Source organism: Atheta coriaria, unplaced genomic scaffold (genome assembly GCF_025399875.1).
Source record: "Atheta coriaria isolate IRGN ID8LTWV9N9 unplaced genomic scaffold, Caltech_Dcor_3.1 hic_scaffold_7_pilon, whole genome shotgun sequence".
Taxonomy (NCBI): Eukaryota; Metazoa; Arthropoda; class Insecta; order Coleoptera; family Staphylinidae; genus Dalotia; species Dalotia coriaria.
Window position 1 is genome coordinate 12,294,989 of NW_027045449.1, and position 121,896 is coordinate 12,416,884.

Genomic DNA, 121,896 nt, shown 5'->3' on the forward strand with positions numbered 1-121,896 from the left:
CGCGTTCGCGCACAATGTAATCAACGACGACGCATCTCGCTATTCATGCGCGCATTATTATGCTACGACCGCCGCCGCCTCCGGAGTGAACCTTCGTCGCCGCCACCTCAAGCACCCACACATCCATTCGTGCCTCTGACTGCTCAACGCACAATTAAAACACGTTGTATCTCTACTAGTAATGTAAACTTGCACCGCCGCCCCGCCGCCGACAATGTTGCCGCCACCGAATAATGATATAAATATAAATTACGCAATGAATGCAATGAACACCGCCGCGATAAAATTTAATGGATACGTCGTCGACTTTTGTGCGCCCGCGGTTTGTCGCGTTTGTGTTTGGCTTGGTTAGCACAATGCCGCCGCCGTGGATAAATATAAACGGAACGAATGTAACGACAACATTCGCACACGTGAACGCGTCCGGATTACGTCGTTAACGACATTGTAACAATTCGTGTCTAATTGAAACGGAGAATTTACACTACGCATGTTAATTTTCCATCATGCAACAATACTGCTTTTGTATTTCGTATATTACGTGTGCAAAATGTGACTTTTAGACACGCGGAAGAATAGGTAACTTAGAATAAAAGTTTTAGAATTTTAAGGTTATCTTTCAGGTTAGAAAATTTTGTTCTGGTGACATTGTGAAAAATTCCAAAATCATGTAAAGGTTAGCGCTACCAATAAAGATCACTTCGAAGATAATTCAGTCCAAATTTAGTCTCCCAATTACGCGCGGCTCGAAAATTAATGATTAACGACACTTTGGAATTCCAGGCCCCAAGTTTGCGATACGCTTGACTTTTTATCAGATATGGCACCGAAGGCGCTATTAATGATGCTTAACTTTGTTTTAATTTGACACTGGGCCCCGAATTTTACTTTACCATTTCCGATAACTAAAAATAGTCTTTTCGATAACCAAGGGTGCGATAAAAACAAAGGCGGTGTTTCACCAAAAATCTCGGTTCCTCTTGAATGCGCTTCAAGTTGGCGCTTCCTTTGCTAGTTTTTAGAGGGTAAGCTTTGACTATGACTTAAGACAAGAGTTTTTAAGCATTTTTTTTTTGATTTTTACTTGCGTGATGCGTGTGCTAAGACGCAGACACATTGAAGACCCATCAGCGGGATGTCCTATTAGGGGGATCAAAGCGCTTTACGTCGGCACTTTTTACTCATAACACAAGCCGCACAAAAGCGGGCGCTGTTCTATCTGTTGATGCACACTTCTACGATGTTCGCAGGCATTCAACATTCATCTCATCTCAAACGCAAGAAACACAAGAAACAGTTACGGACAAGAAAAATGTTAACTAATGTCAAGTGTCTTGTGTCTTGACTTGGCCTTTGAATATGAATTAACAAGGGATTATTTCATAAAATTTTACAAAAATTACAAACATAATGAACAATTTTTTTTCTTTTTTTTTTTCTTGTATGTAAGTTATAGTTTTAGAGTTTTAGTTTTAGTGAATTCTGGGCTGCAGCATCAAACGCCCATGAGACACTGACGGCGAGCTGTTTTCATTATCTTAAGACGTTGCAGCCGGCTTAGATGTTGGTGTCGGTGTCGGTGTCGCTGTCGCAGATAATGCAGCTTTCAACCGAAGCGCTCGGTGATGACTTTTAAAACACCAGAGGATACGTCGTGCACGTGGCGAGACATCAGGCCGTGGCATCAGGAGAAAAGCGAGCCTTAATAGCAGCACATTCAGACTGGTACAGTCCGATTCGAAAGAGAAGGTGTTTCTTCTCCGAGGCGAGACTCACTCTTCATGCGGATGTAAGCACTGAGCCGGCGGAGCATCGCACACGCGATGAAAAGGCATAAAAGTGGACTGGTGCGCGCGTGGAGAGAGTGGACGATGATTAGAGTATGAGAGCATTAGAGCTCAGCAGCTTTCTTTGCGACCGGTGGCAAAAACTGCAGAATCTAGAAATGGGATTCAGCTGCAAGAAATGCGACAAGATCTTGTACTCTTTGGTTCCTCATTTTCTGAGTGTTTCTATCTTGTCCAACAAGTCAAAAGAAAAGCCATTAGGAGGAAGCTTTCCATGAAAATCAATTTCTACCTGAGTTGAATTCCACCTGTTTTGCATTTTATCCCAAAAAGTTTAGTTTTAACGCACAAGTCACAAAGAATTTCATGGATGGAAACGCCGACAAAGAAACTCTTTACCATCGAAACCTTTTCTGATCACAGTTGGTCAATGATACGCGACCACAAAGCCACAAATTAAATAAAACTCATTCATCACTTTTTCTCTATTCCTCGAGGCGCCCGATGACATTTCTTATTGTGGGACCGCTTGATATCGCATTGTTCGGTTACAAAACATTCCACATGCACAATTTCTTCCATTCTTCACCTTTTTGCAAAATGTTTAATAGGGTATATACCTGGTATACCTGGTTGCATCATTAAAAAAATGCTTTCCCAGCAGGCTAACGTCATCAAGTCTTGTGGTGCGGGCGCGCACAATGCGTGTAAAAATTAATTACAACATTAATTCACCTTTTCATCAGCGATGCTGAAAAATATTACCGCATTCGCGCGGACGGTAAACTGTTTCAGAGTTCAGACCACACCGACGGCATTGGTATGCTGCCTTGATGTGGTGGTGTTGGTCATTTTTACGGCTTTATTCGTTTCGCCAGTCAGCTCGCGGGCACGTCGGGAAACGCACAGATGTTCACGACGATGAACCCCGCAATCAACGAATCAACACGGCCGAAGAGGCATGCCCAGTGATGAAATAGAGAAATATATGAGGTTGATCGCCGGGTGTCAATTGAATTGTTTCCCCTGAAGCCAGAAAAACCCCAAAAAGTATCTTGATGATAGATCCGGATAAAAAACCTAAATTTTTAATTTTACAGGCGTTAATTAAATTTTAAATAAATTGGTCATAAATCACCTGAAATTTCTACCGTTTTAGAAAAAAGCATTTATTTTCAATTGAATTTTTTGTCTGTTAGCTTGAAACGTGACTTCTTAAGGGTGGCAATTAAGTCGCTTTTGTTTTGTTACGTTTGGAACGTTTAAATTCAATTTCCGGCGTTTTCCTCGCCGATGGCAACATTAGAAAACACAATATTCACGCGGCAAAACAGAAAAGAAACAAAAAACATTAAAAATAATCCCGTCTGTCATTCTTATTAAATTCGTCCGGAAATTAAAATTAATATACGCTCGAAAACTTTAGCCCCCATCCAGATGTCTTCCGTAAAAATCTTAATTAAATGCGATTTTAAACTTTTGTCGATTTCTTCGTTATCGCTCGACATCTTCAATTAACATTTGACGTTCGCGCTGATGATGAACACGCGTTTGCAAACACAAAGCATCGCATCATTAACATTTACGATGCTTTCGAAATGTCTCCAACCTTTTGTCTTTTGTTCGCTGGCTTGTAAATAATTAACAAACACGAATAACATTTTAGTAGCTTAATATAGGACGTAGATTATGAACGCTTGCAGAGTCAAAAGTTTCCGAACCCGTGTCATTGTCTTTTGGCGAGTCGCTGCGACAACGAAGAAGAAAATGTCATCCGTACACTATTTCCCACAAAAGCCGATGTTTTCATTCGAGTTTCCCGGATTTTTATGCGGTTTACATGCTCGTCGAAGCGTCAACTTCTCCATTAGTGCGACCTTTCGGCTGGGTTTTGTCTTTTGTCTTTCGTTCCAAGTGTCTTCAAGGGATAATTATGGAAAAATGCTTCTCGTTATGAATTATTATCCCAAGCAGCGTTTGATATCGGCTTGCAGAGCAAAAAGTCATTCGGAGAAAGAACGTTTTCGTCGTGGGTCATTCCGAATGTATGAAGTCTTGAACCCAGCCCGAAGCAGAAATGATTTATGCGATGGAATGAACGTCGTTTATTATAAACGAACCTTTTGCATTTATAATCAAGCATAAAATTTCGTTGTTTTCGGAAAAAGACAACGAAAACTCGAATTTTATTGAGTTCGTCCAATTGTACTCGAAGCGAGTGAGATATTCAAAGAGTACTTTGTGAGGAAATTGTAGTTGGAGTCCTTGTATCAGCACTATCGGTTACTTTTCGTGAAGGAAAAGCTCAGATATTGCTATTGCTCAGATATTGGGTAAACACTTTGGGGATTTAAGGTCGCAACAGTCCCGAAACGAATGAAGACGAATTCGCCCATTCTTTGCATTCGCATTGCAGATGCAAATTTAAAAACCGGACGATGTAAAATCTCAACGTAAATCCACAATTTCTAAACATAGCTTGAGGTGTTGTTTTATTACGATTTCAAAGTGGACTTGTAAAAAGATCTAAATCAAAATAATTTGTTCCCTGACCTATTTGAATGCTTCGCCGGGGAAAATTGCGATGCGATTGGCTCATGAATCAATAAAACTGAAATCCGCCAAGTTTATGGCACTGAAAATCCCCTAAACGCGCGATATGATCGAAAGATGAAGAGAAAATCCACGCGCTATATTTTCGCTCTATATTTCTTTTACTGTCGACTGTATTATATAACAACTTATATAAATGTATCGGACGGAAGGACGTGGCTAGAAAAAGAGCAGGAAAAGCAGAACACGCGACCGAGTGTGCGTTGTTCGAAATCGTTCAAGATTTATGTGGAGCATGCCAGGCACTCGGAAGCAACTCAACGAAAAGAATACAGCAGACGCAGAACACTGTCACAAAAAGCGGACCGGACTCTGGAAAGAAAATCATTTCAATTGAAATTTTTAGGTCACATTTTTAAATCGGGCTGTATAGAGGTAAAAACTAAGCTCGGGGAAATAAAAAATTATCAGTCGTCACCAGTCCTGCTTAAATTTTGTAAAATTCGACACATTTTAGGATTTTCGGTAAATTTTGCAAAGTCACCCAGAAAAATGTGACCACATGGTGTCGTCTTAGCTTATTCCTACTCATTTGTCTTTTAGGGGATGTTAAGTCTTTGGTGGTTCTGGTTGATTACTCCGACCCACCCCAAATTTAAAAATAGACAAAATTTCAACACGTGCCAAGTTTAAGTCAAATAAAATATGAAATTCTGTACCACTAACAGCCTGTTAGTGAAAACATGCAAACTGAAACTTTGTTGTCATGTTACTATTTAAACTACCACCATAGTTGTAGTTGTAGTTTGCAGAAGTAAAGTGAGATCATTTCGTTTCCCAAATAAGGTCCATGAAACAACTGGAAGCTGGGCCAGCAGGGCGACTCCGGTTGCTAGCCTCGTAACAAGCCAGAAATGCGAATGGCTGGAAGAGGCAGTAAGCGAGGATGAGAAGAATCGGGCCGGTCTTGGCTCGTCGCGCAGCAAGTAAATTTACTTATGATGAGTTCCCGAGTTCCAGGGGCGCGCGCGTAACGGTCGATTGGTTTCGGGTTACGGCACGCCGTTTTACGGCCGGGCATTTGTTAGCCAAAAACCGGCTGGCAGAGATCAGAGAAGCTGCTCCCGGTTATCCCCCAGCTGCAAAACGGGGTGCAAAGGGTAAGCCCAGCGAAGATCCCGGCTAAGCAACTCGACTAAGGAGTCAATACAAGTTACGAGCTAAGTAAATTATAACAAGACATCAACGGCAACCAATTGGAGCATAAATCACGTTTCAACCCTCACAACCCTTAAAAATTTTTCTCGCAGCCGAGAGAAAAAATATAAATCGTTTTTAATTAATTTTGAGAGCAACTTTAACAAACGCAAATTTGTTCAAGTTGTACCATATACAAATATAACAAGGGGTGTTTTTAATTGGTTTTTGCGTATGTGAGTGTATGCTGAAATAAATGTAGTTTTTCATTCATAACCAGTTTTGCTATTTGTTGCCGCGGCGAAAATAACAATATCATACAAAGCGGTGTTGAAAACAGCGATGAAAAAATAAATAATAACGCACGTGCACGCGAAACATGTAAATCATTGTAATTTGTTCACGTTGTGGGTGTAGAATTATTTCTAGTTCTATTTTTATGCTCAATGTTCAGAAATTACACAAAATGCCGAAAAAAACATGCTTGCATTGTTGAAAACTGAGTGTTTCTGAGAAATACCATTTTGCATATAAAATGACGCGATTTTTAGATATGGTAATCGTTTTTGTTGAAGTGTTTAGTTTAATCGAGCGTGTAAAAACAATTACATTTAGATTAAATTCGAAACTCGGTTTTCCAGGCGCGCTTTCATTTTAATTAGTTTCCTAACCTAAAAACACGGCGGCCATTTGCGTTTTTGTCCATCGCGCGCGACGTGTATCACTCGAAACCCTTGCGCCGAATGTTATGCATCCGAATTCAAAACATTTCGATGTGTTTTCACGTTTCTCGCGTTTCGTTTGGGGCCTACTAAAAAACACAACGCTCGCCGAACACGAAATAATTCGTTCGTACTTACGTCGCTTTTCATTATGCAAATTTACAAATGAAAACCGAAGCGTTTTTGCGTGTTTGTAGCTTTTAGTCGTTCACTTCCGATCTGTGAGCGAGTTATTTTTATGCAACACAAATAATAGAAGTAGTAGAAGACAGATGGCGCTATTTATAAATTGTTAGGTTAAAAAACGGTCAAAATTAAGTGATTTAGTTAAATAGAACATATTTCGACATTGTAACACGAAATTACGTGAGTTATGCGTGGACTCCACCCCCGTTTATTATATTTTCCGATATTTATGCGCAAGTGGGGTGCAAGAGGGTAAGTTTGCCGGCGTCGTTTTGTTACCGCATTGTTGCCGAAGCGTGTAGGTGTTTCGCGCTCCGGCGGTACGGAGCAAATGTTGGAATCATGTAATTTAGAGATTAATCACGGGGTGTCGCAAACCCCCGCCACCTATATACGCGCACCACGCGTTCGCAAAGCGCTTAAATTATTCATAGATGTGTTACACACTTCACGCAGCCAAACATCACATACTGAGTGTTGCCAATAATAATTAAACCTTTAAAACTCCAGATTGTGAAATTTTGCTTAATCTGATTTCAAACACTTGGTGTGTAAAGGATTTTAGACTCAGAGGAGAGTTACACAAGTCGATTTTCATGTTCGTGTCCGATTTGAGATCCGCACAAATTCCTTACCCAACAAGGGTTGCAACACCAAACTTGTCTTGTAGCTTAAATTCGTCAATTAAACAATTCTTTTATTATGACGTTATATTGGGGTTGATAGAACAAGATGTAGCAACGTCGAGTTTCACCTGGATCTGAGAATAATTATTATTAGGGTAGGTCTCTCATACAGGTAGAATGTTTTAGGGGTGACCGGACGACTTTGATTTCGTCGCTTATTTACGTCGACACGTTCATGCATAATTCATGCGCCAAGGTTGCGATATAATGAAAACATGAAAACTCGTCGCCCCAAAAAAATAAAGCATAGGGTGTTTTACTGATAACGTAGTTAACAGCTCAAAGTCAAAGAGATTACAACTTATTTAAAAATAATTTTTTTTTAATTTCAAAAAATTATTTTTTTTTTGGTTTATATTTAGGGGATGATCTAATAAGGTGGTAAAATGTTGAGTTTGTGAAATTGTGAAATAATAGATTTGGCGCCACGCTGCATGACATTCTGTGCCGCGGTTTTGGGTTTTGGGGTGGTGGCAGTGCCCGAATTATTTATGCATTTGCGTCGGCCACCCTTCCGCGCCCATGGCAACCTCTAATTATGTAATGCAATCAATGAAAATTGCAACGCAGCTTGTGTCCACATGGACGTCATTAAGTCCTGTCACTGGGCGGACTTACCAGACAATTTCGATTAAAATTCATCCCTTATGAAATTGAAACAAAATTGCCTTGCGCTGTTAAATTACGCGGCAATTTTCTGCTTTTGTTTTTATTAAGGAAAACGCATTTTTTGTCTAGTTTTGTGTGTTGATATTACTCCATTTAAATTTTCATCATCCTGGGCGGTGTTTTGACCGGCACGTCGGCCGCAAACGGAAAAAGGTACGGGCGGTAATTTAAAAAATTTAAATAACAAAGCGCAGCCTCTTTGTTAAGTACACACACGTCTACCGCTTAATTAATTTCGGTGGCCACCTTTAGAGAACTCGAGCGCGGACGCCTTTTTAAAAGAACCCGCCTCGGAATGAATAAGTTACCTTTACCAACAACCACCTGCATGCATGATTTTTATTTATTTTCTCATTATGTAACAAAAAATTTGGCTTTTTGCCATTAAATTCGTAAATGGTCAGTTTCCAATATGTAAAGTTATCTAGTCACACACTAATGCAAAAAACATTTTTATAATAAACCTAGAATTTTTTTACTGAAGACTTCGTCAAATCGGTCTCATAAAAATGACATTTTTTCTACTTCCATCTATAAAGCGCCTGTTTTTCACGGTTTTTAGACACAAACAGTGATACATACTTTATATACGGACGGCCAAGCCGCACATAATATTCATTATGTACTTGTATTATGCACGGAACGGACCAAGCGCCTGCGCATTTGCCTACGGAGCAGCACAAGACGTTAAGAAATGCCATGCGACGTCAGTCAAACACGTCAAAGCAGGCGCTGCTGCTGCTCTAATCGGAGGGGCACGATATGAACCGAAGCATCACATGGGCTGGCGCTTGGCATGGAACTTATAACCTTACAGTTTGTATAAGTGTGCAAGCAAATTTCGATGATTCAAAATACAAAAGTTGAAATACAAAAACCGCAACGTGTAACTAGAGTGGAAGTAGAAAAAATAGCGTAAGCACCTCGTAACTAAAAACGTGATTACTATTTTAGTTTTTTTAGTTACTATTTTAGGTTAGAATTCAGTGCGTTATTGCTACTTATATGCCACTATTGAGTAGCAACATTTCTTAACAAGTGATATTTACAAGTCATTTTTAAAATGATTTTTAAGCATTGTTTGTAGGTACTAAAGTTGTATATCAAAAACAAAATTTATATTTTTATATAAAATGTTACGTTATAAATAAAATATTATAATTAGAACTCTGAACAATTTATAAGAATATCCAATTAAAACACGTCGATATATGTCAATTAAAAAACCGTTTTTTCGGACACAAATTGAATGGCAAATTTATTTTCATAAACGTTTATTAACGATAAATAAATTGCAGCCTACACATTTTCAATAGAAATTGGCTATGTATAAAATGGAAGTCGTAAATTAGTTGAATTTGATCGAAATCAATGTGTAAAATTCGAATTTAAATACAAACGATAGCGATTAATGAAACTTCCAGGCATTATTAATTGAATATAAATGTAAATTATTCAAATGAAATTTTTATTTTCGACGTAATTAGTTGTATGTCGCCGACTATTTCCTAGTTTTCATCATTAGCTGTTTTTTTTACGATTTCAACCTGTTTGTGGATTACTTAGCCTAGTATTTTGATATGAAATTCGGCGTTCTCGGAAAGTTACACTTTGCTTGTGTTCTTGCTTTCCATAAAATTATAATTAAACACGTAATAAAAGGTGAGGTTAATTAAGTTGTTAATTAGAAGTTTCGAGCGTTCACAATGTGTTCTTTTCGGCGGCTGGCACATATCTGCTTTTCGTATCTTTCTCGAGCGTTTTTATTTATTTTTGTGATCACACTGACTGGCTAAGTAGCCACGGCCACGGATTCGACGTGTCTAATTAATCTGTGTGAATAAATTAACGCAAACTATAAATTAATTCAGTTCGTCCGACATCTCTACGGAGTCAAAGCAGGAGCTGAAGTAAACATTAAATAATCCGGCGTCAGGTTTCAAGCGGTTGCGTTTGTGGTCGCACAAAAATCCAAAACGAGGAAAGTTTGTGGTTAGTTGGGTGTAGAGAGAAGCGATAAGTGCAACAGAGATTAATTGACGACACTGGTAATGAAATATAAGTAGAAATCTTGAAAATAAAATAAACACATGCATGCTGCTAGGATAAAAATAGAATAAAATATAATTTCAGTAGTGTTGAATTGTTAATTTGACAACTCGACAACTGTCAATGCCTGAAGCATCAAATTAGATCTTGGAGATGTTGGAGAAGGTGCTTAGGGGGTCAAAACGAAGCGATGTTTATTCATGTAATTCGCGCGCCGGTGACCGCCAACATTAGCATATGTTTCCGGTCGGTGCACGGTGCGTAGGAGCTAGTACCCATTGCGTATTCCAACCCCCAAACCACCTACGACCACGACCACTCCTAGATCTAGGTGTTGATCTACATACCTCTAGTGTCTATAGTAGGCTGATGCCTTAGAGGCATAGCAGGACGTCCCACGAGGTGGCAGATGTGCCAATATCCATCAGCACAGTGTGTGTGTACCTTCTTCACCCTCCAGGGACTGACCCAATACAGCTACCTAGCAATCAACTAATATCAGGAAGTGAAAAGTTCAAAACTTGCATTACAAGCTATTAGAATTCATTTTTCTGTTAGTGCGCATGCGTATACAATATAATTTATCATGTTAAAAATTAAAGCCGATGATATTCATCACGCTTGACATTTTTTTTATCTCACCGAACATTTTTCACGCAACTGTCAAATAAATACCCACACTCTATCTGTGTGTGTGTGTGTGGGTGCAAATAGAAACATCACAGGATGGAGCTGGAGTTGGAGCATCGGATAATTTATTTAAAACCAGTGTTATACGTTTCCAATAATGCTTCACAATGTTCACGAACGTTCGAATGTCAATTCGAAAATGGATGCAGCTCGTCCACCAGCACCAGTATTCCATTGTGTTTGGAGTCCTTCAGTCCTCATGCGCGCCATCTGCCGTTTTTAAAGCACGTAAAAGAATGATTGATGATTTTTTCATGAACGCGGTGCTAATACCAAGAGTTAGATTTTCGCAATGTAGGGGTGCATACCCATCGAAACAAAACAACAACAGTTGTGGATGAGTATTGTTTTGTTTTTGGAATTGCTCAGCACGTGCGCAGCGTGTCTATCGCCAGTTTTAGTTTGGTGTCATTGTAACAATGTATCGCGTGAAATTCCGGATCGAGCCCCCTCATGACGCATAATATATTTATTAGGATATAATGGGTGCGTGTCGTGCCGAATGTCAGAATATCGAATCGAATCAAATCAATTTTCCCCTCGTTTTGCATCTCCGACAAGCGGAATTATTTGCATGGTCATTTCGGAGCTGTGGGGCCGAAAACCAGCAAAGTTTTGAAGGTGCGCACACAATGGTGTCGTAAATAAAGTGATTGTCCCTACAATGGGCTGATTGTTCACCAGCATCACCAACAACAGATTTGACCCTGACTTCAAAGACAACATACAAACTAGACTACAGTAACTGCTGATTGTTGGAGTGGTTGCAAAGGGGACTTTGGACGAAGACAGTTGCGCTATCCCAAAGGACCACCTTGATTTGACCGTATTGAAAGGTCAAATCAACAATACAACACCAAATTTCTATCTATCATCAAAAAATTTCTTCCAAAAATTCAGTGCGTGTTTGTTTCTTGGATTTCGTGCATGTACCGCATGCAAATTCACAAATTAATAACGACAAACTACGTTTAGTCATGAACCACCCCCGAAAACGCACCTCTCACATTGAAATAACTCTTCTTTTGTTTCGTTGTGATACATTCTCCTCGGAGACCCTAGGGTAGATTTATCTTGATATAATTTTTTCCATTCCTGCATTGTTCACTCGAATTGAATCGGAAGTAAAACTGTTTTTATGAATGTTAGCCGAGGTGCGAGTAGAGTAAAAGTAAAAATTGTAAACGTAATTCCGTGGTGCATTAAACGAAGGTGCACACGGCGCGCGCACAAAAAGCAACCCTTAGTTAGCGTAATTTATTGCCTTGGTCTCAATGACACAACAATGGGACCCAGCGCACAATAGAAGCCTCACCGGAGAAAGACGCAAAGACTCAATATTGATCCACGTATTTTATTCCAAAATATAAAATAAACGCCGGCATAAAGCTTAAAACATAGGTTATGTTGGTATATTGCATGGACACACTGTATATATGGGTAGTGCTAGTATACTGAGCATAATTGGGCAACTTAAAATCCATTAGTTTGAGGTATAATATACTTGCATGCTGATGGCGTGCGAGGAACGCATTTACGTCGAGCCGATGCCTTCGATCGCGCGCGTGCATTTCCATTCGAACGCCCACTCACCGTCCCCGTATTATGTTGTATTATGTTGTACTTTGTTGATTATACGCATTCGAGCGCCGTTCGTTGTGGTCATTAATGTCAACCCAGAGCGTGCTAACAAATGACCAGCTTACGAAAACTGTAAAAACAAGCGCTATTTGTGCGTAGAGGGCGCCACAACTTAAATATGTCCGCCATTAGCCGGAAAGCGATTGACTAAAACCAGATAATTACTAGTTTAGTGTCTTGAGGTGTATTAAACACATTTGTTGGGTTTTATTTGTATGGCTGTTCGAATCTCTCATCAATCAGCGTCGTTTATAGACATAATCAGCGATTGCAAATAGTCACTTTGTTTCTGAATAGTCGGTTACGTGCGGCGCTGGATGTTTACCGTACCATTCACTATTATTATCCACGGGAATAAAATAAATATTGCCTATCGTCGAATCGCTGAGATCGTTCGCTGACGTCTAGCACGCATAATTTTATCTCGAAGGTGTGAGGAATTTACGTGCGCGTAATAATACTCTCTTTGTTCGAAATTGCTTTCCCATGGCACCAAATGTTAAACGTTTTTGCATACAAAAAAAATTTAAGACATATTTTTACGAACATATGTGATTGTAAAAAGATGAAATATTTTGCATTAGCGGTTCGGTTAATTACAACGGTGCCCACGCGCAGGAATTATGAAAACCCATTAATTTTTTAGGGTTAAAGACCATGACCAATGCTTTGAATGCAACTAATTATTATAAAAATAAACAATTAACATTTGCGGTTTTGTTCAAGTAATAACAGTAAAGTTCAATAAGTTTTTGTTAACCTTTGCACCAGCTATTTGTTAGCCATTTAAAGTGAATGCATAGTTTTGGCAAAAAAGTTTAAAAAATTTTCTTTATTGATTTTTAATTTTTTTGGTTAACACTAGGTTTATGAAAGTATTAAACATGGTGTAATTGTAATGGCTCGCTGGCTGGCTTGTAATTAGTGTAATTACGATCGAAAGTGGCCGATTTTGCATATCTTCCTAATGCATATGTTTATTATATGCAAATGGCGGACCCGCCGTCGGACGCTTCCGATGCGCGTGTGCGCGGGGGGCGGCAGCTAATGAGATTTTTAGTGTTTTACGGCTTTTACGACGCGGTGGTCGAAATTACCACAACGATGGCCAAACGCAAGGGATAGCCTGGACACGAAATAATTGCTTGTCGCTACTTAACCAAGTGAAGTGAAATAAAATAAGATTTATGAACAGACAAGAAACAAAAACGAGTGTAAATTTATAATAATCCCAAGTCATCAACGGTAAAAGTTTTCTCATTAAGCCGTAGTGAGTACAAATCGTAACAAAAAGTTTTTCCTCCACAAACTAGATTCGTTGTTTTTCTTCTTCTATGTACTTACAACGTATATAAATGTCTGTATATCGTGTCGTCCGTTTGGAAAATGAACGAAAATCGATGCGCGATGCAATTACACTTTTCACTCGGCGAAAAAAATGGTGCCTGAGATTTTCTTGCGCTCGTAAACTTAGTTTCTTAATTAACGAAAAGAAATCGCATGTAACGCGCATTGCGATCGCGGATTTGCGCAATTGTTGCGACTACTGTAATTCCCACAATCCGGACTTTAGTAGGAAGCAAAAAAAATGAAAGAAAACCAAAGCCGGTGAAAAAGCGGGGGAAAAGCAAAGAAAGGGGCTTAACAAACACGAACCCTCGAACACAATCCGCGACTAGCGTGTTGCAACCGCCCCGAAAACTTCCAACTCCAAAGGAATCGAAGAAATAAAAAAAAATTTAAAATACAAAAGCTGCACGTGAACTCGATATTAATGTTGCATTTTTCATTCCGGTTTTCATCGAGTACATACATATTCGGCGACGTTCAATTTCTTTCATTCTATTTTTATTTGGCTTTAAAATCACATTTTAATAACTTAATTTAGTTTAACCATACATTAACCATAAAAAAATGGATTAAAATTTTTATCCGCACAAAGTTGTAATCTACACTCAGTGTGTGTGCACTTTACTCTCCACTTACTTGGCATTATTGCGCCGAGAATACGAGTATAATGCACGTGCAATAATAATAATCTTGGGTAATAGTTCTCCGCTGCACGCGGAGAGCTTTCGGCACACATCCTCAGCTTCTCACATTCGGTCGGAGCGCGCTGGAAGTAATGTAAGTAATGGAAACTAAAACTAAAGAGAGCAACCAGCCACACACCACTTGCGCTGGGTGAGCAAACTGTAGACTACACTCAATACATTCAACAACCTAACCAAACTCCAAATCCTCCGACCTCGCGAATATAATTGTGGCTGTAAGTGAATGCACGCTGCAACACGCCGCTGCGCACATATTGTGTTAAACTTAAACTTCAACAACTTAAACTTGAGACGCAAGGCGCAAGATTCGTGTAACCTGTAACGTTTAGTCAAGTACGATTTCATGATTTACTGAATTCAGGTGCGGTACGCTATAACAATACAGTTAAGAACTGGCAGACGAACAATTTGTACAATTAAATTAAGTTTTACGACGGATAAATTTTTTTTTCTTGTAATAATACTCCAAGAACGTAACCAATTATATTTCATCTTGATTAACTTGATGAAAAAACAACATTGGCGTAACTTTTCTAATTTTTCTAACAAAACAAGACCTCATTTTCTTTTTAGTCACTTCAAACAAAGTTAATAAGCTAATAAGGTGAGAGTTTCGGTTTGCGCAGTCACAATTTGCAGTTTGTCAGAGTCATTGTTTTATAAATTTGTTTCCTTCCATTTTTCTCTCGGTTTCTCGCTTTTTTCGCCCAAGGTGCCGGCGTAGTCGAGTTAGAGTTCGTTAATTAGTTGAGGAGGAACAATAAAGCAATCATCTGATTCAGTGATTCGTGTAAACGGCTTCTTTTCTTCGACGCATAACGGCGCGTTTCCTTCTTTTCCGAACCAGAAACCGACACATGCCTCTCGACTGACCAAAGTAAGTGAAAAAGAATAGAAAAAAACTTTCCTAGGTATTGTTATTCTTCGAGAAATTCAAGTGTTTGCGTGAACGAACAAAAGTTCGATTAAAAACTTAAAAACTTCTATTGTTCTATAGAAAACTAACAAAAACTACTTTCGGCTAAGAGCTATTATTATCGCAGGCAACCAAATATACAATGATGTCATTAAAACCTACATTTTCATAGCTAAAAATCGAAATTGAGGTTTTTTTCTGCATAAATACTCGTATAAGTATAATTGTATGATTATGACAAAAGCAGACAATGCTTGACGAGGTTAATGCGCACATGTTACGTTGGTTTAATGAAGCGCGAAAGAGCATGTCGCACATCCACTTACTTCGGCCTGCTCTGCGTCGACAGACAATCTCCCAGATGAACGTGCCGGAATTCTATCTCTGGCGCTGATGTGCGATGTGTTTAATCAGACAATGCGCGAGCGCTAATTCCCAAGAATCGACGATAATTGAAACGACAATGCCTAAAATGCCAGGAAGCCATCTTGGGATTAACCGGTGTGTTGAATTCGTCTCGAGTGCTGAATACAAACACTTACAACTTGGTGCTAATGATGTAGGTGTGTTGAGTCGACTTAAGCTGAGCGAAATTCATTCTGTTACCTAATTGGGAGCTACTTGACTTGCGCATTTTATTCAATTTATTCAATGAGCATTTATTTTAGTTATTGGATTATCTGAATTTATAATCAACGTTTTATTTTATTTTGCTTTCCTTTTGTGGATCTATTTATGAGTGTTACTCCGCCTACGGAGAGTATTTTCGCCAGGCGAGGTTCCGCTCCGGCGACAGCGACTTCCGGCTGTCAAAATTAATAGACCGTTTTTATGCGGCGAGGAGGTGTAGCCACGCTTCGACTTCGAGTCTTCGGCGTATCTCCGTTCTCTGAATACAGAAAGGAAGCGGTGGGTTGGAAGTACGGCGCTCTGCGGACGGCCCCAATGATTATTTCGTTATTATTATTGTTTTCGCCGACCGACGTGAAAATCTCTTCATAATAGCATACAACCCACAACACCTCGCACCCACAACTATATAGGCAACTCAATATACACTCACATCATCGCGCACGCCATTTTTATTAATTTAACTTTCATTTATTTGATGCTCCATCTGGATACGTTTCAGTAGTCATTGGACATTAATAATTCACAACGTCCTGAGCGCGCACACACGTAGTTTCGATGGCATTAGATAAAAGTAATGTTTGTCGAATTACTTGCACATTTTGCCCTCGCCAAATAATACATGTACACACACGCAAGGCGAGCAGCAGTTTGAATTTGATGAATTTATAAGAGACCCTCGGCTATTACCGGCGACGTTACGTTGCGCTTTTTCATGGACAATCAGCCAACTACACTAACAACACACTAACTGCACACAATGGCCTTTCAAATCATGCAAGCAAACTTGCAACTTGCAAGACTTTTATTTGTATGCACAAATATTGATTTTTAACAATTTACAGTCAAATAGCCTTTAATGGTGTAGTAACCGGGTGCTCCACCCATCAACACGTCACAGTGGGCGGAGCTCCCGTTAAGATATAAACCTGCGCCTGCGTTACTTAATTGAATTAAACGATTGTTTACGCAAATAAAATTAGTTTCACCTCATCAATGTTATATCTATGTGTTTTTTTTTTCTCTTGTGAATACTCTGTTCTGATGAAGATCATCAAGCCTGATGACTCGTGAGACTAAACGAGGCGAGTTTACGGCCGACGCTGATGAAGTCAAGCGCGGTTTTATAGTTTTTAATTTGGAAAATGCAAAGTGGACCGATTCGGAAAAGAAAGCCCGCTGTTGGGCTGAAGGGCGAGGCGTTCTTCGGGCCGGCCCGATGGGAAAAGGTTAACTAAGTTAATTTAATTATATTGCGAAGAGCAAGCGACGGAAAAAGTTACGGGGTCGTTAAAATGTCAAAACTGATTTGCATTTCGACCTCGTTTCTTATTACTCACACACAAAAAAACTAAAAATTTAAGTCTATTTCTTTTACTAGGTCATTTTTCATATATAAAAAGACTCGTCAAATTAAAAAAGCAAACATGTTTTGAATAACAAAAAAACTTTTCACTCAAACCGAAGATTTAAGGATTTAATATGACCTCTACGATCATAAATTTCAGCTCTTATTCGCATTTTCATCCAGTTTTATATTCTTTAAAATTGTCTCCTGTTTTTTCTTGCAGTCATTTTTTATCCTTCAGCATCACGTATGAAGTAAATTTTGGTTTTCAATCCAGACGCATTCCGCATAAATCCGTAGGTGGAACGTTGGTCTTTTGGCGTTCGTATCGCGATTTTCCAACAAATAAACTAATCTCAGATAACGAAATTTATTACGCGTACGCGAGCCACGAGCAGGCCGTCTCCCTCGTCGATGATTTATAAGTTAAAAAATAAATATATTCCCAGAGTCGCAGCCGTGGCGGAAAACTCCCCTTCTGGAGTTGGAGACATCAGGAGTAAAAAATATGCATTAAATTGTGGTGTCCCCTATGAATCAAGACATACCATATGTCCAAAGCGGAAACAAACAATTTTTTAATATTTTGTGTTATATAATACGAATAAACGTACTGTATAAAAATATTTATTGGGTGGTGGGTGTCCGTATAGTGATTGGAATCGGGAACCGTTGCAACACATCTACATACGAGTACGAAACACACTTTCAATAAATTTGTTTTTATTGTGTGGCAGCCGATGCAATCCGATATTATTGGACGCCAAACAAGGGGTGCGAGGACAAAAAATACAATCGTAGAGACATATCATAAACTGTCAATATCCACGGCTACACCATTCTCTGGAGGGTGTTTTTATAAAAGCAAATTTTTTCGATTCAATTTTGTTTCAATATCAATGACTGCCTTGGACCACTTGGACGTGCTCCATTTGGACGTGGACGTAATGAAAGTCCAAAGTCATTTGTCTCTATCCATCCGAGCGTGGAGACTGGATGGATTGCGACGGAATGAGAGGCGGCCACAAAGGGTTTCTAATGAATCCTAACTAGCCGCTTGTCTTCTGCGTGCCCGGCACACGGAATGACTGCCAGCGTCGCAAGGCGTGCCAAAAACGAACCCTTTTCATTCATTCATGCGACATCTCCAAATAAGAAGGTCTTGCATTAGGTGAGTCGTCTCGGCAGACCAAACGAGCATCGAAGATTTACAACTTTTAAGCAATTTGTCAATTAGGTAAAAGTTTTCGTCTTTGCATCCATGGGAAAAAGTAAAAAATCAAAATAAAAACTTTTCGTGAATTCAACAGAATTTGTATTTCGTTAGTTAAAATTTTAAATCATTATAAATTAGGTAGGTACTTAAATATTCTTACTAAGTAATTAAGCAGAAATTAATACGTCAAAAGATAAATAAATATAGCTTTGGGAATGACTGTCAAAAATGGCTTCCTAAATATTGCTACAACCCGAATCTAAAAGTTTCGAATGTTCGACATGAGCTTATTAAATTGCTACAAGCTGCAAGGCTGATGAATCGAAGTAATTCCCAAAATGACGACGTTTTCTAATTAATTTCCGCCGATAGAAGCATGTAAACTGTTCGAACATGATCAGCACTTGAAACTTTTAAACCACCAGCTATACCACAACATTTTATGCCCATGGAGCGCAATGAGTTGACACAAAATTCCACCTTGTTCGATCATGACGAACACCCGAGCTCTGAGAAGCAAAGGAGCAAAAAGTAATGACTTATCCTCTCCAAGGTTGCGCGCCTCGGCTTTTTGTGTGCGATTCGAGGCATGAAATTTGTACATTAAATCATTTAATATGGCATCTGGCTAATCATCATGGGATGCCCCGGAGCAGCCGAGTAAATGAAACTTAACTTATATAGAAATATATCCGTGTGATGGTAGTGGTGGTTCTTTCACACGAAGAATAACAACAACAACACAAGAAAGGAAAACGAAAGGAATTGCAACTTGATGATATTTGTCTCTTTGCGCGATGTCAAAGCGTTGCAAATTAAATTTCAAAAAACTTTTCATTTCATCGGCATAACGATCTTTTTCTTCACTATTATTACCCAGATATATTTTTATACCAAGTGTTGCTAAAATAACTAATCTATATTATAAAGCAGCTGATGAGCATGAAATGACTTAGAATCACCTAATGGCTTATAATCATCCGTGACAACTGCGTTGCATTCTTCAGCTGAATCTTGCAGCAAACTTTTCATTTTGAAGACGAAATGAGTTTTTATTCTTAGCGCGCGGAACAAACGCGTAACGCGCCCATCTCGATCTTTTTGTATTCTTGCATTCTTATTAATGCCCGGCAGCGTATGTGTGAGTTAATTTCAATTTCATAGCGATTTCGATTCATTGCAGCGCACGCGGGCACTAAACTTGCGGCTGATCCTTTCCTGCCAGCGATGCGATAAATGTGCCTCGACAGTGAGGGCGCTCAAAAAATTCAATTCCGTAAATAATTACATTCCGAAATGTATGCAAGCGCTCCCCTCTTGCAAATCTTTATATTTTTGATCTTGAGACGTCATCCGAAGATGTTGCAAGCAATTTGTGTAAATCCTCGCCTGTCATGACCACTCAAAAATACTCACCCAGAAAATTATCCCCCTCACAACAAAAGACCTGCAGAGGTATTATAATCATCATAAAATTTGTTTGGATCTGGCGCCATCTACAATTGAATAGCCTACTAATATCTTATGTCCGGTCCGGAGTGCAGCAGTGCGTGTAAATAAATGTGAATTAAATTGTCAGGTCATAATCAACTTCAAATGATATTCATGTTGTTAGTTAGCATAATGTGTTTATAATTCACATTGTTAAAACGCACTTAATTCAAAACTTGAGAACCCAAAACTTGAATTAACCAGCGGGTCATTCAGGTAGAAATAAAATGCTTAAAATTTAATGTGACTGCTATCTAATAACGCTGATTTTAATTTTCGTCTGCATTAAAAGAAGCAAAATAACAGTTTTTAAATGTATGCAACTAAAAAGTCATTTAAATGCAACGTGGGTTGTCTGAATCTCGGCACGGACACGTACCGACCATCAAAAATGTTTGCTTCTATTTTTATTATACGGGCTTATCATATTTTTGGGCTTAAAGTTTTAATATCTCTTAAAATTCAACTTCACGTACTCAGTAGACACAGAGCACTAATCTGATTGAAGCAAAATGTTTAGAAAAATAATGTTCAGCACCCACTGAGAGAAAGAAAACCAGTAGCCAAGATCAGAAGATCATATATATCAGTCGAGTTGGATCGTTGGGCGAAATAAATATGCTACTACTTGAATTACTCGGCATTACTCGTGTTTAATCGAGATTAAGCAAGCGGCGTGAGATGCAGATTAGCTCGCAGACCATTTAGTCGGCGACGCACTCAACATTTACATACAGCATTTAGTATTTAGTAAGGCGCTGTGTACGCCGCGTACGAAAAAAGCCAACAACAAGCAGAAAAACGAGTTGAAGAAAAATGAATTAAATGAACGAACGTGCTGTGCATGCCTAGATATCTATTTAAAACCAAGTTAAAACCAGCCACTCAAATGAAATGTGAAATAAAGTGAACGCTTCATAAATGAAGATATCATCTCATAATGCAATGCCAGTGCCAGTCGGCGCGACTTCAACTGCAACTTTTCAGAAATATGTCGGTGTAAGACAGCAGCTGAAGACTTAAAATATGCACGCGTAGAAGATATGTGCGGAATTTTCGCATGAATACGCGGCTCTTTCACGAATTTCTTCAATGTATAACTTGAAATGCGCAAAAGAATCCGAAATGATTAAATTTTATATTTAATTTTACTGGCGCTTTTGTTAAATGAGTTTTTCGGCGGATTTTAATCCGCTGGCGCGCTTGATATTTTTACGAGTAACGAGCGCGCAGTTAATTCGCGTTTTTACGTATTTAATTCGCTCGCGCCGCAACCGGAGCGTAATTAACGGCCGAAGACACGCCGGCGGTGTCCCCAAGCGTTGGGCGCACATAAACGCGTAATGTATTATTAATCCGTTGTTTTATGGTTTTTTGAGGAATTAGCGCTCGGGACACGCTCGCCGCCGCGTTTTACATCGCGAAATACTCGAAACCCGTTCGAATTCGGAATCTTTGTCGTAAATTTCAAGATTTTCATTCGGGCCGGCTGTAAAACAACCGATGTAAACATGCCACAAGAAAATATACGTTAAATTGATTCAGTTAATACCAAGAAAACACATAAAACTTGTTAAATTTAAGTTTTCATCATTTTGCGCTATCGCGCATGCGCATTTAACGCTTGAGGTTAAATCACACGTATAGATTCACCGCATTTCGTGCCATTTTCCACACTCGCGTCATCACCTCAATCTCTTGATGGTGTAGATATCATGCGAGGGACACGTTCCGTTTTCCCAAACGGTGCGAAACCACAAAGCGTGGTTTTGAGATTCGTGACATATTCGTGACTTTCATGCGCGACCTCAAAACCAGACGATCAATCGATGCAAAGTTCCGAAGCGTTGAAACTGTTCTAATAGATATGTGACCGGTTCATACATATGTATTAATAGTGTCCGAGCAGACGAGTTGAACGAATTTATCAAATCGAGTGCTGACAAGTATTTCTTCGCGTTTCGAATTAATTGATGTGTACAATGTGTCTACAGTGTGGAATAAATTTATTTCGATAAGATTACTTTCGTCCAACGGGCAGTATATGTAACAACATGTTAATTGATAACTAAGAAAACGATAAACATCTCGTGGTCGTGTCGTGCGAGCGTGTTTTTCGCTTATCTGTTTAAATATTAATGTGACTGTGCGCGTTTTTTATTACTTAATGATACGTTTTGGCGAAATAACTCGCGCACGCCCGCCGGGGACACCGTTCGACAGACGACAAACCGGCATAAACAGGCTATTTGTCTTTGGCGTAATTATTTTTAATCATTAACAGCAAGAAACAACGCAGAAAAGAATTGTGGTTAGGTTTTAAACGCCGTGTTAAGTTATTTACCATCAGATGGCGTAAGTATAAAAACTTCTGTACATTACTTTCCATGTCGTGCATTAATTTCGTAATAAATCGAAGAAAAAACACTGGGTAAGGAAAAAAAAAATACAAGATGTATCGACATTCCACACGAAGGTGAGCCTTGGTCAACCGGTGGTCAGCGACAGAATTAAAAAGATAGGGCTGAAAGCACGCAGCAAGGGTGATCAGAATAAAACGACAGCACACACTCGGAGCGCTTCGAAAGCTCGAGATATGATCGGCGAGGCGCAAAGCACTCGGCGTCGTTCGATAAACATGAAACACCAATACCACAACATCAACATAACCTCAACGGAGATGAAAGCGCAAGTTGCAAGAGTTCTTCTACAAGGATGAAGATGGAATGAAGAAGAAGTTGAGTGTTTTGTAGCTTTACGCACTAGTGTATGAATGTGAGTGTGTGTGTGTGTGTGTCGTGCATTAGCATAAGAGACGGATCGTAGATCAAGCTCGGATTACGCCGTGCAACGTTATAATAATGACTGTTATTAAGATGCATTAAGGTCCCCGGCCGTGCATGTGGGATAATATTTTAATTGCCCGCCGGCCCGGCCGCAGCCCTCGTCTTCGGCCATAAAAACAGTAGCGGATAATTAAAGGCTGACTGGAATGCATAATTTCTTAAATATACAAACGCGCGTTACGTCTATACGCAATCATTGATTTCAAATTTTTTCCCCAATTACGACCAAAGTTATATTTTGACTCCGTGAGGTGAAATTATGATTAATTTTTATTGATCCACAGTGGAAAATTATTTTTTTACTTCCACCTATAAAGCGCCAGTTTTTCCACGGTTTTTAGACACAAAAAGTGACTAATATTCATTATGTACTTGCATTATGCACGGGATGGAGCAAGCGCCTGCGCATTTGTCTATGGAGCAGCACAAGGCGGTATGAAATGCCATGCGACGTCAGTCAAACACGTCAAAGCAGGCACTGCTGCTGCTCGTATCGGAGAGGCACGATATGAACCGAAGCGTCACATGGGCCGATGCACGGTATGGCACTTATAACCTTACAGTTTGTATAAGTAAGCGTGCAAGTTTCGATGATTTAAAATGCAAAATTTGAAATACAAAAACAGCAACGTGGAACTAGAGTGCAAGTAGAAAAAATAACGTAAGCATCCAGTAACTAAACGTTGTAATACCCTCGTTTAGCCATTTGTTACTTAATATACTATTTTTGGTTAGAATTCAGCGCTATTGATATTAAAAAAGTGACGTCATTGAAAGGGTAAGAAATATTCATCTTGCAATATTGTAGTTGGAAGTTTTTCGTAGAAGAGATATTTTCAAAGATAGTCCGAGATTATGAACGTCTGGTTGACGGACATAAACGTCCGTAACACCGATTTTTATCGGCGACAAAAAGGCGCTCTCCTACAATTTTTACGAGTATTATAATATCGCGTCGACTGCACTCAGGGCGGCGTTGATATGAACCGATGCGTCGTAACATAAAATTTTATTATTTTTAGCAGCTTATTACAATTTTTTCATCATCGGCGATTCCGGCGCTGAAATTTTCATATTCGGAATTATCCTCGTTGTGCCAATGGAGCGGATTAAAAGTATAAAACTTGGATGGCCGAAAAGTCGAAAAATCCAGATTGCCACTTTGCCCAAAATTCTGGAATTCACGACGCGCATAAAACGAAATGAGTCAGAAGATCACAAACTGGGAACTGCGGGTGTTGTAAGTAGTGGGCTGTTCATATGCGCGCGTCCAGTTTAGGTCGATTAACCAAATTACGAATTACGATCGCAATTGTACGCGCGCGGTTTGCAATAATTCCAATTTTCCATATTATGACTGGTTTGCAGTCGCCCCTCTCCTAGCGCATACCATGGTTAGTTAGCGTTTTTGTGTGCAGCAAGCACGACGTGCAATCGCGTTATTGCCAAAAAGGGTCCGGAGACCACGTGCGACCGAATCGCCACCCAAGGGAACGCGCCGCGGCTCGCCATGGCGGAACGAAAACGCTAATCGCATCGGGGATAATTTAATATGCCGTTTTCATCATCAATCAAAGTGGAAATATTGCATTTTATGTTGCGGTCTGTGCACTTGTAATCGCATTAATTCCAATTGCCAACATTTTACCAGAAAACGCCCCGCACGTGCACTACGAGTATAGAAATCTGGATAGTCATATAAACAATTATTCCTACTGCAAGAAATTGTAATATTTGAAGGAATTGAATTTTTTAGCCCCCTGTGCTGAATTGCAGACAAATCCATCTCAATAATCGAAATCGAAATTGTAAAACCCTCTCGACTGCATTCCGTGATCCGTGTTTCATGCCCTCGGCATTACGTCTCCATTCGATATTAATTTAAGTGGATTAGTGGTGTGATGCATGGGATCTCGCATCATTTCTCTTCGTTCCCGATGAGCATCTCCGTCTCGAACAAGAAGGTTTTGCCTGATTCCAATTTCGGATGGAGCTCAACTGGTAATGCGCGTCAATGCAACCGGAATGCAGTTTGAATGCGAGTAACTGCAAGTAACTGTGCAAGTTAATGCAAGTAAAGGCACAACGCCACCCATTGAATAGCTCCATCCACGTGTAAATTAAAATAGATCGAAGTGAGTTGGTCTGGGCACGCGGCACGGATGCGCGCCCCTCGCCTAAAAACCCATTAAACGCCGGCCGACATAAATCATGCGGATAATTTTGAAGCGTCATTGAACGCCAGCACGGCCCCAGCACGCGTGTGGCCCAGCCCAACGCCAATAACAACGTCATGGTTATGGTCATCAAAAATGTTCAACTCAATCTTATTTCACTTGCTCATCAGAAACACCCCTATATTTCTAGGTTTATAAAAGTTATATAGTTATGGTGAGATTTTGGGGGGTAATAAAATCGATCATGACTACCAACTATCTACCTCATTGGTAGACTAATAGCTTGAGCAAAGTGGGGATATCATCCTTTGTTCTCCGTTTACGCTTGGAAACTACAGGAAAAGAGGGAAGAGGAGTAAAGTTTCGATGTCGTACGACGTGATGCACCTGGTCCTTGTGTCCTCGTGCTCATATCCAAACCTCGAGACTTAGACTTTCGAAAGCTCCACACTAGACTGCACCCGACAGCACACCACCCCTCAAGTGGTATCGGGTCTTCCAAGTCGTGTCGCCTACGCAGCAAGACAAGACAAGAGAGCTTAAAGTTTAAACTTTAAACTTTAGCGTTTTCAATTCCTCATCATCGTCCCCGCTTCGGATCATATCCTCATTGCTGCTGGTGGTACTGGTGCAGGAACACGAACAGGAGCCGAGAATGTTCTCGGTGTAACTTACAACCGGTAGTCGGGCGAGTCGCACAGATGAACAATGCCGGGAACAAGCTGAACACGAAACGCGCAAAGCGTTTTGGCAACCTTTGAACTTTGAATCTTTGCATCTTGTAAGGACGGCGACAATGGGCGACGAGCTGGTTGGCTGGAGCACTTGGACTTTGGGTAACGCGGACAAAGCGCGAAGTTTTCTTTCGCAAAAGTCAAGCGACCCAGACCCGTCAAGCGTGAATGCGTAAATGTCAATGAGGAGTGCACCCCTTTCATCGGAAGCACCGGAGCAGTCGGCAAAGACTGGCTTGAGGTTTTTCATCATCGTTGGCATGATGATGAGACGCACTGGTGCAATATGGCCGCAGTGGTGGTGGTTGTTATGATTTTCGGTCGGTCGCATATGTTTCACGTTTCATTTTGAATTCAAAACGCTATGCCATTTATCATCGAGATTTAATTACGACTCCCAGCTACCCCCCAGGAAAATAAATATATACAAGTCACGATTTCGAAATTTATTTTCGTCAACAACAATAACCCAACAAATTTTTAGTAACGTACTGTACATAGAATGAGTAATCGACGTGTTCGTGTAGTGCTCATTTTATTAGAAACCCTGCACAAAGTTGAACAAAGTTTCGCAAATAGCACGAGTCGCGGTCGTAATTAAAAAATAAACTACAATTCTCCGCGCGCCCGCACGATATAATTACTACAAGAGTGACTCAAGAGAGACATAATTCATACCGAAGCTACATAATTACAAAATTACCAGCGACAATTACCATCCTCAGATGAGGTTAATTAAAAATCTACATCATCTCAATTTTTAATTTTGACATTATTTTGATCCCATTCATCATTAATCTCACTTTCTCTTGATTCCTTGATACATTTGGGATTAGGTCGTTAGGAGACGAGCAATAACTGATTATGATATCAATCAAAATATGTTAAACCAGAGCGACATTTGGAGTCGCATCCAACCCCTAACTAAACTATCGCATCATGGCAGGAACGCCGTCATCTTGTTATGAGACGAGCGGATCGAGTGCCATCATAACCGATGGTACCCTCGAGTGGCATAATGCATTTATTTCATCGGTTAGACACCCCTGTTGCGTTGAAAGTGCCACCCCGTGGTGATGTGACACACTACTCCCAGTTGTGTAGATAGGTAATGTCAAAGGAATATATTCAACTGAACTAAACAATACTAACATTTTTTTTAGTTCCTCACTTCCCAGCGGGGGTTTTAATAAAACTTTAGTCTTCTAAGTGATGGATCACTAAAACCCCGAGTACTTTTAATTCAATCCATTTGATTAACACCCTCATGAATTTTGACTATGGCATGTATGTATGGACTGTGACTGATTGATGCTCTCAATCTTTCAATCTCAAAGTTCATTTAAACTCTAATTTCGAAAATTTACGACTGCGTCCCTATCCAGGCCGCAGTTTATGATGGATCCGATGTGGATTTCCTTTCGCGCTGAAATTTGCTCCAGTTTTCGCAAACCGCCGACGTCTTCATCGCTGTTAAATTTTAAGACCCTCGTTATGTCGTAACATTATTTAACGTTATTTACATTTCTGCCGGCTTTCTTGCTCATCGAGAGGCGGCGAGAGATAATCGCTTCGTTTTGCAGTTTCGTTTCGGGGCTGGGAGCCGGAGACGCTAAAATTCATAACAAACATCGTAAAAACCAACGCGCGTAGAATCTCGAAAGTGATGCATCCGCGCGCGCGGTGGAGGCAATGAAAGCTGCGCCGCGGTGCGGGTGGAAATTTCGGTCCAAAGTTGAAATTTATGTGAACGACCCGGCCACCAGGCGCGCCTTTGCTGCTTCCCGAATCCCTGGGACTAAATAACTATTTATGGCGTCCATCATCTTGGAATTACGTTAAAAAGTTCACAAAACTCAAACAGACGTTTAACCTTTAACCGGAAAAATGTGCACAATGTTTTAAATAATTTCTTATAAATAAATGTGTGGAGATATTGCCGTGCTGTGTGTATTCGTGGGTGTGTAGCGAAGATGAAAGCTCCAAGCACCGTTTTGCGTGCACTTTATGGTCGTAAGCTCGCGCGCGCGCTGAGATTCCGTACGCGATGAATGCTATATTCACCGTGTGTGATTTGCGACATTTTATATGCATATCTCGGGAAGAATGCTGGACGCACGGAGTTACTCGTATATTGCAAACATTGTCGGCGCGATGCGTATGGGTGTGTTTCGCTATGTGTTAACCTTTAGCTAACATTTCATCCAAGTTTACTAGCGTGCGAATCTAGGAAATGTAAACATTTAATTTTTAGGTGAAAGTCTACAAATCCGTATTTCGAATTGCTAACACTACAACTGTGCAAGCTTATAAATTAGTAATGCATAGTAGCAAATCATGTTTGAGGTTAGGATATGGTTTGAGGTTGGGTGGAAGGAGTTGATTTTCGGTATGGCTTGTCACATGACAACGATATGCATTATTCGTCGATGCACCCTAGAGCTACGAGCTTCGATGACGCGACATTCGCATTCATGACATTATGGGAATTATCGAATAGTGTGCAAGACGGCGCACGGCGCACGATGACACCGACATCGACTAATATCCTCCAGATTGTTACCACTTACAAGCTACAAGCTAACGATCAATATTCATTTTCGTCTTGGCATCATCTCAAACTATGGTTTTATCTATTTATTTATGGGCAGTCAAATTTATTAGTAACTTGCTTTTGTCCGCGACTTCGTCTCGGTATTGTTTAATAAAAATGTAATTTGTTTTTACTCTCTTGTTCTAGAAGTAGTAGGTATGTGTTAATTCTATCAATAAGATTCGCATTTTTATTTTAAAGAAATTAACTATATAAAGAATTGCGAATAGTGCACTTCAGCGCGCCATCTCGTATTCAACTATTTAACTATAACTATGATAGAATCTCAATGCCAACTTTTATCCTACAGAAAAGGGCTGTCTTTAGGGTTTTCCAGGCAATTATTCGAAATTTTCCCGCCGTAAAAATCATCCTTGGACTTTAACAAACATTTAAAAAAATGAATTGGCAAAATTGGTCTAAGCGTTGTTGAGTTATGCACTTACCAACAGACTTTGCCATTCATTTTTATATTATAGAATATATAGAAGCATATCTTTGCCTTCAATGGCAGAATAAAACAAAATTTACTTCTTTCATTTCCTCTACTAGGGTTCAAGAAACAGTGGCAATAGAACCTAACAATTTTTTGTTCAAAAAAACAAATAAAAATTTGTAATCAATTAATCTACTTAATTCCCTGAGTATAACTAATCCACAATAAAGATGACGTGTGATGATATAATTAGCCATAGCATTGCCTGTTTGGTTAAGCATTGGTCATTTGGTCAAAGTTGGAAATTACTGGTCAACCGAAGCAATTCCGACAATTCGCATTTCCTTGATGGTCCTTGATGGCTCTCGATGTCCTCAATGCACTCTGGGCCAGCTGGGGGACACCGATTCACTTTGGCGGCGAATGTGTTGGTCATGTTAGATGTATGAATGCACCCGATGCGCTCGTCCGCGGCGCTCGTTATGGCCTCGCTGGCCTGTTATTGGAGTTGTTGTTTGTGCACCGCCGCTGTTGTCTGCGACACATATTGTGCGATCATACCGCGATCATTCCGCACTTGCTACGATGACGATGATACGAGCAGTTAAATGCAGTTCGCCGACTAACTTCCATGCTCTCAACTTAGTTGCGAACTGTTGGACTTGACACCGAGTGGTCAGCGTGAACTATTCAACTAATTCCTGGAATGCGGCGCGGATAATTTTAGCCATGACTAATTACATGCAAACGATACAACTATAGAAATTTCCATACTAACAAAACTGTTAAATTTTTTTCTATTGCAGAAAAAATATACTATCAATGATTGATATTGATGGCATGATGACATGATGACTGACTGACTTGAGCAGTCTTTGAGCGTTTGAACCTGCGCCGAACAATGCCCGAAATTAAGCCGGATAATCAATCAAGCGATTGGACCGGCCTGAAACCGGTCGTCGAAGGCCCAGGTCATGATTTTGTCGATGCTTAATAGGTGTATTAATAATCTAAAAGTCAATCATCGGCGTTTCTTAGCGGGAGAATACCTGCCCAAACACATTAGGATTGAATACTCCAAGAAACTAAAACAATAGAACGTCAAAAATCAAAATCATCCAACTTTTTATGTGCAGTCATTCAAATCTTTGCATTATCATCATAAACAGAATTAAACCGTTGCCAAAACCTCAAAAACAAAAAAAAAATAAAATTTTTATTGAAAAAATATTAAGAAAAACATTTAGTGGGTCAATACAACCAATCAGTAGTTATAAATAATTCATGTACCTTAAGCTATAAACGAACATTTTAGTATTCTACCTTCGCATTCATTATGTCGAGGTGGAAAGCAAAACATTTCATGATTAATAATTAAACCCTTTTTCCATTTCCCTTTAACGATTCACAATTTTACTAATGACTGTAATGACCAATTCGTGCACCAGGGTATTAATAGGAAGCAGGGGCCACCTTTGAGCTCAAGTGCTCAATCAATTAAATTTTAAACTCAATTGTGAATTAATTTTTTTTCTCACTTCCGTATTTCTTAAAGGATTAGCGCATACTTATGTAAATAACGCGCTGTGCTAATGAGATCTAACGAATTAATTGTCGTTGGCGCAGTGAGATTTTAATTATTAATTATCTTATTAATGACTGCACTCGACGCAACCGCTCACTTCGGTAAGAATTAGTAAAATGGCTTATTAATTAGTGGAAATTAATTGCGGTGGTATTAGTTTACGTAATTGGCATTTTTTATTAAAAAAATAAAAAAATAAAACAAAACAATTGTTTTTTATTTATTTCGGTATTTATTTATTTCAATTATCCGAAAGACATTTATCACTTTTTTTGTGCGTTCTTTTTAAAGCTCCATAAACGTTTTAGTAGATGGTATTTACATTTTATTCACATTTAAATTACGATTTGCATTCGAGGTCGATTATGCGCGGCCCAGATATTTACATAAATAATTACACAAATTATTATTTAATACAAAATCGGGTGCCTCCGGTACCTACGCTTCGAAATCGAATGGGGAGCAATTAAGTTGCTTCGCCGTCGCGTTGTCGATCGTTATTTAATTTAAAATTTCGTTCATTAATTTAATGTCTCGAAGCGACTCTCGGAAGCTCTCTACGCCGTGACTTCGCCTGCGATCTGCGACCCACTGTGTACGCATACAGACTTTATTATTATACTACGAGTACAAGTCCTCTTATTGCCGTTGGTCAATATATTAAGGCTTCGACGTGGAATTGTATTGGATCGTTTGAGTTGATGGGCTTTTTCGGTTAATTTTCGATTAAACCGCTGCTGCGCTGTTCACATCGCCAATAATTCAGCAGCGTATTTAGTGTTTTAACTCCATCGATTACGCCTTGCGTTTTCTTTTGTTTTATTTTATTGAAATAATGTATTGCATTAATGAAATGTTTAAAGTCATGAGGTTTCTGTGGTTGTGGCTGTAAATGGTTTGTATTGCGCGTGCGCGTGTACCGTTGTTCGTTGTTGCAAGCAGTGCGGAACTCATGCAACTCAGCATTTATGCGTTTGTGCATTTGTGTTGTTTGTGTGGTGTGCTTTATGGGCGGCTTTTAAGTGTTTTCAGTTAATATCTTTTGTTAATTGTTAAATATTAAACTAACGATGCGAAGCGTTTGGGACAAAATTACTGGTATGTACTTATAGCTTATTGATGTTTCATTGTATGCTATTGCGCGTAACTGTAAGTGCGGAAAATGAGGTTATGAGAAATTAAATCAGTTGGCTTTTCTAAGTATAGTAGGGTTTTATAAATTAATAATGAATAACAGTTATATCTGCAGTTTGTTTATGTTGGTTCATGAAAATGTACAAGTGTTCTTTCTGATGTTGCTTAGAGTTTACCAAATCAAGCGTTTTTTTGTTATTTTTTTTTTGAAAACTTGTATCATAACTACAAGACACATTTTAAAGCTTTTGGATTTTTTTAATTTTTATACTAAATATTATGAAAATGTAATTCGTTCTTACTTTCTTGTTCTAGACATAGTACCTATGTGTCAATTCTATCAATAAGATTCCCAGTTTTATTTTAAAGAAATTAATTATATAAAGAATTGCTAATAATGTACTTTAGCGCGCCATCTCGGATTCAACTATTTGACTACAACTATGATTGAATCGCAATGCCAACTTTAATCCTAAAGAAAAGGGCTGTTTTTAGGGCTTTTCCGGCAATTATTCGAATTCGAATTCGTAAAAACCATCCTTGGACTTTAACAATCATTTAAAAAAAGAATTGGCCAAATTGATCTAGGCGTTGTTGAGTTATGAGCTTACCAACCGATTTTGCGATTCATTTTTATGTTTTAGATATTTTATCTAAATCATACTGAGTTACTATAGAAGTATTTTATATTTTACTGAACAAAATCCAACTTTTAAAATTGTAAAAGTTTTTGATAGTTTTTGAATATGTAAAAAAGCATTTTTCAAAATGATCTACCCAAACTTTATAATTGTAACAGATTTAAATTTAATCAAATTTTTAATGCGAAATTTTTACCAAAACATTATTTAGTTACTGAACACCGTGATTATTTACAATTATTCCTCATTCAACCCTTTTAAAATAATGGCTGGGATTAACAGCTTATGCATAAAATAGATAAATAATCCATAACTTTATTTCAAAAATTGAAAAAAGATTAATGTGTTGCCCTCATTTTAACAATTTGAATAAAATTTATTGCCCTAACAAAAACATCTTTCAAGCATTTAATAAAAGTAAACTTTTTACTCGTTTCCAACCATATTACTAACTTTTTTACGATGTACCGCGTTTTTTCACTTAATCATTCCGCTCTCTTTCATTTTCTTACTGTTTTGTGGTTGAGGTTAGTTGAGCATCGGGAAAAAAAGTAATGTACCAACTAACTACGTACTCGCTAGATTCTCTAGCATTATTCGCTATTTTTTGCGCTCATAAAAAGACCGTTTGCGGCGTCATTATATTCATATATGACGCACTTAACCGTCCGCGGTCGGCTATAGACACTCGTTCAAGACACTAGACCAGCAGGACTAGATTGGGAAGACTCACTCAATATATAGACTTTTACGGCGGTGTCTTCCGTCTTGGAGGGCATGCTCCAACCTGCATCAGAATCTAATTTCGCGCCGGCGATGAAGAAAAACGTCGTTGGACGTCGATGCGTGACGTTTTTCGCTCATAACTGAAATTCTTTTAATATTGCTTTCATCGTCGCATTCTTTTAGGGTTTTCTAGTGCTATGGGCACGATAGTGGCTACGTGGTTAGAGTTTTAAAACGTGTTGTGCTTAAAGTTGCCTATATTTGCAAATACTCCAAACTCAATTTAACCTCAAATATGTTTCCAATAATTACTAACTCCACACTCTATAATTTTGTAAATACACCCCTGAACATATCCACCCTTAAAAATGTCAAAATTTTAATTAACTGAAAATTTTCGTCGGTGTTATTTTCTTATGAGTAATATGACTAATGCGCAGCTAATTAACATGTAACATGCAGGAAATCAGCAGGGGGTGATTTCGAATTCCGGTTCCAGTGGCACGCACACACAGGCTTACACCGGGCTTAATCCGTGTAATTTAAAATCGCCACTGGCATGTTGGTGTGTTGTTTTTTTTCGCCGGTCGCGAAATTCGTGCATGAGCATGACATTACTGGCGCACGCCTAACGCAATTAGTTTCGCATTAACATTTTCATTTCTCAACACATACTAATCAACTAGTAACCGACATTTGCTACATCGCCTTTAATTTTTAATTTGCTTATTTTTAAAATATTTTTTTGGTATTAGACTATACACATTGTATGTATTGGGTGCATTTTCGTCTAGAATCGCTGGAAAATCGAGCCGGAAATGTTTGTGGGAGTGGGAAATGATGCGGAAAAGCGATATGCTATCCGCAACCAACTGGCGAGCTAACGCCGCAGTATCGCAGATTATTTTGTCATTAAGAACGAATTACTCCTGCGGAAAGCACGCGGAAGCTCAACAACGAAACTTCGCCCGACTAGCATGCATCTGAATAAATTTCAGATCAATCCCGCGCGCACAAAACTAGTTATCAAAAATCGCAAATCTTTAAAATGCGTTTACGATTCGTCATGATACAGCAATTTCTATTGGAATGATTGTATTGTTTGGAATGGTATACCTACCATTACCAATGTAATGGATTATTAGCATTATTATGTTGGTGGTTTGAGGTACGTAGGCATTCGTCGCATAATTGATGCATTGTTGGACGTTATAGAATTTCGGTTGCGGTCGCTATGTGTCTGAGTAATGCCATCTGCTGGCGGATAGCACCCAATCTAATAAGCGTAGCTGTAACCACTAAAACTGATTAAAACACTTTTTTAACACGGCATACAGTGGTCTCATTCACAAGGTGATTATTCCTCTGGAATCAATTTATTTCAACGCTTGCGGTCGTAATTCTTATGTTCTCATGATCCAGGTGTGATCTGGGTGTCCTATTTCGTGTCCTCTCAATTTGGCACGTTCGTAGCTGCAGAGTGCAAACGTTCAAATTGCAAATCAAAAACGCGACGCAAATTGCGACGACCTCAGTCGGATTGAATCCGCATGCGCGGATCATTTTATTCGCTGCCACCATTAACGCCGAATCGTGTCCGGCGTGATCTACAGCAATGTCGTGACGCTCGTTCTCCCAAACTGGCTGTGCCATTGAAAATCAATGAGCGAATACGCTGTGAACGCATCGGTTATTGATCGGCATGATCATGATCATGGGAAGGAAAATTGGGTAAATATGTTAGTAATACTATCATAAAGTCACGACTTCAGACGTAACAAGATACTCAACACACAAACACAATAAACTTGTCCGTTTTTAAAGGTGATGCATCAATATTTCGACGTTTTTAATGAATGAAGATGAACATGGTAGCAGTTAGAGCAAATATGCTGTGTGTGTTTGAGCGCGTCGAAAATCGATTGTCTAATCAAACTCGTTCGCGTTTGCACATCATTAATAATGTCTATATGCGTTTAATAATGAATTGTTTGCCGACGGCTTCGCGTGTTCATCGTCACACCGAGCGAGTGTGTCTCGATGCGGGCAAACCAAACATCACCATTATCACAACGCTCAGACTCCAAAACTCTCCCAACCTGCAGATAGATCCAACCACACACTCAGACTTCAATTCAGACTTTCGGTAACAAGGTAGGGTTGTGACAAGCGTCGCTCTGACCAAACCCTGGTTACTAATTAAGTAGTCGTCGGATATGATTTCATTGACCTCCAGTTTGAATTTGACATGGATCTAGTACTAATTTGAGGTTATGCTGAATTGATTAATTCAATAAACAAAAAATGAGTTTAGTGCGATAATTTATTGAAAAAACTATGGTGTTAATAAAAAATAGAGTCGAAAGTTCACACGTCGCGTTTGTGTGTATAAGCGATACCACAGTTGGCAGCAGTGATATGTCTAGCCGTGGGAGTTGGGGAGTTTGGGAATATTTGATGCGGCGCAAATGGTAATAGTTTTCATTCGGCGCACAGTCATCATGATTTATGTATTATTTACCAATTCGCTACCAAACACTTCAGACACTTTATACAAAACCTAAATTTATAGCTATTTAGTGATTTTATAAAATTTTATGAAATTTAAAAAAAAAAAAAAAATTTATTTTGATATTCATTAAAGTTGAAAATACGTTCATGCTTGTTCTGAGCTCATATATCATTATGTTACCAAAAGTTGCACTCCACGTGGAGCAGTACGTGGCAAGTGTTTAGAGTTGGTGTGATCTTTTGCTCTGTTCTGTTGCGGGCGTGAGTTTCTAGTTCTGCGCGCGTTTTGCGTACCGATTCGCAGGTTATAAATCATTCCGACGCTCTTCTTTTTTCCATTAGTCAGTTTAGTCAGTTTAGAATTTCACAATTTCGCGCAGAATTAATGACCAACGGTGTAAAACTTTTGCACGTTGACAATGATTCACTTCAGGTACAGAATATAAGTTTACGATAGCCACGCCATCTAGCTATAACTCCATAGATGATATCTACATTTACCTAATCTATAATTAAACCATTTAGTTATTTAAACATTAAAATGTTTCGACTTAAGTCGACTTAAGTCTTGCTTTTTTACGGCGGCGCGCCACGAAAATTAATAAATAAAACCTCTTTTATCGTTCGACGTCTAACGTGCTCTTTAATTATCTAATAATCTATTAAAATCAAGATAGTGTTTCACGCACCGCTTGGATTCGAGCTTATCGGGCCGACCCATCGCGATTCGTCGAACGATGCTAAACGCTCACTCTCCTTCCACGTAACCTAAGTGAGCTTAACTCAAGTTTAAGTTTAAACCTTGACTTACGGAGATATGTAAAATATTCTTTCGCTTAGATATCGACATGTGAATGTACGTATCCCAGTGAATTTAAATTATTTCGGTCGTCGCCGTAGTTGGAGGGCTTAATTCCATGGCGCGACGCGTAATAGGCAAATTGTAAGTGCGGCCTGGTCGAAAAATAAAAAAGAATCAGCCTTCGAATAACAGACGCGCACTGTAATTACATAATGACACAGATGAGGAGCGTCCCGAGTCGGAGGATCACCTTAGGCGTCCAACATCAGAGGAACACAACGCTGGTGTTGTTGTGTTGTTGGCGCGGAGAGGCCATATGGAGCGCGACGCACCTTTTGGATGTGTGATCGTTTTTAGCCTTTGGCGCGTTTTTCGAACGCGTTCGCTATGGTCCAATGCTCGGGATCGCTTGAACCTCACCCACCTCGAGCGATACCAACTTTTCGACGCCGACCGAATTCGACTTCTTTAACATAAATTTTTACATAAATTTTTGTCGGCAGGTGGACGTCGGGTAGTCGAATGTGTGGAAGCTTGATGATGATTATGATGAATAATGAATATTCCACGAGATTTTCGTCCAGATTAAAGATTTCGTCGCTTGCTTACCCTCGAGGTGCAAGGTAGTGCAATGTCGTAATCAGTCGAAATTCGATCGCTGATAATTTGCCCACGAGTCGAATGAATTACATCATCTTCACAATGTTTACCTTCCGGCCGTTCTTTCATCATCAATGCTGAAGCATTGCATTTATAACACATGAGTCAACTTTCGTCGAGTCATCATCATTGCGTTGGCGGTGCTGATGAAGCCTCTCGTATTGATAGCCAGCTATTATTTCACATATTTGGACAACAAGTGTGGAAATTATTATGATTGTGCATGCGCATCAAAATTTACATCGCATTCGTAAACTCGAAGTTGATAATTAATAATTATATTTAATTATAGCTCAACAAATTGTGCAAATTGTTGATAATTGGATTGCCTAACACGGCATTTACAACCGAGTGCTTCTTTCATTCAAATACCAACGTCTCTCTATAATTTCAAATGTTATAACCAGTAGCATTTAATAACATCTTGAAAAGTTCTTCTAAGAGTTGGAATCAAAGCGTTTTGAGTCCCCTTTGCGTTTCGATTACGTTCGCCGTTTGAAAAGCGTCCGTGCGCTATCATTAAGTCAATCAAACAATTTTTTAATTACGACTTTGACTTCCTTTCATCCTGTAACGTTTCTATTTTCTATGCATAGCGCCATAAATAATTCTACACACATTGAAATAATGATGAATACGAAACAGATAATTCACAGCGCAACGCAAACAAAGACGAAGAAAAAATTAAATTAAACGCGAAACACTTAATTAATTTTGATGCTATCGGTGAAACTATTATTACTTATTATTACAGGGAGTGGATGCGTTCGGCGCTTCTGTTTGAAAATGTTGAAAAACGAGAAAATTAATTAAAATGCATCAGCTTGTACCTGATATATATGAAAATATTCAAATGTTTAATTATTTTTGAACTCCATTCAAAAATGTTTTACGCGGTGTGTATAATGTTCAATTGTTTCCACTAGATGTTGCATTGTTTTGTGATTGTAATTATAATTTAATTAAAAATAATTACATGAAAAGTAAGTTTTGTTCGGGGGCACAAGTGTGTAGTGTAGTGTTATCATTTTCATCATTTAATTTTTGGTTTTATGATCGTCCGGTTGTGTTTTTTACTATTTCGTTACATCATTATTTTGTTTTAATTAAGGTATAACACGATAAGAGCCAGCGGGCGACTTGTAACCGTCGCGCACACAATGCTGTGACAACAATGTTGACAGTTATTCAACTCGTAGCAATAAAATACTTGTAATCGCCACAAAAGCATGAAAAAACAAAAAATTTCAGTTTTGTAGGGTGATTTTATCTGGTTATAATTAAAATTAACGGTTGACAATAGTGCGAATGTATTTTAAGTATGTGTATGAGTTTAAGAACCTGCTAAATATATCTATATTTTTTCTTTAATGATTTCGGACGATTTCGAAAAGAATTCATGAATGCAGATTGACAGTTTGGAGTCGATGGCAGTCGATGCCAATAATGACACGTTCCGCTCTACAATTACGCAGACCGAAACGCGAACTTGCGCACCAGCTTCAAGCTGTGCGTGCGTACGACATAATCAAGTACAATTTTGGAGACATTCTGTATAATGAGCAAAGTCACGCACAGAGGATTTTTTTCTTTCATTTCATAATTTTTCTACCATCGGAATGTGGTAATTCGGTTTTCTTCCTGAGGGGTGCGTTTCCTGTCAATTAAAAGACGTGTTTCGTTTATTTGGAATTGCTCGCATTCTTAACACGAGTCACAAGCACAGAAACTTTTTTTTAAATGTACAAAATTTTATCAAATTAAATTCTTCCAGGGGTAGATAGCACAACGCACGCTAGCCACACAACAAATGACCTATGTCTATGCCCATGGGCTGGAAAAAGTACGTGACAACGTTCCATTGACATACCAGCAGATAAGACCACATGCGACCACGAAATAACTTCAAACAAAACCTGCAGACAACTTGAAATAATAAATGATATTAATTTAAGCTACACGTGTGTATCCGTGTGCGGTTTGAAGGGCTGCGTGTTGATCCTAACCTATCTCAGTGATTACTACAGTGTAGCTACCTGGCGACACTTGATTCCTCGTAATTGTCTAGAAAAAGGGTCGAGTGTTTTTTTCAGAGTCAGATGTGGGTTAGTTAACGTTTTTTTTTCGCGCCACTGACGATGGTAACGAACGATTAACTACACGACATGGACACGAAATTAATATAAATAAGTGCTACTGACCTGCCAGGTGACAATGCTTCTATTTTTAGTTGCGCATGCGCACTTCACGAGATTAGTAGATCTATAATATAAAAATGAATTGTAAAATCTGTTGGTAAGCGCATAACTCAACAACGCCTACACCAATTTGGACAATTATTTTTTTTAAATGTTCGTCAAAGTTCAAGGATGGGTTTTACGGCGAAAAAAATTTGAATAATTGCCGGGAACACCATAAGGACAGCCCTTTTCTATAGGATAAAAGTTGGCATTGAGATTCAATCATAGTTATAGTTAAATAGTTGAATCCGAGATGGCGCGCTGATGTGCATTATTAGCAATTCTTTATATAATTAATTTCTTTAAAACAGAATTGCGAATCTTATTGATAGAATTGACACATACCATGTCTAGAGCAAGGGAGTAAAAACGAATTACATTTGTATTAAATACTACCCGGACGAAGTCGCCAGCAAAAGCTAGTAGGGAATAATTGTAGCTTGATTGGAATGCAATGTTTTTATGACTTAAAATGAGCTTATTGATGTGATAAAAAATGACTTCTCGTATTGAGCCTTTCAGAGGGTGAACTGATAAATGCCAGATCATTATTATAAAAGTACCAATAATTGTTCTCTCTAATGTCGGTGCGCCGCAATAAAGCGCTTTTATCTACGAGCACGATTCTTTCGAGCTTTATAAATTTATTACAGGGCTATTATATCGCGATATCATGTTGCAATTGAATGTGAAATCGATATCAATCAGGCGGTAATTACGCTTTAACAATGTGATTACTTTTCAATCAATGAATAATTTATTTTATTCTAAAAGCCCTAACAATAACTTTATTTCATAAAAATTTTAAAACTTGCGTTTGATGTTGCGCAATTCAAATGTAATTAACTCGCGTATTGGAGGACAATACGAATGCTTAGAATGTGGTTGGAATTTGTGGTGAGGCGTACGTATGCAAAGTCGTCGTTGCAAGGTGCGCATCGCAGAGCCATTAACTGTACTCGTGAGGTCTACGACAGTCGACAATCGGCAATAAGCAATCGGGCGCATTCAATCAATACCGCAAATGCCTTCGCGTGCACATTAGTACAACGATTATGACTATGCAACCACACATACACACACCAACATAACCCCACTTTAGGAAAATACAGTGTTTATTCAAGTAGCGGAACATAAACACGTTTAAATTTAGTTTATCGACGGATACAACAAAAATAACGCACTGGTAATTCGTCAAGTAGACAAATAATCAGATGCGTTTAAAGATCCGCACGATTCGGACGCGATCGATGCAAATCTTCGGCTGCTGCGTGCTCATGTTTGCCGTTACTCTCAACGCGCACACACAACAATTCAATATAATCTAAACATCAATTGCGCACTGGTCTATTTCTCTCCTTGTCACACTCGCATGCTGACATCTTCAGACGCTCGCCTGCATTCGATCGTCCAATCATTCGAATCTTCAAGACTTGTTAGAGATGCAACAACAACTGCGCAGCTACTACGACCAACAACAACGATCAAACTACCAACAAATATAAATACAAACTGCAATTGCATCCAGGCTTCAAATTCAACATTTAGCATTCAACTGGTTGAGATATACGTGCGAGTTTGTTTAGATTTTTCGCTTTGTGTGTGTGTGAGTGTGTGTGCAATTTGTAAACATTTACGCAAACGTTCAAGTTTAAACTCGCGCAAAGTTGTCTCGAAGTCGTCGTCGTCGTCAGACGACAATACGAAAGTTGGAGTGTCGTACAATGCATCTTGCAAAATTCATCGCAAGGTGTGCTGCTGGGCTCTCTCTTCGATTTCATCTTATTTCACTGTTTGTGTTTGCGTTTGTATTCGCGATAAGTAACTGTAAATTTTGTCCAATTACTTAGCGACTCGACTCTGCAACAAGTATGCGTCGATGTCGGTAGTAAAGTTAATTTTAAACTTCCTTTTGTATATGAGCTTTTTGTTATTGGTATTGAAACTTTCTTTTTGCAAATTTATTTTTAGCAAACAAATATTTAAAAATTGAATATTTTTGCTTAAATAGCAATTTTTTTACTTAAAATTTGTTTAGATACGATCCTGGTGAATTCTAATAAAGGTTATGTATAAAATGGCGCCGATGACATTTACTAATCCGGCAAACACACCTTAGAACCGTGCTTTACTAGCATTTTATAGCGTTTTTCGCAAGCTTAAAAGCAAATAATCCCCGTTTGGGTAGTGGTATTAAAGTGGTAACAAGCTTGAAGTTATGCTCGTCACGATCCCAACGTCAAATCATCATAAATTCCAGCTATTCATTGCTACTCAAACACTTTAGACACTTTTAACACACAAAATAGAATTTGAAATGTTAAGACACACAATGAAGCCCGGCGAATGTGGTTAATGTAGCTGATTGTAAAATTAAAACAATTACAAATCGAGTGTGTGCCTGGTTGCAGCATAGTGGGCTGCAGCGCTACAACAATGGCCGTGCATTAGCGCAGCAGACACATACGGACGATTCTTAGACCAAATTGGGTTCGTTTCATTCCGATCCATTCTCCGCACGCCACTACGCTAACTCTTCGGCAGATATAAGCGATATAGACGTAATGGGGATAACAATATGCGCATAATTGCGCTCGAGCGCGCGCACAATAAGAAAACGAGCGCGCCGCCGCCGCTGAAATTGAATTAAGGCGAGCAATTTGAAACACAAATACAATTTACAATTTACATACACGCGCGGATGTAAATATACACACACCCAGCATGCCATGGATACGATACGCGATTACGCATAATGAAATAATTCTGCGTTGACGCGATGTGCAAGAGCGTCGTGCGCAAAAATGCAGCGCGCGGGCTCAAAGCGCAATAAAACATAATAAACGATTCGCATTCAAGTTGGTTAAGCTCGCCGGCAATTAGTAACACAATTATACGCTATTACGTGCAATTACAACCGATGAGCGTTGCTAACAGTGCACTGGTACGCAAATTATGAAGAAGAAAAAAGCGAAGAATGCTAACAACGCACAGCAAACCGGAAGTTTTATTATAATTGCGCATAATTCTATACAATTTTTTATAAGTCATCAATTTTGTTCCTTACCAAATTGAATAAACTGAGTTACGATGGCGATTTTTCATTTTTTTTCTGAAACTCATGTAATTATTACCCAATACTGATGAGCGGGTAAAATTTTCGCACGTAATTGCATATTTATACAGGCATTAATTGGTGTTTAAATAAATGTTTAATAAAGCGACGACGCGTCGAACGATTGTAATTTTTCGCATTCGGCTGACGCCGCTAATTAATTGATCAATTAATATTTATATTTCGGTATGGTTGCACCCAGTTAGCCAGCTAATGCGAGTGCTACTCGTGCGTGAAGTTTAATTTGCATTTTAATTTACAACTCGCCAAACACTCGCCCAATATGGGTTTCTCTATGTTTTGTTGCATTTTCTTTGTTGTTATTAATTAACTAGGCTCTAAATAAACACACGCACGGACAAAATTAACAATCAACAATCAAATAGGGGAAAAATGAAATTTAATTAAAATTATCAGCAGCAGGTATAAATTCTGTGAATGGATAAAGACTATTTGGTCATAGATGGCGTTGGTTGTTAAAATAATAAAAGTGGCTATTTTGGTCATTATTAAGTTTAATTACTATTGATATTGCCGGTGGTGAGACATTAATTCGCTGATAAAATCGTAATATCCGCAATCGAGCCATTAACTCCTCCTGTAAGGACTTTTCAACCCCTACGCTCGCGGTGGACCTCCTTTGGGAGCGCAAATGTGCTTGAACCTTCGCTTTTCACCTCAGCGACGTTTTTGCCAGCGAGGAATCCTTCGATTCTCCCAACACCCTACCCTTAAACAGGCCGTAATGGAATGCCCGAATGACCATTGGAGGTTGTGTCCTGCTCTCTTGCTTAGCTTAACAATACTCGTTTTCATCTCAAAAAGGGTAGAAAGGGGTTGTTTAATCTGACCGCTCGACACGTCAATATCCCGTCCTATCGATGATAACGCGAAATCCCGGGTCGGAAAGTTCAGGTGACCAAAAGGGCCCCGTTAATGAACGAGCTTTCCAACGTCCGAGGAGGAGCAGTGCTTAATGTCCTGGAAATTATTTAATGCGAATTGCTCCTTTGTCAACGCGATGGCAAATCAATGATTTATTAAACAAACTTTACACTAATAACAATCCAGCGGCGTTCGAACTGTTGACCGAAGGCAGATGTAAGGGATTCTATGTTGACAGGTGAATAAACAATGAATATACAAGCAGTTTAATATTTAATTACTAAATTATAAGTTTATATTCATTCAATTGTAAAATTTGAATACACGTATGTAATTATTTGAAGTCACAATTGTCAATTGTATGGTGTGCACAACATGTGTTTATCACGTTTAACCCCGACTTTTCCTGAACACAATGGTGAATTAAACGCATCGTCTTTTCTGTCTCGCAGCGCAAAGACGAATTAACGTAATGAATTTGTGTGTGCGGACGCAAACAGGAAGGCATCGATTGCCACGCCACATCTGCGACTATGAAGCGCATGAAAGCGGATAATGCAATAATACCCACCTATAGAAATAATGAAATACGGAAAATAATGCATTAATGACTAGCTTAGAGATACCTACGCACCTGACAATCTTACAAACAATGCGGATGCAAAATAATCACTATGCACGTGATAGCAGCGCCATCTATTGAGTTATAGCATTAAATTTTTGTTTTAATGACGTTGAATTTGAGTTCGCTGATGAAGCAACAGATCATTATTCAAATTCGAACATGAAATATGACCGGGTCGAGATTTTTCGGTTTGAAAATTTCGAACTCGGCGTTGGCGTTTTCGTCGGACATATCAACTCAGATATGACTTAGTACTGTTGGGCATTTATTTATGCGGCGAGCGCGGTTATTGAATTATTGACTCCTCCGAATGATAGATATTCCAGTGGGCAACGTTTGATTAATGATGCGTGTTTCTTCGGCCGACGATTAACCTCGGCCTCTGCGGCCGCACCGCACACGATCCACGTAGGAACAAATCTTCATTCATTTATTCAGCGCGCGCCGAATATGTCGATGCACGCTGGCGATCTTTTACATTTCAGCGGTAAGTGGATTTGATTTACGCGATTAATTCAATGCTTCCACTTACATTAGGTTTTGTGATGCCACCAGCGCCATCTGAGGAGTGATAGTCAGGAAGTTTATATAGTTTTTAAATTTGAGTTTTATTGTGAGAGATGGGTTGTTGTTGTTGTGCAACGGTGATTTTGTGACCCTCGCATTTCTTATCCTCGGCTCTCGGAGGTCCGAAGCCGAAATATGCGCGCACGGTGTTTTCATAACGGGAATTTAGCGCGCTCGCGCGCATTTACATATTTATTGCGACGTAATGCAATGTTATGCAAAATCATACGGACGCGTTGCGCCATAAATTGCAGAAGAGTGCGAGGAGGTGCGCGAATTTATTACACTCTCGTACAATACACCAAAATAAAAATAATACAAAGAAAGAAAAAACACAGAAGACATAATTTACACTTGCAGAAAAAGTTAAATTTCTACTGTTATGCCAACGCCGTAGGTGATAAAATTGAATAGCACTCATGTGAGGTTAGTTTTCGTTCGCGCACATTTTTCATTAAAAGATACCGCGTCATTTCCGACGCGAACTTGTAACACTAAATATTAGCTGTATTTTTTGAGTTTGTTGAGTTTGAGTCGCGTTGGATCCGCGCTCGGTGCGCGGTAGCGACAAGATAAATACACGTGTCAAAATTTCAATTTCCGAAGCTGCAAGCTCGAACTCATTCGAAACACATTCATTCCGCGTGACGGCACTGCACACGCTTGTGGGATTCACACAGTGCAGTGTATACGTTGTCAGTACACTACGATACAGCGCGCTGTATGCAAAGTATATGCTAGTCGACATAAATTCATAGGTGGGACGTATCAAGCCGATCAACAATTACATCCAGACGTGTATCAATTTATATGCATATTATATATGCAGACGGTACGTGCGAAACTCTCAGCCGTGGGGAAACCGACGTCAGAAAGTGATATTTAAGTGTTGGAACATAATGTAAATCAATACCACTACAATGGTGTCGTAAACTAACGCCATCTATGATAAAATAGCTAAAAATCATTTGTTTTCTTTTTTGGTGTAATATTTTAACATAAAATACGCATTACGCAGTTCATAAATAAACGCGTGAAACAAACGCATTTCTTAGCCTTATAAATGTATTTGGGTGCTTGAATGAATGGCACACGAATGCAGAGAAAAAAATAAATTATAAATAAAAGGGTAATGAATCTTCTTAAACGATGTGCGACACAAAGCGCGCCGAGCGCCGCAATTGAAGTGAAGATGCTCACAACTCAGAGAAAAAGCAACAAAAAACACACACACGCACGCAGAGGGTGTGAAAAAATGATTTAAGTGAGTGTCTAATGCGAGCAGACTTCGACTGCTACATCAACATTTGTTGCGCTATACATTATGTTCACACTTTTATAAAAATCCAAAAAAATCAGTTTTTGAGCTTTTAGTCTAACCACGAAAAGCATGACTTGATGTGACACCCTTTTCCACCACACAACAACTGCTACTCTCACAAGGCGCGTTAAAGACATTAATATCTGCTCTAATATTAACATATGTCGAGCATTCCCGGCTTTCAAAAGCTCCAGTCATAGTTGGCGTTGAATTGAGTGTTCGAACGTGTTGGTAATATTTCTTCTCTTGCGCGCAGTAACCGAAAAGATGAGCAGGGAAAATGTTATGAGTTGTTTTGGACGCCGAAAAAATAAACGAGTATGTTTGGGAAGTCAAGCCGCATCAGGATTACAGGATTACAAGACTTGTATGATGAGACTCATAAAATTAAACGGTTTAATGGCTTAATGTTCAGAGTAAGCACTTACTCGTACAACTCGTAATTTTTCGTTTTAATTCAAAGTTTTTAATTAATACAAAATGTGATATTCAGTAACGCCATCTAGTTTTAAAAAGTTCAAAAACATTTTTTGAGTTTTTGGTTATTCAGACACGTGTGTGACACAGTTATGGGCGAGTTATCACCATGATAAGTGCATTCGCAATTTACCGCCGTCATTTAGGCGATTTAATGCAAACCGCGCAAATTTTCGCCACTATCCGCGACAGTTCTGACGAATGTGACGCCATCTACCGACAAATCTACTATATCACTGTGCGCGGCCAGCAGCAACATGATAATGAAGTTAATTATCTACTTCACAACGTAACAAACGGTTATTTCCGAATAAATCCGCCGTGAATATGTTCCGAATATCTGTTTCCACGTTAATTAATTACGCCGGACAGCTAGTTAAGGTTTTATTAAGAATATAACCAAATAAAATGCAGTTCGTATTCATTTAGTAAATAGTTTTCATGACGAATGCGCGTACTTCTATTTATGTGGCTTTCTTAATTAATTGCCACGATTTTACGATTTTCTTACGAGCGCGACTTGTATCTGTAGATGTAGTAGTCATAACTTATGACTTATGACTTTATTTCGAGCTTCGCATAGAACTGGTTCGTGCTTTTTTCCATCCTTTAATTGCCACCGACTCTAATAATTTCGATTTTATAATTCATTAATTCATTAAGCGAATTAAACGCGCGCCGCCGACGAGGCGACGATGGCGCAAGTTTCATGATCGTAACTTTGCGCTAATTAAAATCGTATGCGACGAATATCATGTTGAAAAGTTTAAATTTTACAGAACCGCATCTGTAGTTTTATCCACATCAAAAAAGTCATAACAATCTAAAGTTAATTATAAATTAAACTAATAGTGCGGTACTTAAGAAAGGGATGTCGTTACAAGTTCCTCGAAGAACCGTTCATAAATTTTTAATTAATGACTTTAAGGTGGTCGTGAGTTTGCGCCAAGGTGCAAACGATCGGAGACGAAACAAAAATTGAAAAATCCACAGTAATTACACATTGACAATTTATTAAGGCGGAATTTGTTATAGCAAACGACTCGAATTCCAGTCCGCAGGAAGACATAGAATAGTTGAGCAATTAATTGGAATCTATGAAAAATCGATTTAATTAAAAACGAAATTCTTTCCACATTCGAACGAATTGAAATTAATTGCTGTCAATATAGAAATTACTTAAGGAAATGGCTTCATTTGTAATTTACTCAAACTTATTTTATTTTATTTTAATATAGATACAAAAAGTCGAAATTGGTTGAAGTGACAGTTCGTATGTGACGCGTTTCTATAGCATGCGCTGAAATCAAAGAATCAAAGAAAGCAGAGGAAGACCATAAAACGTGAGCGGTGACAGGACGGGGCGCGCGCTTCTGTTGCGCTCGCGACGGTGAATTGTTTTCCGATTCAAATGCGAGACAATCATCGGACGGACGTTGATCGAATGCCGTCGAACGTAAAAAAATCTCTTTAAATATCCGACGAGCCAAAGACCGTCCAACAGATCTTCTTGTGTCCTTCATTCTTATTCATTGGGGGCTTCAAGTTGTGAGGAAAATGCGGAATTTTTGGTTTTGTTACAAAATTTCTGAATTTGAATTTGAAATCGGAAACTTTTTTTTTTGTTAAGTTGGGAAAAAAATTCCTAAGAAACAAAGTGATTGTGAATTCATGCAACGTTCGATTGTTCCCTAAAAGACAATGGAGGAGACTTGGCGGTGAAGCAAAAAAACCTAATTGGTTCTTAAATAATTGCTGCCGGCTTTCGGAAAAAACTCAAACGATATACAATGAATTCAATTTTTTATTTAATATTATTAAGAAAGTTGTGCCTCCACAGTCTGCCGACCACTGATTTTATGTCGTTGGTGTTTTAGCCTCGGCTAGCATTTCCATTTTGATTTTCATTTTCAACCGAGCGCAATGAGTTTTAGTGAAATTTCGTGCAACACATGCGGAAGCCATTCCGAAACGAAACCAAACGAATAACCCGCGCCCGTCCGAAAACTCACTCACTCAACGCGCGCGCAGACGTTTCGGAAACGTTCCAGAAACCTTGCGAACGTTGCGCATAATTTAAATCCGAATCTAAATCGAGCTCCGGCTTGGGATTCACTTTAAATTAAACGCGCAGTGCATCATAACCGCGCAGAGGAAGTTGAAATAATAAAAACATCAACAAACCGAATAAAATCTGTTACTACCGCTGGGAAAAAATAACATTTTCTGATTTTCTGATTAAAATAACAAATTTTCTTGTTTGACTTTAAGATTTCTCCTCGGGAGCAGATGTTTCTAGTTGAATTTTGCGCAAAATGTTGAGGCCATTTCCAGACGTATACATTTAGCTAGGTTATTTCAGTTATTTGATCAATTATACGTCAAACACAATCGAGGAAATGGACGTCCAGACTGGAGAGGGCGCATTGAAAAGCTGCCGGCGAAAGCAATAAATAACGAGGCGGGCCAATAAGCGAACAAGACGTTAGACGCCAGACGTTAAACGCACGGCACCGAATATTAGACGCACTTGGCCATTTTATTATGACTTTTTTATGTTTCTCTATCCCGGCGGGTATATGAAATAAAATTTTTGGTGGAGGAGCGAGCAGCAAACCAAAAAAGAGGAAATCAAAAGTACCTAAAAGTAAAAGCACCGGAAACCTGCCGACATTCTCAATTCACCAAATTTGTGATCTTGGGAAATGTTTGCCGATAATAGAATACTTTCAAGGTCTGCTAGGGTAATATTTTAAGTGCAAACTACCGTGCAACCCCTACAGTAACTGCAAGTAATATTTTTTTCCTCGGATAATCGAAAACAACGTAATATTATAAATCTTTTTAGTTTTTTCTGTTTTGTTTTGCACATCTGCCTTTTTGTAGCTTTACATATTCAGATGCTCAACAGAAGCAGTGGTCGATTGTTGGTCGCGAATTGAAGTCAAAGTCGGAGTCGATGTCTTGAAGTTGATGTAGGAGCACACGCTCTCGCCGCATGTGTTCCCGCATCCCGTGTTTCTTCTCCACGCCCGAATAAGGTCGACGCCGGCGGTGCCCCGAAAGATATACGATTCGCCGGTCTGATTTACACACAGCAAGCCTCCGCTCTGCACACTCCACTCACTACCTTGCATGTAATCAACGTGCAACACCATCTGCCTGACGCGTTTAAATATATTCTGATCTGCAACGTTTCACATAAACTCATCTGTTGGATTGCAAGACCCCAACTGAACTCAAGAATCTCAACCAGAGAAACAAAGATCTCGACTTTCATAAAGAGTTTTAAAATGAGGTTAGGTTTTGTTAAATTGGTGGCTCCCATGGGTATAATGACAATTCTCGAGTATTAATTTAAAATGATAAATGACATTGACAATTAGTGCATGTGTTTAACGAGGAATGGATTTGCGAACCCTTCGATGCATATGCAACCCTTTTGTCCAATTTAGATACTTTATCCACTTTGCAAACCCTCTCGCCAAGCACTACGCACTCACCAAACAATAGGGGTGGTAGTCATCTGACGCGTCACATAAATTTTAGCACGTTCCAAGTGTCTGTCAAACTTTGACGAACACTTTTCATCCGACGCTAAACCCCCGGACCTTTGGGGAATCCTCCAATTTCCAATCCTACAAATACCAACTTTGGAATGTCTGCCCTCATACCCTCCGGGGTTGCACTCTTGCACGGGCCTGCACAATCCTGCAATCCGATTGAAAATATCAGCGGTGAGTGTGTAATTGCAAAGGGTTGGTCGCTGACTCAAATCCATATGTGCCTTGGGCTGGAATTTTTGACCAGTAGACTATGCAGGATGGGTATTTGCATTTCGAATCTGGGGGAATTCCGCGCGAAGGGCTTACGATGCAATTATTCATTATCGCAATGTTTGATCAAACGTGTGTAAGCCCGATGTGTAAGCTCTTGTTTTACAGCTAATTTTGTTGGAGGGAGTCGGCGCGCGATGGTAAAGCGGTTTAATGCGCGATTGCCGTGCGGTGGGCGGGCGTGTGTTTTTGACTTTTGGGGTGCATGCCCTGCGATTGGAAAATGGAGTGTTTGCTTTGCAGTTCTTTGATGTTTGCACAGCCAAATGGAGGAGAAAACTCTAACGCTAACAAGCTACTCACACCCTTCAATAGCCAACCCAACTATGTGCATGTAAAAATCTGAAATTGATTACTTTCTTGGCAAAGTTTTCCTAATGCGAAAGTCTCCAAGTGATTTATTTGCGGTTTAATTTACTATATAAGTTATAAGCTTTTGTCTAGTCTTGCTAGTGTTGCTAGTGCTTCTAGTTGTCTTCGGTTATAATGGAAGTAAAGCCTGTGATCCAACTTGTTTGTCAGCAAACCTGACATTAGTGCGACTGTGCGACGCTCATCACGCATTCATCTCGCGAACTCTAATTTGCCACACAAATCCAAGACTTTTCCTCGTCAGCCCTTCACCACTTCCACATCCACAACTCGCGTTCGTTCACAATCAACTATACAACTCCAGTTACTGCTTTTCAGTCGCCCTGCTTCTCATACAGCGCCTACTTCTGTTTCAGATTCGGAAACACCTTAGGGAGTGCGTGTGTTGGCGCCTCGGGAAAGGGTTCGCAAAAGGTCCCCGCTGAAAGTTGGCTAGGAAAAGCTCGCTAAGTGGTTTTCCAACACGTTTTCCATCAAGCGCACCACCCTCGCCATCTCGCATGTAGATGCTGCGAACAGAAGACGCACGTCCGCTCGTCGGCTTCCTCGAAACCCACACACCCTCCACGCACAGCCTGGAATAAAGGAAGAAATGCGTGGGAAGGTAGGAAATAGGAAGGTAGGTCAAACGCACTCATGCCTTCAAGTCTTTCACACAGCCAACTCGGAATTTCGTATGCGTGATGAATATAATGTGTTTTAGTAACTTTGTAAAAGTTTTTGGAATGCAATGAAAACAAAGGATGTTAAAAGCTCTGATTTCATAATAATAGGTATTACATTAAATATTATTTTATCTGAATCCGTCTGCAGCCAGGTTATAAATTAAACAACAAAATGGATACGTGGAAAACAACTGTAAAACAATACTAATGACATTTTTATTTCATCCAACATTGGACCACAAACATAATTAATAATTTTACGAGTATTTTTCGATAGCTAATCGCTTGCTTTGTTATGGTCGACATTTGCTTGTCCAGACATTTTACGACGCTATATTTTTATATCATTTTTCATGTTCTTCTATCAGTCAAGAATCCGGCTGTGAATGGAAAGCACTAAAGATCACAATATCACAAGCGGGAAGCAACTGTGACACAACACTCAGAAAGCATATTCTAGGCGTGGCTTCCCAAACAACTTCTTACTAAAAGTCTACGATTCGACACAATTCAAAACTAATAATTAAGTTTAAATCGCCTTGGATCTAGCGTTGGGTATCCACTTAATCCGGGCATTTCCTCCCCAAGTTGCTGCACACACACTCACACGCCCTCATGAGTGTTCCTCGGGATCATCGCCGACCGGCGCGATACGACCACTTATATCTACAGATAGAAAGCGGTTATAAAATATCTATCTCGTTTCGATATGTAGTCATGCACTCGCGTTACATCCTCGAAGCTTACGCCCGGCTTTGCTAGCGCAATATTTCAATTAAGAAAACCCTCGTACCGTATCGCGCTTTTATTAAGAAGGGATAGGTTATTACGGCATGTTTCCGGTTAATCCACTGAGGAAAATATGAAAATGAACGATATTGAGCTTGGGAACTATCAAAGGGTGATAATATAAACTTAGCTTCATACTAAGTATCTTTACCAGTTAATAAATTAACCAAGTTATTTTCCGTGGATATTTTTGTTTTTGTTTTACACTTGTTGTTGGGTGTCGGTGCACTTCAATCATAATACTCGTAGTTTTAGAAGAGGACATTCTGCGGAAGGCCATCCCAGGACACATCTATTGTGCACCTATTGTATTTCCGCCACACAAATTGCACCCCACGTGGGCACAATAGAGCTAACCTGCACAATGGGCACAATGGCGCGTCGCCGGTCTCGCCAAAGCCGCCACTATTCGGAGTAGTATGCACGAACAGGAACTGCGAACATGGATATGGATAGAGGAATATTCATTGAGGTTTCGACGCCGAAGTTTTTGAATTTGAGAAAATTTAATTTCTCTCCCTTTTATTATTTATTTGTTTATCTATAATATAAAAATGAATAGTAAAATCTGTTGGTAAGCGCATAACTCAACAACGCCTAAACCAATTTGGCAAAATCTTTTTTTTATATGTTTGTTAAAGTCCAAGGATTGTTTTTACGGCGAGAAAAATTCTAATAATTGCCGGGAAAACCTTAAAGACAGCCCTTTTCTATAGGATAAAAGTTGGCATTGAGATTCAATCATAGTTATAGTTAAATAGTGGAATCCGAGATGGCGCTCTGACGTGCATTATTTGGAATTCTTTATATATTTAATTTGTTTAAAATAAAATTGCGAATCTTATTGATAGAATTGACACATTCTATGGCTAGAACAAGAGAGTAAAAAAGAATTACATTTTTATTACACACTACCGGCATGAAATCGCGGGCAAAGGCTAGTTCAATATAAAAAGCATTTAAGTCAACATTTTCGATGAAAGAATATTTGCTAGTCCTGTAAATATAAATTTGTATTCATGCCCCGTAATGTTTCCCGCACACCCTTAAAAAACCCTCCAGCGTTACGTTCGACACTTCATCTGACACTCCTTTTCTTCCTTTGCCTTGGTTCCTCTCATTTTACTCGTCGTTCGCGAATCCCTCAAGCAAATCTTCTGCGGGGCATTCAAGGTTGTCTCTCGTGTCTTTATTGAAGCGCTCCGAGGCGCGGCGACACTCAACAAACGAACAAAGATAATTCGCGTCATTTAAGTAATTCGATTTTGTGTCACAGCTCTCGGCTCCGGCGAGCCCTAGGCGACGTAAGGGCGAGGCCTCCGCGGATAGCTTTGATGACACCTCTGACACCTTCAAAAGCTCTTATTTTGACAACCTCGGCGAGGGCTTGTATTGATATAACAAAGTGGGCTTAATCAATTAATTAAAGGCTGCGGGCTTGCTAAGTCTAGAGGAAAATATAGCTGTAGGAAGAGGAAAAATCATGAAAGTAGATGACGCTGAAATTCCGAAAATTGTAGATCTTAAAGGTCCCCGGAAGATGTGAAAGATGCAAATGACTCATTGAGGCCAACCTCGCTTGGCAGTATCAATAAAATGAATAGACGTTGAGATGAAGGGATGAAGAGATGAAAGCAAAAAGTAATTGTTTTGTTTGCTTTGAATAAATGCATCGTCGCAAGTCCTTGGAGATGATATCATTTCGGATCTCATTCGGAGATCTCCCCGAGATGAGCAAATCTGCTAAGATCACGTTCAACATCATTTCAACACATCCTCTCGCGCCGAGATGCGAAAAAAAGATAAAAATAATCAAGAAACGCAAGACGACGAGGGAATTCTTTGCCTAAGGTCCAAGTCATGTTTATATCAGTTAATCAGTTAGCAAAAATGTCCCGAGGGAGCAGCCCATGGGATGTCGTCGATGTTTTGACTGGTCTTACTGCAATTAGGCCAGCGAAGTCTAGTAAAGTTCGAGCCAACAGTGCAAACATCCTAGAGGCAACACTAACAAATGCTCGAACAACACGACGATATAATATAATAATAGTAATTTTATTAGTGTCCCGAGTGTCACCAGTGTTGCCATCAAGTGACATGTTGTTCACTTCGACGATTAACTTAATTTTTTACTTAGAAAAATACAAAAAGAATACAATTAATGACTTGGTCATGTTTGAGAAGTAGAAAAAGTCATATATGAAACAATATTGTAGGAAAAATATATTTATATAGAGGTTTTTTTCTGCGGGAGAAAAAATTCAAAAACTGGAAATCATAATATTTATTTTCATTTTGCAGGGTTTATTTCTCTACCTTTATAAATTTTAAATGGAAAACAATAGGGATTATATTTTACTAGCTTTTGTGAGTGACTTTGTCCGCGTAGATTTTAATAAAAAGTAGTCCCACTAATTAGTTTCTTGTTTCTTGGACCTATTATGTGCGGATACTGTCAAAAAAGAAAAATTTCTATTTTATTTTGAAGAAATGTGAAATGTCAATAATTCAGTTTAAAATTTAAAATTTAAAATTCTTATTGTAAACTAGCTTTTGTCCGCGACATTGTCCCGATAGTGTTTAACTCGTTCGTAATTCGTTTTTACTCTCTTGTTCTAGACATAGTATGTATCAATTCTATCAATAAGATTTGCAAAGAAATTAATTATATAAAGAATTGCTAATAATGCGTTTCAGCCTCAGCGCGCCATCTCGGATTCAACTATTTAACTATAACTATGATTGAATCTCAATGCCAACTTTTATCCTATGGAAAAGGGCTGTCTTTAGGGATTTCTCGGCAATTATTCCAATTTTTCTCGTTATAAAAACCATCCTTGGACTTTAACGAACATTTTAAAAAAAGAATTGGACAAATTGGTCTAGGCGATGTTGAGTTATGCGCTTTCCAACCGACTTTTCGATTCATTTTTATATTTTAGATTTAATATCTTATTTTATACTTTGAAAACTATATTTATGACACATAAATAACATATTTTTTTCTTTCCTTGGCCAAAAATATCTCAATGCTAAAGTTTATCAAAATTAGTTTTGTAGTTTTTTGCGTAACAAATAAACAAAAAAAACCAAAGTTTGCATTTGCAATATTTGTTTCAATATGAACTTGGTTGCCATAATTCACAAATGCACAACATGCAACTTTTCCGAGTAATCAATTACTGCACTAGTCTACAAAGCAAATAAAAAAAGCGCATTTGCTTGTGTTTTGAAACATTTTATCAAAATCGTAAATCAATACCGACTCCCAAAGCCGAAAGTCGTAAATAACAAGCCATTAGCAAGCGCATTTGAAATTATACAATCAAGCTTGCTTACCTGGTGGCTGTTGGCTTCGTCGCGGTGCATTAATTTCGCTTTATCTCGCTTCCAACCCGAACGCGGCGCATAAACGCAGGCATAATTTAGATATCAGTACGCACTATCGCTGCTCCCATCCTTACCAGCTCGCGCGCCGCGTGTTTTGTTACATTAATTTAATTTAATTTTCGTTAATTAATGCGCCCACTGATATTAATTTAATTATGCATCACATTGCGTTAGCCACAACCATCAAAAAGTATCGCAAAGTATCAAGATGGAGATTAAACGTTAGAATGTACTTAGGCCAGCGTTTGCTTGTAGCTACAAAGTCTTGGTCGTAATTTTTTAATCACCACTGTGAAGATGCGCTCGTAAAATGTAAAAAAATATATAAAAATTATGCAGCGTCTAGCAAACAAAAAGCGTCATCATTAACGTTCGCTATTTGAATATAATATGCGGAGGAAACTTTTGGAAATTTATTTCTTGTAGTTGTAAAACTGGCAGGCTGATGTGGCGCGGCTGCAATTAGATAGTAAACTTAATTTTTATTTCCTCACCTTATGTGATGGATGCCATAGCGCTTTATTATTATACAGCGCGTAAAATTCATTCAGTCACGGGGGAAACGAGAAGCTTTCTGGCCCGTATTGGTATTTATTATGAAATAAACGTGTAAAGTAGCCATTAAACTTGCATTTTTACACTGCACAATACAATACTATTATTTTCACACACAATATGTTTCGATTTAAATTTTCGAAATTCCTAATTTTAATACATAATAGTATATTAAGTAACAAGTGGCTAAACGAGTCTTTAACAACGTTTAGCCACGAGGTGCTTACGCTATTTTTTCTACTTCCACACAAGTTCCACGTTGCGGTTTTGGTATTTCAACTTTTTATGTTAAATCATCGAAATTTGCTCGCACACTTATACAAACTGTAAGGTTATAAGTGCCATGCCGCGCGCCGGCCCATGTGACGCTTCGGTTCATATCGTGCTTCTCCGATACGAGCAGCATCAGCGCCTACTTTGACGTGTTTGACTGACGTCGCATAACATTTCATACCGCCTTGTGCTGCTCCGTTGTCAAGTGCGCAGGCGCTTGCTCCATCCCGTGCATAATGCAAATACATAATGAAAATTATGTACGACTTGGCCGTCCGTATATAAAGTACCACTTTTTATGTCTAAAAACCATAGAAAAACTGGCGCTTTATAGGTGGAAGTAGAAAAAAGTTTATTAACATTTATGTCTATCTGTGCGTTGAGAAAACAGTTAAAATTCAGTTTCGCGGTTTACGACCGAGATTGATATACGAGGACGCCCTGGGTGGACAAGTTAGAAATGGTAATTACCCACCCTGCATGTCGGGTTGTTACATTTTTTATCGCCACGATAAAAACAACGAAACCAAGTCAATTCTACACTTTGCTCGTAAAAAAACGAGTTCAAAAAGATTGTAACTACCCCAAATAGAATTACAACCCCTAAAATAATAAAAAAGACAAAAATTTAAGGAAATCTCCTTCCTAAGTCTTCCTTTTTTGGAGAAAATTGGTTGTTCGGCCGCCGATGGGATTTAGATTTCGAGGGTGGCAACAAATGAAGTTAACAAACGAATACCAGGGTGAAGCTTGTCCGAAATGATGAGAAGAGGGCAAGAAAATCGAGTTTACACCTAATTTGAACTCAATTTATATCATCATATTGTTGTATCCAGCTGTCTGCTACATTAATACAAAAATATTTTATTAACTAACGCCATCTATGTTAAAATAGTTGTAAGGTTGTTTGTGTGATGTTATGAAGAACATGTTTTTGATGTCGAATGTTAGGAATAAATTGTTATAATGAGATTGATATTGCATTAGCACGCTGCGAACAATCTCCGCGCGCCGGTCGAAAGATTGCAAAGATTGTTTCGCTTTCAATTTGCATATTCATTGCCTTCGCTCTGGCGTGTCGTGTCGGAGGGCTCACGAGCAAAATTTATTTCGTCACAAAAGAATATGAACGCACATTGTGTCGCCTTGTCTCGCGCTGCAAATCGCATCAGACCAACAATCAACTGACCACCTGGCGCACATCATCAAGATGGCCGCCAGAGAAAAAGAAATCTGTAATTACTATCTATGCGTTATGCAAGTAATTACGAAACGAGCAAATATTAATATACATAAATACGTGGAATATGCAAATCGATCGTTTAGTTTCTTGCAAATGCATACAATGTGTCCGTAGTTTGCAACTAAAGCTGTGGAATTATCCGCTATGTCCATTTAACAAGCGAACAAGGCAGAACAAGAGCGGGCAGGTGTCAGGTGACAATAGATGATGAATGTTAATAGCTCGTAATTATAATGGTCGCAGCGAGGAGCAAGGGGGAAAGATGGGGTTGTGTCGTCGCCGGGAGCAATCAAGAGCATGCGACCGAGTTGAGAGAGGAGAAGACGCCTGAACGCCAAGGGGAGAATATGGTAATGACTCCAACAGACGAGACTTCACTCTGCACGTCTCCGCTTCGATCATCGAGATTAACATTTCTTTCATCATGTGCATGTAACGCCATCTAGCGTCAAATAGCTATTAAAAAATATGCTACCATTTCCCAATGGATTAAAATCGACGAAATTGATTTACTTCGTTTCAATAAAATCTAATCTGGTTAAAAGCTCTTCGGAGCGTTTCATGGAAAGACGAGAAGTATTACTTAGCCTCTCGATGTGCTGCTGCCTGACTTGGATCGGTTTAACATTCTCCGGTCTCGTCTTCGCAGTTTACATTCTCTCGGCAGAGTCTTGTAACATGTTCATCACGACGCTGCTCGTTTCCTTTCGGATTTGCTAATAAACCTACTTTTCGAAGCGCGTCGGTTAAAAATGGATGAAATCACTTAAACGAAGCAATCGTCAATCGTCCGTCTAGGTTTCAGTGCCTATAAATGTCTACGAAGTGCAGGCGGGCATTTTTTGAAAGTGCACCAACGAATCTTTAATGATTCGAAGATTTTTGGTTGATAAATGCATGACGAAGACAAATTTACGTCCCGGCATGAATTTAAACGCGCGAGTAATACGCGTATATAATCAATTTACAATCGCGATCGACGATCGCTGATGTCCGCTCGATGTGGATCTCTTCTCATCGCTCTTCGACCTGCGTGCGCGCTCCTTTACTTACCAAGTATCTGACGGTCAATCTTCATCGGACTCATCGCTGGTGTGCTTATCTCGCGTCCGCATCGCGCTTCGGCGCGAATCCGAGAATCTACGGACTACCTATTCAATCTTAATCTGGCCAGAAGTCATCGAAACGAAATACGGGGATACTAGATTCGTTTTTTGAAAGATTACCTACATTAGCATCTTGAGTAGTTGTCGTTTAGTAGCAGATTTACAAATTACCCATGTCGATCAAAAGATTGATACTTATCAAAAACCAAAATTTAATTTACCTGCGTTTTGAAGCGATGTGGGACATCATAAACTGTTCAGTGTTAAAGTTAGAGGAGTTGTCGAAGAGTGTCCGGGTCACTACAAAGCTTATCTTCGCTGGGAAAGCTGAGGATGAAGAAAAATCGAACGAAAATAAAAATCGAATGCACCTGACGCCTTAACTTTGTTCGGGATGCTCGACTCGACTCTAACCGGCATTCGGTTGTTTATTTCCAGCGCACGAATTGCCCCCCAGCTATCGAAACGACTAGATTCTCATGATAAAAACAACAAAAAGCAACTGAATACAACAGAAAGTAGAGATCGAGACAACGAAAACTTAAAAATATTGACTCCAGCTACAAATGGAGCAAAACTCTGAAAAACTTTAGCGGTTAGATCAATATTTTATTATTTACTTTGTGAAATAAAATTGTTTAGCGATAAATTAAACATTTCGCGTTGGTGGAAAATTGAAATTCTCGGTATCGGCCATCAGAATAAAATATCGTTATAGCTCCACAAAAACGAGCATCGATCGTTAAAACGCATTTGAATATTATTTACAGGCGCGCTTTTACGAGCGCATTAATTGCGAAACGCTTTTAATTGATGCCTACGAATGTGGCAATGTTTCGGGGAATATCAATAGAGAAATAATTAATAATACCCACGAGACCTGGACGTCTCTCTCGTGGGTTGAATGTTTGAAAGGAGTGTAAAGAACGTGGAAATGTCTAACGTCGCTGTGTGCTCCCGCGTGCCCTGCTAGAAGGGCCTCGGGGATCCATGTGAGGTCAGGCGCGCGATACGCCCGCACCCGGCGTGAGAACCCAAAGAGACTCGTTAGAATCACCGCCAGCTATAAACAATACGTTAAAACACTTTGAGCGTTTAACATTTTTCAAAAGGTTACAATCACATATAATAACGACATAGTTTTATATATTGGTATAGCAGGTTATTTTGGTTTGTTTGTAAATTTGCGCAGCTTGACAATGTATCTTAGAATCTCTTCGTTTTCCTAGCGGTGGTTTTGACGGTCGAGCGCGGTTGACGTCGAGGTAATTACAGTATTGTAATAGACGCATCAAGCACGCCTTTGGGGGACGTTATGTTAAATTAAGGGATGTTCCCGCTTTCAAACTGCCTCCACCGCCACACAACCTCATCAGCGTTTTCTATCTCGGCATCTTTACTATACTTGCGACAATGTAGCAATCTACCTTACCGACTGTAGAGTCGACACAGGCACGTTTAGGTGTTTGAGTTAAATAAATTCGGAAAAATTAGATCTTTGTATTTCTCGTATTTTTGTGAACTGCTGGTTTTGATAGAGGGGTGGTCTAAAAGGGCATAAAGCACCCCAGGGTTGCCCGGAGAGAACGCAGAGCGCTGATGGTGATTGCCGCAATTTGCTTCTTTTGCATTTTTTCTTCCGACGCGTTTACCCTGCGTCTATCGGTAGATTGCGGGATTTCCGCTGGCACGAAAAACCAACGCCTGAAAATACAAAGAATTCTTTTATTTTCCGCAACTTAGCGAATCACTTTCAAGTCGATTTTTAGACAAATCAATCAATAACTATAAGCTGTATTAAATTTGTTTTATTTACGTGTCTATAAAATCTATAATATAAAAATGAATCGCAAAATCTGTTAGTAAGCGCATAACTCAATAACGCCTAAAACAATTTGGCCAATTCTTTTTTTAATATGTTCGTTGAAGTCCAAGGATGGTTTTTACGGCGAGACAAATTCAAATAATTGCCGGAAAAACCCTAAAGACAGCTCTTTTCTTAAGGATAAAAGTTGGCATTGAAATTTAATCATAGTTATAGTTAAATAGTTGAAACCGAGATGGCGCGCTGAAGTGCATTAGTAGCAATTCTTTATATAATTAATTCTTTTAAATAAAATTACGAATCTTAATGAATTGACAAAACTATGTCTAGAACAAGAAAGTAGAAACGAATTTCATTTTTATTAAACACTACCGGGATGAAGTCGCGGCCATAAGCTAGTTTTAAATATATATTACTATACACATTGTTTCTGATATAATTTAAATTATATTTGATGTGGGCGAGTCTGGTCCATTTAACCTCTTGAACTAGATACTCGATGACATGACGTTTACGACTTGAAGTGTTTGTCGTCATTGAATATAATAAACGCAACAAATTTAAATGGAACAAGGGCGTACACAGCACATCTGCATACCATTATCTCGTCGTGCGCGCCCTGATTAATAAAATAACACACTGGAGGACATAAATAAAAACGAATATAAAACGTGTCCGCATATATTACATTAACTCGCATTGCACAAATTGATGCCGATACCAATGCAGGCGCAAGTTGAAGAATAAATATATCTACATAAACAGAAAATTGTTTTTGCCCGGCGTGGGAGGCAATAAATTAATTAAAATCCGTCCGTAAATTTTCATATTCTGGTTATTTATTATTTCAAACCTCGCCCACGGGGTAGATAATTAATGTTAAGTGATTTGAATTATTTTAATTCATTACGAACGAAGTTCACTTACAACCACGAAAAGTACTTCAAATTCGATCGGATATATCTATCGATAAAACACATAGTTGATATTAGCATCGATAACAAATTGCAACAATTATTAACCGACGATAAATTCATCAAAAGTTTCAATTCGACTGAAAATGAAAATTAAATGCGTACAACGAAAATATTTTTCGACGCCGGACAGTTTAAAATAAATAATAAAACTCTCTCGTCGAGCCACGATGCGGCCATTTTGCCGAATCGGAATAATAAATTAAATATTAAATAACAACATCAAAAATGCGTGAGCGTCCCGGAAAATATTTATTCGCATTCATTGAAACAAAATTATTATTAAAATTTACATCAGCTACAAAAAAGTTTCATATCTGCAACTATAAATATAATTGATTAAAATGTTTAATATTTAATAAATAAATCGGTCAATTTTAAAATATCCATTGACATAAATTCCCTTCTTTTATTTCTTTATACACTGCACATAAAACCTTGTTTTATCGCAGTTTAATGTCCATAAACGATATTGCAATGAACGAGGGGGATTTGTTCTAATTTCTAGATATTGCTCACACAAACACACTGTATATCACGAGTAAGTGCGCTTCATAAAACGCTAATTGTGTGTTTTATGACGTTTTATTGCGCATTATTGGCAATTTAACGCGGTTTATCGTTTATCACGATTTAAAACGCCAAAAAGGCATAAAAGCGCATTTTTAGGAATGTTTAAAGACATACTGAAATATTTATTTAGATTTTAGTCATCAGTCCGGGTAATGATCGTCGAGTGCAGTCGGAAGATAGACAAATGGCGTGGCAAACGAGGACGCCGCGGGGCGAAACGCATGTATCCGAAGGTATTATTAGATAATGGGAGTTTTATTACCTCAAGCGGAGTTGCTCGCGGGGAGGCTCGCGTATTTGGACCCTGGCAACGGACACGCACGCCGCCTCTAATGACCGAACACGATGCACCATTTTTTAATAAATTTCACATTCACATATGCCATATACCATGCGCTCGCATACTTACTACCACCAATACACACTTACACTTACCTACCAATATATTAGTTATAAATGCACCAATAGCTTTTTTACGACACGACGCATTAGGTAGAAGCCGTAGTTTATTGATTAGACGGTTTTGCTGGTATTACCGAGGTGCAATCGTAAAACGTCCTCTAGTCATCTCCAGTGTGGTTTGAGGGAATTAGTGAATTATGACTAGTTATGAGGTTTCCAACATTCCAACCGCAATGAAAGCTCAGTGTGCATTGCGATGACATGTGACAATGGGCACGTCACTTATGGTTATGTCTGCAACTCCGCCGTAAAGTAGTCGCTGATGTCGCTGGTGGACGTTTAATTAAAGAGAGCCGGAGTTTGCGGTCTCGAGCGCACGCTATGAAATCAAGTTGTTAAACTATCGTCTCCAGATGTCCCGATGTCCCTTCTGGATGGTTTACGGCCTGACAAGGGCACAACACAAAGACGAAGACACAGTCACACCGCCACCCGGGCGTTAAACTACTCTTAGCAAACATACTAGTACGAGAAATGTTCAACAAACTTACAAGCGACCAAGGATCGAACGATTCGTCGAAGCAAGTTATGTTGTTAGCAAACTGAAACTGAAACTATACACAAAGACATTGGAGGTTTCAACTTTTCGAAGATTTGACTGGACCACAGCACCAAAGACCTGGTCCTTAATGATGTATTAAATTGTTGCCGGTAGTGATATTGTCAGGTTGCAAGCGTTTTCAAGTTTTGCTAGTTGTAAATATAAAAACTTACTTAACTAACTAGTTAACGCTAGCAGTTGGTTAGAGAATGTGTGTAGATGCCGTAAATGAAGCTTAACCGCTTTGGGGAAGCACAAAAAGTTAATTAAAAAGTTTTTTACACGTGTCGCTTGGAGTCTCACACCAAGCGAAGTGAAAATATGACTAATATCTCACCTCTAGCATAATGCACCAAAAAGTGTTTAAAACTTAGCTAGATAAAAAATGTTTATCTATGATTTTGTTAGTTTAATCTTATTCTAACCTATTATCCTTTTGTTCGCTATTATTTCACTCCATTCTTCTCCGCCAGGACGACAAATGCACAATGCAACAATACTCTACAGCTCCCAGCTCCTCGATGCTTTGTTTCCTGATCTGCTGTGCTGTGTTACTGTTGCTGGTCTTGAAGGAGGAGGAAAAAATAAAAACGAACGAAAATAAAAAGCGTCTTTATAGCCCCACGCTGAGTGTGAAAGCTTTCGAGTTGGCGTCGGTGCTGCGTCTCGGTCGGTAGTCAGTGAGTGATTTCCATTTTCAATCGCCTCATCTTTCTTCCTAATATCTTCGGTAACGATCAGGCGACTGTGAGACAATGTGATGCGCGACTCGCTGCACACCGAGCGCAAACTCGAGGAAGATACAGTAGCCTATCACGGAATCAAATTACATTTATGAGCGCGACGCCACCAACGACCATCGCGATACTTTCCGGGTAGATATACCATATCCAACAAAGCTTACAACATTTCAACCTACTCTACTCCAACTTAGTATGTTTTTTTTTGTCTTGGGGGAACTTTGCATCAAGGTGGAATTTCGTGTGGAATAATAATAAGTCGATTTGTCAATGTGTAATTGTCTTCCAGATCTTTGGAGGTCTTACATCACGAAGGATATTAATTTGGTAAAGGTGACTTAAAACAGTGATGAATCGTGTTCAACATGTTCATGATTTAATCGTGATACTCGATTTAAGACGTACGTTAAACTTTAAAAAAATTTATCAACAACAAGTTTGGGACAAGACACTATTAACTACTGACTTAAGTGACTACGAAATGACTTAAACAGCTATAAAAATGTGTAATTTAACCTTTTAAGCTTCTTTAAAGTTTCAGTAAATCAATATCTACCAAAATAAAGAATTTGATAAACAAGGCATACCTACGTATTTTAAAATAATAACTAGTTTTGGTCTGCGACTTCGTCCCGGTAATGTTTAATAAAAATGTTATTTCTTTTTACTCTCTTATTTTAGACATACGTAGTATGTGGCAATTCTATCAATAAGATTTGCAATTTTATTTTAAAGAAATTAATTATATAAAGAATTGCTAATTGTGCCGTTCAGCGCGCCATCTCGGTTTCAACTATTTAACTATAACTAAGATTGATTCTCAATGCCAACTTTTATCTTATAGAAAAGGACTGTTTTTAGGGTTTTCCTGGCAATTATTCGAATTTTTTTTGCCGTAAAAACCATCCTTGGACTTTAACAAACATTTAAAAAAAGGAATTGGCCAAATTTGTCTAGGCATTGTTGAGTTATGCGATTACCAACAGATTTTGCAATTAATTTTTATATTATAAGATATTTCTCTTCTATAATTCCAGAATTTTGTAAGTTTTGCTGCATCTTGAGACATTTCAGGTCTAGAATGAACCCTTCTTGAAGATTGAACATTCGAGACGATGATTATACAGTGGCAAATGAAGCACGATCAACAACTTTCAATCGCTTTGCGTCTTCGGAATTAATTCGAATCGCATTATTCACGTATGCAACTCGCAGCAGTTGAGTGCGCTGGTACCGTTCGGTGCATTCGGCGCGCACAATTCGGCGTTTGAGTAATTATCGCGTAATTGCAAGACACGATTACGCGCGTACTCTACTGATGGTTTATGTTCGTTAAATGCACAAGACTCGCAAATGTATGACTCCAGTCTTCCTTTAACTTCTCACCTCTCTTCGGCAGTTTTAGCAATTTACGCGAAATTACAATGTTTTAATTGGAGACAGTCTAGCAACTCAAACGCAGGAATTAATGAGGAAATTATGGAAATTATTTCAAGACACAAATTATTTTACAACCAACAACTTCAATTTTTATTAATATTTATTTATGTAATAACATACAATACAATTCTATATTTCTTCTTCTTCTAAAAAAATTAATTAATTTTTATTTATGGCGTGACGCGTGTGCTACACATCTGTTTTAATGAATTTATTCAAATGGGGGTAATAATTTATGGATGGCCTGCGCCTAACTTAGTGTCTGCTAAAACGCTACTAATTATCTAATTTTGTCCTACGACTTAATTTATTATACCATGATTTATTTCCTGCACACAATATGTAAACCAGTTTTTATTTTTTTGTTTCTTTGAAGTATTGCTAAACATCCTAAGATATTGTAAGCATTTAAAGACATATTAGTCGAATCACTTTTCTTCTAAGAGTCTTAAAACCATCCTGTCAGTGTTTTGTAAGCTGTGGGCTTTGCACACAACGCGATTATGATGATACTCTTTGAAGATGAGGCAGAAAAAGAAAAACTCACATCATACAAAACACATTTCTTAGCTGGCTACATGAGCAAGTTGTGTTTCATCGCATACTCATATTCCCATCGTGTACGAAGCTCGAAAAGCTTCGAAAGCTCCAAGGTGAGGATTACGTGAAGAATTATGACGATTATTAAAACACACCTTATGCGGCCATGTTGGTTTCAGCATCTACATGTGTTTGATGTGTTGCATATGTTTAGATGTGAATACGAAGTTGGTTATGTTGTGTGAGAATGTGTGTGTTTTGAATGTTTGAATCCATGCGTACAAATGGGCATTGTATGTGCACCTTGCTCTCGCCGCGACTCAAATCCGGCTTACAAACTTGCACTCGGCAGGTTGGTTGCAGGCTGCGCTAACATGCGCCGATTATGTATTGTCATGTACAAGAGAATGACCGGAATAGCTCCGGCGCAAGCACTGAGTACACAATTTATGCGATCGCACACGAGGCACCGGTGAGTTTTGTTTTCATGTTTGGGATTAGATCTACACATTATTCTATGGGGAATGTCGGCTATAATTGAGGTTATGTACGCAAACAATCTTATTTTTAGTTTGATTGAGTTTCATTATAAATTATCCGAGTGAATAAAATAGCCTAAATGTTTTTTGTTTGTTTTCTTACACAAAACAACGTTGAAAAACTATGTCTACGACTATTTAAAAGCTTTGCTCGTATAATATCCGAGTGTATAAACATGAAAGAGATATTGAAAATAGAAACGAGCTCATAATCTCATCGGACGCTCCTCAGCGCGCAGTTATTCCTTGCTGGAGCCGTAATAAATACGAGAAATACAAAGCGGATACAAAGCCACGAAGATCGCGGACAAGTCTCAGCGAGGCGAGGCAATAAAGGATTAGAGAACTCGACGTGATATATACGCACGCACAAAACGCACCAGCGTGCAGACAAAATGGCCGCCCACGCAAATATTTCCCATTATAACCGCCTGGCTATCTAGACCCTACAAAAATAAATATATTAATATATACCATGCGGATAAGTGGCCGACCAGGAAGACGCATTAATACTTTACAAGTTTTACGAGCTTTACGATTGTGCTTGCACTTTATCTTGAGCGCTACATTAAGTGTCGCCATCTATTGAAACCACGATCATATTGTTGTGAAATTTGTTGATATTTAAATGTTTAGATAAAATTATGCAAATCTTCGAATGGAAAAAATATGAAATTATGAATTATTTATCTCATCGCGACACACTGACTCTGGTGACTTCACGAGTCAAACATGTAATTGTTACCAGCATGAATAATTTATTAATTTATCACTGCGATCATGAAGCGTTTTCGGATTTTTGTTGGGTGTGTAGTTTTTTTTTTTCGGCGAAACCGCAAAACACAATGAATACGAATATGAATAATGAGTAAATAAATAATGACTAAATGAGCGCGAGCATGAATTAGCGTCGCCTACGTGCCGCCGCGCCGCGAATAGAATATTCGTATTAGAAATGTAAATATGAGCGAGTCGAATGAAATGAATATTTAACCAAGCCGGCAAATTACACTCGTGGTCGTCGCCGTCGCCATCGTCGTCTCGCATATGCAAAGCAAACACAAAAGCGGCAAAAGATGCGCGCGACGTACCGCAATCGCGTAAATCTAATGATAATTATCGAATTTATTGAATTGCGTCGTAAATCAATGGAGTAATGATGAATTATTGAGAGAGAACGTTGAATACGATATGAAACTCACAATGGATGTTTAAATATTTGTTAGGAATGGTGATTATTACGATGCTTAAGTCAATAAATATTTACTAAACGTGATTTACAGCAAATATAGATTCTTTTATCCGTTTATCTCTTGTCTTGATGCAATCTATCCAAATTTTTATCACAGTGATATGAAAAAATTTTTTTTTGGCGAATTTCTCGTAAAATTATAACCAAAAATAATAATTTAAACTTTGATTAATTTTGTTAATTGTACAACGTATTCCGGAATTTGTTGGATTTTTTAAATTAAGATATATTGCCACAAATCGTACAAACATCACAATTTTCCTGCCCCGTCGTCAGTACTACCATTAAAAACGAATTTATTAATTAATCACATGATGCATGCACTAATAAATAACATTCGGACTGAGCACTCCGTGTGCTTCGTTTCCATCGTCTCGTAGTTTTTTTCGTCGTTCAGCGGTTGCGAGTTTGTCATCGACAATGATCAAGCTTTCCGGCGTCGCTTTTGATTCCCTCGGGGAGGTAGCAGGGTGCCGAAAAAGAAAAACAAGGAAAATCAGTGCGCGTGCAGCCGAAAATGCGTGATTGATGAAGATTGAGTCGTTTCACCCTCGTCTTCGCCGCGCACAAACAAATGCGACTGTGGTGGCGAAGTAAAGTAAATGCCATCTGTCGGTAAAAATGGCGGACAAACTCATAACCTTACATATATACTCTTTACCGGCTGATTAATGATAAAATTTCGTCTGATTGGAATGTGTAGGCATGCCGATTGAATATTTTAAGCTTTTATAGGACTGTAAATTGTTTTAACGTGCGTTTATCGACTGCACTTTGACTCGACCACCCGTTGACGTGCGCACAGCATGCGTCCTTGGAAGTCAAAGGCTCAAAAGTCACCAAAACCATAATTAATAGCCGCCATGCAAAGCAGCAACATTAAAATCTTATACGCTAAACGCTTGAAACAAGCAAACAGAAAAGAAGTCCAACAAAAGAATCGCAAAAACAGCAGACGACGCCATATTCAACCCATCATCATCGCCATCTTGCCAATATGCCCGCACATTCCACCTTTTAACACGACATTTCACTTGCCCCATCGCGCGTTAATTTTCATAAACATGGCACCCACCATGGGTGCCAACCGTTAACACATAAAAATCCCCAACGCACGTGGTGAGAGAGTGCGCCGCGGATCGCAAGCAATGAGTTAGTTCCGTGTTCGATCCTTCATGCTCTCTTCTGGTGCGTGTTCGCGTTGGTCGACGACGGCAGGTGGCTTGCAACGACAATGCGAACATGCAACAAGTATGGTCGCATGCTGCGTTCGAATGCGCCGTCGCATTTATTAATAAAATATAAAATCAACATGCATGAATGGTGCATGTAAATCGTCGACGATGAAACACCGCGAGATTTTTTTGTCTTCACTTTTAACATTACAGATTATAGACCCATGTAGTAATTAAATGCTTTTAAATGATTTTAAACAGAATTAAAAAAAAATTTTTTCAATATTAGGCCTAAACGTATAAATTTATATATGCAACTAGCTTTTGCCCGCGAATTTGTTCCGGTAGTGTTTAATAAAAATGTAATTCTTTAATCTCTTGTCCTAGACATAGTATGTGTCAATTCTATCAATAAGATTCGCAATTTTATTTTAATGAAATTAATTATATAAAGAATTGCTAATAATGCACTTCAGCGCGCCATCTCGGATTTAACTACTTAACTATAACTATGATTGAATCTCAATGCCAACTTTTATCCTATAAAAAGGCTGCCTTTTGAGTTTTCCCGGCAATTATTTGAATTTTTCTGGCTGTAAAAACCATCCTAGGACTATAACGAACATTTTAAAAGAATAATTGGCCAAATTGGTCTAAGGGTTGTTGAGTTATGCGCTTACCAACAGATTTTGCGATTCATTTTTACCTTATAGATTAATAATAATTAAATTTGAAATGGATTGGTATATAAAACATAATATTTTGTTTGCGTTTATCAGTATTAATCTAGAGTTAAAGTGAATGTGAGTAAATTTCGCGTATTTTTGTTGGAAATTTGAATCGAATTTGATTGCTTTCCGTGAAATTACTGGCCTGTTGGTCTGTTGGTTTGCGGACTGTTGTTCCAGCGACAATTGTGAAATTGCGCATGTATACATGGCCGCGTTGTCCACGCACACTCGTTATTTATTCACACTAAATCAACAAATTTGCCGGGCACAATACCAGCCCCGTGGAGCCCGGTCCGATTTTAGTACAATTCCCAATTTTGCGCAAAAGCCCACAGCGCAGAAACCCAGCATCGGCACACAATGCACACGTCTCGGTTGGTTTATGTTTGTCGACTACGACGACGACGCCAACGCAATTGGAAAATTGCTTAATTAAAGGACGAATTGCAAATTATAAAACACAAAAATACAAGCGAATTTATCGCGGACAAGACAACGCACACCTTGTTAACCGCTAACACCGCACATAAAAAGTATGTTTCCAGTCAGGAAACATAAATCATCGCTCCATCATTCTTGTGTCGGGCTTATCTGCGAAGGAGACGTCGCAATTTGTGCAAAGTTATGTAGAATCGGAAAAAGTTACAGCGATCGCTAGAAGAATATGCAAATTGTGACTGATCATGAGTGAATCATGTAAAAAGAGTTATTACTTCCTCACAACATAAAAAAGTGCATTTTCAGACAAAGATTTAGTATTGTACGGTTGTAATGTAATGTAGAAGAGCATTAATGAATTGTGAAGTTCACTTTTCGTTTCGGCCACATGCCTACACGCACGTTATTTACGCGCAAACAGAGACATTGCATGGGCGGGCTGGCAGGATGGCGAAATGCAAATTTGCGCTGGACGATTTATGCACGACTTGCAAAACGCATAAACAAAAAATACTACAACAATAAACAATATGTAAAACTTTGAGACCTGAATATATATATAAAACATAGTTGGGTTAGTTAAAGCATTTTTAACTTGAGAACGCCTGGACAGATTTTAATTATCAATGATATTTTGAATTCGTCTCCATCTCGAATAGAAGACTATTTATTAATATATTAGAAATTATGACATAAATAGTGTTAAATTTATAATATAAAAATGAATTGCAAAATGTGTTGGTAAGCGCATAATTCAACAACGCCTAGGCCAATTTGGCCAATTCTTTTTTTTTTAATGTTCGTTTAAGTCCAAGGATGGTTTTTACGGCGAGAAAAAATCGAATAATTGCCGGGAAAACTTTAAAAACAGCCTTTTTCTATAAGATAAAAGTTGGCATTGAAATTCAATCATAGTTATAGTTAAATAGTTGAATCCTAGATGGCGCGCTGAAGTGTATTATTAGCGAATCTTTATATAATTAATTTCTTTCAAACATAATTGCGAATCTTATTAATAGAATTGATACATATTATGTCTCGAATAAGAGAGTAAAAACAAATTACATTTTTATTCAACACTACCTCGACAAAATCGTGAGTTAAAGCATGAAAAGCAATAATTAAGATTAATTAATCCAAGAAATTCAAAAATTTGATAAGTGTTGTTTTGTTTTGTTTAGAACTCCAACAATTCTTAGATTGTTAAAACATTAAAATAGCAAAAAGGTAATGGGCTAGCTAATATCGATAAATTAAAACGGTGTGTTCGAACGTAGGTGTCCGTAATGGACGTGCGAGCGAAGATGCCGAGCCGATAGAAATAAAGAATGGTAATTGTGTTTTCGTTCCGAGAGTGCCATCGCCAGCGCATATCTCTCATATCTACACATATGGCCACATAGAAAACGATTCCAGCAAGCTTTAACAATCTCACCGAGTTGAAGAGTCTGTGCAAGAGATGCAGGAACGTGATGAGCGCCTCGAGGGTGTAATTAATTAAAATTTACAACACACCTCATAGTCGCGGCCGAGCCTACACGCTGGAAAACAATCAAAATCGAAAACTATGGATGTTCATTTCTCTTTTTACCTTTTTAAATTACTTTCATCATTTGTGGCTAGACATCTAGAAAATCAAAGAAAAGTGAAAATAATAAAGTTATGCCCAGAACTATACCCTCGATCCATTAGCGCAAGCGCCTGCACAATTAAAGCAGGCTGGTAATTAATCTCACTGTAGGGGGGCGCCGTTCGCCGAAGGGGGGCCTCTTGGCGTATAACCGGCGACATTAATTTCTGATCTGTCCGATTGCGGACTATACATGGCCAAAACTGACCCATAACATTACACACAATATGCTAATATTTTTTTTATATCTAACATCAATAATAATATATATTTCTATAAACAAATATTTTAATATGTATAATATTATCCTCTTCACCTCTTGACTATAATTTAACTTAATCAAACACAGGCGCATTTTAACTTTTTCTATTTCTTGTATTTAAGCAGTTTCGGAAAAGTCTTTTAATTAATTTATTCGTTGATTATTTCGCCGCAGGAGAGCCATTTATATAGTTGCTGATTAAAGCGTTTTTCGCTCGACTTTGCGGCGGTTTGTGGGCGCATGCAAAACGCCCTCGCGTTATTCATCGGCGAATCCATAAAAAAAACAACCAGCCGACTGCGGAAGTAAGAAACGAGCAAAAAATCAGCTAATAACAAAGCATCACATCAAAACCAAACAAATAACAAGTTGTTTTTTTTTTCGCGTGCAGCAAAATATTTTGCCAGTTAATGCAAGCTTTTCACGCTGAACTCGACTGGGAATTAAAAACGTGTCTGAATTATAATTAAGAAAAACGTAGATAAACGTAATTTATTTTTCCGTTGCGCATGCAGCGTTGGTTGCATATACTACACATTATACTAGCTATCAAGTATACACAGCGCCATCTACCGTTAAAAATTAAAACATTTAAAAATCACAATTAAAGATTTCCGCTGATTAATGAATATTTCAGCCTTAATGTTTTATTCTTTAGGCACGATTATTATATTCTTTAGATTTTGTAGCAGAATGACTAAATTCCGCCCGGTTATTTTCCTTGAAGGGTGGAAATACGCGTTAAAATGTTTCAGCCGGCTGAAAAGAGTTAAAAATTAAAATCGCTAACCGGAAAAGGTTTTAAAACAATGGGTAACGGCCCGTCGAGCCTACAGTAGAACAACGCGGCGGCGCGTTGAGGAAAGAATGGACGCGACGGCGAAAAGGCATTGAATACGCCGGTTTCCAAAGGGGATGAAAGCGTACTCACAATGGTGAAACGCTGAAAAGCTAGGAAATGAAATCCGGTTAAATTTTCAATAAAATTTAGAAAAAAAGCGCTCATATAGTTTTTGATATACAATTGTACAAGAGCTCCGCCCACACATCATAAAATCTCGCGCATGCGCAGCAAAAATATATTCTAGTCTAGTGTTATAGTTTTACTTTTAATATTTGATTAAGCTATTCATATTTAAATATCCTTTTCTTTAATAAAAAAATGAATGACTTAATTTTATATTCTTCTCACAGGTAACATTTGACTTGAATGTGAATAGAAGACAGACGTCTCAATGCCTCAATCGCATCGCTATCTGTGCGGCACGAATAAGTGCATTAAAGGGGTGCCCATTCATGCATTTTATCTCCGAATTTAGTGCCATCAGCCGGGGCATAAATTGAATGGGACGTTAAACGCCGGCATTGTCATCGGAAAGCGATACACTCTGCGTGTGCAATCAAAAATTACGTCAAAGGATTAAAACATATCTGTTTGGATATACCTGGCAGTTAAAAGGGTGGTAGTGATGTAGTTTATATCTTTATAGACATCACTATATTAAGTGAATTTTTATGTCAACTGTTGCGCAAGATAAAGGGCTGAAAAGTTATAAGATTAAAAAACACCTGCGAATGAAAACAAAAATCACGCACACATAAAATGCAAATCGAAAATATTTGAATACGTCTTTCATTTCCTCTCGCGCTTCTTGTGTTCAATTCAAAAATATCAATTTATTTTTCGTCACGTGAGATCTCACCATTTACATTTTCATTTACATTCGCATTTGCATCATAAGTGAATTTGAGGTTTTTATTTTTTATTCATCTACAACAATCAGCATAATAATAGAAAACGGTATGTGAGAAATTCCAGACTCCAAAAAAAATATAACCTAATCTACAGTATCAAATGTTGTAGATGGCGCTGTGTATTCGCTAACCTACAAAAACTACTTGCTGTTATGAATTGCGTATAAAGTGGGCATAAATTCACGAAATAGAACTCCTCAATCATCGCCGAGCGTTTCTTCGCGCATTTCACCTCCTCACCCTTTCTAAGCCGAGAGAACTCGTTGTTTCGCCGAATTTACAACATTCATATTCGCTCTAGTTATATTTTCCGCTGCATAACTCTCCTCTCATTCGCATATGCGAGCAACTCCTCGTGCAGCGCTTGGAACAAAAGCAGCCGGGTGAAAAACATAAACAACCGAACACCATCAACAGTGCCGACGACTCTGTAGGTACTATTGTTAAACCTTTTTTTTTACAAGTTTAATCTATACAGTTTTTTCTACACGTAAATTAATTTCGGTTATAAGTTCGTTAAAACCTTGCAAAATTAATGAAATTATAATGGTCTACAAGGGTTATAGACTTGTAAATTAAAATCGACCCTTCACAAAAAAAACCACCCCTTTCTTTGTCTTTATTTTATCGCATGCACCCTTTTTGTCAAAAGTCTGTTGCAAGTCTGGAGACTTGTTAATTTCTTCTTTATCTTTAACCCGCCACTAATTTGCGCCAATTTGACGTATTTCAAGGTTACGTCGAGCGTAAAGCAGCGCCTGAGGACAAAAAGTCAAGGTAACCCCTTATACCTAAAGCATAATTTCAATTAATTTGATACACAAAAAGGAAATTACTTGAAAATCAATTCATAAGGCAAAAATCACCCCTTTCAAACAATAAATCAATTATTTTTAATTTTATATTATAATAACAACTACCAACGCCCTCTAACGGATGATAGTAAAGAGATATTGTATTTTGTGGTTATGTAAAACTGAAATATCGCCATTGTTTATTAAACAAGCATTTCACGCTCGGTAACGCGGCCGGCGTAAAATTTCACCGTTGGCCGCCATTGTTGGATGTCATCTCGGGCGATAATTCATACCTGCATGCACATTATGCGGTTCGGCCGCGGCTGCCTTAGCGACACCGACATGCGCCAACATGTGAGTGTGTGTTGATATGCAAATAATTCGCATACATTTTAACGCCGCGGTCGACCGTTAATTCACTTCGGCGTCACGGCGTGCTAAGCACACGTTACGCTTTTCAGCACTCAACATTCTAAACGGCTCGAAAGTTATGCACCAACTATTTTCATCGTAAACATGACAACAATGCCGAAATAGAAATATTTTGGAATTTTGTTTCCAGATGGCAGCACATGCAATGGCGTCACTAAAGTATTTCGCAAATATTAATATGACGCGATAAATTGTTTACCACCTACGGTATTGTTTTAAGTTTTGAGACGTTCGAATGTCGGCTACAGTGTTGTTTCATCCCCCAGCGTCTATCATCGACCATCCCGGCCGTAATTCATGCGTTTCGCTCGCCGACTGGTATTCGTATTGTTGTTCTGCACCACCCCCAAAACCACCCCCGGCGTTGGTATAACAGCATATTACGGGGTTGTTACACTAGCAGCAACCAGCAGTCGAAATACTTGTAGGATTTATGAAGGAAATTACATGATAAATTCGCCGCCCACACCGAAACACAACCTCTGTACTTTATTATGCAACACTTCAATTTTAGGTTAAGTACATACACTGCCAAACTACATTTTATTCTAAAATCAACGCAAATTTGTCGTATAATATTCTAAATCTAAACCTATCCAACTTGTTATTCGTTTTAGTTAACAGGGATATGTTTCTGACACGCGCGCTGAAATGCCAGACACCGACAATGACGAGGGTTCCGAATCTAGGTTATGTTTGGTCTTACACGGTTGCCATAATTCTTCAAAGATAAAATTCGCTATTTTTAAGCTTATAAATACATCAGGCATCTTGTTTACTGAAATGATTAATGTTTCGCGCTGGTATTTAATTATTTCTGTGGCTGTAACATTGATTTCGGTTTGTTTGATCGTTTTATTCGTCCGCTTTTGTTTTCTTACTGTTTCTCAGGCAGACTGCGGACTGCGCGGGCTTCGTAAGCAAATTTGTGTCGTTTGCCGTTTTTGAGCGCATTAACTTTTCATGAATCTTGGCCCGTGTCTCTGCGCGTTTTTGGCAGAAGATTTCAGCTATAAATATATTACAGCGAGCGCGCCTTGTCTCGCTCGTGCGCATTAAATAAACATAAACTTCGTAATGATCTTATCCATTATTCATTTGATAATTATGAAGTTTCCGTGTTTCCTTGTTTGCGGACAGAACAAATTAGGGGTTAGTGAAGGCATAAGTATAGTATAATGATCAAATAAAATACTATACTTTATACACTCACATCAAATATTCTTTTTTTAATGCAAAAATTAATTTAAGTGTTTCAAACTGTTATTTTGCACTTTAAAAATAAAAACTTACAAATAATAGCACAAAATTGAATTCCACGTCAAAGCATTATTACAGATTAATAATTAACACCGATTGTTGGCGAACAAAACATAAGTACCGACAAAATAACCGCAATCATAAGTCCCCCAGACGGCAATCTAAATAATTCTGTACTTTAAACAAAGTTTTAAACTCTTCCACTATTATTACGCTGGAATCAAGATTTTTCAAACTAAAAACTTTACTTTTTCAATAATTTACGACTATTGATCCATAGATGGCGCACGTCGCCTAATACAAAAATATTGCATTTTGTCGTCATTTTTTAATTCCGCGTTCGACCTACTTGGCGAAACGTGATTGTTTCCTCACTTCAATCAATTTTTCCATTCTACCTAAGAGTTTTCCGAACCGCAGACGCATGCAGCACATCCATCTTACCGTCGTTCTGCTCAGCTCTCGAGAGAAACTTCACCCTCGATATGAAAATATCGCTCGCGAGCCTTGCGAAAAAGCTCTCGCACGTGTGCGCCATATAGAAAAGTACGTCAAACATTTTCAACTTGAGATAGGTTCTTGGGTTGGTATCTAGGTTGTGTACAAATATAGGTTATGTAGTAGTTTTGAATATTTCGTTGCAATTTTAAACTTTTAAAAGCAGTAGAAGTAAAAGAAATGTATGGAGGTTAGGTATATAGGTTATATAGGTATAGGTTATGTCTACTTCAACTTCATAGCCTGTTTTGGTGGCGTGTATATTGTGTTGTATATTGTTCTCGGCTTTTATGCACGCGTCGTCGTCGTCTAAATTCCGTATGACGAGCAGAATGTGCTCGCGCCGCGATAATCAATCATGTCGTCCAATTAAAATCTTCCAATCTTCCCGACGCTCCGCAACCTTCCAGCACAGCATAGCACAATATAATCAATTACAAAACTGTCGACGTTCTCTCACAACCGAAAATACCTTAAATATTTTAATACTACGAAAAAATATGTGTGTGTGCTCTTTTTTCGTATTGCATAATTATATTTAATGTCATCAATTTTAATTTCATTTTCGGAGTTATAAATTTTTAATTTGCAAACTTTTGAATTCAGTCATCATCAAGCAGTGAACAAGTGTCAGGGACAAAAGTCGATCCGAGTGGACGACGGCGTAACGAACGAGACTTGTCAATAAACGATAATTAATGATCTTCGTTTTCCAGCGGATCGCACAGCTCAGTTAAAAAACACAAATAAACAAATCTCACCGGTGAAAAATACATTTGATATGTCATTTTATGAAGAAATCTTATATTTTAGTTGTGATGTAAAAGTATTTTGTAAATCGTGTAAATGTCTAAAGAGGAAAATATGATTTAGTGTGGAATTTCATCTGAAATTTCATCGCCAGTCTTGAAACACACATTCGAGTTGTCGGAAAATAAACCGGCGAACTTAATCAACGCTCGACGACGCCGACGAACTTTGTGCCGCTGGCAGTTGTAACGAACTTCGGACGCAACTAATAAGTACACGAGTAATACACTCGGCGGAAAACTGAGCAAAACTCTCGAAAAAAACTAGCGGCAAAAGTTTCGCCAGAAGTAATTTAAAAATTTAAATTAATAATCGAGTGAAATCATACTTTACAGTTCCAAGTTGAGAGTTCAAAGTTGAGCTGAGATATTGAAACACTTGAAGAACTCATAATTCACATATTTTCAAAAGTATCAAGTTCCGATGCGCAAAACGTGTATATAAAGTTGAATGTTTAAACAATATTCAATTACGATAGGGAGTGAGCCAAGGAAAGGGGTTTAATCAATTCGGATGCGTTTTGGAAACGTAATCCGAGGTTGTGTTTATGATTCGGCGTCGCTGATAAGCCAGAAGCTGTAGTAGCATAGCACAGGAGCAAATATTAATCACTCGCTCGTTTCGCGTTTCGGGTATTCGGGTTAACGCTCCATTTGCTTCAGCTATAATCCAAAGCACATCAATGCCTCGAAATTTCGAATTCATCCGCGAAATGTAATATCTACACCTGCGAGACAATGTCGATCCCTTGATCCCCGATACGGATTGAACAAAGATTCAAACAATGCGCTTCGCTTCCATAATATCCACAACTGGATGATTTCAAGCGAAAGGCTTTTAGTGTTGATTGGGAATATCTACAATCGCAGGTCAGTGATAAAGCGGCGGTTCCTTTACTAGTTTAATCCACAAGAGCTTTTCTTATGTATGTGTATGATGGAAGTAAAGTTCAAGTACTCCAAACATGATCCTGGTGTCGTCTATGATCTCATCATGAACTAGCCAGGCTGTTAAATGTGATGTCAAACAAAGCGCGACACATCTTTCAAAAGCCCCGTGCTGTACAGCCTGTAATGCAAGGTAAACGCAGGCGGCAGCTTTTCGGGTCCGTTGGACGCTGGCGCGCGCGTCATGTGTCGTTACTCTCATCGTTCGCTCGTTACGCGCCACGCTTTTCCGCCTCCTGACGTCCCGACATCCTGGAACTGACACTGCGACACTGCGGCCCCCGGTACGAAGACGCTTAAAGTTGTAAACGTTACGCTCCATAACTGTCGCTCCTCTGATGTGTGTGCTCAAGATTAGCTGAGTGAAGGACTCAAGGACAAAAATCAACCTTACAAAGCTCCGTTTACTATGCAGTGAGACACTTCAAACAACTGATATCAGACGACGTACCTAGGATCAAAAGTTGTGATTTCGGAAAAATCCAGATAGTCCCCTGGGATCTTTGGGGAAAGTCCATCATAATGCAGAAAATTTACATTTAAAGTGTTTTCTTTCGGGAAAAATCAATATTTACACCGCATATTTTTGCTTTTGTTTTAATTTTGATAGTTTAAAGCCCAACATGTTCCAACAAAACTGGTAGAACATGGAGTCCATGTATTCCAGGTCAAGTGAAGGATGCGAACGATCTCCCGCAGGTGCAATATCCACGCGGAATGCAATCTTCGAAAATGAAAATCCCAACACGTTCCACGCTCAAGATTCAGCGCGTGCGTCTCGGGGGCTCGCTCAACGCATCAACTATTCTGATATTTACATCTGGTGAACATCCTTAACACACTTCTAAAATTTTTTTTATAAAAAGAAAAATATTTAATACTACTCTGTCTGTTTGAAGATATCTGTTTATAAGTTTTTGGGGGTTGTTTTCAGTTTTTGATTTAGTTTGGGGTTGTTTTCGGCCGTGCATATTGGTTTCCAATGTTTTATCTCGAAACCTCATTCGAAATTGAATTTCACCCCTTATCGTAGTTCTAATGCAAATATGGCCCTATAGATACGAGTTTTGATAGGAGAAAAGGGAAAAACTGAGTCTATTTATTTTTATGTCAGTGCTATAAAGATAACAAACACAAAAATAAGCAAATAAGACAAATTTGACATGTACATTTTAAAGTTTTCGATATGCTCGCGCAAAGAAAAATGTTATTTGTTCACTCACATAACTATTATTATTGCAGCTGGGAAAGTTTCCGATCGAAACAACTATAAATACCTATAACTTTTGCGAACGTCTCGACGTTGAAATTTTAATGAAATTTTGCGTTAGACAATTTTCCCACGTCCGACGGAGCGTTTTGTAGCATTTGCCATGTTTTCTTGCGCGTTCGCATTTCCCTGGAAAGTTGCAGAGTCAAGTTTTCGCCGCAGACCGCGTAAAAAGTTAAAAGTTGGAATAAACTTAAACGAAACACTGCGAACGAGCATCAGCCCCCAACATAAGCAGGTAGCAGCTAAGGGAGAAGAATAAGAAATGAGAAATAAAGGAACAGCAAATTGCTTAGCAATGGCTGATGGTAACGGCTAAGTGAAATAAAGTACGAACGCATCAATTATTCAAGCGTCCATAAACAGTTTGCAGTTATATAAATGCAACTCCAGGGAGTTCGGGAGAGCTTTAGGAGCTTTTAGACGTTCGGAAATTATCGAACTCGTGGCTACATTATTATTAACGTTTGATGGTTATTTAATGATGGCTAGACGTGATAATAATAAATATTTCTATAAAAAACTTTTAGATTAATATTTTGATTATCATGTCGTACATAAAATATTATCAAAAGTAATAAAATTATAATTTATACGCATGTGTATGGAAGGCACTTGCGCGCACCCTTTGCTAATTTAAGTCGACTTAAAGTTTATAAATCGAAAATCAAATAACCCTAGCGTCCTTTCGGGGGTCGTGCGTGTCCGTCTTTGGGGTGCAATCTTCCTTGAAATCGCGCATTTAAACTATCCACTTTACCCTTTCACCCCTTTGCTTCAATTCAGTTTTCAATTCCAGCCGGGCTGAAATTTGACGTTTAACTACATAAACAAATATAAACAACCCCCATTACCTCCTGCTACCCCAAAGGGTCAAAATTAGTAAATTTACATTTTTATCCACAGATTGACTAGTTTTCCACTCGGAATTATCTAATGAGAAAATGGGTTGTCATGGCTACCCATCCACATCCATCCTGTCACTCCCCATCAACCCGTATCTCATAATAAAAGTGTGTCACTATTACTTACAGTCGGGGCACACGTTTGTCTCGGTTTGCGCCCAGCATGTGTCGCACACGAAGGGTGCCGCCGTCGTGTGTATCATTCTTTCTCATAAAGCAGTAGCACGTGGCCGAAATGACGGCGCGCGGCACGTGGCGCGGGCCTTTAATTGCGCAATAATACAAACGAGACTTTTCTCGCCGGCAGCCGGCGGAAATTTATGCAAATGCATACGCTTCCCTTGTTTCCCATCCTCATCCTCATCCAAAACACTCGGTATTCTTCACTAGCATTTCATACATTTATGCATGCCAGGCCACACCACACTGCATAGACCAACAAAGGTCGTATGTTAGAACATTCAATTTACTAAATGAAGCGACCAAATTAACTAAATTGAAAATTATTACTCAACACTATATTTTATCTTCACATCTACAATGTATAACTATGATTTACTTTCAAGTATAAACCACTCTAATCCTGAATAATTATATAAAACCCATTTTACTTATTACAAGCGCTTAAAACTTTATTTTAAGCATGTAATATGCAAAATAAGTTTTAAAAAAATACAGTGATGATGATATTGGGTAATATTTTCGAAATGAATATTTCGGTTGGTTTTTGGCCATCGGCCACACGAGAAATTTTGAGCGACGTCCGAATGGCAAAATGCGAGCCATAGCCCTTAAGTTAAAATATGTTAACGAAGCCGACACGTTGCTTTTAATTACGACATCGACGAGATGTATTACAATGCGGAGGCCCCGAAGGCGGACAACTTTGTGTACGCCACAGCATATGCTCATATATGTTCACTTATCTTCGCACCAGCGTCGAAAGTAGAAATATACAGGATATTGCAGAAAATTCACCGTAAAACATTAAAAAATAAATTTTAAAAATAACCAAAATCACAATTTTTACAAAAATTACTTCATTGTGCACATAATCCATAGTTTTTAATTTTAAATTTAAAAAAAAATGTTTTAAGGTCAGATAATGTTATAATTCATTTTAATTACGTGTATAACTGGTTGCAGATATTTTTTTAACATTTAGTATGTGAATGTATTACAATACCGTTTTGCGCGAATGCGAATATCACACATACACACAATGCTGTCCATGTCCGTCCATCTTCTTTTCTGTTTGCCGGCCCCATCGTTCATCTGCATTTCGCCGTCCACTCGAAGGTGTCCGAGCTGTCGAATTAATAAGGCCACGCAATTTCTTAAATAAAACAGCCTTTAAATTTACATCATTCATTGGATTCCGCCTGGGACCTTCGCATATTATTGATCGATTGCCGCACATAACCCTTTTGCGAACGCAATTCAAAACCGCACAATAGTCCACAACATATAATAAGATTCTTAATGATTCACACATGCGTGTAGGCTGGAAAGTCGAAAGTTTTTGTTTGTTGACCCTCCGGGGCTGAAATTATGGCGCATGCAAAAAAAAACACATAGCCTCGGTGAAACGAATGAAAGATAACAAGTTTTTGGCTCCGGTCGAAAGTGTCGAATGGTCAGACCCTCGTCAAACAGACGCGTTTGACGCGAAATCGATCGAAATGAAATAATGAAATGGTTACTGACCTTGCAAAGCGGAATAAATATTACAAAACTGAGATAAATTTTGAAGAAGGATTCTTTCGGCCATTGATTTGGGTTTTTGAAAATTTTAATTAAATACGTACTCAATGATTATAAAGCAAGTATGCATACGGTTGGCAACGTTGCACTTAGCCCAGATTTGAAGTGGTGCATAATGAAATTTCAACCTTTGATGCTCTCCTGCCTCACTATACTATTCACCTAGAGATGTGTGCTAATGCTCTTATTTTCGGCTATTGTTCGGAAAATACAGGAGGCGGATATTTAGGTACTTAATGCACCCTAGTTGCATCACATTATTTTTTCACTGTAACAAAAATACGAGTACGAGCGGAATCTCTACTTCAAATGGAGAGTGTTGTTGGGCTGCACGATCAAATACTCGTTTGTAGCACCGGGTGTGTTCAGAACCATACGGTATCCCCCATAGTGGTCACATGTTTAATCAAGATTCTGGACTCACGATGATTTTCGATAGTGCATAGCATTTGTTTATCACGCTTAAATTGATAGACGTAAACAACCCCAGACTCCCTCCCCCAGTGCGGATCTATGTCCAATCGTGCGTAAACCACCCTGATTATAGCTTCTAGACACACATGTGCGCGAAAAACAATATGCTGCAGAAGTAGCTGCTCTCCCGTTCAATTCTGATTTTGACAGTAGCGCGCTGTACCCTGTTTATTTCCCAATTAGCGGTTTTAGGCTTCACGCCACTTTGGGCACTTTCTAATAAACACATTGCGTGCTCGCTCTTGTTGGGCCGAGTGATGCCACGTAATCTGGGCCAAAGTGGAGGGATTTGCCTCGCGAAGCATTATTTCCCGGTTTGCGGAGGGTGCGCTGTTCACGCACAGATAGCGATGCATTGTAAGCGTCACCATGCCAAGTTCAAGCTTGATAATGCGCTTAAAAGTGGGTTTAGATTTAATTTTTAGCTGCTGTTTTGTATTACGGGAAACATATTTTCAGGAAATTATTTGTATCATTTGAGTGATTAAAGCAATGTTTATGAAAAATGTAATTTGCTAGCAGAATATATTTAGTTGACCGAAACTATAAAATAAACCAAATTACGTCTGAAACAATATCCAAGACGTAGTGATATAAAACAATATTTGAAATTGCTATTCAACAAAAACGATGACTCTTGGGAAAAACGCGTATCGACAATTTTGATGGAAAATTGCATAATTTGCAATTTTTGTTCGACCAATTTTTTTGATATAACTCGACGTTTAGTACGAAAAATTAAAAGAAAAACTCCAAAAATACGTAAATTTTTGGTAAAAATTACAATGCAAAATTGCAATTTATATTAGGTAATCAGTTAATTTTTTGTTAGCAATAAGAATGAAACTACAAATTCCATAAACTAATAAAAAATATTATTCATGTGCATTTAGACAAGTATAAGTGATCCGGTAAATCTCTAATATAAAAATAAATCGCAAAATCTGTTGGTAAGCGCATAACTCAACAACGCCTAGACCAATTTGGCCAATTCTTTTTTTAAAACGTTTGTTAATGTTCAAGGATGGTTTTTACGGCAAGAAAAAATATAATAATCTCCGGGAAAACTCTAAAGACAGCCCTTTTCTATAGGATAAAAGTTGGCATTGAGATTCAATCATAGTTATAGTTAAATAGTTGAATCCGAAATGGCGTGTTGAAGCAATTCGTTATATAATTAATTTCTTTACAATAAAATTGCGAATATTATTCAAAAATATTATAGCAAAAGCTAGTTTAACATAAATTTTAAGGAAGTTTTAATAATTTCATATTTGCCACATTTTACTTTATATTCGAATAAAACAATAATTTAATCATAAACAACAAAAACTAAATAAATATTGAGCAATTACCCACTTCAAAAACTATAAGCAAAAGAGTCAATATCAATAATTCATACTCCAATTCCAATTCTAATAAAATATCCATAAAAAACTTTTACTGTAATGTTAATATAATAAACGCATTTAGGGTAGAATTGTGCCCGTTGGTTAGTTTATGTTTTGATGGATATTGCGGTCATTTACATTGTCACTTTGTGGGAAATTTATTTGATGTTCAATTAATTACCGGCGCGCACAATTTATGATCACATTATGGTCGTTTATTCTTTTCTCGTGGAGACTTGGAGGGCTTAAACCCTCTTTTTGTGCTCGGCATACAACACACAACCACCCAGCCACCCAGCCTAACGATCGGGGTGGCTGCACTTGCTTTGTGTGTGCAAACGAGCCGTGAACCTAGAAAAGCACGCAGCGCACGTTTCGTTCAACAACGCCGTCAACCCTTTCGCTTTCACTAAATACATTGTTATCATTTCGGCACATAAATAAGTATTACACGCACGTTGAAGCTTCAAGGGATGAAAATTTAAAATAAACGCATGCAAATCACATGTGACCGCTTTTTTTGTGTTTCGTTGTGAATAGAAAAAATAAAAAGTGACACTTTTCGAATGCAATTTAAATTCCGGGGCCTGGAACCGGGGTGGCACGAGCAATTATTTTCATTCGATATGGAGATGATATGTAGATTCTCATGCGACGTGTGTTTTCATAGCCGATCGTCGACATGAAAGCCCTGAACCCTTTCGTATTTTTACCCTCTTTTTCCAAAACCAACAAGCGTCTACATACGTTGAATCTAAACGCGAATGCTACGAATCGGGAACTGACAATGATTCAGTTCAAGGGGTTCGTAACCCTTAACATGCTAACAGGACCAAAACTTAATTCGAAACTGGCGGGAATGCAATAACGCACGAGGGACGGCCGAAAACTGAGATTTTACTAATTAAACTTGGAATTATACTTTGAGGGGAGTTGAATCGTTACGATTCTACATTCTACTTCAATCTAACTATAAACGATACAAGATTAACAAATTTTAAAGGGTTTTTATTGTATGGGAATACACCACAGGTTTGTTGTTTCGTTCTTGAGGGATTCATGTTGGATTATTAACTAGATTTTAATATTTCTACATATTTCGTTAACTGGGAAAAATTATTGTGATTTCCACAAAATTTTATTTTATTTGACAAATGGATGCGAGAATTAAATTTTTTTAAATTTTCAATAAAATATTACTTATGTGGGGATCTTTACCCAAAGCTTATTTCTGTATTTCAAAACTTTATAACTTTCTTCATCTTTATTGTATACCGTAATTCTTCATCCAAAATTCCCAAATTTCCTAATATCTTTTATTACCTTGAAAAACCTAATCCCCGAGTCGGACGGTTTGGCACGACTCGGATTCCCAGAATCCAATGGTCAGCTTTCCCTCTCTTCAATGTCATACACTTTCTTCTACCAATCCAATCTATTACTTTCTTCCTACTTCCAAATTTCTTGTCACCACCCATCAACCTGAAGGGTTGCTGGTGGGTGACAAGGGTTTAGGAAGGACAGTTCTTGACATTACTTCAAACACTACAGTTCTTAACTATTCTTCTCTACAATACTTCTTAACTATACTTCTTCAAGACTTCTTAATAAACATTGTTCGTGATAATAAACATCGTGTCCTTTACTCACTCATCAATTATAACATTTGCACTCACTCACCGATCCCACACTTATAAAGAGAATAAACCTACCTTTTGTCTTAAAATTCTATCAAATTATTGGATATTGAGCCAATAAAATATAACTTACTGTATAAAATATTTTACCTTCTATATTATCAAGAAAAATCAATAATTTATCTCCCATTCGTTGAGAGTTACAACCAGTTTGCTAATTCAGTACTTTAAATTGTAAATTTATTAATATCTCAAAAGCTGTCTGCGATACAAACATGATTTTTTCAATTAGTAATTGAAAAATAAAGAGAAATAGATTTCCGCAGAAATAACTCGCCTAAATTGATTAGTTTGTTAATTATTAATAAATAACTAAACAATTGAACTTCTAGATACAATAACTGCAACTCTATGCACTTTTGACATTCAAGTAGTATTGAATTATTGTACAAAAGCGTTTTTACAGTAATAGCTACCTACACCAGATACACAGATACTGTGCCACCAAAAAAATGTTGTGGGCTGGGTTCAATTTTCGTCTGACTCGTTAATTATATTCGGCCAGACACGTCCCGCCACTCGAGCACTCGAATTTTACACGTGTCATTCAATTATTCACAATTATTTACCGTAGTGCATACTAATTCAAACATTCAATATATAAAAAATGATAAAAAAACACCAGACAAGCATATTACTGTAATTATTTTATATCAAAATAAAATATAAAGGAAATATTCCAGGCCTGCAAAACAAGAAATAAGAGAATAAAAGCGCTCATACGATGATTTTTTCGCGCTCGTGCGTGTTGTATGCGGAAAACGAACGAGTTTATGACGTTATAATCGAAATTTAATGTGAAATCAATAGCCTTCAAATTCACACAACGGGCGCGGTACTACAAATTCGAAGCACTTGCTGTGCATTATTGGGGTATCATCGAGGGTATATCATTACACGAAACACACCGAACACTGCGAATACGAGCCAATGACAGCCAATATACCATCACATATGAAGTAATATCATTCAATATCATTCAATATCATCCCAAACATTCAATATCGTGTGTGGGTGTCGAGTATTATCAAACCAATATTGCGCATATCAAATTTTCATTCGTATTCGTATTCGTATTCGGTCTGTGGGGAGGACACATTCTTTAACCGCAATAATAAAACATAACCACAATTTTTAATATTTAGTAATATGTATGTAATATTACTGGTTTGGGCTTGTGGGGTAATTAGTACGCGCGGTGTTGGCCTCCGACCCATTAGTACATAATTAGTCTTAGTCAAGACTTCCATTAGTCCTGATGCGTCCGGATTGTCGAATGCGTTTCGGCTTTTTATCCAAGCGCCTAATAGTTAATGCAATTAAAAACACCTCGAGCTTAACACACTCATCCACGGACACAAAAAAAAATTAAGAAACGATTAGTGCCTTGGCTTAGTCTTTAAAAAAGCACATTTTAAATTAATTCTATATGATGAGCATTTAAAGTTAAACATGTTAAATAAAGTTATAAATCATCTTTTATGAGAAACTGGTAATTCTTATGGGTGAAGGTTGAATGACTGTCAAAAATTAAATTGGGAAGTGGACACTGTGATTGTGACCACCCTTGAGAGAGGTTCAAAGTACCACCCCTTGAGTTTTAGAAATGTTGGTGTTTAGAAATGATTTCTTACTTTTTGTTGACAATTTTATGCTTCTAACGATTTTATTTCGCTGTGCGTTAGGAGTTTTTGAATGTCAACTTCTTCTTTGTGCCTGCCAGGTGTGTTGTGACTTTAGTTTGGCGATTACATTGTAATCATCAGGTACTTACCTCCTAAAATCTTTATAATGACATGTTGCAACATCAACAACCAAACACGTTGAAATAAATTATTGTCAACGGTTGAAAGATGAAACCATTCAGAAATCTAAAATCAGGAAGTGCAAGCAAATCATTCAACGTATTAAAAGATCAACTGCTGATAGTAAAATTATTAATACAAAGTTTTTATTGTAAATAAACTCTAAAATTATGAATGTAATAAATTTTGATATCCATATTAGGCAACCAAACCTACACCTACACTTACCTAATTAGTTCCTAAATATCGATTTTTGCAAAACTTTTTCTTGCATCATTTTAACTAAACTTTAACAATGATTAAAGTGTGTTATTGAATACAATCAATGAATTCAGACTGTTATCCTGTTGTACGTCAACATTCTAAGCAGTGAATACATTGAATGATTTCATTCTCACAACGAATAGTAACGATCCGATCCGTTTCCAACGTAAATCGCATTCAACACGTCGCAATCAAAAGGGGCCTCACACGCTTTTTAAGACCACTCCACGGGACGCACGGATGCACCAACATGTTCAACATTCAAACGATTCAAACCATTTTTCCGAACCACAAGTCACAAAATCACAGTACACGCAGACGCATTGGGATCTTTACTGGCCGATATTTTCAACAATCAGCACGGCAGCGCTATCTAGCGGAAGAAATTTTAAGTTTTAATTCATCAGCTGACTTTTTTAAGTTTGCAATATAACAAAGAATTAAAAGAAAAATATTAATTTATATTCGCAAAATACGAAAAATATTACATTTCTTGAAAGACACTACGGTTGTTTTATTGCAATATGGATTTTACAGTTAAATAAATGTACATTTTAATGATTTATCATAATTTCAGAAGTTACCTGCTTTATTTCATATTTATTCTTATATTTTCTAATTTTAGAGCATAGTACGTAAATATCATACTTCAAACTACATTTCAAACTAATAATACTAGTTTTGTCTACTTTCTATACCTCTAGGACTTAATAAAGAGCTTAATAACGCAATCAAATCCGAATCAAAGTTTTTCTTCTAATTTTATTTATTTTCTTCTTCTAAGAATTTGTAAAACCTACTATTATTTTCTCATTTTCAACGCAGCTTTTATCATTATTATTTATTTGAATAGGTACAAAATTAAACACCAGCCGTGATGGCAGAATAAAAAAGTTAAAGCAGAAAAAAAAAAGCTCGGTGCAAACGCTGCCGGCAGAATTGCACGTTTCCAACAATTTTCATCACATCGAGCGATAATGAAATGAAAAAAAGAAAACAAAACAATACACGGCACAGATGGTACTTTATCTGCGAACATGTCAAATTCACCACTCTCTTCTCTCATTTAACCCTTATTTTTCATATTATTTTTATTGCTTTCATTAGGTTACTTAAATTTTTTCCAGTTGAAAATTTCAATTTAAAACCACTCAATTTCCGCATTGTCGCCGTAGATTGCGCTCGCGCTTGCTTTTATTTGTGCATCGGCAAATTAATTACGCTTTTATCGTCCTCCGCTGGCGTCGCGCCGATAAAAAACACGATTTGTATGAATATTTGCATGCTACATGCGACATGCGCTGCTCTCGACAATGGGGCAGCTGCAGGTGCTTTGTGCAGTTTCAATTAAGCGAACGCTTTCCATCATATTACACTTGAACAAATTTCGAATTAAATTTTACGCCGAAACAATCAATAAAATTATACGTTTGCGACCGAAATAAAATGTTTCGGGGGCTGATAAACAACGAAAATTACATACATCACTGAAAAAATATTTTCATCTATTTTTTGGTTTAGATATTAACGGTCGTTAGTTTCACGTCCATCAATATGCTTGAACATAGTTATTTAAATTATGGTCAAAAAATATTTTTTTATTTTCACATTTCCACATTTTCGGTGGTGAAAATGTTATTTTTACCGCCTGGTGATGTTTTAAATGGAAGCAAAACAATGTTGAAATGTACATCTTTCGTAACGAGTGTTAACAAACCAACGTTAAAAGCACACCATCACAAATCAAGAAATATTACGAGTAACGCCATCTACAAACAAAAATGACAAAATTTTGATGAAATTTTTTCTATCGAAACATGACAACGTATCACTCATCACTCAATCAATGAATTGCTGTCATTCACACAGCTTTCCGAATGACAAGCGGCGCACTTCAATCGCGTTTTTGATTCGACGCGATTGTTTTCGGAAAATGCGAGTTTTAAACGAGACACACATCGATCGAAAATCCATTAATCATCGAGGACGCTACTAAATTACCACGTGCGCGTCTAGTCACAGCTTAATGGGTTTCATTTTGTGTTTAGTGTTGTGAGAAGCTTTTTAAACATCTTTACACACGGTGTGTTTGCAGTTTCGCTGTTTCGCTGGTTTTATTCTCGACCGGATGACGTAAAACCACCGTTGATGTCAGGAAGGAAGCATCGGCAGGCAGACGAGGCAAAAACCACTTCCAGCTTCCAGGTGGATGTGGATGTAGCATGCTAGAATGTGAAATTATTCCTACCTGTGGAAGACGTTCGTTCGTTTACGTTTCACCCACACAATATTCCGCATTGCACGCCACTTGAGATGTGTAGCGAGTGCACGAAAACGTACCGCAAACAGTGTATTAAACATTTATTTATTTGAACGTGCATGCGCGAGTTTAATGACGATGCTCCACACGAATATGTTATTACTCTATCTCTAGGGCGATAAAAACGCCCGGTCGACTCTAACTTGCATTGAATTACCGACATTTTAGCGTTTAGCAGTTGCCTATTGCTTGAATTTATTAATGTATTCAAATATTTTTTAAATTTCGATCGAAATTTTTGCCTGCTTTGTGTGGCGCAGTTGAGGGCGACCGATTAAGGCGCCACTTTGAATAATGACTGTTATTAGGCCGTCTCAAAAACTCGTCCCGACCAATTTAGCGATGACCGTCGCTGGCTGGCCACGATGACGATTTCAAAGGGTGAGTGCGCATTTTAAATGTCTGGCTAGGCATTCGTGTCTTCGGAAACGTTTAAGAATTTAAATTTTGTGCTCCACATCAGATCTCAAACTCGGTGATTATAGCTTTTAGAAGTTAGAATCTGTCGAATATTCTCATGGATACAATTTGAAACAGAAATTTTGAGTTTTTTACTTTAATTGCGATTATCTCGGAAACTGTTGGGCTGAGCAAGATAAAATTTGGTGTGCTAATTTATTACTATATTTAAAATGCCGTAGTAAAATTTTGTTTTTAATTCTCTTTTTTTTTGGTTTATTTATCATAAAAGTGATTTTTTTCAACAAAAAATTTATTCAAATTTTTTTATTCCAGTTGAAAATAATTAATAATTGGTTTATCTAAAGAATTTTAGATAACAAATTTTGCGTTTATTAAAAAAAATCAAAAAACTTCGGAAACGTTTATTTCGGTTCATACATAAACAAATTTTGCATATTATTTGACAAAAAAATAAAAAAATGTGTTATTTATATTTATTATTAGTTGCTAAACATTCCGGTAATGAGTTTTAAACTTTAATTAAAATTAAAATAATTTCCTAATTTCCAATTTTGAATAATAATGCAATATATCCCCTTAAGTAATGAAAATAAAAAGTTTTTATTCAAACACAATGCGTACACCATACAAGCATACAATTAAACAACAAAAAAAAATCCAAAGAAGAATCGATGCATCGATTAAAAGCGTCGATACTCGTTTGTAGACTCTTTGTTTTGAGCCTCGTCCTCGCCGTATCCGAAGCCTCTCGTCTTCTCGACCTCTTGGTCGTCGTCACATATTCTCTGTAATTTTTCCGACTCATTGTCTTTGGCGCTGCGTCGTATTCAATGAAACAATAACACAATAATACACTGAACACACACCACTAATATAATCACATAGCTTATGCGTGAGCATAATATTACGATGATGGTTGAATACTCGTCGTATAAGACTTGCAGGTCTCGTAACTTTATGAATCGAAGAATGCAGCGCGGCGAACATTATTCAGCGGACAATAAAAAATACGTGCATATAATCGAAGCTGCATAATGATTAAAGTCAATGTATTGAAAATTACGTTAGTTACGACATAATCGTTAGCCATTTCTGCACAATGCGACAAAACAATGAGCCATTGTGAATGATTCATACAGGACAATTAGAAATAATTATTATCACGGAAAAAAAATTGGAACAACACAAATATTTTAGATTTTAATGAAGGAAGTGAGTGAATGTGGTGCGATCTGTCGGTGTATAAGTAAGATGTTGATGTTTATTTGGTTGTGGTAGGTACCTAGGCAACCAATCATACATTAACTAACCGAAAAATCAACCGCAACGAATTAAAACTTAAACAGAAAAACAAAAGTTTGAAGCATTTCAATCGAAATGTTTTGTAATCATTTACAAATTACAAATTACAATTTACCAATCGAATGGCAAGTGTAGAGAAACTAGCAGTTTTTACAACAACAAAATAGATAGATATTACCATATATTACTATATATTACTATATACTATATTAACTGTTTTGTTGTTTTACTTGTGGCGACATCTGTAGAAGCACAAGTACGTTGATGTGTGCTTAGTTGTATATTAAGAACATAGGCAACCAAGAATAAAATTGGCGGAGTGTATACAGGTGGCGACATCTGTTAGAGCACACATAAGTTGAGATGTACTTGATTGTGTGAGAAACGAAGGCAACTAATCATTCAATGAGTAACCTAAAAATAAAACACAATCTAATTTAAAATTAAACGACAAAACAAAAGTTCACAACATTTCAATAGAAAAGTGATCACAAACAAAGTGTAGTATTTGAATGGTAAGCACAGAGAGACTAACCATTTTTACAACATAAAAATAAGTAGGTATGTACAACATTAATTTTATTTATTTGTTTCTTGTTGTTTTAGTTAGTAAATTTTTCTCTTACGATTTGCACATGAGAAAGACCATGTCGTGGCATGGCCGAGCGAGCCCGATTGACGTCGATTAAGAGTAACAACATTCCCGTCTTTATTTATAGATCATTAACTCTTAGTTATCGGGCGCGCGCGCCGCAGCCACAGCCTGATTGACTTTTATGCGCCGCGCGGTTCTTCTTCTTCTTCTGGCTGTGCGCGCGGCTAATGTGAGTCGGTGTCACTCATCCGATCGCTCGCATTATGCTCTTAATAAATTTTCAAACGGCGCATTATAAAAACACCGCCGAGACAACAAAAGTGAACGCAAGGTAAGAGGCGACTGCGAAACAAAACCAGTTCGAAGTGCAATGATACAGGCATTTAAAATCATTAAAACCTGCGCATTTAGTGTATGTAGTTGAAAGTTTCATTCAACACAAAACAAGCAAAATCTCAGCGATTTTTGTTGAAATTGTTGTGAAAAGTTACGATAATTGATGCATTTAAGCACTAAGTGGACTTTTCGGACTTTGATTGACCAGTTAATTACCTTCGGGTTATTCCTGAGGAGATTATCGTGATCATAAAAAGGTGATGATTTCTTCAAGTTTCTTACTTCGTTTCGTCTGAGCGAGAAAAGTTAGAAGTACGCGTTTAACTAGATGCAATTGCATTAAAACTTCACAAAACTCACGTCGAAAGTCACCTAAAGTCGACTTAACTTAATTTTGCAATGATTTCCCACCATTATTTTTATGTTTCACGTTAGAAACTTTACAATTCATTAAAAATAATTTCAGCAACCCTATATACACATTTGTGTTCGGTGTGTTGCGCACCATGTGAGTTGACATTTCACACAATAAATCATGCTAATTAACGTTCAATACGAATGTGCATCCCGAGCGATTTGTTTATTGGCCATTCGTCGCCGAAGATATCCATAAATTTTATGAAGTCACGCATCGTTTGGCGCCATCAATGGCGCATTAATTCGCGTTTACTTTCGGTAGCCGCTAACCGCCGCGGCTGCATTAGGCTTTAATTAAACACGATCGCAATCGATCAAACGCGATGCATCCATCCATCGCCATTGTTCCTCAACTGGCATTATATCGCATTGTGCGTTGTGCAGGCTTAATTAAAATGTTTCTCGAAACGCATTCAAAACAATTGCAGTAATAGTCATTTATTTATAAGTGGATTCTTTTGTTTTTATTATAGGCAATCAGTCATACACAGTGCACAATTTAAAAAAGTGTTTTATGAATGTTTTTAAATTAGTTTCAAATTAGGTACATATAGATAGAGTAAACAAAGTTAAAGTTAATATTACAGCGTTCGCGAGTCATAAAAGTGTATAGAGCGTGTGTAGAGAGTTAAAAGAGAAGTTAATTAACAAATATTTAATTGCTTTGTGCGCGCGTTCTTTGTGCAGCACTGCATGCGCGCTTCGGGGTGGCTTTGAGTTCGACTGCCTTCCTGCCGCCGCCTGCCTGCACTTTGAGCATACTGCACAGTCTGTGTGTGTTGATGGCATAAAGCAAATAGGAAAATATCAATTTTACAAACTGAAGTGGTCGTGCTGCGAGTACAAAATGGGATTTTTGCGTCCGGAACGAGAAAAATATATATTCCAACTTTCAATTGTTTACTGCTTTGTCGATGCTTGTTTGTTTGTCAAGCATATGTTTGGACGGTTTTGAAGTTTGTATTACGCGGATGGACGCGTTTTTGGGTGGGCGGCGTCTTCACGACTTCATCTCGGCGGAGAGCCGCGGTGACAGCGGACGCGTCATGCTCGGTAAATCAGCGGCGGGCTGACTAATAGCCAGCTAACCGTGAATGAGAAATGAGACGCGCACACCGACGCGTATTAGAATGGAGGCGGTGGATGTGGCGGCGGCAACGTCACTGCTTGCATTGCATGGAGGTAATAGACGACGTAAGACAAACTGCCAAACAACTAAAAACTTGAAACTTCTTCTTCAAGACTGAGAAAACTTATCTATATATATAAAATTTGCGTGTCACAGTGTTTGTTTCCATACTCCTCCGAAACGGCTTTACCGATTTTTACCAAATTTTATATGCGTATTCAGTAGGTCTGAGAATCGGCTAACATCTATTTTTCATAAGTGATAAGGGTTGTTCACCCTTAACTTTTTTAAAATTTTTGGACAAATTCTTTTGTTTTTATTTTTTATAATGTGGAATTAAAAATACATACAACCCTAAATTTTAGTTTATTATCACCAACCCTATTTCTTTATAGCCATTTTAGTAATTTAATCATTTTTCATCCCGCTCAAAGAAAATTTTTATATGCGTATTCAGTAGGTCTGAGAATCGGTAACTTCATATCTCTAAGTGATAAGGGTTGTTCACCCTTAATTTTTTTAAATTACATTACATACAACCCTAAATTTTTGGTTTCTTATCATCAACCCCTTTTTTTATAATAAGTAAGTTACTTTTTGTCTACACTAAAATTTATCTAGAAACTTGAAATAATTTATATGGCAAAACAACGTTTGCCCGGTTAACTAGTTATCTATAAAACACAAAGTTCCGTTGAAATAATTAAATAATTAGTAATTAATAATTTACTATTAAATAATTCATTTTAAAGATAATGCTTATTTAGGGTAATAATTAAATTATTGTTGCTTTTAGACTGAAATTTAAAAAAAAATCCATGAGTGAACAGGTTATAATAATTTAATAGGTTTATTTAATAAATTGTTGAATGTATACATTTTGATGGACATATATTTTCTCATTAGTTTAAAAGCCCAACCATCAATATCGATTAAAAATTGAGTGAGTTATTGAAAAAATACTAAAAATATAAAAATACTAGCTTTTGCCCGCGACTTCGTCCCGGTAGTGTTTAATAAAAATGAAATTCAATTTTACTCTCTTGTTCTAGACATAGTATGTGTCAATTTTATCAATAAGGTTCGCAATTTTATTTTAAAGAAATTAATTATATAAAGAATTGCTAATAATGCACTTCAGCGCGCCATCTCGGATTCAACTATTTAACTATAACTATGATTGAATCTCAATGCCAACTTTTATCCTACAGAAAAGGGCTGTCTTTAGTGTTTTCCCGGCAATTATTCAAATCTTCTTGGCCGTAAAAACCATCCTTGGACTTTTACGAACATTTTAAATAAAGAATTGGCCAAATTGGTCCAGGAGTTGTTGAGTTATGCGCATACCAACAGATTTTGCGATTTATTTTTATATTATAGGTAATTCAATGTAAAATGTGCACAGAATCACAGGGCAAAAATATAACTGACAAAGTAGACAAATGGGGATAAAAATTGGTTTGGCAATTCAATTATACTTATAGTTAAATAATTCCAGGCGAGATGGCGTTAAAGTGCATTATTTATATTTTGCAATTGTTTAAATAAAAATGATGAATCTTAAAGATAGATTCAATACATATCAAGTTAATAAGTATCATACTACATTATAGGCCTTAAAATAAACAAATTTTGTTTTCAAAATCAAAGCGAATAACGCAATTAATCGTAATTTACAGCACATCCTGTACATCCTGCGCACGATTAATAATGCTAATGTAAAATCTGAAAATCTCGGCCGTGGCGCGTCTTTTGCGTGGGCGGCGAGGCATAAAACTTCGAAAATAGTTAATGGTCGACTCGTTGCGTCGATGATTAATATTCGCGACCGCGAGAGAGAGTCGCACAGACGGAAAATTAACTTTATGATTAATTGTTTATTTATTATCTTTGCGTGTTGTCACGTGCGCCTTGCACAAAATCTGCGCCAAAGGTACAAAACGAAATTTACTCAAATTGCAAAAATAGTCAAAATAAACTCCGGGAAAAGAAAACGTTAGCGGAACGTGTGGACGGCATGAAAATCTATCGAATTACTGCGAAACATTCACACTTAATCATCATTAATTCAAGTGTGTGGAGAATTTCGATGGGGCGCGGAATTTTCGCGCAGAAAGGATACCGACGTGCCTGGAATTTTCACGACGTGCGAATTTTATTCAATCATTGTGAACAATGAACAGTTTTTTAAAATTATTTTTAGCACTTTGATATTATTTTATATTCGAATGATTGCTTTAATATTGTTTTTGATTTATTTAAATTTTGCTGAAATATTTATCAATTAGTAACACATTTGCGTGATGAAATTTTTTCGTCGGCGGTCTTTTGTGTTGTCTTCGAACAAAGCGAATTTCTTCGCACATCTTTTCGGCACGCTCGAGCGCACGCATAAGTAATTCATGCATTATTCATGCCCAATATGTATTTTTATTATTCCTCTTATTCCGCTCTTATTTTTCTTCATTCTCTTACATGCACGCACACACTTGTAGGCATTTTGTTTTGTTTCCACTCCCCCAAATGCGTTCATTGCGTTCACATTGCTTTAGATTCGCGTATTCGACGTTATCGAATCGTTTTTCTTCCACATTCGCATACACATACACCATGGAAGAGAAAATGAAATGTCGAGTGCGTATAGTATTTTATACATTTTCATATTTTCATATTTCACTTTGTCTCAGTGTGGGATTCGCGTTCGGCTTCAGCGGTTTTCGAAAGGCAAATTGTTTTCTAAACCCTAATATTTTCTGTGTGTGTATTTGTGTAGGTGTGTTTGAGGAATACGTTTTGTCTAAACCCGTAAACGATTTTCCTTTTCAGGTTGCGTTTGCGGTGCGGGCTTTTTCGAAAAGGAAAATTGCGGATAACCTGTTACGTTTGTGGAAAAACGCACTATCATGCTCGAAACTCTCTGGGCCAACGAATTTATGCCCAAATCGAATTTCCTTTTGTTGCGCATCTTTTCCACTCCCCGAAAGCCTTTAAACCAACGAATCATTTATAGGCAACCCAGGTTTTATTTACAAACAACGTAGGCAACCAAACACACAAACTAAAAATGATTAATATTTACACTTTTTCAAAAACAGAAAACAACAAAACAATATTAAATTTAAATAAAATTATTCAATAAATTTATTTAATTATTGTTTATTTATGATTTACATACACAAAACAATAAATTATGCAAATCACCTAAAGTCAACCAAATACACAAATAAACAAAATGGAACATTTTACCTTGTGTTAATGATGAGGTTTTTCCCCTGCGCTCCCCAATTAACTTATCTATTTGCGCAGTTATTTGCATAATCATAATATACAAGCGATGAGCACGAACGACCACCTTTGATCTTCACCGCGCTCACAATCGATGCGTAAACATTGTGTGCGAACCGACTCGTATGCAAATATCCACACGCACGCAAACAAAACGCAAATATGGATCGCTACCGCTGAAATTCCTCAATGAAAACGCGCGAGCAAAATTACATACCTCAATTTCTAGTAAATTAATATTAAGTGTATTTATAGTGTGCACGATAGCTTAAAATATATGCAACCAAATACACACAAAAATCTATCACAAAACTTTTTAAATATTTATCTGTCTATCCAAGTTTGAAACGCATTAAATGAGAGAATAATAATGACAAATAAGGAAATTTTCGAGCATCAAAGCCCGAAAATGAATGCAATAAGGGTTGAAAGAGGAAACGCTTTGAGCATACTGGTAAATATTTACACGTTTCGCGAAGTACCGTGGAATGCATCCCAAAACGCGAGTGGAAATTCGCCGGAAAAACTTTCGAATGTCTCCTCGATGTGCACACACGTCGCGCGCACGACGACAACTCATTCGTCGATCGTGTTTTGTTTACATTCAACTCGTGTACACGTACTTTTGTCTTGTTTACACGCCTTTCAAGAGTTTTCATCGAGTTATCTTTCATTTTCAACGCAAACAATTTTTTCAAGTTTTATTTGTGTAATGTAGGCAACCGAGTATACACCATATTAACTTAACCCCATTTTACGGCAAGAGATTAAATTTTTACGTGGAAACCCTCGACGCAAAATGCAATAATGTAGTCGGGCGACGCCCGGGTAGCTGAAATATAAATAACTCGGATGCGAAATGCTCGTAAGTACATTCGGCTTCTAATATTACCTACATTACCTACATTTTCTGTCGGATTCAGGAGATGCATTTATAGCAAGAGGTAAAAATTCAGAATAATTTAATTCAAAAACTAAATTGATGCTAAAACGCAAGTTTTTAACTGTAAAAAAATTAATTGCAAAGCAAAATGGCGAAATTCAAAATATTTATTCAAAGTGTAAGTACTTAAGTTTAAAGTTCACTAGTAAGACGATAGTTGATATGAGAGAATATTCAATTAATTTGAACAAGAATGTTCGTTGTTTATTTATCTAAAAGACGCGTAGGTGCAGTATGCTTCGAAGACGATGAGCTATGTCGCTGAGTTTTAATTAAATTTTCTTGCAACGTCGCAAAATTCGCGACTTTATTTAATAATTCAGGAATGCACGGTTTCTTCAACTTTTCACTATATTCAAAATTAGAACGTATTCTAATAAACTAAAGAAATTCTTTATAAAATTTAGTTTTTGAAAACTTAATCAATAAATCCTTCCACCTATGAAAACTTTGATAATCTGTATATTTTACGACACAGTTTTTTTGAAGCGTGTGGTTTAATACACTTTCTCTGCTAGTCATCCCCCTACCCTTCATATACTATATTATAGAAGAGGAGAAGAAACTTGATTCGAAAATGCACTAGCAGCGGCGGTCGCGAAGGTTTTTGATCGCGCTCGAGGGACTAATACGCTTAGACAGTGAAAAACTGGCGGTCCGCATTCAATTTATCGCGCGGGGGCGCAAAAGACCACCGGAACCGAATCGAACCGAAAGCAGGAAGAAAACTAGAAATCGATACGACCGCGATCGCGAGTGGTAGTAATTCAAGACGTCACCACAAGTCAACGTGTCAGGATTGTTTGTGGTTAGACAACTTCTCAAGCAGAGACACCCCTTACTCGCTCAGACACGCCAAGACGTGACGTTTTTATTTTCTATTGTTGATTTTGCTTAGATTTAAGATGTTTTCACATTTGAATCGGAAAAAAACAATAAAACAATCAAAAAATAGGTTATGTTGCATTAGGATAATATACGCATGCGTAGTTGTATTGTAGGCGGAGCTTAAAATAATTTATAAGTTATTTTTCTTAGTTTTATGAATGTAACGCATTTATTTTATACTTTGCAACATTACATTACCGTTAGGCAAACTTACGGTGCAGTTGCAACCAACATGAACGACATTTTCAGTTTTCGAGATGCAGCAAAACTCACCCCACACCCTCGTTTGCTTTCGTACGCTCGTGACACAAACGATACTCGTACACGTAGTCGCAGTGGTCGTAGTCTAGCAACTTGTAACTTTTCCACGTAAAACCTTCGAAGGTTGTGTTCCGCCACATCCCGAAAGGGTGGAAATGTACAGATGCCAGCTAGCGTTAGCCGGATGGGGCGCGTCTCAGGTGTTTCTGATAGTCTGCGCACTCGCTACCTGTGCAACGTTGCAGGAAAATAATTATTTTAACGTAAAGCGTCCGCAAAACAAAACAGAACAAACGAATGCACAACGCATCCGCACTAAACAGAATGGAGCAACATAAACTGCTGCTTCGAGGGTGGGAAACAGTTATAATCTTTAGTGTGCATGTTTAGAAATTTAATAAATATTTTTCCTATATATTGGAAGTAGTATGCATACGCAATAAAACATGTACAAAAATAAAATAATTGGAACTGTCAAAAACATTTTTGTCTGCTTATTCGCATTGCTAACAATAAGTGAAGTATAAAAGTCTTATCTGTGAGTATTTTTATTTTTTTATTCATTATTCTTATGCTTTATGCCAGATTATTTCGTTTTTTGCTGGTGGTTCAGAAAGAAAAATATGTAATCTTCGTCGAGGGTAAAGAAACGCATTAAAAAAGTTTCCCGAACGCATTGAAAGCATTAAAAATGTCGTTGTTCGTTAGTGAATAATCTGGAACGCTACTTACGACAGGATTAAGCTTCGATGAAGGAATGGAAACAACAAAAAGAAAACATTACTTGTAAAGAACATTAAAATAATAATAAAAAAATTAAGTAAAACGTCAATAACGTTCAGTTTCCACTTTCAACTTACTTCCAACCGCAACTCTTCTTCATACTTCAAACCTAATGTGTTTTAAATATTAAATTTTATCAGGTACATTAAAAGGAAAAAAAATCTAAGTAGGTTGACGGCGATAATAAAAATCTGAATAAAAGCATTAAAATTTAAAAGAATGCAGAGAATGAAGCGATGATGGAAATAAAGAAAGTGAATAAAAGCTTTCGGCGCAGGGATGAGAATGGCGACAAACATTTCTAATTTACTTTAACAGTCTGGTGACCGTGACAAGTTTTATGAATTTAAGCGTTTCACGCGCGAATTGAATCCGATAAAAAGTTTTCAAACGTTTTGAGAGCTTTCAGGCACGAATTTTTTTTATCTTTAAGCGTATTCATTTTAGAGGGGGCTTTAGTTTCGAAAAAGAAACGTATTAAGTAAATTTTTATGAATTTTATTTTATCGATTTATTTTTATTTATGGTTTATCATAACAATGCGATTAAGAATTTGCCTAATCCATCACGAAATTTCGTAGTGTAATAAAATATGATGAATAAAATCCATGTAAGTGGGCATATTTTATAGGATTGAAATCGTAAATGTAAATAAATAATAGTATAGTATATACAAAGTATTACAGAAAAATTTAACATTTTATTTGCGGTTTTGCAATATGTTAAGGATAGCGGTCTAAAAATTTCAATAATGTGTTTTTATACACTTAATGTACAATAAATCAAAAACTATTAAATATTATAAGAAAATGATTAGCTTAATGATTTGAGTATAAAATTTTACATTTCGTTTTACAAAAAATTTAAAAAAAATTCAGTCAAAGAACTAATTACGAACAGTTTAAATTTATATTTGTAAAAATTAATTAAAACCACTTGCATTGATCTATTCATTTTAATTTTAATTAATTTTCTATACAAACGTTGAATTTAGGAATTTATGTGTAGAATTTAATAAAACATTTTTTACTACAAAAAAAATATTCTAGCAATGAAATTACGTGGGTTATGAGTAAAAAACTTTTTGCCGTCCGAATTTTAGACCGTTATTATTCATTGGACCACAATTCAAAGTTAAAAAAGTATATTCTTTATTTTATATTCTGCTCCACCCTGTATATAACCTAAAATTTATGAGTTTTTAAGTTGAATCATTTCGAGATAAGATCGAACGATACATGCAGATACAGCTTGATACACTCAACAACAACCAGAAAATATATAAAATCAAGAAGAAAGACTTGAGAAGCAAACGAGATGTGTAATGTGAAGCGAAGCATCATAATCGCACAAAGTACGACCACTAAGAAGCGTTGGAGTGTCGGACTGCTGTGACAATAATGCGTCCTTAATCCTTGAAAATATTTATGCATATTGCCAGTGCCACAATGCTATCCACGGCGATTCAAACAGATTATAATGAATAATCCGCGATGATGAATGGACTCCGAGCATATCAACTCACTGCCCAACTGCCCACAGGTCAATAAAATACAGGAAAAAATTATACAACGCACACAACGCATGCGCGTGCCCAAAATGGCGGAGTATATTTTATTCGTATTTAATATATTTCTAACCAAATGTGAATTGAATGCTGTAGCTATGAAAGAAACCGTTTTAATATTTAATATTTCAGGCACCCTTTTAAATTTGCGAAGGGTGCAATCTCTAAAGTCTAAATAAACACCTTTTTAAGCCGAAATAAAGCGCAATAAAACCGTTGTGTCGCAGGACGCTAGAAAATTGAATTATTTTTAATGTGGCTTTTTATTGAATTCACGAATTTACGAATTTACGACCCCTTCAAGTTTTACGACTTTTGTTTGGACGCGCGCAGTGCGAAAGTAATGCTTCATTTTGTCACATTTTGTCGACGACACAACAAATAAAAATAAAATTGACATTTAGAAAATATCAAAAAATAAAGGGGTAAATATAAAATATAAAAAGCGAAAAAAAAATAATATGATTTATGTGTTTTTCTAAGTAGAAACTAACAATATTAACCTAAATAAACGCTCACGATAAATTCGGGCATTAAATAATTTAAAACTAAGTTAAATTTATACCCCTACCGGTTATAAACGTTAAACGTTAACTTCATGTTTTATTTCAATGCTTTACGTTTATGTTTTTCCTGTTTTCGTTTTTATTTTTTTACCATGTCGTGTATTTATGCATACCGTGCCTCTTAATTCAACTAAGTTTTTTTGCTTGTCTATTTTATAGCCTTCCGGGAACGGGTGCAGATGGAAATGAAAAAACTTGATATTTATATCTTCACTAACGGCGCGGCGGACGAGCGCAATAAAACCATCCACCATCTAGCATCAAACATATAACAGCATTCAACGAATTACTTCTGAATGTCTACTGAAGGAGAAGAATAAACGAGTGGCAAACTGGTAACGTTGTAAACATCTTTATAATCTTTTCACTCTGACGAAATTTTGACTTTGTGAAGAATTAAATACTTTAAATGATAATTTAAGGGATGCACACCTGGTTTTGGGTGGTATGGCATAATCTGCTTAAAAATATAAATTGATAAATTATGTAAATTTAATTTTTCAACGTTTTTTTACCGTTTTAGGGTAGTTTTTGTATAAATTTCAACCACCCACATATATAACTTAACATTAAACCCCAAAATAAGGGTAATTTTGTGTAATTTTTGATTTACTATTATTTAACCGTAATTTAGGTTATGTTCTATGATGCGTATCAGTTGCATATGGGTTGCGATTGACTTACCACCCTCAAAATAAAAATAAGACACAAAATATACAAAAATTCATTGTGTCACGTGTGGCATCCTACGGTTTAATCTCTTGGTACATCCCAGAAACGCTTCAAAACGTTTCTAACGATATGATATGTTTATCGACGTGTGCATCGCATCAAAAACACTTTGGTATTTAGTGCGTGTACCTACCTAGAACTGAACAGCTGCATTCACCCCAAAAATGGCCACCCAACAACACGCGTATAATTTTCAGAGGCACCAGTAGGCACACTCTAAATACGCGCACGACTCCATGGGGTGGATGGTCTTTTATTAAGCTCTGCGTTCCGGATGTGCCGAAAACTATTTCTTGCGGTACACCCCATAGTGGTTGACACACTGCTGGTCGCTGGTTAAATTGCAATATCAATGTTTGCTGAAGGCAGCCACGCCGTGGGGTTCGTTTGCATTATTTTCGTACAATGATACAATGACACTATTGAGGGGTTGAAAATTTATAATGCAGCTTCACACAAAGAGTGTGAGCGCGAATGTAAACTTTTTACGGATGCTTGCGTAGCAATGCAAACATTTAATTTTAGGTTATGTGTATCATAACCTATGAAAGCCATCTGTATGCTTAATAATGCACCAGTTTTCATTGAATTGGATTGAATATTAATTAACACGATATTGCAATTACCGATGGATTAATTGAAAATGCACATATCTACCATTGTAAATTATTTAACATTAATATGAATTTATATCCACCTGTGTCATTTTCAGACCTCTTAACAATACTGTGATTGCCATAATGCACTCCTCGAACTTCAAAAACATGCTTTAATTTGTTTGGTCACATTTTGCGTTCCTTTTGTTCTGCGAGCGTCACTTGTTTACTCGTTTGTACAGCGCTCTATTCACGTTGCATTCTATTGAATTGAAAACCGCGCACGCATTGTGTAATTATTTTGATACATTCGATATAATAGCAATAACATCGCTGCAATATTAATGGTTGTGCAATGGCGGACATGCCGGGGCAGTGATATAATTGATGCGCCCCAAGGATATTACATTGTTTATTCATTACAGACTACACAAAACTATAGGTAATAATCATATTCGTATGCGCAGCGTAATAAAATTCAATGAAAATGTGCACCAGTTTACTATTAAATGATTCTTTTGCACTACCAGCGCCGTCTAGCAGCGTAAATGGGTATCAAAATCACACAATGTAATTTTAAAATGAGGTTACGTACTGAATGCTGAAAGTTGTAAACACATCCAAGTTTTAAGAGGTTTTTAAGCATTTTTGAGGTTATAGTCTTGCGTAAGCTGGTTTTATGTGATTATTTTGCTCGTCTGCGAATCGTCGAACGTTAAAATAAACTCGAACTTGCGTTGCGAACAAATACGATAAAGAATAAACGTTATTGCGATATAAAGTGAATATACACTATAGTAATATCGATATTTTCACTCGTAAAATGCGCCCGATACAGATAATTTTGTTACAAAGCTACGAATAAGATTTGTGAATATAAAACGTTTATTAATCAAGTCGAAACATGTTGTTCAAGGGCCGAAACAACGAATTACGAGGTGATTTAGCCTAAAATGCAAAACACACTAAGTAACTACATACTCGTCGATATTGGCCTGAAGCCATTATTACGAATTGCGAGTGAATCGAATGAAATTGAGTGAATTGCATTCGTAAACAGACAAAAATAGTAGCGAGTACGATTGTGTGTTTCGGTAACGGTAACGACCCCTCGGCACGATCCAATTTTAATTCCAATAAGTCTTATTGTGCGCTCCGACGCGTTTTACGCCCGTTGCATTTATGTGCAAAGTGCATAGACGTCTGTACGTGTGAGGACGTAATAACAGCAGCGCAACAACATAACAAAACTACAAACATCGCAAAACAAACAGACGTAGGAAAATCCATTCGTGCACACCTATGGTGAAAATATGAACTGACATAATACGAAACTCACAACTCGAAGAAAAATTTGATTGCCATCGCGTGAACTCATGCGCAAACGACTCGTAAATCACTCGCAAACGAATTGCGTTCTAACTCAACTCTGTAAATACTCGAAACACTTATAAACATTAAAAGTATTTTGATATTGGTAATACTAGCGCCATCTACATGTGTACTATTTAACTTAACCTTATTTTATGTTAAAACATGGTTATAAATATGTATAAAATGTTATTAGGTGGAAAATGTCACATAAAACATGTTTTAGTTTCTATTGTTAATTTATTCAAATATTCCAAGGGTTTGTATTGAATAGGAGCTTGCAGTGCACGACGGGTGAGTCGCCTACCTGCTCAGCGGCCATCTTGACATAGTGACACTTCAATTAAAACTACTAAAGATGTTTGAAACCGTCTAATCTTTTGTTACCTCTAAAATAGGTTGACTTTAATGCTTAACATAAATTATATTTTACACAAAAATAGTTTTTTTTTAGTATAGAACTACACCTGTCATGGTTATTTTGACAGTTTGTCACGTAGTAAGATTTGTTGATTAAAAACTTGAGATTAAACTTGTGAGTTGGTGTAAGGACTTAATTATTTTTTTATCTTCACCACGAAATCGTAATAAAGTAATAAACTTTTTCCATTTGCAGCTTTAATGCCTCTGCAGATGCAGAATTGCGAAATGCTACGAGATTAAGAAATCAGCGATTAAAAATTTGCTGAAAACCTCGTAAAAGTTTATCTAACAAACCTAATACTGGGTGGAAAAAAAGAATTGGTTGATTTAAAATTAATTGCTACTTAAATGGATGTAATAGTGTTCGTAAATAGTGATAGAATTAAAAGAACTGGCGATTACAATCGTAAACTAAACTAGATTTATAACATTGCACTTTAATCCTGGTAGCACACGTTTTATTGCTACTTCGAGATTTATTTCGTGGCAAAACGACTTTTTTATTTTGCTTTAATCAAAATATTCAAATAGACAACCAGTATTACATGAAAGAATTAAGAACTATGGTGTGTTGCCTAGATTTAAGCTTTAATTTAAGAATATTACACAAATTCTATTCTAATATTTTATTGTATGTCTATGGTTGTTTGTATTTTAATATGTTTACAAAATGGCCGACCCCTTTCAACCCGATGACATGGCCGACAAGCGTGTACAGTATTGTGTGCTTTTATCTATGTATTTGTTTGTCTGTCGCAGATGAAAAGTCCCCGCATCTAAAACGTAAAACGTAAGAAACGACCGACGTGAATGCGTAACGATCGTTAGGCAACGCAATACAAAGTAATACAAAGTAACGTCACACGAGTCACACGACAAGGAATAGTATCATATATGAGGAATGAAAGCACGTTTAAGCACGTTTAACCATGTTAAAACTCAACAATGCCTAATGTTACAGCGTAAAATACGAAAACGGATACGAAATGAAATGTTAAATGTGTTCTCTGTGTGCGTGGGGCGCAAAACGGTTGAATGGCGGCCATGACAGGCCATGACGATAGAAAATTGGAACGAATGCATTCGCACTTTTGCACGCTGCGCATCGCTGAAAAGGAAATTGCAGATGAAAGGAGATAATAGGTTATTGGAATGCTGAATTTAGGCCACCAGGCTAACACGTTAACAAATATCCGTTGTGATTTTTTTGTTGGATTTTACACAGTAAAATATTCATTCATTAAAATAACTATAAATAACTTAATAATGCCATATTAATGCCCGGTTTATTAAAGGCGCGAAAACGTAATGGACATCATGCGGCGTCAATTAATTTACATAATTCCGCAATCGGCCGCCGACGAAGAGTTGAGCAAAGAGAGAATGAAACTCGGCGTGTCTATAGACACAGTTCGATATTGTTCATCAGCGCACTATGAATACGTGAACGAAGCAAAAGGCACTGAAAACGCCACGACAACATTCATCATGTTAATATGGTTTCACATTTGCTCGCATAGTCGAGTGATAAATCGCGTTCGATTTTTCATCCAGCGATTATTCAACACAGCGATATTTTCAATCTTCATTTATTATGTCGAGGCACGCTACACTGAATAAATGCTAATTCCAACACGAATTAGTTAGAGGAACAGGTTCGCATGCTAGTAGAATGAATTGTTTTGATGAAATGTCGTTTAAGGAATACTTTATCAGCCAGGTTTATTTTATAACATAAAAAATAATCAGAAACTGAATCGTTTTAATAGTTTTGTATGACATTTTATTTATTAATTGCACTGACAACTTTTACTGCTCATCCATAAATGTCATCTTAAATTAATTATTTTCTCAAACATTTTAATCATAAAAACTAATACTTTTTCTGTTTTAATTTTTCTTGATGTTCTGGTATATAATTTCGCGAGGCCAAATTCCTTATCAATGATTATGAAAAATAGTTCTAATATGATGGATTAGACCATTACTTTCTAATAATTTGAACTTTTTATGAACCGAATCTGTCAAAAAGATTCTTTATTTGATATAAAACTAGCTTTTGCCCGCGACTTCGTCCCGGTAGTGTTTAATAAAAATGTAATTCGTTTTTTATTCTCTTGTTCTAGACATAGAATGGGTCAATTCGATAAACAAGATTCGCAATTTTATTTTAAAGAAATTAATTATATAAAGAATTGCCAATAATGCACTTCAGCGCGCCATCTTGGATTCAACTATTTAACTATAACTATGATTGAATCTCAGTGCCAACTTTTTCCTATTGAAGAGGGCTGTCTTTAGGGTTTTCCCGACAATTATTTGAAATTTTCTTGCCGTAAAAACCATCTTTAGACTTTGACGAATATTTTAGAAAAGAATTGGCCAAATTTATCTAGGCGTTGTTGAGTTATGTGCTTAGCAACAGATTTTGCGAGACATTTTTATAATATAGATAAAGATGAACAAAAAATGCTAAAATATGCAATCTCGCCATCTCGTATTCAATTACTTAGCCATAACTATGATTACATTACTTATACTTCACTTTTTAAGTTATATTTTGTGACAAAATATTGCTTAATTAATTTCCTTGGGCAAAAGTATTTCTGTACCAAAATTTACCAAAATTAATTCCACAGTTTTTGTTTAACATTGTCCCAAATTATATAAGCATTTATTAAATGAATTGAATTCAGTTCTTACAAAATGCATCATACTCGTAACATAGGCAACTAAACGTTCACAAAATATAAAATGTCTATAATATTCTTTCAAATAAACTGATTTATCAATGTACATATATTGAGAAATATTACAAAGTTTGATTTAATAAAACATCATTCAATCATATGCAAATATTTGTGTGTGTACTTAATACTTTATTACGTATTGTTGGCTTATTGATCATTTATCTACTTCTAGATGCTTCACCCTCTTGTAAATTCCGAATGTATATTCGTATTCGTATTCATATTCGTTCACATATATTGCTTTCGTTTCTCTTCGCTCCCCTACATTTCGAATTTGATTTGAGTCGAGTCGGTGTTCAGTGTTCAGTAAACATAATCAATAACGCGGAAGCATTCGGGAAGAGAGATTATTAAGATATTATGCCATATAGGATGTTGTAACATTTGAAGATTCTATATTAACTTAATAAATATTATATTTATGCTTCGGGCACAAATAACACCACGCATACGCAGCGTAATCAATCATAGAAATAAAAATAAACGGAGATGGGATTTACTTTCCGACAATTTTTGTAATTTCATTAATTAAACCACGGCGATTAATTCCCCCACGGAAATAATAGCAAAACATAAATTTTTCTCCGATATTTTTTCGGCGTCAGAATGCCGACGACATGCTCGAGATAAATCGCTAATTAATCCGACCGAAGCGAGTCGAAGAAATGAGGAAACGAAGAAATCGATTTATATCAAAACGTCATAAGAATCGTAATCGGCGCGAGTGCGGGTGACACTTGCGCGAAGAAAATCCCAAGGATTAATCCCGGAAAAAAGGATGAGACGCGCGCGTGGATAAACATCGGCTGGAATCGGATACATATCGATGTGGACGATGCGGAATTACACGCAGAAGAAGTAAAATACGACAGGATGGGAAAATGAGTCCTGGGAAATGAGCAAAAACGAGGCGAATGAGAAAATTCTGCAGAAAGGGTAACTAATTAACCGAGGGAGAGCGATTTGTTTTGTCGTTTTTTTGCCTATCCTTCCGGTTTCCGGGCAATAGGGCGAAAAAAAGTTTTTGCTTAAGCTTTCCGCAGGGAATTCGACAACTGGTGCACATTTAGGTCTTTAGGACGCTAACAAAACTAAATCTTTTAGAAAGCCTGTAAAATAAATAAATCCACTGACCGAGTTACAAAAATTTGTTTATTGCTATAAAGTAATTTTCACGCCCCATTGATTCACACCGTTCAGCATTAAGTTGTCGTCGTTTTATTACCGTTTCCATCCGTTTTCGTATTATTTATGTGTTTTCAATATAACGCACCATTGATCCCTTACTAGGCAACTCAACATACAGCAAAATACATATTTGGTTGGCTAACTCACATAAAACTAAATTACAGTTTCGGCGCCGAGCTTAAGTTTATTAATGCGCGCGCGCGGTCAGCGATGGAAACTTGGCGTCGAGATTCGCGGATTCGGCCTAATCCGTTAAGTGAGTGCCGATCGGGCGTCGGCGTGTTGTTCTTGGATATCAATTACGGGCATTAAGCCGATATAAGCGCATCGGACGCTGGCAGACAGGCAGGCAGCACTCAGGCGAGTTATAACTTTCTGAATGCTGTGCTAACTTCAACTTCTGACAACGTTTAACAAACATCTAGTTACAAGTTACATTCGCACTAGATACGGACTTGAGTTACATCCTTGCTTAATTATGAAGATTTAATGCTGTTACCAGAAGTTTATAAATATAAGTTGATTAAATCAGGGTTGGTACAAACTATATTTTAATTAGTTTAAGAAATGAAAGGAAGATTTGGATTAAATCTATGAATATACTTGTACTTTGAAGTACCTACTTGATGTAAATTTTGGCACAACATTTATTTTATTTATATTAAATTTTAGATATTAGATAATAAATGTATGTATCAATTCAATCAATAAAGTTCGCAATTTTATTTTTAAGAAATAAATTATATAAAGAATTGCTAATAATGCACTTCTAACTATTTATCTATAACTATGATTGAATTTCAATGCCAACTTTTATCGTATAGAAAAGGGCTGTCTTTAAGGTTTACCCGGCAATTATTAGTACTTTTCTAAAAATGGTGTAGAAAACACCTTGTATCTCGTGAAGAAATTGATATTTTTTAAGTTTGTCACCGAGCTCGAGAGTTCCTCCATACGATACATGTCTTTTCAACCTTCTAGCCCTTCCAGAAGTGCCCTAAAAAGCACTTCAAGAATACCAATTTTTGTCCCAAAAATTTAATTTCTGGGTCAAATATATATATAAAATTCCGCTATCCAAATATGACGTAAGTATAATTAAAAAAAAAAATTATAGTTTAGGAGTGTCCGGTTGTGGTTAAAACCATACCATGTGCCTATCAATGAGCATCGCATGTTATAATAATGTTATAAATAAAATATGCAAAAATTAAATTTGCTAAAATAACGAATTTGAGATCATAATTGGTACAACTTTTTTGGCTGTTAACTGCCAAAGGAACGCTGATCCAGGTTTCATAATTGGAGATTGTTCTTTGCTGTGTTGGGTACACACATAGAAACAATTCATCTTTCCTAAAATGACGAAAGTCTGGCCGTCACGGGATCTAACTCAATAAGGTTTGTTAACCATATTTTATAAACTAATATTTTTAATCCTTTTAATTAAGACGATCATATTGAATGCTATAAATTAGTAAAATATTATATAATTACTACACACATAAGAACTACGGCACTATACAAAAACGTGATTTTGGTGTCCTCGGATTTGACAATAAAATTGAAGCTGTTTTATAATTTGCTCCCCAAACAGCTGCCCGCACATTGTTCATAGCGATTCTAAAGTTTTTAATCCGCGACCGCTAACAAGGAAACATCGTTAGCCAATCGCTGCCGATTTCGAAGAGATTAAAAGTTGAAAGTTGAGAGACCAAAGTTGAAAGTTTCAACGTCACAAGATTAAACAACTAACAGTTGGCCCGCTCTCGAATTGTTTGCGAACCACTCAACATGGATTTCCTTTTAATTGGTAGATAATCTCTTCGAATACAAAAAAATCACACCAAAAATACAAAAAAACGTAAAAAGTTATGCGTTGATATTTCTTCCGTAGTTGAATTATAAAAAGTTTCACTCGAACAAATTGCTCACTTATTTTGATGTGCTTTCCATTTACATTTTCACAAATCGTCGTGAAATTGCTTTCAGGAAATCATAAATATAAATATTTTTTGATGTTTAAAGTTCAGATAAAGTGTGAATCACTCACATAATTCCGAACGTATTTTTCGCGTTTCCTTTCCTTCCCTTTCAAGTCGTGCTCGTACATTGCTGAGTTTTCCTCTTGACAGCGATAATGCGACGTGCGCGTCTCGCATTCGAAATAATTGTGCATGAATGCGGCGTAATTTTGTTAACATTCCTCGTCCGTCCACCGTCCGTCCGCCAGTGATCCCACGTCGCTTTCCACCCCACCACCCACACAAACCGCCCCCGCAGGAGCCCAGTCGTCTCCATTTGCGCGTTTAACTAGAAGGGCATAAATCTCATCGGCTTCCCAGTCGGCTGTCTCGCGCACGGCACCACGGCTATCTGCCTTCGGGCGCCGGCTTCTTTTCAGGATCTGTTTCGTTTGAAATACAGGACGATAACGTAAGTTACGACGAAAATAAAAACTAGTTTTAAAACGCGCCGTAAACTGGTGAAACGGACATTTTATTGCAATAACAAAATTATTTTTACAACTTGAAAAGCAATTTAAAGCTAGTTATAGGTTATTTTAGGGCTGTCAATTAATTTTAATACCAAGAACATAGTTTATAAAAACATATAAATGCAAAAATATATTGAAAGTTGTCATAGTTACTTTATGAAAGGTAACAATTAAAATATATTCAATTTCAAGAACAATTTATGGGTAGTTTTAACTTTTTATAGCAATATCAATTATTATAATCAAAAACAACAATTCAATGACACAAATTTGTAAAAAATATTTCAAATTACTTTATCCAAACTCAAGATTTTTCAAAAAAGTGATTTTTAACCTAAATATTTAATATTTTTGTCAATAGATGTCTCTAGATTTACATTTCCGTTATGCAGACCTACATAAAATTATTTTTATTCGTAGTTTCTTGTCTGTATCACTTTGTATGCATTGCTGCATAGCAGTTCGTTAGTATCGCATACATCTCCCTGCCGGCACCCCTAAAGTTGCGTCCGGTTGCCGCCTCTTTCGTTCTCCCCGCCGCCGACGCCGTCGTCGTCGCGGCGTTTATCTCGATAAATTTCTGGCCTGTTTGGGGTTAGTTCCGATAATTGTGTCTCTTGTCTGATATAATTAAGTGTTAAACAAGAAAAAGTAGACGGGCCCCTTACGATGCAACCCTCATCCTGGGGGTGACTGATTAGAAAGCAACAGAACAATCGCAAGAATGCAACCAACGTTAAAACTATAAAAGTAAAAGAAAACTCACCCCTAGTACCCCAAGCATTTTTTTATTTGAAAGCAAAAAATGTTTCTAGTGATGATAAAGTGTACAGATTATTTTGCTCTGTTTCAAAATATTCTATACTTGCTATTCCTCGTGCCTCGTGATAATAATGTTTTTAATTTTTATTTTCTTGTTTAAGACTTAGAATGTGTCAATTTCATCATTATGATTCGCAATTTTACTTTAAAGAAAAGAGAAATGCTAATAATGCACTTTAGCGCCATCTCCAAATCAATGATTTAACTATACCCATGTTTGAATCTCTATTCCAATTTTCATCTCTTATTTAACACCCATTAATTAATAATTTTCAATATTTTATTAATTATTCTGTTATTTCTTTAGATGATGAATTCAATAAATAAGAAATCTTCAAAATCTGTCCAACCGTTCTGGAGATATAAATGCTGTAACTAACAAAACTCTCTCTTTATCGATTTGAACACTTTGTATATTTGAAAGATAGTAGAGAAGACAAAATGAAGTGCGACAGTGGGTGGGTGAAGGTATATTATGCATGAATAATAACGGTAATCGAGCTGTGAGTTCACCCGCTCCCAGGCTTGCATCCCCTTGAAGGTGGTGGCGTTTAACTATTTCCAAAATTTCAACTATTTATCCGCGCGCTTCCACCCTCGCTCGCCTCGAGGGAGCATCACGCCGTGCACATTGCTCACACGCCACTCTTAGGTATATTCAAAACGCCCCGAAACATCCCCGAACGCTTTAAAACTCACATAGAGATTTCAACCCTTCTGTCACATATGTGAATGCAACCCTCTTAGCGCTACAACAAGATATAGACAACTAGATAATATTTTCCTCAAAATTTGCTAAATGTTAACATAGGGGTGGTTTTTGAAAGCTGCGAATATTTAGCAAACAAATATTTTCAGTTTACTAGGTCTACGAGTAAGTAAGTCAACTAAATTCTTCGAAATTGATGCAAAGTGAATAAGGGATGCTGGGGGTGCAGGGGGTGGGTTGTGAAACAGGAGTCGGAGCATGGGGATTATTATTAATTCGAAATCCATTAATCAAACAACGCCTTCGAGCTATTTCGTTTTATTACGTGCGTACCACCGCAGTTACCCCCTGGAAGAACCCCCAAATCAATAAACTGTCAAAACTTTCTCATTCACGCACAAATTCGCAGAAAATTCACAAAATAAATTACAGATTTGCAATGTTTTAAAGAATGAAATTTATGTTTTGAGAAAATTAAGCAATTATTCTTTAAGTGAGCGTGATTGTAAGACGTTAATCTTATAAACGTAAGTCCGAAGCGTCTCGATGAGATGGCGTAATAAATATTAATAAATATATTATGCACTTCCGGGTGGTCGGGGGATGAAATTACAATTGTGGGCACCGTGCGGGTATAATTGCGCACGCAATTTGCCCGCGGCACTAATGAGAGCGTTTAACTATTTACGAGCACAAAACACCACACAACGCTTGCAAAAAAACACCCTTAAGTTTTTTTTGCCTTTGCCTATATCTACGTTTCAAGTTTTATTTATTACCTCCGCGTATTCACGTCGAATTTTATCTCATTAATGGTTTATTATTAAACAAAGCAGTTTTTTTTTTATCTTTTTCATGCCACTCATTGTTGTTTAGACTGCGAAGTGAAGGTAATACTAAAATTTAAATACAACTGAGAATGGGAACAATAGAATAAGAGTGAAAAAAACAACCCCAAGTAAAGAAAAACGAGTCTGTCAACACATTGCTGATGTTGGTGTGTGTCAGTGTTTGCGGTGATTAAATGGTCACGCGAAATTTACATTTTTCTTTATTCGCGACGGGGTGCAAAACAATTACGTTTTATTTGCTAATGCAATCATTATCTTATTAGGCCGATTAAGTATGTCCTTAGTTTAAAAACTTCCATTTCTCAAGCGATAACACATCAAAATAAAAAATTTAAAAATAAAAATTGGAACATGCAGTTTATTTTTATTATAAAAAATGTCTTTTTTTATATTTTTATGACGCGTTTTTCTCGTGTAAATCTTTGCTGGAATTTTTATGCGTTGTAAAGGTGCCATTTTTTATTGTCCTTGCAGGGACTCATAAGAAACGCATAAAAGTCCTTATTACGTCGTGAATCCGCCGATATCCTTCGTTTTCCGGGCAAAAAATGAACCCAATCGAGAGTTCGAGTGGCGCGCGTTTTTCGGACGTGGGCAAATCCTTTTTAAGGACGATACAATATGCGATACACGGATAAGGAAAATAAAGAATAACACTAGATAACAAAAAATACATAAATCGGAAACAAAAACACTGCATAAACAAAAAAAAATTGCGCCAGGAAAGAAACAAGAAGTAAAATTAATCTAAACACACTGTATGTATAAACTTAGTCCGAGTAAAAATGCTAAAAATACTAAAACGACAACTCCTTGATCCCTTTTATGCCAAATCGCCTTATATCGTCTTTCGATTGTCTTCCACTTGGTGTGTGCTTGTCCTTTTTTACGTGCTTTTTTGTTCCCAGTCAAGGATAACGCTCGCAGCGTATGTGTAACGGCGCAAGTTTTATGATGTGACCCGAAGGAATCGTCTGCATAATGTTTATCGGAGTATCGCGCCAATCTTGTGTAGTCCTTCCGAGTCCTGCCAAATCCGGCCAACTCTTTTCCGACACTGCAAATTTCTTCTTCCTTCGAGGGAATTGACAGCAGGACACTAGACAGGTAAAATTGAACGCGGATAGCAAAGATCGGAGGATTTCAAAACGATAAAACTAAAAAAAGGACCAACGACACTACGAGAACTTTACAAATGGACATTTAGATATATTCAAACACGAAAACATTAAATTTGTAAACAAAACACTTTTTTCTTATTCCACACACACTATTCTTTCAGTTACATGCAAATTGATGGCTAAATCAGTTTTTTATATCTTTGATGTATTTGTCTTTAGCTTGAATAATATAATAATTATTGTGTTGGGTATAATAACCTAATATAGGCAACCAAACATACTTAGTAGCAAAGAATAAAACTTTGCTGCCATTCACGTGCTAGCATGGCAAGCATGGCAAGCATGGCAAGCATGGCATGAATTGTGTTTAGTAATAAATAAAATGTATCAAATTTGTTGATTGTTTTATTCTTTTATTTTATTATTATAAAGAATAATTTTAGCCAAGAAATAAAACAAATAGTTGACTTTTTATAGAAACAGATAAAAATAAACTTTAATTTTATTTTAACATAATTTTTATGTACAATGTTTAATGTTTAACAATTTGCTTTGCGGCGTTATCCTGGACGTCCAGGATAAACAGGATAAAAATTCCCGGCGCGTTCGCTTTGTTCCGGCGTTATCCTGTTTTTCGTGCCTTTTGCAGGCGCGCGTGATTTTTGCTTTATTTTTCGCGGAAGCAAAATTTAAATGCAGGACAACTTGTAGCTCGCCAGGACACAAAAAAGCGTCTAACGGCTAGAAAAGTACAAAAATTTCACAAGCCAGAGAATAACGAGTATGATGCTTTGAAGTATGTTTAAAAAAATTACGAGGCTACCCTTGCACCTGACATTCCCCAAAAGAATACCAAGTGTATACAGAAAAGTATTTCGAACACATTGTATAAAATAATATTTAGTCGTTCTTAACATGGCATGTAAAAATTAATTCAACGTGTTTATATATGTGTGTTGATGCGTTATCGTCGAGTGCATTCGTCCTTTGTGCACGTTTGCGGTAATTGCAGGACGCAGGACTTGCGACAGGACTCACCACGTAAACGATGCTTGCGCTTTGTATTCGAAATGCTGAATGTTTAAAATATTGCATTCATCTCGCATGTTTTTACCTACAAATGACACACACCTTCACAATGCAATGGAGGACAAAAGGCTAACCATCCTTTTGAAAACTTTTCCTTACAACCGCACAACAGCAAACCGTAAAAAATGTGCTTTGTGTGTTGCATATCACAATTTTTTTGCTGATGTAGTTAATTCCCGCATTTCCGGATAGACCCAGTTGAGTGAAATTTGTGAATCCCCGTGGAAAAGCGAAAGGCCGCAGGAAGGTGGATCGACGCCCGTCGAAGCGCACTGACCCGGAAACGCGCGGAAAGCCTACGGAGATCATTTCATTAGGCAGGTAACGCCACGTGAAAGGATAAAGCCGCGACGTGTGCGCTCTTCCATCAAGATAATGCACATACACATCCATCCTCACATCTATTTTTAACATCTCATCAGGAAACAAAACCGAACCGGAAAAAATAAACATCAGAACAAAAACAAAAATAAACCCGGTTGTTTTTTTTTTGTTTCTCGTCGGAGGGATTTTGACAATTGCCGTGCGAAATCGCCACGCACTCGACACCTGCATGTTGCAAAATGCATTACGGTCCTTCGTACCTATTGCTTAGACCCTTCTTGAAGGGGTGGTTTTTGAGGGTTGCTAGACTGTCGGACCTCAACGTCGTATATCACTCGAGGAGCGATGTGCAATGGCAGTTCCGGAAACAATGAGCGACCACCGTGCATGTTAAATTTCCTAAGGTTTAAGGGTTTAACGCAAAGAGGGGCTGTTTCTACATTTTCAAGGTTTACTAGCTGCGTGACGTCGTTCACACATAAATTACTAATTACAGGTTTTACACTACAGTAGAAAAACACCCCTGAAATAATTTCAAAGTGCTAGAAACAAAAAATTCTTAAAAACTCATAATTATAATCAAGATGGAAAACTACCCTCAACCACACTGGGAAAGTTCATTTGATCTTGGCCATCCCCCAAAGTGAACTTATTAAACCCAACCAACATGCACAATGCACTTCAAGAGGGTTAAGAGTGGACAGGCTATTACTAGCAATATCAGTTTAGATACAATGTGCCCAAAGAAAACGTTAAAAAGAAATAGTTAGTTACAACCTTTATAACTCAAGAACTGCTGAACAGATTTTGATCATCTAAAATTTGTTGGATTCGAATTTGCTTCAAATAGCAGAATAATTATCAAAATATTAAAAAAATTGGCGGTAAAATTGGTAAACATTTAAAAACACTAAAACTAAACAAACTGTATACAACTTATTACCTACTCTAGTGCTGTTAGAATTTGACGCTCTTGGAAACACTGCAAGTGCCACCCCCGGTCTACCACATTTCACCACAGTCTTGCCAGTGACTATGAGTGAGTCACCAGCCACCTACTTGTACTTTATTGGTTTTCACGCCTACACAGGAGTCCGAAATTATTTATCGCCGCAGTCGGCGGTGAATACCACCCCTATACATTCATCATCATGACGTTCGGACATCCAATTAAATCTAATTAATTCCCGTTTCGATGACGATGTGAAACGACGTCCTTCGTTGCAGCATGACTGACAACCCCTAGTAGTGAATGAAATCTATTGTCGTATGATGTGACACCCTCGATTATTATATTGACATCTAAATTAAACCAGCTTTTAATTTAAAATTGTTATTGCTACATGTAACTATACAGTGTGTCTAATGTTTCTAATAGAAGTAGAAATATTTTTTTATTGATTTTTTACTTAAAGATGCATTCGTATTCATAGTGCGTCCATTTTATCCATTTCGGCCGGCGGCGATTGAAATTCAATTTGGAAAATGTTTTTATCCTAACAAGGGTTGAAAAACAAAACAAAAATATATATAACATTTGGAAGGTTTGGACATTGGATGCATGTCCATTTTGTTTTGTTTTATTTCAAGATATTTCAATATCTGAAAATATTTTCTTTGTTTGCTTATTTATGTTTGTGTTATAGATTGTCAAATATTTCATTTTTTATTCCTTTTCGCTTTGTTTTTGTAAACGCGCTTTCTAATATATCTCTTCCGCATGCATATTTTATTACTACTTCCCGTTTTCCGTTTTTTTATTTCTTAGTGCCCGACCGAAATAAAATATTCTTCGGTTATGTTATAGAAATGGTGGATGTTGGAGGTTTGGTCGGACACTATTTGTGAGTTTTTGCGCCTTTGCTCGATATTTTATGATAATAAACGGCAAACTTTTGACTTATTACCACTTGACGTCTGCGTTGCCAACCCCCCGCCAGGGCCGCAAACGACGGAAAAGAAAGATGTTCATCGAGCGAACGTCGATGTTTCAGAAAAGTGCAAAGTTTCCGCAAACGCCGCCGCCGATAAATATATGAAGAATATATGAAGCCGTTTCCTCATCTTCGCCTTCGACTTTCCGCCGCCTCCTACTCTTGATTTCCTTCTTCATATTTATGAAAGTTACTTCCTACTTATACAGGGTGAACTTTTTTTCTGGGTTTGATCATAAAAATATTATTCTTTTCTGCATGAGTTTGATGTTTACGAGTAAAAATTTATAAAAGCAACTTTTATACATTTTTCGTTAGAGTGAAGTTTTCCACCCACACACATCGCGGGGAACGCGCATCGTTCAAAAATTGAACTTTCGGATTTATTTGTTTGTTCAACCGAGGCGCGCGCGCGCACGCTTCCAGAAAGGTGGCGGCAAGTTGAGTTTTAAAAGCTTTTTACCCTTAGCCGATTCGCAATTTGCGCGAGCGGCGCGCTGGCTCGACAAAGTAATAACTCAAACAAGCGTTCATGCGTCCACTCCACTTTTCACAAACCAGCACACGCATGTTTTTTTTTTATTTTTTCGTTGCTAAATATAATTTTAGTAACTATGCATTAACACCCTCTGGAAAACTTGTAACATAATAACTTTAGCGCGTGAACTGCAAAAAATGATTTAGGACTTGTGAAGCGTTTAATTTATGATTGTTTACAGGTCTACGCGGGATGTAATTTCGATGAAAGCTAAAAAATAACAAAAATTTATCGTATAAAAATTGTCATAAATTATGAAGTGCTATTATTATTTATATCTATTTATATGAAATAAAATTTGGGGGGGGGGTTGAAAACTATTTATAACTAAAGAGCTGTTCAGATATTTGTAATTTTATATCTGTTAGATTTATTTATGCTCAAAATAACAGAATAACTTGTAAAGCATTGAAAAATTTCCCGAAAAATTAAATGAGACAAGAAAAATTGATTTTTTCTCCGTTCACTTTTAAAGCGCCAGTTTTCCAAAGGTTTTATGACACCAAAAGTGGCACTTTAAACACGGACCATGCAGACCGTAAGTAAAATATTTTTTTCACGCTTAGAATCTATAATATAAAAATGAATCGCAAAATCGCTGGGTAAGTGTTTAACTCAACAACGCCTAGACCAATTTGACCAATTCTTTTTGTAAAATATTCGTAAAAGTCCAATGATGGTTTTTACGGCGAAAAAAATTTGAATAAATGCCGGGTAAACCCTAAAACAGCCCTTTTCTGTAGGATAAAAGTTGGCATTGAGATTTAATCATAGTTATAGTTAAATAGTTGAATCCGAGATGGCGCGCTGAAGTGCATTATTAGCAATTCTTCATATAATTAATTTCTTTAAAATAAAATTGCGAATCTTATTGATAGAATTGACACATACTATGTCTAGAACAAGAGAGAAACAAATTACATTTTTATTAAACACTACCAGGATGAAGTCGCGAGCAAAAGCTAGTGGTAAATAAATTTTATTTCAAGTTTTATTTAATGTTGTTAAAAAGTTAAATTAATTTTAGTAATAATTGATTTAACGAAGACATTTATATTTAGTTTCTCAATAAAGTGTCCGAAAATGCCTTTTCATAATATATATTTTGCAACATTGTTGGAAGCATTCTTCAAATAATATTTATGTGACATAAAACTCTTAAGAGTATTACAATTTCGAGTTTACCATCCGCGCAAGTAAATGGCATGCGAAACTTTCGCTCAACAATGTACACACAGAACTATGCATGAAAATCGCAAAGTTCATCCACTTGATTAAATTAACAAGCCGGAAAGCCGAGTCAGCGTTATGACACATAAAAAATACAAGTTGTGAAAGTCACTAGGACAAATTCACTCATACAACTTGAAACTAATCAATAGAAAACCATTTTGTAATATTGTTCAAAGTAGGCAACCAAACTTACAAAACAGAAACAGTTATTTCAATCACTTTTTAGTTTGCGCTAAGTTTTAGTAAGTTTATACTATGTAGTTAAAATTGCAACCCTCTCAAACTTTGGCCGTCCACAATTATTCATGTTAATGAAGACCGACTGTTACGTTAGAGCCCGACTGAGGAACGTGCGGTCGGCAAAGGGTAAACTAACTGTCCTCCATCTCCGCCATGCGGGTTCCAAAACCCACAGTTCTCAATCCGCGCTCGTTCAACCTTCAATGCTCATCTATACCTTTCCAGTGGCCAACTACCAACAACAAATACTTGCTTCCTATTTATATGTGTTAGTAAGTCATTGGGTAGTCACTGCGCAGGGATGGGAATGAAGGACGTCGTGGTATGACAAAACCATTTATCAGGGCAAAGTGCAAAATTAATTGCAAACACACACACATTCAAACAAATATAGGAAAATATAGGAAAGTCACCAAGTGTATTTTCAGATTATTTTATCGCTTGATAGAAATATACAAGTCATGTTGACTAAATGGTTGCAAATGTAGAGGTTGATTCAACTGGGTCAATAAGAGGTGGAGAACATGAGAATGCAAGAGCGGACGTCGATATCCATCTGATTGGTGGGCTAATTAATGTCATAGATCGGGAGTCGAAACAATGGCGGAATGCGAGAACGCGCGACACAAAAGGAAACCAGATAGAATTAGACGATAAGATTATAAGCCGAAAACGATATCAATAAACATGTCTTCTGATAAACAAATACAATCAATATCATTATTTACTAAGATTGGATTCAAATAAAACACAAAACAAACAAAAAAATATTTATTTTTAATTTGTTGGTTATAATACATTGGTTTCTGGTATTTTCAATATTAAATAAAATATGGTGCTAGAAAACATTGGTGGTAACTTTATGCTAATGTGTAACTAGGCAACCAATACATCACAGAAATCCTTATTTTAACCTTTTTTGGTTTATATAAGTATGCAAAACACATTAAAACACGTTTCTGGAAATTAAAATTGCCGCAAAATATTATTTTCGATAATATGTTATGTTTTAAAATATAAAAACCATTTTGCCCTGTTATAAGAAGTAGGCAACCAAAGTTACATATCAGAAATTAATGTTTTAAGCAGTTTTTAGTTTACATTGATTTTCTTTGATTTTAAGATTTTGAATTAAGATTTTATGGCATTAAAACATTCTTCTGGTACATAAAATGGCGGATACTGTTGTTTTTACAAACAATTGTATGCATGTGATTAAACATTTATGTGAAGCTAAGTAAATAAACAAAATAGAGCATAATTCCGACATTAATGATGTTGTAAACTGTTAAACAGTTAAACGGAAGGATTAGTTTAAGCGCACAAGCAAAGC

General features: G+C 37.4%; 2 long non-coding RNA genes across 2 annotated transcripts; both read left to right on the forward strand.

Annotated features, from left to right (window-relative positions):
* Window positions 1-31,185: 31,185 nt before the first annotated feature.
* On the forward strand, window positions 31,186-102,691 carry LOC135795725 (uncharacterized). The gene is made up of 3 exons (XR_010549126.1): window positions 31,186-31,304; window positions 50,475-50,737; window positions 102,305-102,691. It is a non-coding gene; the product is annotated as an uncharacterized lncRNA (long non-coding RNA).
* On the forward strand, window positions 89,203-89,704 carry LOC135795726 (uncharacterized). The gene is made up of 2 exons (XR_010549127.1): window positions 89,203-89,360; window positions 89,426-89,704. It is a non-coding gene; the product is annotated as an uncharacterized lncRNA (long non-coding RNA).
* Window positions 102,692-121,896: the final 19,205 nt, after the last annotated feature.